This window comes from Anthonomus grandis, chromosome 4, assembly GCF_022605725.1.
Source record: "Anthonomus grandis grandis chromosome 4, icAntGran1.3, whole genome shotgun sequence".
Classification (NCBI taxonomy): domain Eukaryota; kingdom Metazoa; phylum Arthropoda; class Insecta; order Coleoptera; family Curculionidae; genus Anthonomus; species Anthonomus grandis.
This window is the reverse complement of record NC_065549.1, coordinates 19,137,560-19,258,949: the sequence shown is the minus strand read 5'-3', so window position 1 is coordinate 19,258,949 and position 121,390 is coordinate 19,137,560. Positions and strand designations below refer to the sequence as shown.

The following is a 121,390-nucleotide window of genomic DNA, read 5'->3' as shown; positions in this document are numbered from 1 at the left end:
TTTACCCATATCTTTCTTTGTCACTGTCACATGAAAGCTGATTTCTTTACCAACAACAAGATTTTAAATTTCCTTATAAATCCAGCTGTTTTTAGAAGTATTGAGTAGTTCCTCAATAGATTGAAAATTTTTTGTTATGGTCAAAGGCTTTACAAATATCTAACTATTTTATATATAAAAACGATTCTTCTGTTTTTTTATGGAAAGCTCTACAAAAATTTTAATCTTATATAACCATTTTAAAATCATATTAACTATTTTAATCATTTTAGTTTCATACGACAGCTGATAAACTTCTTTACCAAAAAGGTCCTTAGAACTTTCTCTGTAGATACAACCTTTTTGGAATTTTTAACTAGGTAAGTCACAAGTCAAAGTAGTTTGTGGGGTACTGTAAAAACTGCAATAGCGATGGAAGGAAACGTCTTTCTGCTCTTGAAAGTATTGAAAGCCAATCTACCGAGTCTACTGATGAAGATGTTAGAGAAACAACCTCATTATATAAACAAGGAAATCGGCGAAAAACAATGTATGGTGATCAAATGAATCAAAAATCACGGCTAAGTACAAACTTAGACCAACGAAAAAGTAAGGATATTTCCAATTTCGAGGTCTTGGATGTATTAACTAAGAGTCTTAATTCAATAGAGGAGTTTATGGAGTTTCGAAATAAATTGATTAAAGAACTAAAGGGTACTCTGAAAGAGGAAATCTAACAAAGCAAAAGAATAAGGAAGGAACATAAAGAGTTAAAGAACAAGGTGACAATATTGGAGAATGAAATCATGAAGTTAAAGACGCATGAAGATGTAAAACTAAGAGAAAATAATATAATGATAGTGGGGCTCAATGGTGATAATGAAACGCTTAAAAATTGTGTTAAAAAAGTGCTAACTGCAATAGGCGTTGATACCACAGAAAACGACGACCAGGAGGTAAAAACCATTCCAAGCCAAACAAGACTTTTTGCAGGATTTATATTAAATATTATGCATCAGAATGGTTTTAACTCCATGTTTGATAAACCGACGATGGAAAGAAATGAACAAATATCTTCATGCTTGGAAATGGACCCACATGAGCTCCAAGGTTATATATAAATCAGATTTATCAGATCATTACCCAACTTTACTTAGTATAAAATTACAAAGAGAATCTTTATGTAGTAAAAATACAAATGTAAAAAAGTCGATTATGATCTAGTAGAAAGGGCTTTGGACAATGAAACGTGGGAACAAATATTAAATTCCAATTATTCTGATAAATGTGCTACTAATTTCGTTAATATCAGTTGAAATAATTTTCGAAAATGCCAACTCATACAGGATACAGGGTGTCCGGAAGCTAGATGCAATCCTTTAAGGGGGTGATAACTGACTTAATTTCAAACATTTTAAGCTAAATATGTGTAGGTCGAAATTTGTTTAAAAACTTTTTATGGCAATTTTTGCATTTTTCTTAGGAAATACCAAAATTTCACACTTAAACGGTAATAGAACGCAAGTTACAATTAGTATCGGAGTTTCAAAGTTTATTTTATTTTGCCTAATGTGTATTAATAAAAATACGATCAATTCCAAGCTTCTGTGTAAACTTATAGAAAAAATAGAGACATTGAAACGCCCTTTATTTTTAGATATCACTCATGCCGATGCCTGGCTAATTCTCAGAATTATGGCCTCTTTTGTGCGGCAGGTCATGTAAACAAAAATTATTAGACTGAGACCTCTCATAAGCCTACTAAGCATTAGAGCCCCGAGTGTGGGGTTATTTTAGGTTTTAATGTTAAATAAAACACAATTTTGTTCAAACTATTTATTGTTTTAAGTGTGAAATTTTGGTATTTCTTGAGAAAAATGCAAAAATTGCCATAAAAAATTTATAAGCAAATTTCGACCTACACATATTTAGCTTAAAATGTTTGAAATTAAGTCAGCTATCACCCCCTTAAAGGATTGCATCTAGCTTCCGGACACCTTGTATATTAAATGTAAAGATCGTAAATTAAAACTCTGATTACTCTCGGTATAATTCAATCTATTGAACGAGAGGCAAATTAAATAAGAAAACTGATGACTGAAAATACTTATAATAACCTGTTAAATAACAGTTAAATAACCTGTCAAGTTTAATTAACATTACAAAAAATAATTATTTCTCTAACAAACTCGCGGAAAATAAACATAACATAAAACAGCTCTGGAAGGTGGTCAAAGAAGCAACAAACGAAAGAACAAGATCGGTCTGCGAATATGCAACTGTAATTGACAACAGCTGCGGCAGTGAAATTGTGGGGGCTGATAATATTGCAGATGTTAATTCCTATTTTAGCACAATTGGAAAAATAGTGGCGGGTAAAATAAAAAATCCAAGACGGGCCAGCTTAAACCCAAAAAATATCTAAGTGGAAGCTCTATGTATCTTAAACCTATAACACAAAATGAATTAATTCAATTAATAAGCACTCTTAAGACTAATGCAGCATCCGGGGCTGACGAAATACCTGCACTATTCTTGAAAAAATATAATAAACACCTTATTAAACCAATTCTACATCTTGTAAATTTAGTATTTGAGACTGGTGTTTTTCCCTGAATTTTCAAACATGCCACTGTAACCCCGTTGCATAAATCGGGAAATATAAAAATTATTAGTAATTATAGACCCAGTAATCTTTCAAAAATCATAGAGAAATGCATGAAACTTAGACTTAGCAAGTTTTTACAAAAAAAAAAGATTTTTTGTCACAATTTCAATTTGGATTTAAACAAAATAAAAGTACAGAAGATGCGGTCAATTGTTTTACAGAACACATAGCAAAGTGTTTTGACTGTGACGAGAGGTGCATGGCAATGTTTCTAGACTTTAGCAAAGCGTTCGACACTGTGACACATGATATTCTGCTAAAAAAAACTGAAAAATATTGCGATTCGAGGGATTTCTTTCAACCTGTTTGAAAGTTACATTAACCAAAGAATACAGTACCAAAATAAATGGATGTGTCAGTTTAACTAGGTTGGTAGTATATGGTGTGCCACAGGGATCTGTCCTTGTACCGGTATTGTTCTCTATATCTGTTAATGAGTTGTTGCAGTTGTTACCTAATGTCGGCATGGTGTGTTGCAGATGGTACCGCAATAATGATTAAGGAAAAGTCTTGGAAGGATGTAAACACTACTGCGGAGTCTTCCATGAAAAAAATCAAAACTTGGCTTGGTTTAAATTATCTAACACTAAACTTAGAAAAGTCAAGCCTTTTATGCTTTTCTGTAGATTCAAGAACATCTAGCACATTAAAAGAGATCACATTACACGACTGTGGAAAACGACTGGGGCATAACTAAATGTTCTTGCACCCAGAAAATAAAAAGGCAGACCAAGGTTAAATATTTCGGTGTTATTTTGGATGAAAATGTTGAGTATATTTATCAAGCTCTGGTTGAATCAATTATAAACTATTGCTTAAAAGCATGGGCGGAATAACTAAGACCATCCTGAAACCTCTTATACAAAAATATGTTCTGAAGGTAATGTTTAACAAACCAAAATTGTATTCCTCGGATATTTTATTTACAGAAGCTAGATTGTTGCGAGTAAATTAAATTTACTTGAAAGCAGTGGTTAGGCTTCTGTGTAAGAATCCGCACTACTTGCATTTCATATCTCACAATCAGAATACAAGAAAAGCTTTAAATAAGAATGTTACTATTCCAAAGACCACAAAAACTAAATGTCAAAAAACTTTAACATATACCTCAGCCAAAATCTATAATCAACTTTTCGTAGAACTCAGAAATAAACCATATAACAAAATTAAACGTAGAATCCACGACTGAATATTAGATGATAACGTCACTTGGTTAGTATTATACACATAGTACTGTTTCTTCTTCTTCCCGTTTTTTCCCCTTCTTTCCGCTAATTTAATTTAATTCTATTTTATATTTTGAATCACTTTTCTTTATATATTATTTTCTTAGAAATTGTTTTTATTTTAATTAATTAATTTGGATAGACAAGAAATGCACACACAGTATTTTTAAAATACCATTGTGCATTGGGTATTTTTAGCAGTTAATTAGTTCTTATTTTATAATGTTATAATGTATAAATGTATTATCTGCTGAATATATTTTATTATATTGTGTCAAAATTCTACACCCATTTCATTTTTTCATGAACGTCTTATGGAAAGTGAAATAATTGTTAAACAGAGAGGAACCTGAAATAAACTTGTATAATGATTTTATTGATTAAACTTTCATACATGAGAGCTGATGAATTTGTTTACCAAAAAGTAGTTTCCTGTTTCCTTATGGATATGCACTCGTCTTGGAGTTGTTGGTAGTTTCTGGTTTTAAATAGAATTTGGTTTTAGAATGGATTGAAAAATATTTATATTTTCAAAGGCATTACACAAATCTTATAATTTTTAAAATGAAAGTGCAATATACATCATTGAAACGATAATTAATTTGACAATTTAAATCTATAAAGAAAAAAAAAACGATGGTTACTACAAGATGAAATTGAAATCACCATCATGTAGGAGAAAAACTGCACACGAAAAAGTATGATTTATTTTACTCTACGGCTTCTAAAACACAGCAGAATAAAATAAAAATGATTTTTCGTCGATTTCTCCGAGAATATTCGTTAAATTTTTTCAAATTTTTTAATGAAAAGACTTTGATATACTTAACTCGATTTTTTGTTGGGAAACACCTCGTTTTTTTACGGTCTCGTAGATGCCGTAACCCTTGAACTTGGGTCATCCTGTACATTTCTTTTTATCTTGTACGTTTTAAGTTTAGCAAAACCTATTTCATTTGGATCCAATGCAACTACCGAAGCATAAAAGTTTGGGTCTTTGATGAGTACATCCAGAATACAAAAGCAACCGGAAATAAATAAAAATAAAACAAAAACTCATAATTTTCATAATAATAACTGCAGTATTTATTTATTTACAATAATATCTATGTACATTTACAGAGAATAATAATCTTATCAATAATATTTTCTATATGTATAATCTTTACCGATGGCGGTAATATCTTGTTTATATACAGGGCGTTACGATAGTACACATTTAAAACAATCTCATCGTGGTTATAAAAATCGAGTTATTTACAACAATTTACATATAATATAGGTATGCTACATACATTTTTCTGAAAATATGCAGGATATATTTTTGATTAAATTTGGACCCCAAGAAATAAAATTTCAATTATGGTCCCTAAATTATTTTATCCTGAGTACTGCCCGAAAATCATGCTGACTGACATATATCCTGCATATTTTCAAATGTTCATTTCAAAAACGAAGAAAAAGTTTTAGATTCTTAACAAATCAATGTCTTTTCAATAAAACCATATACAACATTTAGTTTTTAAAATTACTAATTCGTTCATTAAGTAAAAAACAACACTTATAATTGCACTTACAATTTCAATTGGCCGCTGATAATGGTTTACCAGCACCGTTAGAAGAATACAGTTTAGTGCTTGTTGTAGGCTATAGGTAATAAGTACAGTAGGTAAAACTTATAAATTCAAAACCTACAGTATCCTAAATTAAAGGGTGTTTTTTTAGAGGCGGAGAACTTTCATTTGGCAACACTGTTTTCTATGACAGCCGACCTGACAGTTCTGGGTTATTTTTAGATTAGTTTGGTTTGGCAATTCATCACGAACAGACTCACGCCGGAGCAACGTTTCCAAATTGTTCAAATTTATTTTGAAAGACATAGATCTATTCGAGAAACACATCGGGCATTACGTGAGTTCTATGGTGCTCATAATTGTCCTTCAGAGAGATTAATTCGAGAAACTGTTGATCGTTTTCGCAATACTTTTACTCTAGTCGACAATACGCATCCCGTAAGACGCCGTACAGTGCGCTCGCAACTAGCGATAGCTGCTGTGCAGCATAATGTTGATAATGATCCAAATGTGTCAATTCGTCGTCGTTCTCAACAAGTGAACTTATGTCCATCGACTTTAAGGAAAATTTTGCGCAAAGATCCCGGATTGCGAGCGTATAAAATTCAACTTGTCCAGGAGTTAAAACCCCAGGATCATCTTTTGCGCCGTACATTAGCTGAATGGACGGAAGGAAAGATTGCTGTTGATCCACGATTTCATATGAAAATTTTGTTCAGTGATGAAGCACACTTTTGGTTAAATGGCTATGTAAACAAGCAGAATTGCCGAATTTGGGGGGATGAGAATCCACGAGCCATTGGCGAAAACCCGTTACATCCAGAAAAACTAACCGTTTGGTGCGCTTTATGGGCCGGTGGAATCATTGGTCCTTATGTCTTTAGAAATGCTGATGGTCAGAACGTTACAGTAAACTGTGAGCGATACAGAAACATGATAACCAACTTTTTTGTGCCTCAATTGAAGCCGTTGCAGGCGTTGCAGAAATGTGGTTTCAGCAGGACGGTGCCACGTGCCATACAGCGCGCCAAACAATTAATTTACTACAAGAGACATTCGAGCAACGAATAATTTCAAGGACTGGACCTGTAAACTGGCCAGCTGGTTCGTGCGACTTGACGCCATTAGATTATTTTCTTTGGGGCTATGTTAAGTCGCATGTCTACGCTGATAAACCCGAAACACTTGAGCACTTGGAAGCCAACATACGACGCGTGATTGTCGAAATACAGCCTGCAATACTGGAAAGAGTTTGTGAAAATTGGACCTCTAGATTACGCCACGTACGCGCCAGCCGTGGGGGTCACATGCCCGAAATCATTTTTAAATATTAATGCCAAAAAAAATTATTTAATATAAAAGCAAATTCGTTCAGTTCATATCAAATATCATATCAATAAAATATTTTGTGTTTAATTTCAATTTAAAGTTCTCCGACTCTAAAAAAAACACCCTTTATTATGATCAGGTTATCATAACCCGTTTAGCTCTATTAAGGCATCATTCATATATCTAATACTGCAATAATAGGGTTTTTAAAAGGGGCGGCTTGTGATGTTAGAAAACTGACCGAATCATTAATTATATATGAATTAAAAGCTTAACCATTTAATTTGCTATCATCCATCGGAATAATTTTCCAACTTTTTTAAGAGCTAAAAATATATTTTTTCCAGAAAATTGAAGAAAATCTTTTTCGTGTTCTACACTCTTAAGTTCTTTGATTACATACGAGTTTTCTTTACCACAGATATTTTTTTTTAAATTTTCGCTTTATTTTTGAAACTTTCAAATTTTTATTCTAAAACTAATGTCTTTATCCCACGATCCTTTCCGATATCTTCACTGCACTCAGACAAGCAATCAAATAATTTTTTCAACTAATAATTTTTCCATCATAATTTTCAAAAGTTCTGTTCAAAGTAGTATTTTTGTTGAAGTTGTTCATGTTTTTTCTTTCTATCCAGAAATATCAGTTTCTAGAAAATTCAGTTTTCAAGAATTATTTTTCCGACGCAACTAAAATAACTTTTTATTCCTTAAAGTAGATTTTCTTCTTTTTTTATCCTGTTAACTCGACTGATTTCGGTAAAGTGCTTATAAATATAATATATCTGAATAAAGGAGAATTTCAATGAGTATTAAAATAATCTTATTTCCTGAACTAATTTAGTTCATTTTTTAGTTTGCTAAAAAGCTTAATTAATCTTTCATTTCAGAATTTTCCGAAGCGATTTAAATCTTTGTCCTAAAAAATATTTGAGAAAAATAGTTTTATTGATTTACTAAAAAAGCTTATACCATTTTCTATTTCGTCTACATAACGACGATAATTTTTAAATTTTTCCAAGCAGCTTTGTTTTTTGTTATTTTATCTCTTTTCAATTTTTTTCCGAAAACATTTAAAAAAAATGAATTTCTATCTTGAAATTTGAGATATAACGCAATATTTGAGATTTTTTGAAAGTAGTTTAAATATGTGTTTTTTTTATTGAAGTAGTCATATCCATTATGATTACTTATATGATTTATTCTTTTTCCATTTTTGTAACTTAGTTTTTCTTGAATGTTCATAAATATTTGTTATTTGACTTTATATTTTTTTACCTTACTATTGAAGTTTTTTCCAAAGTATTTGAAATTTGGATTTCTATTCCATGGAGTTCAACACTTGTTTTTATTTCATGAAATCGGTAAACCAGTTTATATTTTATCCGGAGATTGCAAGATTTTTTTTAAAACTTGCAGTTTAAATTATTTATTTTTAATTGATTTCGAAGTCAAATTATATATTTTTTAATTTTTTTTTGTTTGAAAATGTGTCCATGCAGTTGTAATTGTTTTTAATGTTTTGAAGTAGGCAAAGCCAGTTTTCTTCAGGTCATTTATTATTTTTTCCAAGTAACTTCCTTTTTTTTGAAGCTCCATAAATCCTTCATCTTTATTTTCAAGTTTTTTCCGAGGCATGTGAAGTCTTATCCTAAAACTATTTTTTTTTAATTTCTATAAGGGAGCAAAGCCATTTTCTATTTTATCCAAGGAATCACATGATTCTTTTTCCAAGAAAATTTGGTATTTTGAAATACTAATAATTTCATTACTGAAACGGATAACTTGAAAATGAGATTAATATGAGGTTTTTTGTATAAAAACTGCATTTCTTAAAGGAAAATTAAATAAATTAATTTTTATTATCTTTAAATAAAGCTTATAACACGTTTTAATTAAAACTATAATAGGTAATATTATATTGTATGAATATATATTTACAAAATAAAGAAAATATAAAATTAATTTGTCTTTTTTTCTAAAAATTTCTTTTGGGTCATTGAAAACCTTGCTGTCTTCACCAACCACCCCCCTGTATTTTAGTATATTCCAATAAGCGTTTATAACACAAACAAATATGAAATACCAAATAGCACTTAACTGTACTTTCTAATAAAATAAGGTTTACAACATAAGTAACAAACAAAACAAACAAATAATAATCAAATCACAAACTACCCCTTACATGAAATTAAGCCCCATCAAATTGGACCAGCAAGCTTTCAAAAGAGCGGCCTGAGGTTCATAACTCCAACCCTCTCGCAAACACTCCCTTTTCCCTCCTCTTTTTTGCTTAACTCCCCGTCCTCTTAGAGATACCACACCAACCTCACTTTTAACGACAGAAAGATCTTCGGGCGGCAGCACCTCATCAAAATCGGGCTTAATTTCAAAGGGCGTCTGCTAGCCACCCTGTTAGGGACTGGCCGGCAGGCTGTCGTCGCTCTCCAGATATGTGACGTAGCCGTCGGTGCTGTCCGGATGCGTCATCGAGTCTGGAGGTGGTGGAGGACCCGCGCCTAGTAGGGAGGCCGGGTGAGGTCCGCCCGGACCTCCAGGGCCTCCTGGTGGCGGCCCGCCCATGGACGGAGGTGGGAGATCATAGCCGTGCATCTGGAATGATAACTAGATAAGAATTTCTGATCAATTTTTGGTGTCAATTCATGGAGCGAGTTTTTACAGATAATAGAATTAATTTACTATGAATGGAATAAAGTTGTATTCTATGTGTCGACATTTACTTAAATATTTAATAGCCTATGGTAGGAACCTTTAGTCTGTTTAATCTTAGTTGAAACCCAGTAGTTAGTGGTAGAACTGTTTTGTGATTTAATTATTTAAGTTAAGGAATTATATTTATGGCTGTATATATTTCTGTACAGGGTGGCCATCTTATTACGGGCCTATACGTTTTCTCAAATGCTACAGGGTGTGCAAGAAAATTCCTACAGAAGTGTTTTCGTTTTAAGCAAATTTTTAAATTATTTGAGTTTCATCAATACAGGGTGTTCAAAAAGTGCTGTACCGACTTTAACACCAGAATTTTAAATGGGACACCCATGTATGTTTTTTATATTTATAGGTTCCTTGAGAAAAATAAAGGTAACTTTCATAAGTACTACCTATCCGTGTAGTTTAGACGGAAATTAAGGTTTTGTTTTTTTTAGCAAATTTATGTCTTCGGCATACAGTGTTTTCTAATGCTGCTAATTAAGACTTTTTAATAAAATTCCTACCACGACTTAAGAAGACTACCTTCTATTGATCGACAGTGTCCGGGTATTTTAAATGTATACAGGATATCTCAGATAATAAGATATATTTTTAAATTTTTGATTCGCAATTCTTTAGTGTTTTTAAATAGAATACCCTGTATTTTATAGAGTATTTTTAAAAAGAGCATTAAAAATATTCATCGATATATACACATACATATATGTTACATATATATACATACATAGGAGTGATATAATTTCAACTCTCTACAATAATAACGCTCTTTAAACAAATTTTGATAATTTAGTATTTTACCGTAGTAGGGTATCTATAACTACAGAATAATATTTAAACCATTTCTGTGACATAAATTTATTTTAATTGTAAAAAATAACAGCCTTAAAAAACAGTAACATAACACTAACTAAAGTAAGCTTTCAATATGCGTTCCATTTTAAATAATACATGTAGTATAAACAACTTCTAAATGTTCTATAGCATTGGATACAAAATCTGTTTGATTTAAGTAGGCTACAACCTCTCTAATACTTCTTTGCACTTTATTTGCAGTAGTAAGCATTTGCTTGTATATAGTGTCCTTTAATGTTTCTCACCGGAAGAAATTTAACAGAGTAAGATCTGGACTTCGGGCTGGCCAAGAGATTGTTCCATTATGCCCTATCCAATGGTTGTACTGGTTTAAGAAGTTTCTTATATTGTGGCTCCTGTGATATGGAGCACCATCTTCTTGCCATATTAATTCATCACGTTGGTAGGCCGGTATTTCATTTTCTATTAGCGGTTGTAGTTCATTCCTTACCATACCTAAATATCTTCTTAAAATCAAATTTTTATTAAAGAAAATTAGGCCTATAATTTTTGAGCGATAAATTCCGCACCACACCTTTACGGCTCGTCTGCCTTGCCTTTTCACTTCCAAGATCTTTTTCTTATTTTTATCACTCCAGTAATGCGTATTTTTTCTATTGAAAATTACTGTTAACGTGTAAAAAACTGACTCATCAGTCCAAATAACCTTATTGAAGACATTTTAATCCAATTTTGTGTTCATTAACCTATCATAAAAGTTCTTCTTTCGTCATAGCTTCTTTCTTCTAAATGTTGAACAGTTGAAAATGTTAATGATTTACGGTTATTAATTTTTAGACAATCTTGAATCACGCTTCCTGTGATATTTAACTCCAAAGCGGCTTACCTGGTGGAGGCTTATTTCTAGCTGCTTCTCCTCTGTTAGAACTCATAGGGAGTAGTTCTGTAATTGGAGGGGTGTATATCGCACCTGGGTCCAATACGGATTCTTATGAAGGACATTGTCAGTCAGTTAATATTCTCAGGCAACAATTTTCAAACTCTGACTTTATTATTTTTGGTGATTTTAATGTTCCGGATGCTCTTTGGGAAAATGATGAGTTTGGAACTGTTGTTAGATGCCCACCTTATATAAGAATACTTGGGGAGTTTTATTCTTACCTTAACTTTTTTCAAAGGAATTTTGTGCCAAATGATAGAAATGCCTTTCTTGATCTCACTTTTACAAATAGGAATGATCTAGTGGTGAGTGACACTTTTTTGAATGTAATTAATATTGATGATGCGGCTTCAGAGTTCTATCATATATTGAATATGGCTATAGCTTTGTTTGTGCCTCTTAAGAGATTCAAAACCTCGTCTTTTCCCAGTTGGTTTTCAGGGGAGTTAAAGTACTTGATCCAGCAAAAGAAAATTTCACATAAAAAATATCAGTATAGTCATACTGTTGCAGACTACGAAGTCTTTTCAGATCTTAGAGCTAGGTGCAAAACTCTAACGGAGACTTGTTACCAGAACTTTATTTCAAATTTGGACCAGTTACTTTATACAAACCCCAAAAGTTTTTGGTATAAGTTTAATAACAGGTGAGCAACGAATAGGCTTCCTGATTTGATGACCTATAATGATGGGGAGTTTGCAGGTTGTGAACAAATTGCAGAGGGGTTTGCCAGGTTTTTTTCTACTGTCTATAATAGAGATAATAATGTCTTACCTTCTCGGCAGGCTGGTGTAAACACGACTATTCCAAATCCTAAATTATCTATTGGATTAATTTTTGATAAGATTTTTCGATTACCCCTTAAACTTAGTGCTGGCCCTGATGGTATACCCAATTATTTTTTGAGAAAATGTGTATGTGCCCTCTTTTATCCCCTCTTTATTTTATTCAGTAGGTCTTTAGACTTGACAGTTTTTCCATCCGAGTGGCAACTCAGTTTTATTACGCCTATATTTAAATATGGTGCTGCTAATGAAATGATCAATTACAGGAGTGTGTGTGTACAGTCTGCCATCTCAAAACTTCTAGACAGTCTTATTAATGACCAAATTAATTTTTATTGCAAAGAACTTCTGTTAAGTGAACAGCATGGCTTCAGTCGTGGCAAGTCTGCTATTACAAACTTGTTGCTGTAACAGGGTGCTCTGTTAAGTGCTTTGGAGAGGGGTGAACAAGTGGATGTAATATATACAGACTTTTCCAAGGCATTTGACAGTGTCAACAATAGCTTATTATTAGAAAAATTGAGATTTTTTCAGATTGTTTGGTGGCCTGGTTTGCAAGTTTTCTTTCTGACAGATTTCAGCAGGTACAAATTGGGGATGCTAGGTCGCATCTTATCAGTGTGAACTCTGGGGTTCTACAGGGTGGTCATTGTTCTCCCCTGTTGTTCAATATTTTCATTAATGATATTTTGGTTTGCTTTAAAAATAGTAATTTTTTGTTATTTGCCGATGATTTAAAGTTTTATAGGGTGATCAGTTCAGAACAAGACATGGTTCTCTTGCAAGATGATCTGAATAGATTGTGTGAATGGTGTGTTGGTAATAGTTTGGCTCTGAATGTGGGTAAATGCAGTTACATTAGTTTCTACAAAAGAAACAAACGGGTAACTTCCTCCTATACTATTGATAATGTTAATCTTATGTACACTGAAGTAGTATAAGGGCCTTGGTGTCTTTTTCGATGAACAATTGAATTTTAATACCCATGTAAATACTATTATAACTAAAGCATCTAAGGTCCTTGGTTTTGTCCTGCGCAATTGTAAGGATCTGTCGGTTGAAACTTGCAAAAGGTTGTACATATCACTTGTTGTCTCTTTGTTGGAGTATGGATCAATAATTTGGTCTCCTCTGTACATGAATAATAATTGTATGGCACTGGAGAGGGTTCAAAATAAGTTTCTACGATTCTGCCTTTATAAACTTCGCATTCCAGTTCCTAATGACCATTATTATGATGAAGCAATGAACTTGCTGAATATGCGGAGTTTACTTAAGAGACGCACTGAGAATGATTTGGTATTTATTTATAAACTTTTGAATGGCCTTGTGATTTGTCCCGAACTACTTAATAGGATTTCATTTAATATTCCATACCGTAATCTGAGGGCAAATCGATTGTTTTCTTTGCCTTATTGTCGTACCAACTATGCTATGCACTGGCCTGTCGAAAGGACCTTGAGGCTGGTAAACTCTACTGGAATTGAAGTTTTGGGAATTTCCTTATTGCATTTTAGGAGTCTTATTAAGAGTTTGTAGGATTTTGTTTTTTGAATTAATTTTGCTCCATGATTAATAATTTGAAATACATTTGATCATTGTCATTGATAATATATTTTGTTTTTTTTTAGCTAATTTTGCATTGTTAATTGTTCTGATTTTGAGAGAATATTGTTACTACTTGTAAAACGGTTTAATTATCCTTGGTATTAAGATTAAGTCTGATAATTATTGTTAATTAGTAATTAGTGGTTAGGTAGTATAGCTTTTATTTCTTTTTCAGAAATATATATACTTTTTGTAATGGGGTTGATCCCGTGTATAAATAAATAAATAAATAAATAAATAAAACTCTTCGGGGTCTGTTCTTAGGTCTTAGGAGTAAACTACCATCTTGCTTGAATTTTGCATAGGTTTTGCCAGGTAACTTCGTTTCCGGAATTTGCCGTAACGGAAATTTTCTTCTATACTCTCTGAGCGCCAAAGCTGGACTTTTTGAATTTGTTAAAAAACGTTCAAGCATAACTATGTACTGTTTCCTCCACGTTTTTAAGCGAGATTTTAAGTAACATTATTAACTACTAAACTGAAAAAAAAATTGTAAATTTGTCAAAATATTATTCTGTAGCTACTTAAGGATACGGCAAGCGAGGTTACTATTGTTAAAAAAAAACTATTGTTATTTCGCAGCCTATACGGTGAAATACTAAATTAGCAAAATTCAAAGAGCGTTATTATTGTAGAGAGTTGAAATTATATCACTCCAATAAAATTTCAAATATTTTCTAAACTATTAGATTTTGGTATAGGGCATATGGGTGTCCCGAAAGTAATGGGACATAGAACAACAGTAGATTCCTTACGTCAAAATAATGTTATTGAGGTCAACTTGCCTTATCCTAACTTTAATAGTAACTGAAATACAGGGTGTCAAAGTATTATTTGGTTTATCGTTTTTTTCTCCTAGGTCCTGAACTAATTGACATACTGACATGAAATTTAAAACATAAGAGTCTTTTAAAAAGAAAAATGAAATTTCGTATAGTTTTCGTGTTTTCCGTAGAGGGCGCTTGTTGTGTTAGTTAGGGGTTCTAAAAAAGTAAAATTTTAGCTTTTTTTTAGCTACTGATGTAGGCAAATCATGTGTTAGTAAAGTACTTCAGAAAGAAGGCCTTTATCCTTACCACTTTACACCAGTTTAGTTTTTGATCCCACCAGATTTGCCAGCCAGAATGCAGTTTGCGGTCAGTTTAAAAATATGCAAAACGCAGATCCAAAGCTTATTAGCAGAGTGTTATTCACAGACGGGGCTATATTTACTAGACGCGGCGTATTTAACTTTAGAAATGGTCGTATGTGGTATTCTGAAAACCCCCATTCAGTTTTCAGTCATTTCCAGCATGAATTTAAAGTTAACATTTGGTGTGGTATTATTGGAAACCATATAATAGGCCCTCATGAAATACTACCTAATTTGAACGGAGACTCGTAATTAAATTTCTTACGAAATGAACTTGGAGGTCTTTTAGAAGATATACCATTAGATGTTAGGCAGAACATGTATTTTATGCAAGATGGGGCCAGTGCATTTTCCTCGACAGGTACCCAATTAACGTGACGAACAATATCCCGAACGTTGCATTTCCCGTGCAGAACCTTTGCTTTGGCCTGCGCGTAGTCCACACTTAAACCCCATGGACTTCTGTATTTAGAGATAATTAAAATTGTTTATGATAACAAATATTTTAAATGAACTAAATGTAAAAATTGTAAAAATTGTATGTTAAAAAATAATGAGGTCATTTTGAACAGTTGTTATAGTAACGTTATTTGTATGTTTCTTTGCTTATTATTGTTTTTGGTATATTTGTTTGAAAATAAAATAAATAAATAAGTATCATAACTTTGGTTATGATATAAGAATTAACAAAAAAGTCGTAATATTTTTTTTATTTAGTAATTATTCTAATTTTACATAAATATCAATAATCGCAGGTATTAATTTTATTTTATTTAGGATTGCATTGCTAAAAATCAAGAAAATTAAAGTCATTCACATATTATGAAAACCTAAAAGTACGATTATTTCGAAAATGGTTGCTCCTAGCGACTTTAATAAGGTATACATTTTTTATGTAATATTAAAAAAGGGGATTATTCTGTTACTTTTCAAACCAATATATAGAGCTGCAAAAAAAAAGGGAATTTAAAAAAGTAAACACTAACGCAACTAGCGCCCTCTACCGAAAACACGAAAACGGTATACGAAATTTTATTTTTCTTTTTAAAAGACTCGTATGTTCTACATTTCATGTCAGTACCTATGTCATTTGGTTCAGGTCCTATGAGAAAGAAACGATAAATCAAATAATACTTTGACACCCTGTATTTCAGTTACTATTAAAGTTAGGATAAGGCAAGTTGACCTCAATCACATTATCTTGACGTAAGGAATCTACTGTTGTTCTATGTCCCATTACTTTAGGGACACCCTGTATAAAACGGACATATTCCTAGGATTTTTTTTGCTTGATCTTCCTACGAACACCACCCTGAATTTATTTACGAAATGTTCTACCAATATTAGCAAATATCTTATAAATATATACAACGTGGCACAATTCCATCGAAAACGTCGCATTCTCATTTGTGACTCTTCTGATATATTTTTGAAAAAACGCTCGGACGCGTCAATTTTGATTTTTAGGGGCACGTCTTTTCATCTTTAATTTTACCACCCTGTAGTTCAAATTATAAAACATTTAGGACGTGTTCTTAGGATTTTGCTTGCTTGATTTCTTCCTAGGAACAAGTCTATAAATATGTTTACCAGATATTCTACCAGTATTGGAAAATATCGTACGCTCGGACACGTACAACGTAGATTTTTAAATGGAAACTACCATTATATCTAATTTTTAAATTTTCCATGAAGTTTATAGTAAGTTTTACTTAATAAATGAGCTTGAAAAAATTGACTAACTTAATCCTGATAATAGCAGATTGCAAAAATTCATAACCATGGATACTAGCATCATCGTATGCCATCGAAAAATACGTAAAGTTGTATTTGCCTTTGATTTCAAATTATTAAGTTAGCTACCTAAATGTAAAAAATATGAAACAATTGTTCAATTCAGGAAAGAGTAGAAATAACAAAACTGTATTACTAGAGCTACTGTCCGGTTGTTTCATACGTTATATCCAGACAAAAATATTAACAGTTAATATGTGGCTAAGTTGACAAGAAACTTTGAACCAACTAGATCTTAATAAATTTTAACTTTCAAAAGATAGCATTTAAGCAATTCTTCTTAACAAAGCAAAGTCACCAATTTTTGATAATGCTGTGAGCATCCCGGCATTAAAAGATTTCATATTAAAAAAAATACTTAAGCACAACAAACTAACTATAACCCATCTCAACCTGATAAAATTTTATACAACTGAAAATTAGTAAAGATAGAAAGAATGACCAAAAATGTTAGAGCAGTCATAGAAGAAATAAATAAAACAAATTTGCTGAACAAAAAAATAACCAATCAATGATTAAGAGGTACAAATTCTAAGTAAGAATATAATATAACAATTAATAAAAAGAAAGAAAGATTTAACAATAAATAGAAGTATACATAGGCAATATATATTATTTACTTCTTTAATTCTACAAATTAAAATGTGAAGCCCAAATGTAATGTAAACTATTAACAAACCAAATAAATATAATCTTTTTCTTTAAATCTTTTGCATAATTCCTATAAAGATTATATTACATTATTACAATTATTAATGTAAGATTGCCCTACCTGATTCACGAGCTGCTGAAAGGCCGGCTGGTGAGGTTGTTCCAGGTCGGAGTGCATGGCGAAGTCGTGCAGCGCCTTCCAAGGGGGTTGATACGCTTGAACTTCCAGCGGATGAACTCCCAGTGGTGAGTCATGTCTCACTGGCGAAGATGCTACCATCGGAATACCCTGCATTGCGCCGTAGCCCAGCTTACGTCCGTCCTGCGCAAAAAACTATGGTCTATTAGGAAAATTTGGTTAAATTAAGATTTTGGATATTAATAAATCTTTGACTTGATTAAGGGTATTCTAGTTCTTCTAAACTAAAGCAATTTAAGAAAAGAGTAATACAAGGGAATGATAAATTAATGTACTATTATAGTGCTTTATTCTATAGATAGATGTAGGTAAGAAATTTTAAACTTAAAAACAACGTAATAGAAAATGAGCGCCATAAGTACTCAAAGGTCCAAAACGTGTAGCAAGTCGGAATCATAAGCCGTAATATTCTGCAAGATATTGACATTATTGACAACAAAAATTCGACTAAAGTCATACGTCGGTCGTTGAACTCTAATTGGCGTCATGTCACGTATGTATTTCAACTGACTTTTTACGTTTTTGTGGCTTAAAACTTCCAACCTAACCTTAGTGACATTCCATGTTGGAGAGCAGAGCTGCATGAGTTGCAGCATCCTTGGTTATTACTGTAGTAGTAATTTTAGCGTTATCCAACGTTAGTATATTTACTAGGATATTAGGTACTACGATCTTATCAACGACAAGTTGCTTTTGGTTCAGGTAAAGGTAACTAGCTTTGTAGACTTTGTATTACTAGACGCCTCATGGCTTTTTTAAAAATTATGTGAAAATTATTGATACTTGAACATTACTACAATTATTCAGACAGATCCTGAAATGAATTTTATACAAAAATAACTCAAATAACATTTCAAAGAAATGGCTTTGGATTTTTCACCTATTTGTTATATAAGGGGAGGATATCTTATTAAAGGAAAATTATCTCCTTTAATAAGATATTCGGTGAATGACCCTCAAAAAAAATCCGTAAAGTTCTATCTACTATAGAACTAGAAACGTAAGAACAAATTTAAAATGACTGGAAAAGTTAAAATACGACTCTGGAAGCTTGAAGAATATACTAAATTTCTGGACACATAAAAAATGCCTAAAAGACATCCAAATGATGTCAAAGATCAAATCAAATCAAATTTATTTACAATAATTTACAATAATTTTACAAAACTCACAAAAGTATAAATAGATGTACACCTAGATTAGAATCTGTGTGTGTACAAAACAAAAGTAATTAAGAAGATAATATATATAATTCACAATTCACTTAAAGTTATATACTATATACCAAATATACCAACATACCATATACTATATTATACTATATACTAACTATATTAAAACCAAAGAATAAACCAAAATAATGATTAAATGAACTAATGATTTAAATCGCCCTAGTCAGAATAACAGATCTTAACCACAAATATACTGATAAAGCTGCATATACCCTATATTTAATATGCAAATAAATAATTATCTACGCAACACCGTAGCAAAAACTTCAAAGTTTTCATGAAGCAACCTATTTATTTCTCTACTAAACATATGTATATTTCGAACTTCTCTAATACTACTTGGAAGAAGGTTAAAAAATTTTGGGCCAAGGTATGTTAAAAACCTTTGAGTAGTCGCTCTTGTCAGAAAAGGCACACTAACAGAATGCACTGCTTGGCTTCTAGTATAGCAACCCAAGTTCTCTATCGGTCGCCGCAAATCAGGATATTTATAGACAAATATTAGCACTGACTTAGCATACATTTGCTGTATTGTAAAAACGCGCGCTTCTTGGTATAAACGGTTTGAGGAGTATCTGGGATGTTTTCTTAAAATTACTCGTAAAAGGTATTTTTGAGTAATGTTTAAAATATTTATGGTACTGGCAAATGATCCTCCCCATATTGATATTCCATATCTAATGACTGATTCAGCCAAGGATGTATATAACATTTTTAAAATGTGGAGAGGCATACAATTTCTAAGATGATAAAATTTAAAAATTAGTTTACGAATTTTTATATTAATACTTTCTATATGTTTTTCCCATTTAATATTTTGATCGATAAAAATACCCAAATACTTTATACATGGAGTCCTACTTAAGGTTTCCATGCAAGCACATGGCTTCTCCTTTAATATGCATTGATATGTGTGTATTTTTAGTACATCTGTATTAATTTGATGGTTATCGAGAATGCTAAAACTCATAAATTTTGTTTTTTCAATATTTACTGCTAAACGATTTTCTTCCAGCCACCGACGAACCATTGCAAAATCTGAAGTTGCTCTCTCCACAGCATTCGCCCAGTTATCACCCTTTACCAACAAAACAGTGTCGTCCGCGTATGATACAAGTTTTCCAGATGTACTAAGAAAAAGAAGTTCATTGATATAGAGGGTGAATAGAAGAGGCCCCAGTACAGTACCTTGTGGAACACCACAATTTATTGTTTCAAAAACACTATACTCATCCTCCACCCTAACACATTGCTTTCTTTCAGTAAGATAATTTTTTATAAGAGTCCAGCTTAATCCCCTTATCCCGTAGTCGTCTAATTTATCAAGTAGAATATCGTGTGATACCGAGTCGAAGGCTTTAGCCAAATCTAAAAATATAGCTAACGGTTTTTGATTTTTTTCAATAGTTTTACATATGATTTGTTACCTCAAATAGTGCCTCTTCAGTTGACTTACCCTCTCTAAAACCATATTGGTTGGGAGATAAAATGTTGTTTTTCTGTAAGTGTTTTGAAAACCTAATGCGTATACAAGCTTCAAGTATTTTTGCTATATTACTAATAAGTGATATTGGGCGATAGTTGCCTGGAGAACACACGTCATTTCCCTTATATATCGGAACAACCACTGACTTCTTTAATTCATTCGGAATTATTCCTGTTAAAATAATACAATTAAAAACATGGGTCAAGGGTTTTGCAATATTATTCCGTATTTGCTTAAGTAAGGTACTCTTTAATCCATCTAACCCCGGTGCAGAATAGTTTTTTAGAGCATTTATATTTTTTAGAACTTCATCCTCAGTAATAGGCGTTAAAAACATAGTGGTACAATTTAAGCGGGAAAACTTATTTTTTTTATTACAATTTAATTTACTTGACATTGTTTTTCCTACGTTTATAAAAAATGTATTAAAAATATTTGCTACATCTTTTTTATCAGATTGAATCGTGTTATTTTCACATCTAAGTGATATTTTGTTTTTATTCATATTTTGATTAGTATTCAGTTCCTCATTTATAATTTTCCACATTTTTTTAGGATTTTGTTTAGTTTCATTAAACTTTTTTTGAAAGTACGAGTTTTTTGTTTATTTTATTAGCATATTTAAAATATTACGGTAACTCTTATACTCATTCAACAGAGTTATATTATTTTTATTTTTTAGATAAGATATTTTTAATTTGTCTCGGTGTCGGATGGAATTAATTAAACCAGATGTGATCCAGGGTTTTAGTTTTTTATTTTTTGATGTAAAATTTACCTTTGTACTTGCCAATTGTATAGCATTTTTTATTATATTTTGAAAAAGTTCATATGTCTCCTCGCTTTGGTCTTTATCGTAAACAACTTCCCAGTTTGCCTCTTCCAGAGTTTTATTTAATTTATTATAGTCTATAGATATAACAAAAGTTTTATCGCATGATTTTTTTAAATTGTTATCAATTTTCAATTTCAGATATAAAATTATATTCGCAAAAATCTTACTGGAAAAGAACAAAGTTAGAGCCCAAAGAAAAAATATTTTAAACTTGAAAAAACAATAAGTTTTCTTCGATCATACTTAATCATACAAACAAACCCAAAAAATATACCTAATTACCTACAATCTTAATATCTTAATTTAAATTTGAGATATATTATTAGTTATAAAGCCGCCGACAGAAAAATATTATTGATATTGTAATTTTTTACAGACTTAGCCAAAAATAGATATTACCAATTTATAGCATCATTTTGCTTAACATATTTGCATAAACTATGGTTTTAGTTATAGGATTATTTATTCAAATTTAAATACGTTTTATTTGACAAATATTAAATACTAAAATAATTTTAATTTTGATAGTATTTACAACAATATTTACACCCTTGATTATAAACCAAGTCGTATCCCTGCAAACATTTGGGACCGATGGAACAATTCTTTAATTTTAAAAGATATAAATAAAAGAAAAAAACTATACATTTAGAATGGGTACATTATTTATAGTAATATGCAGCGTATACTTTTAATATCTAGCAAGAGATTTTGTTTTGATAATAAAATTCAAATAATAGATTTATAATAGGTATTATAGTAGCATTTAATTTAAGATTATGATTTTTTCCCATGTGTTTAAGTTATCTGAATAAGTATTAGGGGAGAGTCGCGTAATCGTGCGCGGCGGCTAATAGTGCGCAGCGGCTTATAGTGCGCAGCGTCATATCAATAGAAATAATCGGTTTATTAATCGAATCCATACATGTCGTGAGATCGACGGAACATTTATCCCCACCAACGAGTATGTTACTTCACTTGGTGGTTATTCGGGTTGTTTACTAATTTTTGTGTGTGTGTGTCTGTGTGAATAAGAGATTGGACTGCTTCTAGAGCTGTTTTTGTTTCCAAATTTGGTGTAAACTACTTAATGTGGTTTTATTTATTGGTGGAGCTATTTAACTAAGGTAAATTACATGCCAGTTTATTTTAGTGAATCAATTTTTCATATCTCTTGAGTACCCGTCGGGTAATGGTGCGCAATACGCAGAATTACATGACTTTTTAAATTTATTTTTGTTGAAATACAATGTTTTTTTTTTCAATACAGATGCCAAAATATAATCGCAAATCAAATAAGCCGAAAAAAAAATTGTCGAGAATGGTGGTGTAATTAGAGATGCCGGAAGAAGGTTTGGAATACCTGAATCTACCATTCGCAAAAGAAAAAAGGACTATGATGAAGGGCGTAATATAAGTAGGCCTCACATGGGACGTCATTCTACCTTTTCAGAAGACCAAGAAAAGAGTGTAGCAAGTCATGTGTTAAAAATGGCAAAGTTGTTTATGGTGTCACAAGAACTGAACTTCGTCGACTAGCATATGATTTGGCATTAGCCAATAACATCCCAAACAACTTTAACGCCACAACAAAAATAGCAGATAAAGATTGGTACTATCAATTTTTAAAGAGGAATAATGAGTCATCGCTAAGAAAACCTGAACCAACAAGCATAAACCGACTATCTGCGTTCAACGACGAACAGATTAACCAATTATTTGTTAACCTAAAGAAACTCTATGAAAAGCATCGCTTCAAAGATGATAAAATTTTTAACGTGGATGAAACTGGAATTTCTACTGTTCAAAAATCTTGTAAACGTCTTGGACCTAAGGGAGTAAAGGGGGAAAACAGTAACTGTAATTTGTTGCTTTAATGCAGGTGATATCTGCTACGTTCCTCCATAATGTTTGTTTTTCCCAGGGCTCGCATAACCAGCATTTTGGAGAAAAACGGACCGTCGCATGCAAAGTATAGTTGCTCTAAATCCGTCTGGAGCAATGAAGAGTTATTTTATGAGTGGCTTCAGCATTTCAAAGAAACTGTTAAGCCTTCCACAGATCAACCAGTATTGGTAATACTGGATAATCACTCAAGCCACATTTCTATAAAAATCTATGAATTCTGTAGACTGAATGGGATTGGACTGCCAACAATACCACCACATGCCTCGCATCGCTTACAGCGTTAAGATTTAACATCTTATGGTCCTCTTAAAGCAGCTTTTAATTGACAATGTGACAACTACCTCTTACAATATCCAAAAATTACACCGTATGACTTACCAGAGCTCTTCCATAAAGCCTATGTTCAAGCTGCCACGATGGATAAAGCCCAAGCGGGATTTAAAGCTTCAGGAATATGGCCTTTTCAGCCAGAAACATTTACAAAAGAAGACTTTTTGCCATCTACTCATTATATGCCAGCAATAACATTGGACGAAGAGAATTCGGAAAACGTCTCTAAAATTCAGCCAGCCAAACACCTGTTCCAAACAATTATTATTTGTAATAGTAACTATTATTGATTTTAAATGTAAAAATAGAATAAAATAAGTACCACTTATCATAAAATAGACACAATAAGAGTATATCATCATACATCAAATATGTCATTAAAAATCTACTGCGCAAGTCCAGAACTCAAAATTCTAATGAGAGTCCAAGGATCGATTGAAATATTTAGAGATTAATCCTGAACAAGTAACAAAACATCCGCGAACTGCAGGATTTTCAACTAGAAGTTCACGACTGGTCACCGCGAATGCTCTTTTTAACAATGCGCATGCGAAGTCATTTTGAACTTGGCCAGGACTGTCACCGCAAATAAAGCTATTATTCAATTCAGTAAATTTATTTGGTTACAAATGTGTTTTCAAGAACCTTGGATAATGGGGCAAAATACTTATGGGTCTAAGATCTTCCAAATCCTTTGGTTCTGGTACATTTTCAAATGGCTTAATAATTGGTTTTTTCATATTGTGGGAATTTTCTGTTGTAAGATACATTCATTTATAATGAATTCCGTTCGGGTAATATCCCAAATGGAAAAAATAATCCACACCTTTTGTATAGTGCATCTATACTATTATAGTAAAAAAGTGATTAGTATAAAAAATAGGATTGAAATAAACCGATTATATTTTCAGTTTTATAAGTAACAAATTTGGCTAAAATATTGACATTCCATATATAATGTCTTCTAACCAAGCTCGGTTCAAAAAAGCACAATATGGCTCAAAAATTATTGATTATACTTAATTTTGCTAAACTATTACTGATCTACTGGTCATAATTACTGGTCACTGCAATTTTATGCCGCCTTTAAAAATCAATTACATCCGAATTATTTACTTCGAAAACATAACCCCACTTAGTTTTTTTCAATGAGATGATGCCATTTGTGACCCCTTGTTGAAAAGTTCAGTTTGGCCCATCCCATTTAAAAAAATTAAGTAGAGTTATGTTTCACCCTTTCGAAGGCGTTAAAAAAATTTTAATAAATTTTCGAGAGCCGCAAAAAGTCTTCGTACAAGTGATTGTCCGTTTTTCTGAAATACTATTTTCAATAGCGCTAACGAATTTATTCGTTCGCATTTCGCATTTATTATAGGTAATATAAGAAATTTTATAATTAATAAATATCTATATATAGGGGTGACTCTTAAGCTATACGCATAAAGTTGGGAAATTATTGCTGATGACAAATGATGATTAATAATCAAAAGAACACACGGAGATAAAAAACTATAAAAAACCTTTTATAATAAAAATTGAAAAAAAATAAATTCTATGAAAGTATTCTATGAAGTTCCTTCCATGGTTTTCAATACGTAACTGAGCTCGCCTAATTCACGAGTTTCCTCCGAGGCAGCATGCATCCGATTTCTTAACTTACTCTTGTTCACTGTCAACTTCGGTTACATACATCATAGTTTTTAGGTGATCCGAAAAATGAAAGTCAAGCGAATTAAGGTCGGGTGACCGAGGAGGCCATCCAACTGGACCACCTCGGCCTATCCTTCATTCAGGAAATATTTAATCCAAATGTTCTCGAACTGGTTGCGCAAAATGTGATGGAGCACCATCAAATGCTGTCTAACGTTAAGAGGAACTTCTTCAAGGAGTACTGGTAATTTATGTCGCACGAATTGTAAATTGTTAAATGTTAGACGATTATCCAAAATGAAAGGGCCAATAAGTATTCCGTTCACAATTCCAGCCCACACATTCACTAAAAATCGATGTTAAAAGTGTTTTCGCCGAATAAAATGCGGATTTTCGACTGTTCAATATTGGGTGTTGTGAAAATTATGAATATTATTGCGCCTGAAAATTACTTTATACGTGAATAAAATGTTCATGGTAAAGTTCGGATTTAACTACTAACAACTTCTTTCAAAAGTTTACTTGAGGCGCATAATCCCTTGGAAGTAAGGCGTGTTATACGTAAAATGGATACAGTAATTTGTGCCTTACAAACCAAACTGTGTCTTGTGCTATTCCAAATTGCCTCGAAATTATTCTAGTGCTTACGTCAGGCTGCTCTTCAATGGCATTTAAAATAACTTTCTCCAGATTAAAAATGTGGCCGGGTCTAATAGCTTCCCCATAATGCCCATGTCTTGAGAGCAATTTGCAACTGTACTTCTTTGCCCGACTGTACACACGTAGAAAGACTTAACGCCTCGGATGATATCTACGGGAAAACCTTTGGGCATAAAGATTAGCTGCAGCCATTGCGTTTTGATGCGATTCCCCGTATACCAGAATCATGTCCATCAGTTCAAAAAAAAAAATTAAAATACGTTCAGAACTGATTCAAGTACTACTAGAAATAACAAACATTATTTGGACTTGCTTACTTGTTAGTTTATAAACAAAATTTCACTTGTTGATAAAATTTTGTGAACAAAAACAGATTATTTTAGAATCTAAAATATTTTAGTACCATTTTTTATATTCGTCATTATTTGTCATCAACAATGATTTCTAAGTTTATGCGCATAGATTAAGAATCACCCTGTATGTATATAGGATGATATACTAAGCAGGTATATTCTAAATTGTTTCTACAGAGTTCACACGCTTGATTGATGTAGTTCTAGTTCAATTTGTTTTTTTTCCCACATTAATTATACAATAATTGGCGCCCAACTTGTGAGGAGAATGCTACTTGCTTTATGATATGTAATAAGGGTAATTTTTTATAATTATAATTTTCCCATAATAATGATCTTTTTAGGAATATTTATATCTAATTTGTCACAAATTAACAAAAGACTTATCAATATAGTTATAACCAACTAATGCCCAAATAAAGAATAATTCGGCTTTTTTCTAAAGAACTCTACAATAGTTATTTATGTAACGAGTGTGTAAAATGATACTTTTTTATGAATGGAAAACTGTCCACAATTTCCATGAATAAAAAAAGGAGATTTTACACACTTGTAACGTAAAAAAATTTTTCTACTACCGAAGAAAACATAAAAAAATTAAAAATGTCAAATTACTTTACGCACTTAAACGACTTTAAGGTAAAAAAACGCCAAAACATTTGTTGACAAACTATAAATTAAATGTCAAATTACTTTTTACGCACTCAACTAAACTTCAAATTACCAAGATTTTTTTAGACACTAGTGCGTAAAAACTGAAAGTGCGTAAAGTGAGCACTTTACATACGGTCGTAGAAAAAATATTTTTTTATACAGTTTTTCGAAATAATTTATTAAGCGATACAAAGACATGGTAAAAAACTCAACAACAAAGTAACAAGACAAACCGCTCCCGCCTCGTCATCATCACAGCCCGACAGAAAAAAAAACCGTTTCTTGTCTCATGTTTATGCTGTTCCATCTCACTCCGCCACCTCCGCTCCTCTCTGTCAATCTTCCCCAACTGTCATAAATCTCACGGGGCGTGCTGTCAACTGGTCGACCCCACCCCTGAGACTATCGATCGGCCAATCAGCTGTCCCGCTGACGACATTGATTGTCCGACGAGACGGAGTTTCTTGCGCGCCATTGGTCCGATCGATCTCGATTGTATCGTAGATGTAGCAGGTAGTCGGAGATGCTGTTCACTGTTAACAACTATGTACAACACGTTTTTTTCCTTCGTTTTTTGTCATAACTGTTTACCAGTTCGGTTGGTTTTCTTACCGAGACCGTGCAGATAGTTTTTTTTTGTTTAAATGCAAATATTGTTGATCCTAAACTTGCAGAGAATAAATAGCTTCTGATAAGGTGTTTCACAGCAAGTATCCCTTGATAAAAGCGTAAAAAAACAGACATCATGTATCTAATAATGTAAAACTGATAACAAGGCAGTAGCATATTTCATATAATACAAACTTTAGTCTCCCACATGTTGGGCGCCAAGATATCGATGCGTGAATTAAAAATATATTTAATCAGATTGGTCGTCTGGGAAAACTAAAATTAGTAAAAGCTTATATTTTTTTATCTCTTAGTCTTTTTATTTTTCCACATTTTCAAGCTTCCAGAATCATTACAACAACATGTTGATAACATTGAATTCAAATTGTATATGAGATTTCAATATTAAAATGTATTGATTTCTTAATACTTATATCCTTTAGAACTAAAAACATAAGAACATAAGTATTGGTGGATTTATTAAATTAGAGTATAAGAATATTGCAAACGAAAAATGTGAATAATAATTGTTAAAATATCGGCATTTTTATGTATACACGTCTTTATTCGCCTAGTGCTGAGCAAGTTTAGCCACACCGAACAACGGTATTTGAAATATACAGGGTGTGATTGAAATTGGTTAAAGAAATTGAAAATTAAAAAAGAATGGAAGATGATAGTACTCTTAAAAATAGTTAAAAAAGTTCCTATATGTACAGGGCGGAAAACACATATTATAGGGGTGAAGGGCACTGAACAGATGAATTTAAAAAACTTTTTTTTTTAAATGTAACCTCTAATATAGTCAATACTTCTGCCGTAAAAATAGAAGCAGTTTCTTCACATCTAAAATCCATTTGAATCTTTAATTCAGGGACAATAAATAAGCATGTTTTTATCTGCCTGGAACTTTTATTTGGATAGAATTAAAATAATTGATTTCATATGGTAATCTATAAAACCAAACCCCATTATTCTAGTTCCTATCCCATATCCTCTATAAGCTGATGGATATGCTTAGTATTTACGTACGCTTCCACTAACGGTGGACTGTTTTTGTTAATCCACTACTTTATTGTTAGATAGGATTTTTCTAAGCCTATTTATTTTTTAGATAAGGGCATTATTGCAAAATATTTCAGTCAATATTTTTCTTCGTACATATAAAGGTAGCTCATAGGTTTCTATCCGCAACGCCTGTACTGGTGTAAAACGCAATGTTCCTCTAACCATTTTTAACGCTTTATAATACGATAGACTAGTTATAATCTGATTTTGGCAGCAGAACCATAAAAAAGCTCCATTATCTAGTAAGGATTTAGTAAAAGCTCTGATAAGAGAAGTTTTCAGGTCTGAGGCCTACTACATTGCAGTAACTGCTTTAAGGTGTTAAACTCTTTTCGGCATTTTTGAGAAAGTAGTTTATTAAATATTTCATTGATATTATTGACATTCATGATATTTCTAATTTTTGGTCCAGGTATACACTGGTATTTTATTTCTTTTATCCATGATATGTTGTATTATTACAAGATTTATTGTTACCTATGGATAAATTATTACTTTTTTCCGATATATTAAATCCATTATTTGGAAAATATTTGTTAAATATTATACAGGGTGTTTCAGAACTATGGGATCAAACTTCTGGGGGTTGTTCAGTATAATAGAAGAATCCATTTGAGTATTGACATGATATGTTGTGTTATTGACATTCATAATACCTATTTCTAATTTTTGGTCCAGGTATACACTGGTATTTTATTTCTTTTATCCATGATATGTTGTATTATTACAAGATTTATTGTTACCTATGGATAAATTATTACTTTTTTCCGATATATTAAATCCATTATTTGGAAAATATTTGTTAAATATTATACAGGGTGTTTCAGAACTATGGGATCAAACTTCTGGGGGTTGTTCAGTATAATAGAAGAATCCATTTGAGTATAGGAACCCATGTCTGGAAATGCGTCACTACGCCACTACGGCCCTAAGACGCGTTAAAATTTATAAAAAAACATTAATTACCTAAATAGGATCTGCTGCATTTATTTTTACCTTTTGTACATGATACCATAACAACAATTGTTTAAAATCAACGCGTATCAATGTTGAGAAATGACAGAAATGACTTGAGAGATGTCATGTTTAAAAATTTTATAGCTTACAATTTTTAAACATTTATTGCTAATGGAAAACTAGTCCAATAGAATCAGAGCTACTTAATTAGATGAATAACAACAGCATTTGAAATTATTTAAAACGAGGATCAAATTTTTAGTGTAGTCCGCCGAAATCATGTGCGGCGTTTAAATCGGTGTATTGAGGTTGGAGGAAGACATTTTGACCAATTGTTGTGATGGTATCATATACAAAAGGTAAAAATAAATGCATCAGATCCTATTTAGGTAATTAATATTTTTTCTAAATTTAAACGCGTCTTAGGACCGTATTGGTGTAGTGACATATTTCCGGACATGGGTTCCTATATTCAAATGGATTCTACTGTTGCACTGAACAACCCCTAGAAGTTTGATCCCATAGTTCTGAAACACCCTGTATACAGTTACTAAGGGCATATTTACAATTTTGTAGTTTTTAATCAGAGTTATAGGTACATTGCGTGTTCACGAATTATTAAGGAGGTTCGGGACTTTTTTAACAGGCGGTATAATTTTCATGGATCGTTCATGGATTTAAAGTAATTTTTTGTGTATTACAGATTTTTAGAACTTTTAATTTTGTTCTAGGTATTTAAAAATATTTGAAGTTTCTTCTAAGTACTTATAGTTTATTTAGTTTATTTAGGCTAACAATATTATATTAAATTTGGATATTCATCCTGAATATCCAAAATTTTAATTCGCCAAGGTCGAAAACCGTTTGTTTAAAAACGTTTATTATTTACTTCAAGCATTTAATTGGTTAGAAATTTTTAGTGTAATACTCTCTATAATTTACTTTAATTCCTTCTTTAAAAGAAAATAAATACTTTTTTACCTTGAGTGCATTAGAAACTTTTCGATGAAAATGAATATTTCTAATTATAAAAGATATTTTTTGTTTTTTTAAAAATGCAAAATTCATGTTTCGACATTTCTTTTTTATACCTTGCTGTTCCAGTCAGAACTTAAAACTATTACATTTTCATTTTTTGTGCCTTTCACTTAGAAAATGATAATATAATTTCTGTTAAATCTATTTTTCGGGTAACTTTTTGTTTAATAGAAAGGATCGCTAAACTTACAAGACGTTCTTCAAGATACAATTTCGATTTTGAAAAAGATTTTACGATTTCGGCACTCTTCATCCTATCGTTTGTTGTTACTCTACAAATCAAATTTTTAATCTTAAAAATAGTAAAAAATTTTCCTATAGGGCGAAAAATGCATATTAAGGGAGTTAGGGGCAAAGGGTGAATTTAAAAAACGTTTTTTTTTAAATTGTATGCTTAAAAAACGAGACAAGGTTTGGAAAAATCCTCTGACATAAATTGTGACCATAAATTAAAAGGTAATACTGAATAATTATTTGGCACATCGGAAAGGGTAGTTTTTGCAAGGGTAGGGGGTTGTTTCGTAAACAACTGTTTTGAGGTTATTTTTTTTACAACGTGGCTTCATTTTTTGAAAACTACATGCTTTTTCATACAAAAAAATACTCTTGTTGCACATCGTCAAGCGCAATGGTCTTAGAACATTGAATGCCTATAATAAGCCTAGCTGAAAACCATAGGCGAGGTTGTTTGTGTTCACCTTCTCTCAATGATGTCAAATCGACTTTTCAATTTTTCATTCAATATATAACTTTCTTAACCCAATACATATTTTTTTAATGTGTTGTATTTTGTAACAGGTAAAAAATGTTCTCTTTAAAAGTTTCGTTTATTTGCTGACTAATAATATATACTTTGAGGGTAATCAACAATTTTTTCAGAATAAAAAAAGATTCCTGACAAAAGAGTTAATGAAAAAAATAAGCTTTGCAACTTGGCAACGTAGAATACCTCTATGTTTACAATGCACGTAGCCGATGTTGCCAACTTGTGTTGTTTTTCCAGATATTCTTTCATATCTGTGAAGCTAGCGCGCCATCGATATCTAGCGATCAAAATCTAGAACGTAGCATATGTCGTTTGCCAGCAACCTATTTATAGTCCGCGCCCGGTATTATTTAATCGATATAATGCCCGTATCTCCTGAAATTCTTACATATGTTGCTTATGCTGCGTTCTCAATTTTGGTTGCTGGATTTCGACGAGATACTACCTTCATTTTTGCACACATTAATTTTGCGGCGTTGCCGCTTTGTGTGGAAATTTGGAGATTTAAAGAATCCAAATTAAAAATATTAATTTTTATTAGTGTAAATATAGTACAGAATAGTTTTGGTTATTAAGCTTCTGTCAGTTTCCACTAATTATAATAATTTATTATCTCACTTTATTTTCTTCTGTTAAAATTGAGTAATCACTGGCAACATGGAATACTAAGCATGTTTATCAAAAAAATATTCCCTCTGCCCCCTGTGTAGATGTTGCTCTCAACCCAAAGCAGCCAATGTTTATTCTAGTGTATTTGTGTATAATGTTCTAAGGCAATGGTTTTCGAGAAAATTGAAGGCAAAGATTTTGCTCTGCTGGGTTGCTAATTGTTTAATCAACATAGACATATGAAAGTTATGGGGCTTCAAAAGTAACCAAGTAGTTATTAAATAATTATATGAAAAATCAAAATTTCATGTCTTTTAAAAGTTCTTATAGCTTTAAAAAATGAAATAAAGCAAATACCAAAATTCCTTATTAAAATAATCCATTTCTTAATTCATGTTCAAAGTGACCACGATTTATTTCAATGCAGAACTCTGCTCGTCTTTTCCACGATCTGTATTTCACTGGTGTTGTACGCATTTAATTCGAACAGTGTGATGCCGTAGTTGCTCTTCAGTATCAATTGGCACTAAATAAACCAAAGTTTTTAAGTGGGCCCATAAGTGGAAATCTAGTGGATTAAAATCTGGTGATTTTGTTGACCAAGCTTGTGGACTAGTTCTATCCAACGCCTCTCAAAAACTTGGTTCACATTGATTCTGATGACTGACACTTGACTACTTTCTAAACGTCATAACTTTCATAAGTGTATTATCCAGTGCTGATTATCCAGTTACCAACCTATCAGAGCAAACTCTTTACCTTCAATTTTCTCGAAAACCATACAAGAATACCTTTTTTAGAGGAAAAAGTATGTAGTTTTTAAAAAATGAACCAACGTTGCGAAAAAAATAACCTCAAGCAAGTTATCACAAAACAACCTTCTACCCTTGCAAAAACTACCCTTTCTGATTTTCCAAATTATTTTTTAGTATTTGATTTGAGGTCAAAATTTATAGCAGAGGATTTTTTTTCGAAATCTTATCTCGTTTTTTTAAGCCTACAATTTAAAAAAAAAAAACATTCTTTAAGTTCATCTTTTCAGTGGTCTTAACTGCCTTAATATGCTTTTTTCGCCCTATATTTATAGGTAATTTTTGACTATTTTTAGGAGTGCTATCACCCGTTGATTTTTTTTAACACCATTTCAATGACACCCTGTATGTTTCAAAAAAATTAATTTAGTATAATTCAAATTCGGTTTTTCGATAATGTGTTTAATTATAAATCGTAAAATATAAACAATTAACACATATACAGGGTTCTAAGGGGCCCGGGTACCTTTTTTTTTGGTACCGAAAATGCTTATACCTTTTTTGGCGCCGGATTTGATGCTTCTCAAAAGTTGGTGCCCTACGCGACGGCGTTGTTCGCGTTATAGTAGAGATGGTCGTCGAAATAAAAAAAAACTGTGCTGTAAACGCAAACATTACCTAATCTTTCTAAATAAACTTGACGTGGTCAATCTTATACGACTCTTATCTCAAATCTTATCGCCATATTTTAATTTTCCAATATTGTAATGAGAATTTGCTCCCCAAATTTGAGAATTTTGTCCCTGCCTACATTTTTCAATCCCATCAGTCATTTAGCATCCCACCATAAAACAGCCCTAAAGGTGCCTCAATATACCGTTCCCCCCACATAATACTCGACGCTCCATCCATCGAGTTTTCCTCCCCAGTTCACGGTTCCCCCTTTATTCATCATAATCGCGTCGCTTATCGATTGCGTGTATTCCCCAATGCCGCGCGCGCTAGTCTGTGTCTCCCCTTGGTTTTCCCCGTTCGGTCTCCCCACACCTTTCGAATCCCTGGATGATTCGCTTTACGCTCGCTCCCCCTCCTCGCATTGGGGATAGTAGGGATGTTACAGGTTTTTATTCTCCAGCTATACAGCGGCCCGATTAAATTATAAAATAAATAAAGAAAATCAGACTTGTTACCAACCTTTTCCTGCTGCATTTGTTGTTTCATCAGAATTGTTTTTTTCTTGTCTTTACACCGCTTATTCTGGAACCATACTCGGATCACTCGGGGGCTCAGTCCGGTCATCTCGACTAGTTGTTCTTTCATGAGGGCATCTGGTCGCGGATTTGCCGCATAACATGTCCTTAACGTGTGTAATTGTTTTTCATTAAGGACAGTACGTACTCTGGTGGGTTTACCATCGCCTCCGCCTCCTCCTGATACTCCTGAGTTACCTTTGCTTCCTCGGAGACCTCCGCCTTTGTGAGAACCACTCTCTGACCCTGAATCTGAAAATAAAGAAAAATCGTTACTTTATTGATTTATAAAAAAATGTTAAAAAAATTATGAAAATGTTAGTTAAAGTTTACGATTAGTAAGGTTTTCCCCGTCATAAATACCAAAATAATATAAGAAGATTTCTAAAGCAAGTAAGAGCCCTATATTTATTCGTATTTAATAATTCTTTGTGAGTTTGATTTTGTTTGTTTTATTTTGTATTAATAAATCTCAACATTAACTTATTTTTCAATATTAAGAATTAAAACAGCGACAAATAAGTTAACTTATTATATGCTATTTGCGTTGGGCACCAAGATGAGATGCAAATGCTGAATAAATAGATAAACAATGTTTTCTATGAATACATGTCAGAACATCCTGTAAATTTCTTGCCCATCGCTAGATATTTCAACATGATAAATAAAAATTTTTTTATATTATTTTTAAGTAGGTTTTCAATTATTCATTTCAATTAAATGCTTTTAACAATTTGGAAGTCTTTATTAATTTGCGACAAAATATTTGCAATTATCTTTTTCTGAAAATTATTTTAAACGTTTTCTTTTATTCAATTAATTTCTGAATTTTTTTACTTCCTAAGTTACTTACAAATTCTATTATTTACATACTTGAATTAAATATTTAATTTCTAAATTGAAAAACATATAAAAATTCATTATTTAATGAAAAGAAATCTAATAACGCAGACATTTCAGGAAGATATACTGAAGATATTTGGAAAATATCAAAAGCATTATGGAAGGTCCTTGGAAATTCTTCCTGGAATTATTACCTAAGAATTCCCATAATATCCCCAATGGCTCTTTAGTGTAAAATACATCATTTGAAAGAATATATCTAAGCATCTCTGAAATATTTCCTAAATAAGTTTATCCAACTTCGTACATTTCTTGATAGTTGGAAACTTTTTTAGAAAAATCCTAAATTGGCAGATGTTTTTTTAGATTTTTTTTTGTTGTTTGTTATATAGGTGTTATATATACAAATCTAATATATGAGAGTTAAAAAATATTATAAACCTTTTTAAATTCTTCTTTAAATTTGCATATCTTCATTTAAACTATATTTTTTAAGTTGACATCCATGGTTAAAAACTACTATGAAATACAAAAATAAAAAAATTAAACTAATTAAATATGACCAAAACATCAATATACTGGGTCTTACAAACTCATGGCGAAGTATGACGGTCTATATTGAAAAGATCGAACAAATTGTGCAGTTTAGTACTTCATAAAATGTCATTTTGAGATCAAATATTCTAATTAGCTATAATTTGTTAAATATGAGAGGCTTAAAATAAAATTGAAATATTTTTACAATATATGTATATAAAAAATATTTATATCTTACAGTCATAGAATTTTGTATAAGACGTAACTATAACTTAAATTTTTTTCCCGTTAAAAAAACAAATTTTATTTAAGCAGTCTAATTCAAAGACATTTTAGGAAGATATATTTTGGAAAATATTGAGAAAATTATGTAAGGTCTTTGGAAATTCTTCAGATATTCCAGGAAAATACAATTTTATTAAAATAGACATACCTGAAATTCTTTGATAAAAACATAATTAAAAAAATTATTAAACACCTCTTAAAACACAAATTTTTGGCAAATATTTAAATATTTTTAATTATCTTTTTCAGGTTTTAGGAATTATTGTCAAATATACATATACAAGATGAGTCTCCTAGAAACGCATCGATCGTCTGTGGAAAAACTATAATTAGGAAAAACCCTAAAAAAATATATTGAAAAAGGTTTCCTCATAGGAAAAAAAATAGAGTAAACGTAATTTTTGACATAAAAACTTAAAAATGTCAAGAACGGTTAGATTAGATATAAGACATGATACACAAAAAGTATTGACGTTAGATGTAAAGTAAGTTGACACCTACTTCCGGAAGTGCCACGATCTTGAAAATATTTTCGCCGAGTTGCCCCGATCCACTTTCGTATTATATAATTTTATGAAATTTTCAGATATTTTTCTAATTATAGTTTTTTCACAATCGGTTGATACAGTTTTTGTAGATTCACCCTTTATAAAATATAAGAGCAAAAAAATTATAAATGGCTTAAAATATATTAATATATAAAATGTAAACTGTAAAATACTATATATAATATACCAATCAAATTTTTCCTTTTTTAAATTAGTAATTTTTCTTGTTTAAATTTGTATAAAATTTTTTAAACTTTAATTTAAATTGATTTTCATATTCAAAACCACCATGAAATATGAACATATAAAAATTATACCATTTAATTATTATTAAAACTTCAAGAAATATACATCGTCTTAAAAACTCGAAGTGTGAGAGCCTATATGGAAACATCAAATATTGTGCAGTTTAGGAATCAATAAAATCTCATTTGAAATAAAAAAATAAATAACGAATAAATAAATCTCAACATTATACGAAAAAAATCAAAACTTCAAACACCGCTTTTATTTTTTATGCGTTTAAATAAAAACTATTTTAAAATATATGTCTCCTCCAAACCAGATATAAAATATAAAAAATCTAATTTTTCGGCTCCCATCAATTTTATTTTTCCTAAAAGTATATATATACACCATCTATAAATAAATGCAAAAGACATGAACATATATGCCATATTATACAGGGTGTTTCAGAACTATGGGATCAAACTTCTGGGGGTTGTTCAGTGCAACAGAAGAATCCATTTAAGTATAGGAACCCATGTCCGGAAATGCGTCACTATGCCACAATAGGATCTGCTGCATTTATTTTTACCTTTTGTACATGATACCATAACAACAATTAGTTAAAATCAACGCTTATCAATGTCAATTCTCAATGTCATGTTTAAAAATTGTATAGCTTATAATTTTTAAACATTTATTGCTAATGGAAAACTTTACCAATCAAGAATTGGCGGATATGCATTTCGCATACGGAGCAACAAACTGCAATGCACGAGCAGCATCGCGGTTGTATCATGAACGTTATCCCGAACAACAGCATCCTGGATACAAAAAGTTTATTGCGGTTCATCGGCGGCTCGCTGAGACAGGCATGTTTAAGACCAAGATGCATGATACTGGTGTTGCTCGAACCGTAAGAACGGTCGAATTTGAAGAAGAGATGCTTCAGCGAGTTGCCAATGAACCATCAAATAGCACACGTGACGTCGCTGAGAATATGAATACGAGTAACGCTTCTGTCTGGCGGGTACTACACGAGCAACAACTCCATCCTTATCACTTCCAGAAAGTTCAAGGTATGACTGCAGCCGATTATCATCTTAGAGTTCAATTTTGTCGATGGCTTCTGGATCACATCATTGCACAACCAAATTTTTTACGATATGGTAGACTGATGAAGCCTCTTTCACAAGAGACGGTATTTTTAATAGTAGGAATAGCCATGTTTGGGACGAAGAAAATCCTTGTGCAATTTTTCCAAGAAAACATCAGAATCGTTGGTCTGTCAACGTATGGGCAGGCATTGTTGATGATTATTTAATTGGGCCATACCTTCTACCGGAACGGTTAACAGGACCTATTTATCTGCGTTTCTTGGAGGAAGTTCTCCCAGAACTCCTTAAAAATGTTCCACTAAACGTTAGACAGTAAATGTGGTTTCAGCATGATGGAGCGCCGGCTCACTTTGCTGTACAAGTACGCGAGTATTTGGCTCAGCGGTTTGGGTACTGTTGGATTGCCAGAGGTGGAGCAGTTTCTTGGACTCCTAGGTCACCCGATTTAACGTCGCTCCATTTTTTCTTGTGGGGACATGTAAAGTCTTTAGTCTACGAAACTCCAGTAGAATCAGAGCTAGACTTAATTGGACGAATAACAGCAGCATTTGACATCATTCAAAACGAGGATCAAATTTTTAGTGTAGTCTGCCGAAATCATGTGCGGCGTTTAAATCGGTGTATTAAGGTTGGAGGACGACATTTTAAACAATTGTTGTGATGGTATCATATACAAAAGGTAAAAATAAATGCATCAGGTTCTATTTAGGTAATTAATATTTTTTCTAAATTTAAACGCGTCTTAGGGCCGTAGTGGCATAGTGACACATTTCCGGACATGGGTTCCTATACTCAAATGGATTGTACTGTTGCACTGAATAACCCCAAGAAGTTTGATCCCATAGTTCTGAAACTCCCTGTACAGGGATGTTCTCAAAAATGAGTCATTTATTTTAACACCTTGTAGAACTCGTCAAAATAAATTAATATAATAGAAATCATCTATATAAAAGTTGCATAACAAGATAGGTACCTCATATTATTGATTTTTTTTTCTAATTTTTTTTGAGTCAAATTGTTAGCGTTTTTATAAAAACGGTTAATATTAATATACAATCTTACTCGGCGACTCTTTACAAGCTTCAAAGATAAAATCCTGGTGTGCAGGAATTAAACAACAAGAATTTTTAATGCGCTCAGTTCTTTCGGAGCATTTACTGCTCCATCATGCTCCAACTCTTTAAAGTAGCCCTACAGAAAAGATTACAACGCGTTAAATCTGGGTAGCAAAAAGGCCGAGAAATCGGTCCATTCCGCCCTATCCATCGAAAACTCATTATTTAGACGTTCACGAACTTCTCGTCTAAAATGTGGTGGCCCCATCACGTAGGAACCACATATTCTGTATCGCATTGAGAGGAACATCTTCTAATTGTGGCAGATTTTGTCGAAGAAAATCTAAGTAGATTTCACTGGTCAGTCGAGGTCGAAGAAAGTAATGTTCAATAAGCATGCCATTTACCACGCTAGCCCGAATAATTAATGAAAATCTATGTTAAATATTAGATCTTTTTACAGCATGCGGATTTTCTATACTGCCCAAACATAATTGTTATGGAAATTTTGCACTCCATCTCGTGTAAATGTAGCCTCGTCTGTACACAAAATTAATTTCGTAAAATATTAATTTCTGCCGAATTGTTCTAAAAGCTAGTAGCCAAATACAACTCTTCTATGATGATCTTCAGATTGTAACGCTTCTTCCACACTTCACTATAAGAAACTTCAACTTGAGCTGCTATAGTTCTAGTACTTCTTGTGGGGTCGTCTTCGACAATTTCTAAAATATCTTCCTTAATTTGTAACATTTCAGGTTATAGGCAATTTTTCCAGCGTGACCTCCTCGTTGTTCTTTTAAATACCCTGTGGCACGAAGTCTAATAACTAAGTTTATAAATACAACTATAAAAAGACTGATACAACTGTTCGAACCAAAGATTCGTAATGAAAAGCATACAATAACATAAATTTTGATAAACGGAAAAAGCAAACAAAAAACGGCAAGAATTTACACGGCATTCGCCGATAATATAAAAAAAAAATATTTATTAACTTTCTTATTTTTTCAAATTTTTAATGTTATGCTATTTTTTTTTATTATGTCACTTAAATATAGAAGATTTTTGATATATTAACTTTTTTTGACGAGTGCTTCAAGTTAACAACAGTTAAAATAAATGACTAAAATATCCTGGTATATATCTTCTTCTAATACATTATTTCATAAAATAAATATATTTCAAAATAAAAGTGTATTTTTTTAAATATGTGCGGGAAAAGTTAAAATTATTTTGCAAAAGTTTGTTTTTTTCTCTATAATATTGAAAGTATTTTGACAGGTAAAAAAAATTCAAATCTTTATTATCCAAAACTGACACAATGGAATTCGTCCATGTTCAAAGAAACTAAAATTTTTTATATTATATACCTATATCTACACTATTACTAAACCTAGTTTACATACTTAATAACACAATTAGGCATATAAAATAGTAACAGAAATAAATATAAACGTTATAGCTAGTTATTACTCCGAAAGGTAAGTCTTACTAACACTTCAAAACTATAAAAGCTTTCAATTTCTTTTTAAATGTTGACAAACTATTGCAATTTTTTATGACATTTGGTAATTTATTAAATACCTTTGGATATATTTTCAGGATAACATTTTTTGAAAGAATTAATCCAGTACGCAGCAAAGATAAACCAAAATACGCAACAAAAATAAAAATATTTCTTAGTCTAGTTGGATAATTATGAAAAAAACCATTTGTCACAAATAAATTAGGGTTTTTAAAAATAAATAAACACACTTGAAATATATACATACGCCGAACAGTTAAAATCTCAAAGTGACTAAAAAGCGATCTGCAGGAAGTTTTAGGAGGTACTCCCGCCATACATCTAATAAATTATTTTACGACACCACACATACACGACACGCATACGCCGAAAAACCCCAGAACTGGATTCCATCCAGAATCCTAGAATGGCCTTTCTTATGGCATAACAAAGGCTACCTAATTTTGATGACAAATCATTGCAATGTGCCTACCATGAAATAGTGTCTTTAAGCCAAGAAACTTTATTGTTTGATGATGTTGCAAGAAACTACCATTATTGCTTAAATGCATGTCAAGATCAAGATTTAATTGATACCGATGAGTGAAAAAGCCATATAATTCGTTTTCTTGGTATTAAGAAAAAGTTCATTTAAAGTAAACCATTATTTACCTCGTGCAATGCTTTTCCCGCAGTAATGTGCGTATTTTCTATATTTTGTTGTCGAATAAGGGCTGATGTATCATCCACGTACATAGTAATTTGCCTATACAGTAAATCTGTATTGAGAAAACCTAAGCACATTTGATTAAAATATTACCAGGATATACTGAACATTTAAATCGTCCTGAGACATGGCGGAAGAACCCAGAAATCTCTTTCACTATTAGGGAGTTTTCGGGTAATTAAATCTAAAGAGTAAGGACTAAAGTCCTTTAGACTTTCCGTCTCCACCACTGCTAAAACCAAAAAGATTTCAACACCCGAAAAGACCTCACATAAAGCCCGACCATCAAAGCAAACACCAGACAAGACAAAACAAACAAAACAGAAAAGGAAACTGGACATCTAGTGTTTGTTTATGCTGTTTGGATTGGTTATATGGGATTTTTTTGATAGTTTCAACATCCTCGGCGGAGCTTCTTTGTAGCGTTTTCTCATTTATCGTACCGCGGAACCATTTTATTTTAAAATAATAGAAAAAAACTCTCCATCACATGAACGTGAGGTGTGTGGTCCGACAGTAATAAAAAAATCCATATTCTAACGATTTAAAATGGCGATTGTTTGAATTGCTTATTAGCGTATAGGCTATAACTTTTTCTAATAACCATATTGTTCCTTAATAATACCATATCTTCAGTTTTTTTGGGTAAACCTTATGGAAAAAAAACATGCATATATCAGCAGGATATTGAAATAATTCATTAGATAGGAGGAAAATGGAAAGGTTAGTATTTATGTAATAATAGTGGAATGGTTTCTTTAAAAAAAATTACGAAAGATCTTTTGGTGGCGCCTATAGCTATATTTATTTTTCTGTTCTGCTAATCAATGTAATATATGTTAACAGCTTTGTTTTTGAAATTTGTTTCAAGGTACTGTTAATTTGTTTACGTGAATAACGGAGAAGGGTATTAGTTTATATTAGTCTTGCATATACAAGTCTTACAAGACTCTTAATTATCTACAACTCATGATATGATAATTATAAAAAATGCTAATATAGCATAAACAAGGTACAGTAGCAGTAATAGTACCCGCTATTAAGTATAATTTAATGGGATTTTTATCATAGAGGTAATGTTCATGATGAGAACAGGATCCTTCAGTGTACTGTATATGTTATTTTTTAAGTATGGAACATTCGTATTTAATTATTATTATTTTCAGTAAGTTATGATCTCATTTGATACTTGAGTTCCTTTATATATGCATAATTTACGGAAATATTGTTCCTACATCCTGAAATAATTATTTGTGTATAAATAAATCTATTGTATGTGCAAAATATATTGTATGTGTAATGTGCAAAACTTTATTTTTGTCTAAATATATTTAAGATAAAATTTTATCCTATTGACATTTATATAAAAAAATAATATTTTAACATATTTCATCTGCATGTTGATATTTTTGTACATAAATAAATAATTTTATGTCTATATTTTATTTAAAGATGAATTATTTGAAATATCATGACCGTTCTTTTCTTCTGTTCTAAGGATGTTCATATATAGGTCGAAACGTTGCCATCAGAAGTGACTTTTGATTGATGTGGACCCTAATCCAATATTTATAGGTTCAAATACAGGGTGTTTGAATATATCAATATATGAATACTCATCTATACAGCATATCTATCTCGTATCTATAAAAGATAAACGAGGGCTATAAAGATATAAGATAAAAGTTTCCAATTTAAGCGTTTATTCTAAAATATTATTATTCTAAGTATTTTAAAATCATTTTGATTTATGACGTTTGACATGTTAGCAACATTTATTAACTCAATACATTTAAATACGGATCAGGATTTTTTATTGCCTATTTTAAAATCATATTAAAAAAAACGCTTTAAAAAGATTTAATGTAAATAATTGTATGCTCCACAAATAATATGGCTACCCTACAATGAAGTATATTGCGAATATATTCTGAGGGAACTAAACTCTAAACATTCGCGGAATATTGGAATAAAACGTTATACAAATTTATTTTTTTTTATATTTCAATTTGGTTTACATATTTTAATTTTGACTATACCTGTTTAGATTTTTTTCTGAATTTCAAACCTCTAATATGAGTCTAATAGATTAAAAAAAAGAGTAAACGTTAAAGTTTTTAAAAAAATACGCATTTTGGAAAGTAGATAAAAAATTAAATGTTAATTTATTTTGGAAATTTAAATAATAAATAAGTAATCGATAATCATAATTGACTTTTGTAAAGGAATTATTAATAATATTAGGCAAATTCTTTAAAAGCAAAGTAGGTTACATTTTATTTATTATAAACATTAATAGATAGTTGCAATAATTAGTCGACCTAGTATAGCAGCTATTTGCAAAATAAGCTATATCGCGGCTCGTGTCTAATTAGGTAACTGTGACGCTGTTCAATTGCTTTTGTATGGAAATATTTTTCAATTCATTCAATAAACAGTTTTAGATGGGAAATCTACTTTGTTTTAGTTGCTCTATGTACCCGGCTATTACATGGCGCCCCTTTGCCAGTCGAATCATGGAGAAATAATAAGTTTTGTTGAAGAAAAAGATTATTCTGGGCCTGATTAAAAGTAAAGTGTTTCTCTTTTTACTCATTTTTCCAAATATATTGGAATGTACTGGTGATAAGCAAATCAGCAAAATGGGGCAAAGCAAATCCACTCACCAAGATTTGACAGAAAATGGGGTAGTCAATTCAAACTTTGTAGTGCAGGAGTAAGAATACAACATTACAAAGGACGTCAAAGCAATTTTGTACATAATAGTTATTTTGCTTATTATGATGGTGATTATAAACTCCTTTCAAATGTACAAGAAGCATATTAGGAAGCAGATAACTCGTGAGCTTGCTGTTTCTACGATTAACTTGGCCCAGTTAAGAAGCGATTCTGCCGCTTTAAACCCTATTATTAACCCTTAACCAACCCATCGACAAACGACGCGAGTTAGCCGCAATTTTTAGTGACTAAACAGAGAAAAACAAACCACATGGTGGTTTGTTTTTCTCTGGACTAAAATGACTTTCATGAATGACTGAAATTACTAGCGTCTAAACTAGTGCGCGTAAATCGAATGCAGCTATAGTAGTGCGGGTATATGAATGCAATTTTATTGGACAACCAAGAATAATCTACTGAGTAAGCCTTAATTTTCAATTTTATTTTTATTCCTGTTTTTATGATTCTAGACGGGTTTGTCTAGTGATGCTTTTTTTTAAGTAAAAAAGGGAATGCTATTTTATGCGTGTGAATTTTATATCTTTTTTTTAATTGACAATATTATGCATCTAAGCAAACTATTCTAATAATATTGAGTTCTATGTCTTTAAACTGGGAAAGGACTAATAACACTTTACTGGAATTTAAACAAGGGGCTATAAATAATTCCAAAAGGGCTATAAAAAGGCCGTACCAAAAAATCCGGAAACAAGAGTCGATATTACGGACAATTTAGTAGAGTTATTCAATGAAACGACAGCCTTTATTAAGGATATTTGGGTTCCATTAGATAATCAGCAAAAGAATCAAACTAAGGACGTATTCCTTTTTATTAGAGATAAAGTAGTTAGGGCATTTGAAATATTAAAAGTTCCATATAAAGTACCATTAAGTTGTATAGAAAAAATTGATCCGTTAATTTTGGACGAGTATTATATAGCATCGAGCGACGAAGAGGAAATAAATATGCCTTTGTCAAATTTAGAGTTTTCTAATTTAGCTGGAAAAATAGTATCTCAGGAGTTTAATGACTCACATGACAGGCTACAATCATTTTTAGATATTCTTACATTACTTAATGAAAATTCGGGAGATCATGGAGCAAATGCAGTAGCCTACGTTAAAACACGACTTACAAGTAAGGCTCGAGGTTTAATAACTACCGAAGCATCCCTTGCAGAAATTATAAATACTTTGCGTTCAAAAATTAAAGGAGAGAGTTCACAGCTGTTAACAACAAAGCTATTAAATTTTAGGCAACATGCTAGAGATACTGTAAGTTATGCTTCGGATATTGAATCTCTAGCTGAAAAATTAAAAACGGCATATATTAGCGAGGGTGTCCCCGCCGATGTCGCAGTAAAGTAATCTACTGATGAAACAGTAAGAGCCTTAGCTCAAAATGCTAATTCCGAAAGGGCTAGAGTAGCTATGGAGGCAGGTACATTTACCACAGTACAGGAGGTTGTCAATAAATTTAAAAATATAAATAATAATGCCCAGGCTTCAACTTTAAGACAGACAAACTAATATCAATAGAGCTGACAACTCATTTCACAGGTCAGTTAGGGCAGTTAGCACAATACCTGACCAGGGAAATGAAATGGACCCCCAAACCGGGAGGTTGGGGGATGTCTTGTAAATAATGTGTTTAACATGAACCTTTCCTTCTCCAAGTTTGTTGTATTTTTTACAGAAATGACTGGCCAGGAAAATACTTTTTTAATCGATACTGGTGCAGATATTTAAAAATGACACAATTAGTCCCAACAAAATTATAAATTCACACACCCCTAGTCAAATCAAAGGAGTAAGAGATGAAGTTATCACAACTTTAGTTTAGTCGAACATTCTTTTCACGTAGTAGATTCCTCATTTTTGATCCCGACAGATGCAATATTGGGTCGAGATTTTATTGCCAAATTCAAATGTAATTTAAACTATTCGGATTGGACTATGACTATATTGGGCCGAATAACAATAATATTATTATACCGATTCTAAATAGTATTTCTGAAGACTATAGTTATTCCAGCTAGGTGTTAGGTACTACGAAAGATAAAAAGCCTACAATTTGTTAGAGAAGATTCAGTAGTAGAAAATGCGGAACTAAGATCTGGTATCTTTATTGCGAGAACTATTGTCTCATTTGTCTCTAATGAGTTATTATTAATATTAGGCAAATTCTTTAAAAGCAAAGTAGGTTACATTTTATTTATTATAAACATTAATAGTTGGTTGCAATAATTAGTCGACCCAGTATAGCAGCTATTTGCAAAATAAGCTATATCGCGGCTCGTGTCTAATTAGGTAACTGTGACGCTGTGAATTGCTTTTATATGTAAATAATTTTCAATTCATTCAATAAACAGTTTTAGATGGGAAATCTTCTTTGTTTTACTTGCCCTAAATACCCGGCTATTACACTTTCAATTTTTAAAATTTAAAGGAATTTAATTTTTAATATTTCATTAGTTATTAAAAAGAAAATACATTAAATTCTTAAGGCAATTTTTATGTTTATTAAGAAAATAATTCTATGTATTCAAATGTATAAATAATTACTTATAAATATTAATATAAATTATGCATGGTAAAGTACGTTTCTAGTAGCTAAGTTAGAAACATATTTTTTTTGACCAGTTTTTCATCATAAATATTTTCAAAAACAGAACTTAGATAAATGCCTGCATTAAAAAAAGGCAACATCTTAATCATTAAATACAGTTTTGAGCTGTTGGTATGATAAAGGGTCGTAAGAACATCCGCGAAGTCGCAGAAGCTATGTCCGAGAAAAACATACTGGTCCAACTAACTGGAAGGCGAATAAACCGCTTTCTAGATATTTTATTTAGATACATTTGCTTCTACGATATTCAAAAAATGGGTTGTTAAGAACACTATTACTAAAATCTTACAGAGTGTGGATACCCTTAGTTAGGCACAATAGACCTAGGGTCACAGTGAAGGGACACGAAGTGTCCCACTCATAACAAACCTAACCTAATAATCTACCCTTAATTATCCATAATTTGGAATGTGGATTTATTTTTATATTTCTTAGAAAGGAATCTGATTCCAATTTTGTCTATTGCATTTGTTGCGGAATCTAACATAATTGCCACGGCTGAAGATACGTTTACGAACAGTTTGAATTACTTTCCTAATCTTGAAATTAACTGGAAAAAATGCAACGATGGCACAGTGATCAAAGATATCAGCACCAACCACTATCCTCATATAAATTAGAATAGATGTAAACAATAGTAGTCACAATGCTCAGTGATAAGAGTAAAAAAAACTACATGCATAGTGAGATTGAATAAGCGAAAGAGATTTGCAAGTATGGTGGTTCGTTAGAGTCGGTATCAGCGAAATTGATGTTGAAGTCACCTGTTAATATTATTCTACTCTTCAAAGGAATTTTTGCTAATAATTGTTCAAGTTTATTTAGAAAAGAATAAACGTTAGAAAATGACGATCTATAAATACAGATTACAAAGAAGAGCCACTTACTAGAATACATTTCTGAGAACTCAAACTCACCCTCCAAAAGAAGCATGTCAAATTTAATACATGGTTTAAAGGACAATATATTAAAGCAATACCGACTAACAAGGTCCATAGTGCCACCATGTTTACCTACAGATCTACAATATTTAGCAATTACAACATATTTCTTTAAAATTAACGGTTCGTCCACATTTAACCAATGTTCAGTAACTAACACAATACTGGGTAAGTTAACACTATTAACACTTCAAGTTTATTATTCTTAGAACGGACAGACTGAGTATTAAGTAGCATTACATTTATGCATTTGTCAGAACTTACACTAAGACATTTTTATCAGAATTTTTCGCTGAGTTTAGAACAACATTACAATCATGTAATTTGGTTAAATTTTTTTTTATTGTAACTACATCCTTAACCAAAATACATATCTTTTTTATTTGATTGAGAGAGACATATGATTCCAAATAATAACACAGTTAATCTTTAGTAAGTCTGAATTTTCCATTCTTGCAATATTCAGTTCCAATAACCCTAATGGAAGCATTGTTACATTCTATAAAGTTTAAGATACCTAAGTAGAAAAAGTTAGATATTCCATCAAAGAAATTGGATTTAGAGAAAGTTATGCTAAAGATTACATTACGGTATTTCCCTGCTGAGCAGAAACTATTTATAATTCGGTTCGTTAACTTTTTATAATGAGTTACTTATTTTATTGGTTATTACGTCACTTATAGCAAAAATCAATTTAGAAATTACTCACATTGTCACTATCTCACACGCTCAAAAAATTGAAAAGAAGAAGAAAATAGACTTATTTATGTATATAAAAGAAATATGAACTCAAATCTATAATGATACCGTTCGATATACTTAATTTAATTTAATATGCTTTATTTATTATTTTATTTTTTATTTAATTTAAAATGCCCTGTTCTACCTCTCTTTTTAGCAAAGGAATCCATGTATTATTAAAATCAACCGAACAAGTAGCTAAGCATTTATCTTCATTTAACATTATAAATGCACTTCTTCTTTTAGTTTACGTAATTTTGAAATTGGTTCCTTTGCTAAAATTGAGGAAGCATTCCAGTTTATTCTATGGTCACTGTCGAATGCATGTTATGTAATTTTAGATTTTTAAAAATCATTGTTTTTTATGTAAGATTTATGTTCATTAATTCTTTTTGGTAATGGTCTACAGGTTTCACCTATGTAAAATTTACCACAAGTACAAGGAATTTTATATATTACATTTTTATTAAATTCATTTTCATTGAAAGGTTTAGTTTTTGTTAATAAATATGTGTTTTGTGATTTAAAAATAGTTCTTATATTAAACTTTTTAGCAATTCTTTTTATCTTATCAGAAAAAACTGGAATAAATGGTAAAATAAGATTTGTCGTAAAAATTGGTTGATTTAGTTTTATACGTGGATTATCAAATTCTTTAAAGCAATTTTCCAAAAATTCTTTGGGATAATTATTTGGTATTAAAATATTTTGAATAAAATCTTTTTCAGTTGTTAAATATTAATTATTACAAATAATGTTTGCACGATCATATAAACTTTTTACCACTCCTCTTTTTACCATTATTGGCTGATTAGAATTAAAATTAAGATATCTATTAGTATGAGTTGATTTACGGTAAATTCTAGTTTCAAAATTGTGTAAATTTTTTTAAATTAAAATATCAAGAAGCTGACCATCAGCCTCCTTTTCAAGAATAAATTTTATAGTAGATTCTTTGGAGTTGAGAATGTAATTTAAAAAATTTATAAGATCTATTTCGTAAGTAAGAAGTAAGTAATTTTCTATAAGTAACTCATTATGAATTCGTCAGAACAATACAGATTTTACTTAACTTTTTATAATTACACAAATTTAAAGACACAAAGTGAGCGAGTAATATTAAACTGGTCCTTAGCTTATTGTTCAAGGAAATATCCCGGTTTTGAGATACGCAAGATTTTGGTTTCAGAGATATCAATATACTGGTGAATTCCTGAGGCCACCCATCGAGATGATTTATCACCATAGATAATAATTCTGCTTTTAGGCAGAGCGGTAACAATATAAGATAGAGCTTCATTTAGGTAATGAGTATTTAGACTCATTAATTCTTGAATTGCTATCAATAGCTCTTAATTCATGAAATAAAGAATGAGAATTAATTTCAGTACACTTTCATTTCTAGTTCAATTCAATGACGCATTTTATGGGTTTTTAAGATTTCCAACTTCACTTAATAAGAACTCATTATTATTTTCTAGGCTTTCTATCGTAATTAGCATTAAGCTTCTTAAGTTCATTTAATTCAGCTAATGAATCTTCCCACCTAAAAGCTCTAGTAACTTCGAATTTTTGCTTATGAGTTAACGATTGTAAGGTCTGAGTTTGTGCATCAGAAAAGGCAATCGTTTGGTGAGAATTCAATGGTTGCGCATCTATAATCCTATTTTTAAGACTATCAATTTCAGCCATAAATTGTTTCTCAATAGACTTAAACTCAGTAATTAATTCATCTTTTTCAGCATTAACCTTTTTCATGTGATTATTTAGAACATCTATTTCTATATTAAGCTGTTAAATGGTGTTTCTCAGCAATGGAATAAAATCTGAATTGTTATCATTTGCAACATCGGAGCATTCCTTACTGCATAAAACATTATTATTGACAATCTCAACTTCTCTGCCAATACGAGCACGGCAACTTTTATGAAGAACATTGTGGCATTAGATACAAACCCAATTGTTTCTAAATTTAATTTAACAGCATTTGAATGAAAGATCCATTTTTTCAATTATATGTCTTTGTTAACTAATTAGACTAATTTGTTATTGCTAAAACTGTCCCAAGAGAATCATTTCACCCAAAAATGTAAACCTAACATAACAGAGTATTCCTGGAGTAAACGTGGTCCAGAAAGGAGTGTATTCCTGAATTTCGTTACAATATTCTTTTCATTAATTAAAGACCTCCAACCTTCAATTCTACAGTAGAGGGATATTATTTTGTAGTTTTTCTAGATGCTAAAATGTGTCAAAGGACAAATATAAAGAGCATATTATAATGTTACACTAATATTTTATAGTTTTATCCGCCCTATTGCTAATCCCATTCTCCATTTAAGAAAAAAAGTTACTTAGGTTTGGATTTCGCCGCCAATGCTTATTAGTCTTCTAACCTAAATAGATCGAGTTGTTTGATCTGAAGCAAACTGAAAGTCATCGAAGGCAGTCAAGTGGCCGGCAAGCAATCCTGTTTGTCCCATCTTTATTTGGTTTAAAACCACGTAAAGGCCGGTCGTCGTTTTACCAAATCAAATATTTACCCGCAGAAGGGGCTTAACTTCAAAGGTTGTCTTTTTGTACGCCGAAGCTTTTTCCTCTTTTTCACTTCATTAACGATTGTTTCGGCTATCCGATTCCTTTTAATGACGTAGCGTCCCATGGGAATACTAAATTTGTCAAATAATATTTGATTATTTTAAATTTTTAAGATCGCCTAAGAATTCTTGGTCTTTTAAGTTTAGTACCTGCTATGATCCTATATCATTATTTTTCCAAATTTGTTGACTGCTTTCCTAGATTTTATTTGAATAGACAATTATTGCCACTTATTTTACATAATCTTCACCTTCTAAAAGTAAATATTAACATTGGCATAACTTAAATGTACATAATTCACTTATAATTTTACTTATTAAAGATAAATACATCAATTAAAGGCGATGGCATAACAAACGCTTTTTCTAATGTTTAGTTCCTGTAAAGAATACATTTCAGATTCTATGGGCTGCCTATACGGTTGATTCCCAAAGGACAGAACTTCCCAACACAATGGATTGGAGTTAACAATCCCTAAAATTACGCACACCACACGTAATGCCTCGAAACAACGGAGACTAATATGTCCGCCAAGCCTGGTCCGTTCTTTGATTTAAAATGCACAAAGCGCCTTTTAAGTCGCTCGGTTGTAATCCCGACTGGCCATCGTTTCACGCCTCGCTAATCCTCGTCTAATTCCGGGAGTCCGGACTAATGGACGACGCGGGCTCCGGTCCGGGATAACCGGGATTATCGGCCGCCCTTGATTATCTTCGCGTTTGACGCATGTACGTGAATTATTTAGGGAAATGTATTTGCAGTCGGGTTTGGGACAGGTATTAACTAATTAATCAGGCAACATACTTTTAACTTTAAGAGGAGAGAAAGGTACTTAGTAAACAATTTCCAACAGGGGTTTAAATATTTTACCTCTCAAAGTAACACTACAATGCTCTGATCTTCTACGAACATAAGCAGGGAACTTATATTTTTCATTAACCATTGATGAATCATACTAAACAAGGCGTCTCCAAAAGGTTCGGAAATCTTCAAACTGAAGACTACAGACCAAAATATGTGAACTGATCCAAACATATCTTAGTCCAAAAGTTGATAGCTTGCGAGATACAGGGTGCCAAAGTTACAATTTCATTTTCCATTTTTCCTTATTGTTTGAGAAGCATTTCATTAAAAATTTGAGATCAAACTCGGTACAGGAAGGTTTTCTAGTATGCAAAACAAGAATTGCCACCTACAGCACTATTTCGGTAAATAACATCATAATTTTTTTGTACTACCCCGTATACAACTGACCGAAAAATCTAATTTTCTCGTATTTCCGCAACAAAAAAAGATCCAATTGAAAGAAAAAAAAAGAAAGAAAGAAAAAACGTTTATTCGCAAGAAAAAGTTACAGATTACAATATTCGACATAATTTAATCTATACATCTCGATTATAAGAAAGCCATTCCACAGTAACACCTTGGCAAGGAGTTACGTGTGATGCATTCTAGAAATTACTACTTGGGAAATATATGCAATACAATAATTCAGATAAAAAAGAAAATATATATATATATATGGGTGGGCAATACAGGAACCGGTTGACCGCAAAACATGAGGGTAGGGAAAAAATATTCATATTAGAACCGTATACAATTAGTTTTTTTTAATGGTAGATTTATAGTTAGTTGATATATTCGAAATTCCAAATTTTTTGCTTCTGAGACACCTAGAATTTTTATATTGTAAATTTCAATAACAACATTTTTTGAGATTAAATCAATACTTTTTTTGAATCAAGGAAGAGAACACATGACTTAGAGTCATTTAAGTTAAGATTATGGTGTTCAGCAAATTTGTAAGTCTTGATTGAATCGATTTTGAGAAAAAAGAAAAGAGTCGGCGAAAAAAGTTAAATACACCTGGAAATCGTCAGGATACTGTTGAAGTTTGGAATAAGAGATTACATTTTTCATGTCTGCGACATAGAGAGAAAATAACAAAGGCCCGAGGCTCGATCCTTGTAGAACTCCAGTTTTAATGAAATATAGTTTGTATTGAAATATAAGGATGTTGTTCTGTTGCCACATAGTAATATCTATTACTGATATATTATTTTACAAAAGAAATAAATTATTTATAAAACCATAATAGTGAAGTTTAGCAAGCAACTTACAATTAGCACTGATGATGGCTCACAAGCCGAAAGCATTCTGCTAAGATATTAGTAAATACTTTGCTTTTAATATATGTTTTATGTTTTTATTTTGTTTTATTTGCCCATATATAAAATTATAAAATACAGATATAAGCCAAATTAAAATTTTGACAAAATTCTCGATTATAAAAACCGTTAATCTGTTGATACAGACTGATATATCCGGTTTGATTATTTATCAATGATTATAGCCTTATTTTGAATCAAGTTAAAAGTAGTAAAAATAATTTGGATTTTAGTAGTTGGAGCGAACTTCAAACGTGAGCCGACATAGTTGTGCTCCCAGAACTGTACGTACAGCTGAAGTTAAAGAAAATATTTTAGATGCTGTCTAATTCGCATAATCTTCACATTTAAGCAGACGAAAATCGTCATGCAATAAGGCAAACCCGCTACCAAGTACAAGTTCAAATTAATTTATAGGCAGAAATAATTGGATAATATTTAATAGAATCCGTTGATTTACCACCTAGACTAAATGGCCAAAGGTATTTATAATTCCTTGAAGAATAACTGCCCATTCTGTTGGAAGATCTTCCACTACAAATACGCATGAATATGTGGTTTATGCATGAAGGAACTCATTTTGGTTTATTAATTAGAGTATCTAAATAGTTCATCCAGACCAGTAGATAGGCCGATCAGGACTATCAGTATAGATTTAAATTCGATGGATATCTTCTTCTGGGGTATTTTAAAATGATGCGTTTATGGTACGGCAGTGGAAACTAAAGATGATCTTCGACAAAGAATTTTCCACCATAGCCAGGAAATGAAAAATAACCAAAAGAAACATAATCCAAATGCTTTGGAGAGTGCAGAAGGGATTAATTAGTTGGGTATAGATATTCGCAAGGTTTCAAGCTCAAGAGTGTTCATTGAGAATTGTTAAATCGAATCCACGATATTTCAAAGTATCCGTTGAAACAGTCTGTAGGAGTTTTTAGTATAAATGCGATAGTTAGCAGCTAACAATTAACTTGTGACGTTATCTTCACAAAGCGAATACAGCAACTAAATTTTATCATTTGGTAGCCTGGGCCTATGCTACTACTACCTAAAGAAATAAAGCCATTGTATTGACGACTATAAGAGACTAAAATCGTTTGATTTAATTAAACATTTAACAGTTAATGAAAAAACCCAGGAAAAAGGTCCAAAAAAGCTACAAAAATTACACTTTTTCGAGTTAGCATAATATACAGATAAATAAAAATGGACTTACCACTCATACATCCTAACTCCGTTGAATTACTACTATGATTATTATTACTCAAACTAGTGTTGTTGTTACTCTCCGTGGCTGCGGGGTGAGGAGTGGCTGGGCCTGATGTACCCCCGCTCCCCTTTTGACCCTCGATGACGTCATGGTCCTCCTTACAGTACAACGCGCCTCCTTCCCTTAACGCGAACTCGTCCCCGGGTACCAGTTGTCTCGCGCACTGACAACACCGGAAACATTCTATGTGGTAGATTTTGCTTTTCGCCCGCATTACGAAGTCATTTTTGCTGAACGAGCTGCCGCATTTGTCGCATTTGGTGCCGAATAATCTGGAAATAATGGTAAGAGTTAAAAGAATATTAATTTAGGAGGGTAAAAAAAACTTTGTAGAGTTAGGCAATCTGACTAGATTATTAAGTTTGCAATTATGCGTATAACTCATTGATAAATAAACTCAGATTAATCCAGTACATATGGGTTATGCTGTGAGGCGTATCTTACTACTTAAAGAATATAATTCAGCAGTGATAAATGTGACAAGGAATATTAAGCTTTTTAGGGTTTCTCCCGATTGAAAACATTACATTTCGCAAAGATGCAAATAAACAAAATATGATAACACTACAATATCTAAAACGTTTTGTATGTCGTACTTGCGTAATTATAGAAATAATAAGTAAAAACTTACGTTACGTAAAATCGTATGCAAAATCGTCATTATTGGTTTTTTTATTCCACGTGTAGCACGAGTCTAAAGGTGAAGTTACATGCATCAGACGTTTGATAATATAACACGAGTTAGTTCTTATTGGTCAGAATAATGAAATATTATTTTACATTTTATGGTTTTTTACATGAATATGATGTGGAACGTATAATTAAAATTTGTTTCTTTTCGACGGCTAACGAGCTTTAACATATGTTTTGCATTTTCTACGTAAATTTTGCACGTGTTTTGGACCCAGTACCATAGGACATCAGATGTATGTAAGTTTTTAAAATTAACGGAATTCATGTTCATTCAATTCCACCCTTTGCCTCATTTAACACTGATGCGTCGCGGAATGTGATTTAGGTTCGTCTCAGACAAAATTCGAATAGCGTCTTCGTAGAAAGTGTGGCAACCGATTTTGAGGTTCTGCGCATGTATAGGAGTGTAGATATCTTGCTGACACTGTCATACACGGCCGAATTTAAGAAAAAGCAAGTAAAATTAAAATAGCGGTGGGAAGAGGGTTTGCTGTAACTCAAAGTTACTGTAACATTTAAAGTTATCAATAACGTTCTTGACAGTAGTATTATCTGCGAAGAATCTAAAATTTTTATTAATAGACATTTTGGAATTATTATTAACAAAATAAAGGATTGCTTAGGCCTAGTATAGAATCTTGAGGATTATCACATTTTACAACTATATTTAGCATAATCAAGATTTACAATATTTGCGATTAATTTTAGATATTACTAGAAACGCAGAGTCTATTGGCGGAAAAGACGAATCAAACCTACGTTATGCGGATGATACGATAGTTCTGGCATAAAACGAACAGAAAATGTTTTAAATACTCCAACAAGTAGAAGCTGATAGTCAATAATAGATATAAAATTATGCCTACGACTAAATAGGACCAAATGGTGTTTGTTAATTATGGAAAGATCTGAGACAATCCCTTTCGATTCATCCACGATATAGAATCCAATGACACTGTCATTTATCTTGGCGCAAAAATAACCAAAAAAGGAGGCGTTGAGCCAGAAATTAGAAAAAGGATTGGAATAGGAAAAGATTGGACAGACTAGTTAAAATTTGGAAAAATCACAATATTCGGCAAATAATAAAGGTGACGAGACTTCTCAGAGCGCTGATATTCTTCATTGCAACCTATGGATCAGAATGTTGGTCATTAAACGTAGCATGCCGCAAAAGAATAGAAAAGATGTCAAAAATCCTTTGGACGCAGAGAACTGAATATTCGGGATCAAATCGTGATACAGAAGGACGGGATGGAGAAAATTGTCATCCAAGGTAAAATGGACGGCAAAAGAACGAAAGACAGATCTCCTGTAAGATTCACAGATCAAACCTTATAAATAAGTCAATAGCAGAAGTAATCAAAACTGTAGGGGATAAAGAAGCATGGCGAAGGCTTGTACCTTGAATAGGATTGTCTTAAGAATTTGTACCAAAGTTTTGCAAAAAAAAGAGCCACTTATCAGGGTTTTTTGTCAAAGTACAGGTTTGCTTTTTTATGCAACGTTATCTTTTTGCTTTTTCTTTTAGGTAGAATATCTTGCAAATTTTAACGTTGTTAACGTTTAATACGTTCAACTTATTTAAACACAACAAAGAAACAAACAAAATTTAAATAATTTGACGATTCAAATGTTTGCTTCAATAACAGGCAGAAACCTAAAATATTTAAACTTGATTACCCTATTTATGTAAATGTGCAAAAGAAAAACAAGTCCATACTTATCTGTACTTAAGCAAATAAGAGTAGTAGTGATATATAAAAACTTAAAATTTGGTAAAATTATCACATTTTGTAGAGGAGAGAAATAAATATTACTGGAAAAAAATTTGATGTAAGAGTAAATAGAAATTTAAAAAATGCACAGTATAGTTTAAGCAAGAAATCTGTCATTTTCAAATACTGGAATACCGAAAAACATGAATTTGATTAAATTTTCTTAAATTAAATAAGATTTTTATGAAAGAATTTAATGTAATTTTTTCCAGTAATCAAACCTTGACGAGTTTCTTCGAAGAAAAAGCATATAAGAAAATTTATTTTGAAAACTGCATTACGTAACCAGTCAGAACTTAGGTGGTCTCGTTACAGGTGTAAAGCATCTTTACATCCCAAGAAAAAACAGATAGAAAAAACTAGGAAACAACACAACCCGAGACCGGGGTGTCAGATTGCGCGCCAACGCCACACACAGGCACCAGATTGATTTTGTTAATATAGACGCCGTTTGACATCCCGGTATGAGTATTTTGGATAAACTTTTGTGTTGATGGCTCTTTCTAAGTTATTCTAGTTTTATCTAATGAGTCTTAAAGAAATATATTAGAATTTTCTATAAATCTAGGTCTTGGAAACTAAACCTAATGTCTAATGTCAGTTACAATGGAAATATAGTGTTATTTAAAAATTCTAGTTGAAAATAAACTAAAAAGTGTTCTAGTTTTACCAAAATAGGTCGAATAAGAAAAATAAATAAAAAGTATATATATATATATTTTTTTTTGCGCAGAAATTTATTGAACTTATTACGGAGGAAATAATAAGGACAGTTATTATTTCCTCAATAATTAGACGCAATCAATAATTAGACGATGCGTGACTTTTGAAAGTGAGTATATATTAATTATTTCATAATAATTTAATAAATATATCCAAACATCAGACGAAAGAATAAGACAAATGGAAGCTGCTTACAATATGGCTTATACAAAATTTATTTATTTATTTATTTATTTATTTCAATATACGGCAGAGCCAGTTTACAAAAACAAAATAGATAATACAAAATACTAGACAATATAGCAATATAAATACAATACTAGAATTACAAAAAAAATATATATATACCAAGATAAAACCTCTGAAAAAACAGTCATCAACAGGGCTAAAAACTTAGCACTATCTAAGGAACGTAGGTTAAAGTGTAAGATTATTTATTTTTGATTTGAATGACCGTAAGCCGCCGGAAAATGGATCCAAACTATTATCATTAAAGAAACGCAAAGTCCTAGTCAGTGGAGAAAAAAACCCATAGTTGGCCGAATGAAAGGGTAAACGAAACATAGAAGAGTTGATCCTTCTTTGACAAGTGTTAAAAGGAATTGCTTCCAAGATGGTAGGACAATGATATAAACCATTTAAGATCTTATAAAACGTTAAAGCATCAGAATAATGCCGTCTGACTTCAAGATTAGGGATATTCAATTGGACACTGATAGCATTATAGTCGATGTAATAATTACGAAAAATATTAACTTCAGCTCTATAAGCAAGGGATCTTAAGAATCTTCTTTGTACAGCCTCAAGGTGTTCAATATGAGAATCATAATAAGGGGACCAAATTACAGACGCGTACTCAAGCAAGGAACGTACCAAAGAGTAATAAAGTAATTTGAAACAATAAGGTGAAAGATGTACACTATTTCTAGTGATAAAACCAAGACTACGCATACTCCTGTTAATAATATCCAAAATGTGCGGCAAAAAAGTTAGCTTGGTATCAAAAAGAACACCTAAATCTTTAACTGTATCAACTGACTTAAGTTCGTTATTGTTGATTGTGTATTGATAATTAATAATTTTATTAGAACGACCAAACGAAATACATACACACTTCTTTACATTCAGTTCCAGACTATTGCTATTACACCACTCAGCAACACTATTTAAATCCAATTGAAGTAGCTCAGCATCAAGATATGACTCAATGGCTTTATACAGTTTAAAATCATCAGCAAAAGCAAGATGTTTTGAATGAACAATTACATCACTCAAATCTCTTATGAACAAGTTAAAAAAGGCCGGTCCAATATGCGAACCTTGAGGCACGCCTGAAGATACTTCAATACCATTAGAAATATAATTACTTATCCTGACCAACTGTGTGCGACCAGTCAAAAAACTGTGACAAAACTCGACCAAAGTCCTACCAAGGCCCATAGCCCCAAACTTCTGAACCAGATGTTCATGACCAACCCTATCAAAGGCCTTCGAGAAGTCTGTGTACATACTATCGACCTGTACAGACCTCTCAAAAGCACCAATCAAATCATACTGGTAAGTCAACAGGTTAGTCACCGTAGATCTACCCTGACAAAAACCATGCTGATGATCACTAAGCAATCGCCTACAGTGCCACGAAAATCGCACAGAAAACAACCTGTCAAACAGTTTAGGAACTACAGACTGAATACACACACCTCTATAGTTACAAATATCAGTTCTATCCCCATTTTTATGAATTGGCGTTAAAAAGCTTACTTTCCAATAATCAGGAAATTTGCCTGTCATGTCAAGCAAAGATTGAAAAGGTGATGCAGAGGCTTACTCAGAGTGCACACACAGTTTTTAAGAAAAACAGATGGGATACCATCAGGGCCAAAAGAATGTTTGTTCGGAAGGCGTAAGATTTCATCAAATATGTCCAATAAAGAAAAAGAGATGCGATTTAAATCCAGACTGTAATCAAATTTATAGTCAGGAGCCTTGCGGACAGGTTGCCTGTATGTAGTTTCAAAATACCTAGCAAATAAGTTTACAATATCTTGACCATTACCAGCAACCTCGGCTTCCATATGCATGCTATTGGGGTATGAATCAGACCTACGTAATCTATTGATGTGTTTCCAAAATGAAGAATGATCATGAGAAATTTCAGTATTTAATCTTTCAATATATGACCTAAAACATTCATCACGAAGAGTTTTACATTTATTCCTCAAATTTGAAAAATTAACATAACCCATAGGATTCTTACTATTTTTGAATTTTGTGTGAGCAATCTTTTTTTGAATAACAAGATTCTGTAATTTTCTACTAAACCAAGTGGGAAAATTAGATGATTTAAAATGTTTAATTGGAACAAACATCTCAATAGCAAAATAGAGAGCATTGTAAAAAATATCAATGCATTTATTAATATCCTTCTGATTAAAAGCAGTATCCCAATTCATGCAAGCAAGGTAATTATTAATGGCAACAAAATCACAGTTTACAAAATCATAATAATAAACATCATACTTAAGACTAAAATCACAATTAATAGGAATACTTATTTCATAAGCAGGATGGTGGTTTGATGCCGGTGATAAATTTTCAGTAGCATATATGACTTTAACATTTGACAAACTTGAGAAAAACAGATCAAGAAATGTACCAAACAAATTTGGCAAGCCATTCACCTGCTTAAGATTAAGATAGTTACAACAACTACATAGCACATTTGCAGATGTTATAGACTCAGCCGTCTCAACAAATACAAATAAGTCAATAGAAACAATTACACACAAATCGAAATAGGTAAAAGTCAAAATACATATAACAGATGAAAGTAGTACAAAAATTAGATATTATGATAAGCATATACTTAACATAGATATTAACAGTAAATGCCCACTCTGCAACGAAGGAAAGGAACAGATTAGCTATATTATTATATCCGCATCCCTGAGTTAGCAAAACATAAATACCTGGAACGACATAATAAAGTAAGCATTGGGTTTTAAATAAAAACTATAATATAAAATGCAAGGAAACTGATATAAAAACCAACCAGACGTTATCACAACCAACGATATCAATTATTAATGGATTGTTCGCTTAATTTAATATTTATTTATATTTAAATTTAATTTAAATTAATTTACATAATTATATAAAGAAAAAGTTTTTTTTAATTACGTTTTATTTATTTAAATATTTTTATGAGCGATTGTATAGAAATATTAGACCCAAGAGTTCAGACCTACTTTAAGTCAAATCTACATATATACTATGCACGTCTCAGTAATGTTTGTGTTTTTCATAAAATACGTAGAATCTGGTTTAAAAAAATCCTATTACGGTGCGCGAATATTGTTAATATGTCATGCTTAAATTACGTATGATGTCTAATTTTACAACATTTATCCATGTTGTGCATATTTTTTATTTACTGGAATTATACAAAAATAGTAAGGTAAGATTTTTAATTGAATTGAATGCTTTTCTACTTTATAATTGACGATAATATGAAAATAAAGAAGTGTGAGTCTATATTATTTTTTTCCAGTACTTAAAGAAGCAGGTATAATAAGAAACGTATAAAGAAATTGTAAGAGAAATGTCTAAGCTCTTCTGTAAAAATCATTAAAAGGAAGTTAGATTCAGATTTGAATTTTTAATTTTACAATGTCATTTAGCTATATGACTCTATTATCTGGGTTGTCCTTAGAAATATTTTCAGATAAATGTGCATCGTGCCTATTTAAATTAGGTATATAGGCATATTTAAGAGTAAATTTTAATAACTTAGTGCGTGCATATTCATAATGATTATGGAATGAACCAACTTCTTTATTAAAAAGTACATCGAAATACAAAATTTTTGACAATAGTCAAACAAAAGTTATAGTCCAATAACCTTCTAGGAATATTCGAATTACACGAAATTATTATAAAACCCTTTTTTAAATGCTTACATTTTAGACCACATTTTTTATTATCTATAAATAGTATTTCGATGTGCTTAAGAAGTAAAATGGCTGAAGGGTGTAAATAAAATGTATAATCATTAATCTAGAGAGTTCATAGATACTTAAGAAATTGCTCAATTAAAATATTTCTCTTATAATAATTCTTAAACCTCACATTTAACCAGCAACTTATTAAATATACTTGGACTGCTAATGCATATGGCCACGATACCCAAAAATGAACACTAACTGGTGGCCGTCATTTTTATAGTGGTTGTGTCCTTTTGATGTTGGTCACTCTGAACATTTTTAGTGTTGCCAACAAAAAATATATTAAATAACGGTAATGAAGTTGATGACGCTGACGTTTGACGTGTGTGTATAGCGGTTTGCCTAGTTTTTGGCGACTTGTAAACGACGCTTGGCTGTATCGCCTAGAACAGGCGATGTAGCTTTCTCCTTATTTAATACGTGGATAATGTAACACCATCCTTATTAAAAGGTATTTGGTTCACTGTTTCTCAAAACCGAATTATTGTGAATTATCTGTTTGTGTTTATAATATAATAATATATAGAGTTGTTTATTTTTATATAAACCCTTGCTAATTACAAGCCCTCATAAAATCATCTATATTTTGATTTTTATAGATGGTTATACCTATTAATGTGGAAACACGTCTGTACATGGAAGAAAAGTAAAACTCTTAATAGTAAAAATAGAAAGAAAAAAAAAGTGTTTTATTTATTTAATAACTGAATTTGTTAAATAAATAAAAGCAAAAATTTAAATGAAGATCATCATTTTCATGGTATTAGAATTTATAAGATTCAAGTTTAAGTTTAGATTTATAAGATTCAAGATTATCAGAATACTAAAACAAATATTTTAAAGTGCATGCCTCTATCCCAAGTTCTTTGAAACTTTGTCTCATTTTAGGTGAGGATTATTTTCTTTCATAAATTTTAACGAAATTCTTAAAGAAGTACAAAAAAATCACAGATCTAACGCAACTATCTTAAATTCATATCTATATGTAACTTTCTATTTGTCAACATAATCTCTCAAAAACTTTAATTGTTTTGTTTCCCTACAATTGGCACAACTAAAAATTGTCCAGCAGCAGATGAGTGACCAGCATCGAAAGGACACAATCACGCAAAATGGCGGCCCCCTAGTAGTGGTCATTTACTTTTCATTGAATTGGCAGTCCAGGTATATTTATTAAGTTCGTGCATTTAACACACTTCTTCTTAGTCATATCTTCATTCCTGAAGAGTTGTGACGTCATGTCTATGAACACTGATGGGTCGATTGTCTCCACTGTTGTCGATTTTCTGCTACTCTATATATTTGTCTGCAAGGCTTGCCCTGTAATTTCTTTAATTTGGTCTATCCACCGTGATGGGGATCTTCCTCTTAATCTTTTACCTTCTACTTTGCCCTGCACGATAAGTTTTTCTAGATTGTCTTGGTCTCTCCTGGTGATGTGTCTGAAGTAACCCAGAATGCGGCGTCGGCAGCTGGAGGACAATCGATCGGTGATTCCTAATTCGTTTAATATCGACACATTGGTCCGGTGTGCAGTCCAGGGTATGCGAAGCATCCTCCGCCAGCACCACATTTCAAAAGCATCTATTCGGTGCCTGTCGCTCGACTTTATTGTCCAGGATTCGGAACCATACGAAAATATCGAAAACAGTAGGGTGTTTACCAGGGCTCTTTTCGTGTTTCTGGTTATAGATCTGTCTTTCCATATCTTGGATAAGTTTCACATTGCTGTCCTCGCTAATGCTATCCGCCTTCTTATTTCTGTTTCACACCCTCCCTTGCTGTTTATTAGGGACCCTAAGTAGATGAATTCATTTACTACTTCAATTCAATTTTGCAGATTTCTTAACTCTATGGTGTTACTCCTGTCAATGACCATTAACTTGGTCTTGTCTAGATTTATTTCGAGGCCTAGAGCTCGGCTTTCATTAGCGACCTGATCAATAAGTGTAACCATCTCACCTTCATCTCTTGTTATTAGGGTAGTGTCGTCCGCGTATCTGAGATTACATATCTTTCTACCATTGATTGACACACCTCCTTCAAAATTTTCCAGGGCTCGTCTTATTATGAATTCACCGTAGGCATTGAAGAGTGTCGGTGATAGGATACATCCTTGACGGACGCCTCTATGTACTTTGAAAATGTTTGATGTTTTATTGTCGAGACTAACTATGGCATTGTTATTTTCATATAGGTTGGTTATTAGAGATATGAAATGCGGAGGGACTCCCATTTCTTTCAATACGTTCCAGAGACTACTCCATCGAACACAGTCGAAAGCCTTTTTGTAATCTATAAAGCACAGGAGCATGGGGGTATTGAACTCCTGGGCTTTCTCGATTAATTGGCGGATGTTGAATATTTGGTCCCTAGTCCCTCTTCCCTTAACGAAGTCTGCTTGTTCTGGAGGGATTTGACCCTCTAAGTAGTTTTGCAATCGTCTATCTATTATTTTAAGCAAGATTTTGCTGGCATGTGTGATTAGAGATATCGTTCGATAATTTTCGCATTTTTTGGTGGATCCCTTTTTGTGAATAGGTATAAATGCAGACGTTGTCCAGTCTTTAGGCCATTGACCACTTTGCCAGATCTTATTACATATATCATGTAGGATTTTGGTTCCCGGGTCTCCTAGTACTTTTATGAGCTCAGCACGAACTCCGTCTGTTCCTGGGGATTTGTTTAGCTTTAGGTTTTTTATAGCTTCTTTAATTTCAGATATAAGAATATTGGGCTCCATTTCAAATTGTGTGTTTTCTTTCTGTTGTTCGATCGCTATTTTGGTTTCTTCGGTGTATAATTCCTCACAATATTGTCTCCATCGTTCGATCACTTTTTCATCTTCCCATACTATCTTTCCGTCCTTGTCTTCAATTGTGAAAGTCTTTGGTTTGAATTTGCGTGTTATTTCCCTTACTTTTTGATTCGCAGTCTTCTCTCGTTAGGGTGCCCCTCCTTTTCATTTCTTTTCGTTTGTTAACTATTTCTATGATCGCTTTTGTGATCCAGGGTTTGTTTGGCCGATTTATCGGGTTATATGTTAGTTGAAGGTGATCTGCTGTCGTCTTAATAACATTTCTCAATGCTTCCTATTCTTGGTCTGGGTCTTGTCTATTCATTATGTCATGTTTTTCGGCCTCCAATTTGTTTTGTATTTCTTCTTGAAATTGCCGTTTGGCTGTTTCCGTCATGTTGATCCTGTTGCGTTGGTGGTAGTTTCTTTTTAGACGGAGCCTGAACTTCATTAGTAATAAATTATTATCTCAACCACAGACAGCTCCAGGGTACGTCTTGCAGTTAACGACGGAGGATTTCCAGCGAGATCTGACCATAATGTAGCCAATTTGATTTCTGTATCTATCTCCTGGTGATGTCCATGTGTATATGCGTCTTTTATGATGTGCAAATAATGTGTTTGTGATAGTGAGGTTTTGTTCTTGGCAGAATTGAAGTATTCGTTCACCTCATTCGTTTCTTGTTTCTCGTTTCTTAACACATTTATCGATCTATAATTGTTGCACCGCTATATAAGATACACTAGGACATATTTTCAAAAATTATTTTATTCGTTCTGAGCATATAAGCTCTTAGAACATTTTAATCAACAAATTATAGACCATTTAGTTCTTTGAAGGTTATTTTAAACTCGACATTATTAATATCGGGTTTAATTATGCGTTTAAAAAATAAAATTCTTCTATTTAAATTATAATAAAAATATAATAAAATAAAAAAATATAATAAATATATCAATAATAAAAAATCGTGAACTCAAAAACCAAATTGTTTTATTTTATTCTTTTAAAATTTTAGGCTCAAATGAAGTAAAACAGTAAAGGTGTAACATAAAAATTAAAGGGTGCTACATCCAATTAAGTTATGCCCATTTTTTTATATTAATTGATTTTCAAATTTGGTTTTTTATATGTTTACCAGTTCATTTCAGAACAAATATAAAATTAATTTCGTGAAAAATCTAATTTTTTGCAATTTATTTAGATTATATTCTGCATTTGCACTTAAATAGTTATTGGATTCAGGCAAAAAATTAAACAGCCTTCGAAAAATGTGTATTTACATTAAGTCGACATTTTGACACCTATTAGCTTATCTCCAGGATTAAATAATTAATGGTAAAGGACTCGATATTGATAATATCGGGTGTATCAAAACCCAACAATTGTCGTGTTCCTATGAAATTACGTCATAATTTAAGGGAAGGGGTCAACAAAGTGTGATTTTGGAACGTGAAAGTTCAGAGACAAGTTATATATATACTTATATATTGGGTCATCATGTATACATTTGAAATGAATTAAAAAGATAAAGATCATAACAATTATAAGACAACAATTAAACCTATGTAACCGATTAAAAAAATATATTTCTAAATTTTTTTGAAATAAATTTTGTGGTATATTTTTTGTAACTGTATCTCACTGCCTTTTTTAAAAATATTACTATAGTATCCTGAGGATTACAATAAAAATTATCAAGACGTCAATGTAAAACTAAAAATAGACGTCTGTAATTTACTTTCGATGGACTTTTGGGTCACTAACTTTCTTTCTGCAACAAATGGTACATCATTCTAAATATAATAAGTTCAAATATGGTGAAATTTGTGTGACGTAATTTATGGATAGATAGTTAGAATTTAGTTAAAGTTATTTTTTATAGTACTTTTTTAGTATTTTTTAATAAAATTACCCTATTAAGAAATTGATACGAGTTTCAAACTCACACAAGTTAAGTTATAAAAGTCCTTCAAACTACTTAACATAGGTTCAGGTATAATATTAACTTACTTAACATAATCCCTTTTACAATATGTTTTTCCATCTCTAACAAAACAGGTACAACTTTCATCGAGAAACATATGGCACTCTTGGCACTTAAGGCAGGCTGCGTGCCATTCCAGATCAGGTGCCACCCTGAGGATGTACTGATCGTGGATTTGGCCTCCGCAACCCACGCAGTGGCTCAGTCTTCGGGGCTTTTCTGAAACAAAAAACAAAGATTAGCAAATTAAAAATAAAGCAATTAAAACCAAATACTGTTAGACAAAGAAATAAAAAATAGATTAAATAATTAAGAAGTTTCTTATTCAACCGCGTTTCTCATGTCTAAAAAAGAAGAGGTAATTAATTAATTGCCTTAATTAAATAGTAGTGGAAAATGACCGATATAAGTTATATTGGGACCGCAGTGTACTTCATACCGATCAACATGTAAGGCACAATAGACCAGATCTTATTTTAATAGATAAAATTTCCAGGAAAATAACTCTAATTAACGTAGCCATACCGAACAACAATAATCTGCAGGAGAACCACACTGAGAAAATCGCCAAATACAGAGATCTAGAAATTCAAATCGGAAGGCAATGGAGAATGGATAATGTTCAGACCATTCCAATTGTTATAACGACAACGGGTGTAATACCAAAGAGTCTACTGGAAAACCTTAAACAACTAGGAACTGGCGAACATCTATATAAGCACATGCAAAAGGCAGTACTACTGGCAACTGCTCGCAGCACCACAAAATTCCTAGGAGATAACTCTACATTTCAGGTCACTTAAGGGCACCGAAAAGGCCCCCACAGACCACAGAACTTAATCCTTTTGATATCGGAGGTATCTGGGATAAGTAAATAATCCCTCTTCACATTAGGCAGAATTTGTGGTTTCTTCACGATGGTGCTCCACCACATTTTGCGCGACCAGTGCGACGGCATTTGGATCGAATGTGCCCCGAACGATGGATAGGCCGAGGTGGTCCAATTGGATGGCTTCCTCGATCACCCGATCTTAATCCGCTTGACTTTTATTTTTGGGGCCACCTAAAATCTCTAGTGTATGTAACCGAAGTTGACAATGAACAAGAATTAAGAAATCGGATTTTTGTTGCCGCTGAGGAAATTCGACTACAACCTGGATTAGCTGCTGTCTGCAACTCTTGGATTAGGCGTGCTCAATTATGTATTGAAAGTCATGGAAATAACTTCGAACAGTTACTATAATAGTTAAATAAACATTTATTTTGGAGAGTTTACGTTTTTTTTTTAATTTTAATTAATAAGTCGTTTATCTTCGTAACTAAAACTATTTTACTATTTTTTTTTTCACTATTATTCATTATTTGCCGTCAGCAATAATTTCCCAAGTTTATGCGTATAGGTTAAGAAACACCCTGTATATGCATCGAACTCGAATTCTTTTTGAAGAAAAATTACATTTATTAGGACTTAGTTTAAGGTTAGTTTCTTGGAATTTAACAAATATTTCTGGAACGTTCTTTAAATATTTTTCAGATATTTCCCCTGGTGTAATGACGTCATCCGAATAAACTAATCATGATTCCCAACTCATTTTTCAAAAAAGAGAGATGGAGCATTACAGAGCACAAAGGGCATATTACACTAATTACACATAATTACTTTTTCTACAATTTACCTTTGAGGAGTGAAGCTGTACAACCAACGGGTACAAAGTTAGAGAGCGCCAACTTCACCAATATAATTTGTTTGTTATTTTAGATTTTCTTCTTGCAACTTTGGAATTACTTAATTGCGCTTAAAATAATTTTTCGAAATTTTTACTTGTTTGCGTGTAACTTTGGCGCTCTTTAAATTAGCGTTGCTCGAGATTGTATTATTATTTATATATGTGCCTGTACGATGTACAGTTTAGCCAGAAAATCACAAGGGTTGGGGTTACACGTTTTCGTTTTTCTCGACTATTTATAGACCAGTAATAACAAAAACAAAGCCTATGTGGATTTTTAAAAAATTCAAATTTAAATTCAAAATTGTATTATATATGTATTATACATTATTACAGGTATGTAACATGAATTTAGAATTTTTATGAATGAGAATTCACAAAAATTTTACCTTATACTCAAATTAATGAAATTTTCAATTCGAAGGTATGAAAGTAATTAAAACATTCTAAATACAGGCCTACATACATAATTATTTGAAAGAGACAAAAAATAAATACATTGTAAGAAATCATAGCTGGTAAGATTCCAGCTTTCTAGGGTAGAAAGCTGGAATCTTACCGAGGCTGCCACCAAGCGCTTAGGGGCATTCGAAATATGATGCTACCGACGCATGCTTCTGGTCTCATATACATACCATAAAAATTACATCACGATTCTTGAGAGGCTCAGAAAGGACAAGGAAATTATTACTAGAGGTCATGGTACTGGTCTCATACACATACCATACAACTAACATCACGATTCTTGAGAGTCGTGAGAGTTGAGAGATTTTACAATTGATTCTACAAAGCAATTTTTAGAACAGGGCTAATTGTATCATATTGATGTTGTTATTTCTTGTTTTCTTTTCATGAAGTTAGATATGACCGCTACCCTGCGTATTTTTTTCGCTCACAATGAAATAAGTGTAGATTTTATGTCTCTTATAATTTTGACAAATTATAAATTAAAGGGCCAATAAATATCAGAACTACTTCTGTTACTACTACTACTACTAGTACTTTACGCACCGTAGTAGAAAAAGTATTTAAAATATACAAAATATGTTCCTTTCAAGCCTGATATCAATCTTGTTTTAAATTCTTATAATAATAAAAAAATATATTTTGTAGACGTTTGACCATATAACCTCTATTGTCAAGTTTACACACATTTTTAAAAGAGGAAATTTTTAGCTATACAAGGAATAAGGTGTGTCATAGAATAAGATGCTGATTCTTAGGTGATTTTAAGAAGAAAAGTTCAAATAAAGCTATGTCCTAAACCCCTTAACTTTTGAGCTACAGGGTGTTAAAATCTTAAGATTTTAACTTCTGATTCTGGATCAAAAAATGGTAAGTTTCCACTTAAAAAACATATTGATGACGTCATATTTTTTTTAGTCACCCTGTATATTTAGTTTCCCCGTAGAAAAACCCTAAACCAAATATTAAAATCGACGGGTTCGGGCATTTTTTTTAGAAACGGTCTATTTCATTTTTATGGAATTGATACGCTACTTTACGGATGCACTGTATAAGAGAGAACTGTCATCATAAACGTAGAATAGAGGATTATCGAAATAAACCTAAATAAAAACTTGACTGTAAAGTATGTTGATAAAAACTGATGATATAAAATACTGATCTATTAAAAGGCTATAAAGAATGAAAAACTTAAGTTTTGTCCATGGTTTTATTACTGTGATTTTATTATTTGGTTCTCTTAGCAGAAAAATGGTATATTAAAATGTTGAAAATTTATATCTTAATAATTTGAATTATTAAGAAATCTTTAATAATTATGAGATATGTAACTCCCATAACGTAATTTTACTCTAATAAAGTACGTAAAAAAACGCATAAATTGTTCAAAAATGGTAATATTGTTTATATTTAAAGCATAATCTATTATTAATAAATATTTTTTATGTAACTATTTCTCGACGACGTCACTGGTAAAGATTCCTTGTGTTGGTAGGATCACCAATGCGATTGGGCAACGCGGCGTTACGATGTTGTTGTCCTTTTCTCTAATATACGTTATCTACATTCATTAAATTTTGATTATTAACTTCTTTATAGAGTATCTTATCATATCTTATTCAAGAGGAACAGTAGTATTGTGCCTGTCAAAGTAAGTGACACATTTTTCTGATATTTTAAAGTGTTTTTTTTTTTGCCATTTCTACATAAGCGTTTGGCATCATTGCATCAGAGATGTTGCAAGTAAACAAACTGCCCATAGTTCCACAGCAATGCTAATGCTAGCCTTTCAATGTTCTAACATTACTAATATTCCTTTCTTGACCTTATAAAATAAAAAAGGTTGGTTTTAAAATGAAAGCAAAAAAACTATTAACGTCCCATTAAACACTTATCCATCGAAATGGCATCACTTTCGGATTTAATGTGAAACAAACCCAGTCAAAGCAGAAGATAAAACTGACAAAAATCCGACGTCTTCCGCTTCAGAGGCCCATGAAAGAAGTCCTCTTCTTAGCGGCCGTTACTTCTTTTCTTCTTCTCTGTCCGTTTCCTATCGGGGTCCGAAGAGAACACGGCTTCGGAAAGGGTGATTTATGAGAAGGATTTGGGTGTCAAGCCGGCGACACCGTCCCAGGCGCCGGCGTTGAGGTGTCCGATGTCTGGCCGAAATGTCGCCCGACCGCCCGGTTTATATTATTATGGAATTTATTTGCTTTACAATTTTGGTATTTATTTTTTTATCTTTTATGTGTTTTATATATTTAAGAAGATCATGTATTACAAACTTCATACATGAAAAAATGATGAAATTATAACTTGGTTAGCAATATCTTTAAGTGATCTTAAGATTGCTCTAATTTATAGACCATCTACAGTTCAATATAACGTTCTCATTGATTCCTTAAATAAACTAATGAGTAGATTTACAAAAAATTAATATTAGAAGACTCTAACGAAAACGTATTAGCTAATACAAATACAGGCACGAACTATATAAATTTATTATTTTTATAATTATTCACATCACTTAACAGAGACACTCCAATAATGGAAAAGATATATATAAACATGAAATCATCTTATCAAAATAAAATTAATATTATAGATATAAAAAATTATTACTAAATCCAGCTAGACTACAGTTAAATATTTAGCAATGATCCTGTATAGAGTTGTATGTATTGCAAGCTCTACGTATAGGCATAAATTTTGTAATATTGGTTCTAGGCCTTGAAAGGTAAAACGTTTGAGGACTGTGAGCTGACAGCCGAGGAGTGTGTAAATTTAGAAGTTGCCAGATCTCTGGCGAATCAATTAAACCAATAATTGATTTATATAGGAACTGTAGATCTGCCGAATCCCTTCTTTCCTGTAAGAATTTTACCTGAAATCTTTCAAGCAAACAATCATGTGAGAAGCCGATTTCCGGGTACACTTTTTCGCATTTAGACCAAAGGAATTTAAGAAATATTCGCTGTATATTTTCAAGCTCTTGAATATGGTTCTGATAGTATGGCGACCAGACTTGAGAAGAATATTCCAAAATTGAACGAACATAGGTAAAGTACAGGAGTTGCTTACTTTGTTGGAACATAGGTAATGCTTGAAATATTCTCAAAGAATGGAGAGTTCCTGACAACAAAACCCAGCATTTCATAATTTCATTTTAAGATATTTTCGATATGAAAATTAAATGAAAGTGAGCTATCAAAAATTACTCCCAAGTCTTTAAAGCGCAAGCAAGATCAACTTTGGTAGTGTCAATTTATTATCAATTTGGTACTGGTAAGTAACACAGTTCTTTTTTAAGGAGTAGGAAACCATACAGCATTTAGAGGCATGTTGTTATTCTTGCACCATTCATTCATTGAGTTAATGGCTGCTTGAAGTTTAATGCAGTCCTCAATAGTATTAATTCTACAGTATAATTTTTTGTTATCACAGAATAATAAGCTGTTTACTTCCAGGTTCTTAGAAATACTATTAATAAAAGTTGAAAAATACAGGTCCCAATATAGAGCCTTGTGGTACGCCTAAAGGAGCTATTATTTCAGTTGAGCTGCATCCAAAGCATTCAACGTGTTGACGACGTTTAGTAAGAGAAGAAGAGATAAGAGAAGTTAAACGAGATGAAAACCCAAATTGGTCAGAAAGATTTGATATAATAATGAAATCGTCAAGACGGTCGAAAGCTTTCGAGAAATCTGTATAGACTACATTTACATGAGAATTATCATTTATAGAGAAGTTAATATATTATGCTGTCTAGTGTCTATATGATGTTTTATAGGAAAGTATAATGCTGAATGAAGGACCCGCACAAAAACTTTACTAGAAAAGTTGTTAATAAGTGTAACCGGCCGATAGTTATCGATAAGATTTTTATCATTTTTTTATGAACATTTAGAATAATTTTAGATTTTTTCCAGAGCGGAGGAAATTCTTTAGTTTCGAGGGAAAGATTGAACAATATTATTAGGGGTTTACAGAAAACATACACACAATCGAATATAAGAAATGCAAGTATTTTATCGGGTACAACTATAGCTTTGGGCTTAACTGATTTTAAAGTTCTTAGTATTTCATTATCTGTAAAAGATGTGATGTTAATATTATCAGAATGTGAGTAGTTGACTTCAACTATCTTCTGTTGGGATGTGCTAGTATATGAGTTATTGAGCAAAAGAGTCTGCTATTTTTTGGGGGGTTAGATAGGAGAGAACCAGTTTGATCATACATATTACATGGTATAGAACTGTTTTTTTAACTTATCTTCCAAAACTTGTTTGGTTGTGTTGAAAGATTTTGCTCGAGGAGCAGTAGGATTTATGTGAATGATCAATGTCTGCTTTTATTTGTGTGCGTAAGTTGCGAAAGTTCTTTTGATTGGTAGAACTCTTATATTTTTTCCATGCTCTATGTTTTTGTTTAATTAGTCTTAATATTTGTGGAGTAAATCATGGCGGGCGGATATGTGCGCTTTTTTTCGAGGTTTTAGGAACATATTTATCTAGATAAGAATAAATTTTCTGATGAAAAAGTTCGACAGCTGTATTGACATTCTCAACAGAATAGAGCATATCCTAATTTATTTCCAGGAAACTAGAGTTCTAAGATCAGCTTTTAAAATTATAGAAGACATTTTTTACTTTAAAATGATTATGAAATTGTTTATTAGAAGTGGTTTTAAATTTTATAAGAAGTGAGGGATGAAACATATCCACTTTTAACAAAAAAACCATGGCATTTTTCAACAGAACAAAACTCAGGAGTTGGCGAAATAACGAAATTTAGTAACCGCTCTTGAAAATTATATATCGAATTCAGCTGCTCCCAGTCAAAAAATTCTAAAAAGTTATTAGTTAAGGCAACTTTTTTATTTAAGTTTCTCGTATTACTATACTCAGGTAAGTTAAAATCACCAAACAATATTACCTTAATCTAAAGTCAACTACAAAAAGTCTGGGTCTCAAAAGTATTTATTAATCTAACAGTAGGTTCACGTGTTTCGCTCATATTAAGAGCATCATCAGACCTAAAAATTAAAAACAAAGAAACTAGATACAATAACAACCTTAAAGTTAGATAAAATTGGTACCATAAAATTCGACTACAAACCGTACATGCTTTACGGTCACATTATACACATACGCTAAATAAAATAAATTCTTAGGAATGTAATACGCCACAAGTTTGTAAAAAACCAAAACAACTATATTAAAGTTGATAAAATACAAAATTATAAAATTATTGTCCTAAGCGAAATTCGAACCTATTGCTAGTTTCGAAAAACACGTCAGTTAAGCAATGTAAACTACTGCGCTACCAGGTCCTTGAAGGTATTTCTAGTAGAAGTGGAGTATGTCAGGCAATATTGTTAAAAATGAGTCCCGGTTCAAAATTAAAAACGTCGTTAACACAGTCTAGGATTGGGCTTTTCTTGGCTTTGGTGATTTCTAATTTTTCCAGAAGGTCTAGTTTTCTGGTTTTTTGGCATTCATGCACGACTGATACATTATCAGGAACACAAAATTGTGGCTCAAGGACAACAAGTGTGTAGTAAAGGCATTAAACACGTGTAACGTACTGTTAGAACTAATACTTTTGAGACCGAGACTTTGTGTATTTCCTTTCGATTATTGAATCTAGGTCTCTTTGAGAAAATGGACGACTTCTTTCAATATTACCTTGGCTTGATAAAGATATATTAAGGACAAAGATATTCAAATAATAATTCGTACGTCTCAATATTTTGATTTGGGGGGTATATACAATGCTTTCATTTCAAAACGATCCCGCCTCATTTTTTTCTTAAAAAAAAAAAAACACGTCAAATTAAATATACAGGGGGACGTTTAATTATGCATTTACTGAAGTTCTGTCAATCACCTCCTCACCTCCAGCTAACCTCACTTTAATATGTCAAATGGGAACCCCCATCGTATGATACATCATAGTAAGGAGCGTAAAATTCTCTATTCAACGGTACCAAAAAAAATGAAATCGGTAAATGTGTAAGCAAATAGTTAGCGAAAATGTCTAGAAATAATGAATATTTTATTTACGCCAAACTTTGGTATGTCAAATGGCTACCCCATGGTGTGATACATTATTTTAAAGGGCATTCATTATGCTGTCAATGGTTGTAAAAAAAAATAAAATTGATTGACCAAGAAGCAATTAAAGCGTAAATCGGTAGAGTAGAAAAACAAATTTAATTAGTTTAATAAATTTATTTTAGAAAATGCGCGCCGTTATTAGCAAGACAATAAAAAAGCCTATTTTCAAACTCCTTACGAACATTGGCAAGGGTCTGCCCGCTAATTTCTCTGCATTCTTGAAATATTCTATTTTTTAAATTCTCAATACTCTCAGGTGGGGTTTTATAAACTTTGCTTTTTAAGTAGCCCCAAAGAAAAAAGTTAGTGGGGTTAGGTCCGGAGACCGCGCAGGCCATTCGATTGCACAACGTCTGCCAATCCACTTTTCTCGAAAATTTTCATCAAGCCACTCTCGAACTAACTACTGTGTAGTGCGCGGGAGCTCCATCTTGCTGAAAATGTATATTATTTTCATTCAATAATATAGCACCATGTTGATCTACTTGATTTTCCATTTTCGCTAACTATTTGCTTACACATTTACCGATTTAATTTTTTTTTGTACCGTTGAATAGAGAATTTGACGCTGCTTACTATGATGTATCACACGATGGGGGTTCCCATTTGACATATTAAAGTGAGGTTAGCTGGAGGTGAGGAGGTGATTGACGGAACTTCAGTAAATGCATAATTAAACGTCCTCCTCTATATTAAATTTGACGTGTTTTTTTTTTTTTTTTTTTTTAGAAAGTTATTAAGGGTGGATCGTTTTGAAATGAAGGCACTGTATATATAAGAATAGTGTATAGGCAGCTAGTATCAGTTACTATTATAAATAATTACTACATTAAGCAGTCTACCTTTTAATAGATACTCCAATGAACCAAGCTATAAGAGCAAAAGAAAAAAACTACAAGTAAGAAGTCTAAAATGAAAGCTCATTAAAAAAAATCAATTTTAATGAAAATTAACTCTACGAGTCGGCTCTACAATATAAAAAAAAAAATTAAGTACAGAAAAAATTAATGGTATTACTAATCAAAATCCTATCTGTATAAGTAATAAACATTTTTTAAGCATAATCTTAAACTTGATTGATTCAAGGTTCAAGAGTTCCGAAGGGATCTTAGTATAAAAGTATACAGCGTTGTACGAAGAACTACGTTGAAATAAGACACTCTTACGGTGAGGCATCGTTATAATTTAGATCAACACTATGTACAGAGCTACAAAACAATAACCTTTCCTTAATTGTCATAGTAGACTTTGGATCATTAATTTTTAAAAGAAAATTGCAAAAATAAAGCATTTGTAGCTCATCCATTTTAAATCAATTTATATCTTTATAAAGCCGTGAAACATGATAATATTTTCTTTTACCAAATACAAACCGGACACACGTATTTTGCAATCCTTAAAATCTTTGTTTACATTGATTATCCAAACAAAACCCATACAAAAAATCACGATTCACACAAAGTAAACCTATTGCTATATAACAATCTTAAAACTATAAACCATTTTTGGAATCAATCTTTTAGTTTGCTCTCGGAATCTTAGCTGATTATCCAATAAAACCCCTAATTCTTTGCAGTTTGAACAAATTAAAGTTTTGAATTATTTATGTGGATATTCTTTTTTATATTTTTTACTTCATTTATATTTCCAAAAATCATCAGATTAGTCTTAGATGAGCTTAGAAGTAAATTATGCAACTAGGACAAATCACTCATAATTTGTAAATCTGTATTAATGCACATATCAGCTTCCTCGAAGTTTTCAGGACTAAAACAGAAATACAGTTGTGTATCGTTAGCAAACGCCTGAACCTTACAATACTTAAGTGATTTAAGAATGCTTGGACGTATAAATTAAGAACAAATGAGGATTCAAAACGGAACCCTGTGGCACTCCAGATAATATTTCAACTTAAACATTGTTTAAACAAATAGTTTGAAATCTAGTTTTAAAGTAAAATTGAACAAGCTGACAACATGTTAAGGAAAAGCCGTAAAATTTTAACTTGGACATAACTAAGAGGTCATAATTTATAGTGTCAGATGCTTTAGAAAAATCTAGGAGTAAATACAATACTTTTTTAAATCTTGGATAAAGTAGGCAAAATACTAATTATTCAGAGGTCATTGAATGATGAAGGGTTAGTAACTTTCAAAAGCGGCTTTCCAATAGAAAATTTCCAATGATCTCTATATAGCAATTATAATGTGGCCTATATGTCAATAAAAAGGCTGCAATATTTAAGCATCTTAGGTAAATATTGTTCAGAGCTTGTTGCATTGCTTTTTCTGTTGTTTAAAATTTTATCTATCGGATCTTTGAATATTACTTACAACTATAAATATAAAATATTTGCAAATAAAGTTATTGGAAGAGATATAAAAACATTTGATGAGTTAACAAACATCATATGTTGGTGCAAAAACAATCAATTGTCATCAGGATAATACTTGGCTTACCAAATAAATTACTGACTTGATAAAAGAATGGGATAGTTTATGTAGACAAAAAAATCTTAAAAGAAATATCAACTTTTGGACCACCTCTTTCGTGCAAAAAAAATCAGGTAATAAATAAGGTGAAATGATTAAAAAATCATTATTTGATTAAAAAATGGAATTCAACAGTAAATAATCCAAAAATGCAATGGAAAATCATAAATAGTTTTATAAAAAATACTAACTCCAATACTAAAATAGATTCCCTGGTGGCAAATGAGAAGGACATAAAAGATCATAAAGAAATAATATTAAACTATCCAAATAATCATTTTTGGAAAATTAATAGTAATATAATATAGAAAATAGAAAGTGCATTAGACAATATTGTGCCTGACAATGAATTAAATTCTTAGAAAATTTATTGTAATAATACTATATACGTGAAACAAACTATATATGTGTAATAAAAATGAAATAAGATCCATAATTAAACATTTAAAATGTAATTCTGCCCCATGATATAATCAGATGTCAGTTCTTGATGTATCAAAAATGTATAATCATAAAGAATTAGTGAACATCTTAAACAAATTAGTCAATTAGGTTATATTCCGAATGAACTTAAAATAAATAGGTAAAATATGCCCAATTTATAAAACGGGAACAAAACAACTGATATGGATAATTATAGACCTATAACAGTTATATGTAATTACATTTTCGAACATTATGGAAAGAATAGTAAAGGACGGAACTCGGAAAGTTCCCTCCGGTTAGAATCCGGAACTAAGTACATGTATGTACTTTACGTATGTACGTACGTTTTTTTCTTTGACTTTTAAAATCTTCTCCCGAGGATGCTAACATCGTTAGCGAAACACGCGTCGAGAGTAAAAATAAAGCGTTTTGGTACGTGGTAAAACTGTTTCGTAATTTGAGCGTGACATCAAAGGTTCCAACCCTAGGACTATCTTATTTAATAGTTTTGTGGATTTCTTAGCATTGACTGGAAGGCGACTGGGGTGGGGGCCCGTAGATTCCTTTTCTACTTAACTATGGCTAACTTTGTTGATGCTTCAGGCACACACAACAATTTATTATCAATAGCACACCTTAATATCCGATCCCTAAATACATGGTTTGACGAATTATGAATGAACCATATTTACGATTTCATATTTCAGCGTTATAGGAAACATGGCTCTCTTCTAAAGATCATTCGAGTACAAATAGAATAAATGGTCATAACTTTCTTAGAAGGGGTCGACAGAGGGGTAGGAAGGACAGCGTTCCGTTCTTTAAGATATGGTTATTTTTGCTGGTTTAATATTTTAACATTGATTTTTCAAGTCAACTTAGAAAAATAACGGATGACCTGAATATATACTAATAATTAACAGTAATTTTGTTATTTTTCCAAGTTATAGTATCAAGTCATACATCTAACACGTTTTTTAAGGCTTCTTCATACATTTAGTTTGTCCCTATATGTGAATAAGTCGACTCGGATTTCATACGTATAATAATACTTCTAGATTTAGTTATTCTTCTAGATTTAATTATTACAAATAATGAATTTAGTATCTAAAAAATGGATCTCTATCTATTTTTGGCACAATCTCAGATCATTGTTTGGTCCACTTACGGCTACAAGGTATAGAAACTATAATAATTAATACTAATATCAGTTGCAGTTCAAAAAATTACTGGCTAGGCCATGGTGATCTATGGTAACATTAAATTTCTTATTAAATTAAGGGATAAAGTTCCGAAAAGAAATTTAAAATATAAAACAAAATTCTATGAAATATTATGGTAATTTAAGAAATTTTACTTAAAAAAATCTTACTTTAAAAGTTTATCAGCAACAGAGAATAAACGATTTTGGAATACTGTAAAAAAATTAAATATAGTAAATAGTACTAATTCTGATATTCGTTCATTCATAATATTAACTTTAACGTTATTAATAATAAGGTTAGCTTTAGATAAATGGATCAATCAAGTCTAGTAAAACTAATGTAACTGTGAAAGAAGATGATCTTCTATAAGAGATTTAACCTCATATTTACCTTTTTGCAAAAAAACGCTTTTAAATATTATTAATATTTAATACGTTTATTTTGGAAAATACATTTATTATCGGATAATAGAATGTTGCGATTCCCATATCATTCCAAGCTGTCAGTCCGGTTTTCGTAAACAGTTCAGTAAAATTGCTTGTCTCGTTAAAAAGCTTATTAATGATATAAGACATACTGAAGATAAGAAACAAACAACTTGTCTGTGTCTTCTAGACAAGGAATGCATTTGATACATTTAATCATAAGATGCTTGTGAAATTGCACTATTTTGGCTTTTAAGGTAATTCTCTAAATTTATTAAAATATGTCTGATGGATTCCATTGTGTTGTAATTAAAAGTCAACATTCAATTTCAAAATCAAACTATGCTTGTTTAAATATCGGAGTGGCCTTATTATTTTCCTTGTATGTAGCTGATATGAACACAGAATTGATTTATACGAAACTTCGGCAGTACGCTGATGATTCACAGCTGTATACATCATTTTGTTCCAATTCCTTTCTTCTTTCCCGGTCAGAATTTATTAATGATCTGAATAACATTTCTATATATGCTGCAAATCGAAGTCTAACATTGAATGCTAATAAATCAGCTCTTTTCTAATAAAATTTAAATCGAAGTAGAAAGGTATATCTGTACTCTATAAAAGTACAAATATAGCAGTAGTGGATGAAGCCAAAAATGTAGGTTGATAGCATCACAAGTCAATTCTCAAATAGTTTTCTATTATTGACACTTACAAAAGAATTTATGATAAATCACAAGTACAATCGTAGTGGTACAATATTTTAATTAAATACATTCAGGTCATCCATTATTTTTCCAAGAATAGAGAAGAAATTATTAGCGCGATATTGACGAGTGAAAAATACAGAATATGAGATGTATCTCGACGTTATTAAATTAAGTTCTTTTTCAAGACGAAGCAAGATCCAACAATCATTCAATGTGTCTCAATGGTACAGGTAACAGACAGATCATAAGTTCATATTGAATTTTAGGAAGAAATGTATACTTGTACATACTATTCAAGAAATCGCATGCCTACGATATGCCTGATAGATGTGAGTATCAACGACATTTCATCTTAATGAAATATCGTCGATAGTACGAAGAGGGCAGTAAAATGGCCTGAGAGATATCCAGATCTCATGCCGTTGGACTACTTTTATAGTATTAGTTAAAGAGCAAAGTCTCGAATGTTTGAAGGAGAATTCGACGTAAAATACAGTTTTTAGCACTACAGATGATCCGAAAATATACAGAGAAAAACTGTCTCGTTTTGATTATTATCCCGTTAATAATCTCTTTAAGTTAATCTGATTCTACTGTGTGATGTTATAAGGATCTCCTGGTTATGCGAGAGACAGCGGGGTGCATTAAAAGAGTTCGTTCATCTTTTAGTAATTTATTGGGTACAAAAAGTGAAGTTCTATCTCTGATCACTTTTTACAATATTAACCTACTTAGATACCGGTAAAGGCATTGGTTTTGTACCAAGGTTGTTTACACACTCATAGTTGCAACGAAACAGGCAGATCAACGCTCTGTATGTTTACAAATCCAAAAAAATAATAGTCCGCTGCAAGCGTACCATTGTCATGTTTTGACAGGGGTCTAAAATAGTCCGCAAGCTTAATTAGGTTAGGCAACAAGCTTCGCAAATACATTTACAACTTCTAACATCTACTCTTCTACATTTTAATCCATAGTGGTCTGCTAGTTCCAGAGATCTAACGCTGATCGTTTTAGAATTTGTTGAAGAGCAAATACGAAAAATAATGTCACTAAGTAGGAAGAAATAAATTAATTTACGGAAGCCCCATATGTGGGACTACTAGACTAAAATAATCTCTCCATTTAGTGACTAAGATTTTTCAGTTTATTGAGTTTTTCTCTTTGATTCTTATATTAGTCAATTTTTGTTAATTATACGGGTGTCTCGAAACTAATGGAACATAGAACAACAGTAGATTCATTACGTCAAAATAATGTGATTTAGGTCAACTTGCCTTAACCTAACTTTAATAGTAACTGAAATACAGGATGTCAAAGTATTATTTGATTTATGGTTTTTTCTCATAGGGCCTCAACCAAATGACATACTGACGTGAAATTTAGAACATACGAGTCTATTAAAAAGAAAAAGAAAATTTCATATACAGTTTTCGTGTTTTCCGTAGCGGGCGCTCGTTGCGTTAGTTTTTACTTTTTTAAATCCCCTAACTTTTTTGCAGCTCCGTATATCGGTTTGAAAAGTAACAGAAAAAATCCTCTTTTGTAATATTACATAACGTATGTATACCTTATTAAAGTTTCTAGGAGCAACTATTCTCTAAATAATCGCACTTAGGTTTTCATAATTTGTGAATGACTTTAATTTACTAGATTTTTAGCAATGCAATCCTAAATAAAATTAAATTAATACCTAAGATAACGCTACATTAACAACTGTTCAAAATGCCCTCCATTAACTTCAATGCATTTTGAAATACGTTTAACAAATGACTGCCGTATTTTAAAAAGAAGATTCTCATTATTTTTTAACATATTTACAATTTTTACATTTAGTTCGTTTAGATTATTTATAGGACTATCATAAACAATTGATTTTAAATATCCCCAAATACAGAAGTCCATGGGGTTTAAGTCTAGAGAGCGCAGGCCAAAGCAAAGGTCGTCCATGGCCAATCCAACATTCGGGATATTGTTCGTCAAGATAATTGAGTACCTGTCGAGCAAAATGCGCTGGCGCCCCAACTTGCATAAAATACATCATCTGCCTAAATAATACCACACCAAACGTTCACTTTAAATTTTTGCTGGAAACGACTGACAATTGAATGGAGGTTTTCAGTATCCCACATGAGCATTTCTAAAGTTAAATACGCCGCGTGTAGTAAATGTAGCCTCGTCTGTGAATAACACTCTGCTACTACTTAAGCATTGGATCTGCGTTTTGCATATTTTAAACTGACGACAAAACTGCATTCTGGCTGGCAAATCTGGTGGGATCAAACACTGAACTGGTGTAAAGTTGTATGGATTGAGGCCTTCTTTCTGAAGTACTTTACCAATCCGTGATTTGCTTACACCCGTAGCTGCCGCTGTTCGTCTATAATAATACTTAACCCGGGATTTTCTGCTACGCGGACTAAAATTTCTTCTTCCTGTTCTTGGAAAATATTTTTTGGGCGGCCCAAAACAGGCATTTTTGGCCGAAATGATCCAGTTTCTCCTAATCGGCTATACATTCTTTGTAATAATTTATGTTTTTTTTTACATTCTTTGTAATAATTTCCAGATAGACAACAACCAGTCTATCTGGAAATTTATATCTCCAGATTATTAAGAGATTAAATTTAAGAGAAACTTTTTTACTTGTTTTAAAAGTTTTATATGACATTCAAAAAGTTTGACATTAATATTACAAACACTAGTCTCCAACGCCAATTGCCAAAGATGTGATTTAAATAAAGTAGTAAATAAATATTATTTTAAACATTTTTTTGGTGATTATGTCGAAATTGGTTGCTCCTAGCGGCTTTAATAAGATATACATTTCTTATGTAAAATTAAAAAAGGAATTTATTTTAATACTTTCTGAAAAAAAGTTAGGGGTTCTAAAAAAGTACAAACTAACGCAACGAGAGCCCTCTAACGAAAACACAAGAACTGTTATACGAAATTTTATTTTTCTTTTTAAAAGACTCGTATGTTTTAAATTTCATGTCAGTATGTCAATTGGTTCAGGATCTATGAGAAAAAATTATAAAACGAATAATTCTTTGACACCCTGTATTTCAGTATTTTCACTACTATTAAACTTAGGATGAGGCAAGTTGACCTCAATCTCAACTGTTGTTCTATGTTGCATTATCTTCGGGACACCCTGTATATTAACGTGTTCACTCTTGATTGACCTTTTAGCAACTCGTTTAATAATTGATAAATATCTCGTATACCTAATGAAAACCTAAGTTTTTATGAATACATTGAAGTGATAATTGCCGCGACCAACACATTTAATCAACTTAATATTTTTTCAAATTATAGTAATTCCTACGCAATTTAAATATATAAAATCTGTAAATATATGTGTAATGTATATTAAATGGACATTATTAATTTATAAAAAAAATCCACACGCGGAAATGCATAACAAGCCGCATACCGGTATAAATAGCAACTAATTTCAGAGCTAATTTATTAATTGCGGTGTATATGCGGACTGGCCGCATACTAATCAGGCCATAAGGCGATATCAATACCGGTTAAAATTGGCCAATTAAGCCAACTTCCACTTTATTGAGGCGATCCGATTTTTTACCTGCATATTTGATGACCTCTTTAGTGTCTCGTTGTCTCCGTCGAAGTAAATCGTCTGGGAATTAACATGCCAATGAGTTACAGTGGGGATTAGGAAGGAATTTATTTCATTAATCTAGCAACATAGTTATTAAGCCTTTGATGATCTTTTAGCGCGTCTCTCAATCAAAAAAAAACTTATTGTTTATTTTCTTTCGAAATCGGACATTTAGTCCATTAATTTGTTTATATCAAAAAATAACAAATCGGATATGGCGGTCGCTCAAGGAACTATCAGAAGTCATAACTCGCGCCAGTTTATTTCTTTTTCCATTATAGGCTTTTAAGTTAATTCGCTGCTGCCGACGAGTGATAGGAACATAAATATTATTTCTAGAACATGTGTTGCCCGGGAGCTTTTTATTTTCATTTCAGAACCAATATTTACGGTTTTTTCTCAATGTGTTTGAAAGCAACCGACACCCGAGCGCCGACGTGTCGTTTATTTTTGGTTCAAATAGGTCGTTTATATGGTAGTTGTCAGTTAATTCATTTAGGTACTTAACAGATTAAACTAACAGGGAATAAAACAAAAAAAGTCTGCATTACGGTATATAATAGATTAAAACTACATCATTGGCAACTACGTTTAACCTTATCGCAGGGACTTCATTAATACTTTCTACTCAACTAGAAATATTGAACTTAATGGTTAGATACTTAATTCACCATCATTTCGAGCGCTTCATCACTATCTTCTGCTAACATTAATAAAATATTTAACTCAAAAGTAAGAAACTTCATTGATGAAATTCCAGAGATTTTATCACTACCCTTTACTCAAATGAACGAAATCTTCTACTTAGATGTGAGATATTTCAATTAGCATCTATTCAAGGTCTTGTTATTCTTGAATAAAAAATGGTCCATATGCCATATTACACCAGTGATTCTCTTTGGCAAATAATAAACCAGCGAGTTTTCATGTTTATAAATAATTTATCGAAGAAAAGAAAAATCCCTTAAGGATTATTGCAAATTTTATTACCAGAAGGAAACAAAAATTCCTTCGCTTCTACTCACTAGACTGATCTTTACCCAAACTAGAACATTATTTCCTGCAAATGTTTTAATTGAAAAACGAGGACCATTTTTAAATGAAAAATTTTACTTGACATTTTAAACGATGATAAATGCGAACCACGTCTCGTTTAATAAAGAAAAAAGAACATGAAATTATGTTCTATGCTTCTTTAACGTTTCTTTTTCTCTCTATGATTTAATTAAAAAATAAGTGAATAAGCAAACATCTTCATTTCTTCCACTTCAGAAACTATTATCATTCAGTCAAACCAAAATGCAACTAATCTCAAAATTTCCAAATTCTTCTTCAAATAAGAAATTAAGATAGGCCCTTCTTTAAAGAAAATTAAAAAAAAAAGAATTTTAAGAGCAATTGGCTCCATTGGCAGAGATGAGTGATCAATAAAAAATTCACGGACTGCATAACTACCTTCTACTGAATACAAGTTATTATTCCTATATATTTCCAGGGATTTCTCTCTTTCAAATAATCATTTGATGCAAGAAAAAATGATAAAATTAGTAAGAAGCCATTAGATCTTCTGTGGACCTTTACTTGCTGAATATGACTCAATAAAACAAATCTATTAACCACATTTGGTCTAGTTAACTAATAACCACCCTTGATTCAAGCTAAAACGTTACTTCCTCCAAAAATCAGATATTTCTCTTTTTGAAATGATAAACGAGCACCTGTCAGAAGGTCGGCCCATCGCAAATCTGTTTTGTAAACAGTGTCCAGACGTTGCGGATGGCAGGTAATAGGCCTCTTTGGCCACCGTAAAACATCTTCATCTTTCAAAACGGATTTATGACGTCCTGAGTAATAAACCCCTTGAACATGGCTTCCCGCAGGGTACTACCCGAGCCAGACTAATACCGGTCAAGTGGTTCATGAAGGCGCTCTTCCGCTTCTTGGTTCTTTCACTGAGTAGGTTTACTTGGGGTTTAAATGATTAATTGTTTTTTTTTCTGGTGATAAAAGAGATATAGAAAATATTGATGAATCATAAGGAGCTTAATAAGATATTTGTTTAAGTAGAAACATTATTCGTAGATATTAAAAAAACTTTTTTGTGGCCTGAGTCACTCAAATTATGTCATTCACCAATGTTGAAAAAATGCAATGGATTTAGATTATTTCAAGAAGTTTCCGTATATTGGATGATCTGTCAATCAGAAAATCATGATCTCAGTACTGGATATACTCAGATCTAAAACGCCATTGAGACAAGACAGGATAAACATTTTTTTCAAAGATAGATTAGACAAATAATCACTACATAAATTTTTTTTAAAGAATGCTGAAATCAAACAAAAAAGGCTTCTAGAAAAGGTCTTTCAAAGAAGATATTGTGACAGACTGTAGTTTCCGTCACACGGTTTAATCAAAATTTACAATACTGGAATTTTGAATGTGCTTCTCTGAGGCCAAATTGGAGCTAAGTGGAGGGTTATCGGTCAACATATCACACATAAGTACCAGTTTCATTACTTATAACGCATAAGTCTATCTTACAGTGGAATTTCGTGATCTTCACATGTTTAAAAAGTCCAAATAATTGATCAGCCAAAGCTTAAACCATCGATAATTCTTGTTTGAGATGATAGATGAGCGGTAGGTATTGTTCAGCTAATAGGATATCATAATATCATTCATGCGCATTGGCGAGTTTTCCACTGGGAGATGGACTTATGTAAACTCTAAATTATGTTTCATAGTGCTTTCTCTTTTTCTTAGCTTTAAAGTTTGCATTTCCACACTGCTTATAGGACGTTATCATCCCATGAGCTTATGAACATGTTCATACAACAATTATGCGATGGCCTCATAGTACAGGCTAGTATATCTCCCTGCCGCACAGAATAGGAATCGAGTATCGTCGTTACGACTCGGAGAAGGCCGTGTTTGCAATGTTGCCATGTAATGTAAAAATTATTGGCACTCTTTTCAACAATAAATAATTTTAGCGATTGGTTTATTGCAATTATATCAAAAATTATAATAACAAAAAAAATTGGTTTGATTATGTTATTGTATGTGCTGTAATAACTGGTGTGTGGTAAAGAACCGTCCGAATAAACATTTTGACCTTATAATTACTTCTGAAAGTATGGGCTTTAAGCTGTAAAACGAATTCAAGAGATAAAATAAAAATTACATAATGGACCACTTTATCTAATCAAATTTAAAAAATATATGAACGTTGCAATCATTCACCTTTTATAATAGTTATTAGGGTGAGAAAAATACCTAATTTACCAATTCGCTGCAACTGCTCGTAATTATTCCCTAACTATTAAGGCATACCAGGCAATTAAAATTCAAATATAAATTATCATAACTGCAAATGAAGGTTTAACAAAGAACTAAGCCGCGTTTCATTAATATAAAAGCGAATTAAGATTTCGTATCAGATTTTTAATTGAAAATTACAATTACATTCGCCTGTATATTTTCCTCGTTAGACGACTATGCCTTTTAATTTAATTAGTTAGCTTTGATTTACAATAAGTTAAAAAACACGTTTAGGTAATTTTGCAAGTAAATATGAATAAAGCAATTCAATAAAAACAATAAAGTTTTTTTAAATTGAATAATTCAAACCAAATAAGCTAATTTAGCCAAAAAATTCTTACCAAATCACTAAAAATAATAATATGCAAATAATATTAATAAAAATCAAAAACCTTGTCTATGCTCGCACTAATTTTAATTGCCCCTATTAAAATCAACCTTATAGCTATTTAAATTTTAAAATAATCATTTTTCTGAAATCATCAGTTCCGAAAAAGCCGAAATATCCTCAAGGCTTGTAAGAATTCCAATAAAAGTCTTGTTTTGCCCCGAGTGGTATTTACATAAGACATGGTCTTTCGAATTTTTTCTGTCTTTGCGTTGTACTGGTACTTTTTTTTTGAACATGTTTGTACCGTTTTAATTTATTTGTTTTACGGTACCTACGGTTATAATATAACTTAAGGTGAAAGAATCGCTGACAGAAAAACAATTTGTTGAAAGCGAGGTCTCGAGGTCGAAAACACAGAACCCAAATATTATTTCGCTTTGGCTTTGCTCCACGCCAGTTTCCTGTAACTATTTCAATTTTGCTGGTATAATATATTTCGGCATAATTTGCAAATTATTCCTACAAACTACCGTCACCAATTAAAATCGTAAGTAAAATACTATGTTAGGCAAAACTTCTACTGACTATAGTGGTGTCTTTTAGTCTCTTGGACATAGGTTTCTCAATACCAGATGGTATCCACTTAATCATTTGTTTCTTGCTATATACTACCATTCTGATTGCTAATTCGAAATTGGTCAGAAGTCACCCGCTGATTCAAGATTTTTTTAGAAATAGCAGATCTTTTACTTTATTTTTCTATTAATTTTTACTGGTTTCCTAATATTGTACAACTATAAAACTGCTATTTTGATGGGACACATATGAATTATGTAGAAAGTTCTTTTCATTTATGTATATAAGCAATGTATTTTAAGAGGTATTGATGTAAGACATACGTTTAAAATAACAATGTAATAGACTTCCTCAGGTGTACGTTGTAATGGCCTAACGGGAAAGTCTTTTTTACACTGAACACGTGTTTTATTTTATTGACTTGCCCGATATAATGACAATGATTGATGGAAATATATTTTCTATTAGCTTAACTTGGAAAAATAATTAAAACTGTAAATAGATCAGAAGATAGAAGTTTTTTGATGAGATGTTTGGAATGCTACCTCCTACAGATCTGACTCGAAGAAAATGGCAAAGGAAGAATAATATAAGAAGTGAGGTGAAGCAAGATTTAAGTTTGTTTGTTGGTTAACAACCAAAAATTGAGATATGAAAGCAAATTACCGAAATACTGTCCGTAGGTTTAGTTAGTTTGGAAAATTCTGCAAAAGGACTGCGAAACTTTAAATTAAGCTCTATCAATATTACTATATGCTAATATAAAGGCTGTTCCTCTTTCAGTAGGTATGTCTTTAGAGAAGGAAGGCTCCTGCATATGAAAGGTTTATGCAAAATTGCGTTATTTGATGCGCAATAAATTGCCATCAGAAAATTTAAATAATTCTTAATATTTACGAAAAAAAAATTAAAAATCTATTTATTTTTTTTTATATTATTTAAGGATGTAGATTTAACAAATTATACTTTTTCATAACCACTTATTCCGCATAACATGATAGTTATTTAAAATTGGTGATACTACGTTTCGTCTTTCGATGAACATCATTCAATTTTTTTACTGATGGGGGCCATATTTAATTATACTAGAATTAAATGTACCGTTATAGTGAGGTGTATTAAAAACATTAAACATTTTCTACCCATCTTGTTACGTTTTATGAAGGTCATATTAAGTATCTAACACAACTTTGATATGAGTTTGCAAAAAAAGCTTTTTTGGGGTTTTATAAAGCCTTTAACAGTACAAAGATATTTTAACTCATTAAAAAACTGCTCAGTAACTCCTTAAAGAAAGGATTAAATTTAGAAAGAAACTTATAAGAATTTTTTCGTAAAAAATTCTTCAGCTTCCATCAGAAATTCATTAATAAAATTGTTAGTGGATTTAAGTTATTTTAAGTGGTTATAAAATATTAAGATTATTGTAATAATACCCAACAATTATTTTGGTAAATAATTATTACATACAGGGTGTTTCGGGAGGAAAGAGAAATATTTTGGGAACATATTCAGAAGGTCAAAATAAAATAAAATTAACCCATATGCTTTAATCCGATTCTTAACCGTTTCTGAAATAATCGGCTCTAAATTTTTTTTGTAAATTTTTGGAATAATTACGTTCTCTGTATTTCTAACTCACGTTGCAGGTATTTCATCATTATTTGTTAATACCTATTTTAATTGACTGGTAGTTTTGATAAGCATGGTTGTTAGTTTGATTGATTCTGAGCGTTTCAATTTCCAGCGGAAGAGCAAAGTTTCCATTACGTAATGCCTCACATATTCACCCATAAGGAGTATGCTGACATGATATTCGTGTATGCTTTCTATAATGCTGTAGCGCATTACGTACTGTTAGTTGTTTGCTGCTGCAACTATTTTTTTATGTGTGTGTTAATACTTTAAAGATATAAGAAAGGGGACATAAAAAATGTTGTAGCGCATTACGTACTGTTGATTTATACCGATGTCGTTTTCCAAATCGAAGAATTCCTCATCGAAAAGTTTTTCAGAGAGTTTTTGCAAATGCACAGGAAACAGGAGTGTTTCCAAGCGTATAAGAATTAATTCTGAACGAGAGGTGGGACTAAATGTGGAAAATGAAGAAAATGTTCTGGATATGGCTGAAGAGAACCCAGGTGTTAGTACGAGGCGGATTACAAAAGAACTTCGTTTGGAATACACTTAGGAAAAACGGTTTTAAGCCTTTCCATATTCAACCGGTTCAACATCTCAAGAGGGTGATTATGGCTTAAGGGTTCAATTTTGCGAATGGATCGAGGCCTACATAAATACATTTTACCCGCAATGGAATTAATAACCGACACAATGAACATCGATGGTCACAAAAGTAAAAAGTGAAAATCCTCATGCCACGTTTGAACGAATTTTTCAACATCGATTCAGTGTTAACGTGTGGTGTGGAATGCTGAACCACCAGTTGTTTGCTCCTTTTGTATAAGATGAGCTTCTTTCTGGAGAAGGATATTTACGCTTTTTGAAAGACCATTTAATACACATGTTGAATGATCCGCCAATTGTTTGACAATGTATTTTCAACACGATGAAGCCCCCCCTCATTTCAGTCGCCCAGTGCGTAATTTCTTAGACAATCGTTTTCCTGATCGTTGGATTGGCAGAGGAGGACCTCAAGTTTGGCCACCGTGGTCACCAGACTTAAATCCACTGGAGTATTGCCTCTGGGGGTGGATGAAAGCTATAATATATAAAACACCAGGACTCCACAATCAAATTTTGAATGCTTCAAATTTTATTAAAAACCATCCCCAAGCAATTAAACGTGCAACACGAGCGCTTAACAAACGTGCTGCACCTTGCCTTGAAGTTAGTGGGAGTATTTTGGAAAACCTTTTAAATTAGTGGAATTTTATTTTTTACTAGTATTTGTTTGTGTTGCTTTTAAAATAAAAAATCTTACAAAAAAACTTCTGAAGCGATTATTTTAGAGACGGTTGAGAATCGGATTAAAACATATGGGTTAATTTATCTTATTTTGACCTTCTGAACATGTTCCTAAAATATTTCCCTTTCCTCCTAAAACACCCCGTATAAAATAATTTTTATTCTCAAAATATGTTTAATCTTTAAGTGCTGTATTACATCAGTGAATTCAATGTCGCCTCAATAAGAAAAAAAGTTAGTGATGGACGCTAAGAAACGAAACGTCGTATCATAAATTTTAAATAATTATCGTAGAGGACAATAAAAGTGGCCATTTAAAAGTATAATTTATTTTACTCTGCGGCTTGAAATAGCGTCAAAAAACATCAACGAGACTTTTTCGTTTTTTTTTTTTGAAATGCCTTTTGTCTGAAATATTTGTTTTTTTTTAAAATATTTTAAATGCGGTTTAATAAGCATTCAAACTTACGTGCAATAGAATTAGCTCATTAATGTTTCTAATTTATTTGCACTCAACAAACAAACAAATTAACTTAACAAACCTAATTAGTTTATATTTTTGCTATCATTGCTTAACTTATCTTAAATGGCCTTATTTTTGAAAAGTGTTAGTACCACACTTTTGCAGTTTTTGAAAAAATACTATATACTTTGAAATATACCTTAATTTATTAATTTTGTTAAAGGTTTAACTGTTCTGTACTTTCTTTAGGTACATAATAGCTGAATTTAAATAATGACCAAAAGCCAAATCGTAATGGAAAATTTGCTCAAATTTTTTATGTCCCCTTTCTTATATCTTTAAAGTATTAACACACACATAAAAAAATAGTTGCAGCAGCAAACAACTAACAATTAAAAAAAAACTAAAAAGAGGATACCTTGCTCTTCTCCTACAATGATCATAACACAACATATACCTACCATAAAAAAATTAACACCGACGAAACCATAAACACCCAGAGTTCAATCGACGCTCCGCGGCTAAAATACAAAGGAACCCGCTGATCCATGAGCCCCCTTTAGCACCAGGGTGCTAACGAGGCTGCGTCGCTACCGGAGTCTCGGGTTCATTGTGAGGGTACCGAACACCGCCCGGTTTACCTGTTCTGTACCACCTTGTGTTTGTACTTGGTTTTTTAATGGAACCTTTTTTGTGGCGCATAAAGTAGTAGAAAGGTTGAGGTTATTTGATATTGTTTAAGCAAGTTAAGAAAGTTTTCGTTATAGCAGCAGGCCACTTTTTTAGATCAATAGTTTTCGTGGCCTTAGACTATATTTGCACATAAATTCTTGTTAGATTCAGGTAAAAAGTAAAACACCCTTAAGCAACGATGTGTTTATATTTACTCGACGTTTTGAGCTTTATGAGGTACTCAAAATTCTTGCAAAAAGACTTATTATGTTACACATTCATAAAAAGGCTCATAAAGAGTAATTTCACTTAATGAGGAAGAAGGCGTCGGTCAAGTTTTACTGTTTCATTTTATTACTAAATCGTAACTCTTTGGACCCATATCGGACATGTATATCTTTTTAGAAACGTTTGTGGCCATAAAAGTTTACTGTCAAAGCTTGAATAATTTTAAATGTTTCATAGTATAAAAAGAGTACCGAAATAAAGAACACTAAGAATAGACAATCAGTACCTTTGTTGACCATCGTAATAAGAAATGCCAATTAAGGTTATGCCTAAGCTAATAACAGTGTGAATAAAGTTGTAAATAATTTAAATTGTGTCCCTAAGACTTATTCGCTAAAATAATAAATAATTATATAAACACTTGTTAGACATGTTTATATATCAAAATATAGCAATCATTTTAAAGCACGGAATTAATATCGTTATATGTCTGTACTAACAATGAACTCATGAATTATATTGGTGAATAAAAAATAACCATAATATATAGATTTTTGCGAAAGCCTATCACCAATTTAGTGATAAAAAATAATAATAATTGAAATTAAATTTAAGCACATGAAACCTTAAATTATTCCAATGAGCTTAAAAAGTAAAAAATAACTGATAGCGTATAATATGTATAATTTTTTTTTCAGTGACGTATCAATCAATATAATAATTATTTAACGATATATTAATAAGTCGCGAAAATGTACTATTTGCTTCTATAAAAAATTTACTGGCAAATTGTTGATTTTGTAACCCAAAAATCTTTTATGCTTCTTCTAAGTGAGTTGGATATAGAGTCAAATAAGACTTAGGTTTTAGATTTTAATATTGCCGACGTTTTGGCATATATTACACCATCCTCAGGGCGATAAAAAAAAATCTTTTGTACATATACATTATAATGTACAATCAGAAAATCGTAGTGAACCACAAATTTTTTTACTATATGTACAATATTATGTTTGGTTCTTAAACAGAAGTGGAACCAACTAATGAAGTCGAAACATCGGCAATATTAAAACCTAAAACCTGAGTTTGATTTGACATATTATTAATAAATTAAAATTAATAATAATATATATATAAATAATAAAAATAAATTAATAAATTAATTCCCCTGATGAGTTAAATGATATTGTATGTTTATATTTTTTGTTACCAGTGAGGTCTGAATAAATATAATAATTATTCAACTATCTATTAATAAATCACTAAAAAGTTGTAGTATTTGCTTCTATAAAAAATGCAGAAGTAAAAAAATATTTCATAGAAAATACGTTATTATTAATAATAATAACAATTGGTTTAATAATACATTTCAATTTACACGAATGTTAATGACTACAGCATGAATGATATGCTCGTTCGATTTTCCGCGAGTGACCAGTTATTACCGTATTGTCGGTTTTTTTACATGACTGCATAAAGGAATGAAGGATCTGTAAGATTCTGGAATAAAAAATTTAAATACTTAAAAATTTTTTCTATGAGTTGCACTTGTAAAACATTGCGTATAACAGTAATATGGAAACCTCGAAAAAGTCTACTTGCGCTATAAAAAGAACAAATGCTGTCTTATGAGCTTGTTTATGTTCAATCTTGGATTCCTGGATATGGATTGATTGTATTGCAAGTTTTAAATTAAAGGTAATTTAGTGTACTGTAAACACTTACTTTTATTATTTTGCAAAAAGATGAAATACAATCAAATAATTGGCAAAAATGTCAAATTGGTTATACATTTTTTGTCAAAAGTGATATTTATTTAAATCATTAAAATAGTTTGAAAAATCACAAAAATTGTAGAGAATTTCAATACTTTCTTTTTAAGTCATAAGTCTCTTTCGGATTTTATAACTAACTAAATTTGTGCATGTCATTGCAAAGTTTATGTATTTAACTAAACTATTGTGGACTAAAAAATTACACTCCGTAGCGGTCATTAAATGATGCATTTATATATTTTAAAAAATCGAATAAAAAACAGGAAATAGAACAGCAATGTGATACAATTAGCCCAGCCCTAAAAATTTATAATTTGGAGTAGCTGTTATGGTATCCGAGTCCCGGGTTCAAATTCGTTCAATCATATATGAATTTTAATTTTTTTAAATTATTTTTAGTTGCCTTAGAAAATAAATTTGGACTTAAAATTTTATTATTTAATAATTTTTACAGTAAAATACTTAATATTTTATTTTAAATTAATTTTTTTTAATATAATTAAAAATCCTTTTTAATACTGTTAATACACTTATTTTATTACTGTTTTTATTACTTTTTTTATAAGAATGAAATTTGAAATATACGCAAATGCATAACAAAGTAATATATATTTCTAAACATCGGAGCATTTAAATAGCTGTATTTCTTGACATTGGCATTTTTTACGTACTAATGCGCAATTTGTTATAATACTTATATAGTACAGGCTATACGTCCTCGGCGAACTACGTGCTGGCGAGACCGGTCACGCAAAAATTTGGTCACGGGCCATACAGGAATGTCCTCTCCTTCTGATGGGCAGTGACTGCATGGCTCTAATGACTGTGGACTGCGAGGGATTCGTGACGCACATTGCAGGCAGAGAGGAGTGGCAGCATTCCAACAGACCTGCATTGCTAAATAGGGGGACCATCTGGTACACAGATGGCTCCAGAATGAATAACAAAGCTGGATCAGGGCTTTGTGGTGGGATCCCACATACCAGTAGGGCATACTCGCTGAAGGAGCGCGCCACTGTCTTCCAGGCCGAAGTATTCGCTGTATTAAAATGCGGACAGAAAATCCTAAGCTGCGGCACCGCAGTACAGTCGTATCAATATGCTCGGACAGCAGAGCTGCCATTAAGGCTATCACAGCCGCAAAGGTAAGCTCCAAGCTTGTACTAGAGTGCATAAAAGTCCTGAAAAAACTGGTACAGGTGGGCTGCAGGGTCCAGCTCGTCTGGATACCTGGCCACGCAGGTAATGCAGGTAATGAGGAAGCGGACTCTCTTGCCAGACTGGGATCCGCGAATGTGCCGATGGGGCCGGAACCCATAGTTGGTATCGCCAAATGCGTTGCGGTCGCGTCAATGAAGGGTCTGCTGCACAAGTGGATCCACCGAAGATGGACTGAGTCCCCTGGTATGAGACAGGCTAAAGCGCACGACCTCTGCCTGTCTCACCAAAAATCTACTACGCCTAAAAAGACGCGAAATTCGGCTAGTGACAGGTTTTTTAACCGGTCACTGGCACTTAAGAAGCCATCTCCATACTATCGGTATTGCGGACAACCCGGAATGCCGATGGTGCTGTGAGGAGGATGAAACCGTTAACCATGTAGTCGGGGAGTGCCCAGCACTTACGCGCCAGGTTCAAATACTTGGATAACACTTTCAGTGTACCGAGTGACTTTAAGTCCTTCAGACCAGAGAGCCTTATCGGTTTCTCTAAGGCCGTTGGGCTCTGGTAAACCCCGGTGGGGCATGACGCGTCCATCAGGAGACCTATATGCACAACTGCCTTGGCAGCCCACTGTTTCGACAACTCAATTCAATTTGTTATAATATCAAATGTTTGGTATTTTATATCTTTTATATTTTTTTCAAGAAATATTTTTGTATGTTAATCGTAAGTAAAATTCTTTCCTATGAATGAACATTTTAGCGACACTTCCCATAAATAATAAATAAATAACTATTTTTAACGGAACAGGTTTCTTTACATTTGACACTAAAATACGTACAACTTTTATTTATGTTATTACCTGTATTTTCTTTAATTTAAATATTTATATAACTTAAATAAATAATTAAACAATATTAAAAAAAAAATTAATATTGCATAAAGCAGTTGTATGTGAATAAAAGAATTAAAATGATCATAATAATAAGCTTCATATCGCTTCTTCATCCACATGGAGAAGTATTTTTTAAATCAACACATTGCATCTCAAATCTAGTAGCAACAAGCGTACATAACTTGCAATAGCTACTCAATATACATATAATCAAAAGTAATTAACCTAATAAAAGTGTGCTACATCATTGAAAAAAAAAGACGAAAAGCATTGGAAAATTACGTGGCAATGAAGATATGAAATTTATTTTAAAATCTGATTTACCGTCAGAAAACACTTCATTTGATTCTTCGAACTTTCGGCCTTTTTCCGGATAACTACGGAAATTTGTGTGCCGAAATGTTAAGTTTATTCTAAAACGCAAGTTTTCCTCAATTTAAACTTTTGCTTTCTCTGCTATAGTTACTGATATCATAATAGTGAGCTTCGAATTTATAACAGCCTGTATAGCTCGATACTGACCTATTTTTTGGGTGACACCAAACCCCCTTATTATTGCGTGCTAATTATCACCTTTTTACTAATTACCGAGAAAAGGCTGACATTAAAAACAATATGTCACTAACTTATTGCGAAAATATCGCGGTACTATCGCGACAAATCGTCATAATTTCCGCGACAAGTAAAAAAACGTGTAATTAACGTATTGCATTCTGGAAAATTTATAGGTTCGTCGTTATTTTTAAAAAAATAGTTAGATAAAATTATTATTTGCCTTGCGAAAAACTGATATAAATAATTATATTATGTTGTTACTCGGTAATTGTTGTCGTACGTTTCGGGTTAAGTAGATAACATATAGGATATTTCCTAGGCAAAGTTATACAATGTGTACAAACAGTCAATAATTAGTCGCGAACGCACCCTTTTATCAAAAACTGCGTATTATATACGCAAATGTAATAAAATATCTTTTGGATCTATTTTATAAAAATATTTTACAAATAGTAATCGGTCATCACAACGAAGATAAATACATAAGCTTCCTTTTTTTTATGGATTGATTTTCCATTTAATTTATGTACAGTATTAAATTACTTAGAAAAACATAATTACTTTGTAGAGTATTTAAAATCTCCTTAATTGTGTAAAACTTTTAAGAAATGTAATTGGATTTTAAGACATTCAATGATAGTTTAAAGGTGTCTAGTCAATGTTTCAATTCACTTTTCTAAGAATTGCCTGGTTTCAAACTGAGTCAACAGTTTCTTCAGAAATAAATAACCACTGTGTCATCCGCAGCAGAAATTAATATTACGAAGAGAAGAATTGATTGCAGGAGAGTGAAAGAGTATCTTAATTTGTATGTCCTACTTTTAAAGACAGTATTGTATCGTTAAGATAATCTGAAAAGACATTTAGCTCTTCGTCTCTGGGATTTCAATAAAGCACCATGTCAAATGCCTTCGCCAGATTTAAAAAGACAGCAAGAAATTTTCGGCAATATTCTGTAAGTAATCTGGTGATAATTCACAAACCCCATCCCTAGCAGGTACTAATCCTAGCGTTAAAACTATTGAGGTTCTGATAAAGTGTTATAATGGTTCCAAAATGCAATTAATGGATCCTATAAGAATTTTTCTTAAATAGATATAAAAGATATCTATAAACTTTATTTCGGACACTTTTAGATTCGCATTCGCTTTCGCGAATTATTAAGAGGTTCCCTGACCCTTTAATTGTATGACTGCTTATACCAAAGAAATAACAATATATTGAGAATTAACTTGACCAGTACCACCATCAAAACGAACAAAAAAAAAACTGGGTGCCAAGTCCGGCTAACACGCTGACCGATCGTCTTAAGCCTTCGCGGTGTCTTCTTACGTAAACGAGATATTGACGTTTCGAATACGATCGATTATATCAGCTTCAGGGGCACAGAGTGATCGAGATCCGACATATCTTGATCGATCGCGCGTTCAAATCGGACTGCAGCGATCGGTCGAGATCAGTGGCCCTTCTTGTTTATTTTTGAAAAAAAACAACTGCAAAATAAATAATATGACTTACAATATTTAATTAGTCACAGTCAAAGACTGATGAATTTCTTTTTCATCTCTTTAAAAAAAAATTTTATGATACCCTAACCGAATATGTTGCCCATAAAAAAATGGTTGCCAAGAGGAGAAACGTGATATCATCAATTTTAATATTATCATTGTCGACCATAAAAATATTAATATAAATAGATTAAGTTACTGTTTTTATTAATCATTTAACTTTATTCGGAGACCAACATTTTGAAAATGAACACACTTTCCACCACAGGTATGGATACACACCATTATGATATTTGAATTATTTGATTAACAATTTCTTTAACACCAGTTTCCTGGTCTTCTAAAATATGTCTTCTAATATCTTTCGGAAATTATTTGCAAAACACGTGGTCACATATATAGATTAAAATATTTATGGCCCGTATTATAAAACTATTTTGACAGATAGCTTAAAGTTAACTTGTGGAATAACGTCACGTGTTACCGTTAACTTCACAATGTAGAATTAACTAGTTATCGGGTGGATGAAGTATCAGTTAAAGTTAACTTTATAAAAAATCTTGGCTTTTGACATAATATATTGTGTCAATAATTTTGAATATAACCTAACACTGGAAAAGCTTGTATTCCTCGAAATATAAATGGCTGTGAAAAACGAATATATCTTCTCGAGACTACCGGACTGTCAAGCACCTGATATGTCATATAAAATGACACAATTTTTTATAGTTTTTAGCTTCTAGAGTTTTTCTTTCTAGAAGTATATTTACGGCCAAGGTAAACGAAGATAAAAACACGAAAAATTCATCTTTTGACAGTAACACATGGCGCTAATAACGTTTCAAAGACGAAGATGAAAAAATGGGACGTTTATAAAACTGACATTTTATAACTACGGGTAACTTGATGGTTAAAGTTAAAGTTAACTTGAAAAATATTTACAATACCGGCCGTTAGGGTGTTAAAATATAATGAACTTAAAGTATAGAAATAAAAAAGATCGAGAAGTTAGAATACCTGGAGCATGTTATTAGAAATAAAGATCGATACTCCCTGAAGCAAACCATAATACAAGGAAAGTGCTCGGAAAAAGAACATCCTGGTTACCGAACCTACGGACTTGATTTGGGAAAAGTGCAGTAGAACTGTTTCGTGCTATTACAAAAAGGTTACGGGTATACCTGACCTGGAGAAAAAGAATAGTAGAATAGAGATCAAGACAAGATTTTTATAAAGAAAGAAAATAAATAATCAAATACCTTCGATTGATGACCTAAAGCGAATACGTCGAATTTAAACATACGTAGCGTACTAGTAAGTTGACGGATATGGTAATAGTTACTGAAGGCCATGATGAACCTGATGCTAATCTAGTAAACGAAGCTGACTATCTTGGTCTTAACAACAAATAAAAGAAATTTAAATAATACTGCCAATGCAAATGAGTACAACAATTCCGCATACCATGTTTTTTAATGGTCGCTCTTAGAAAATAAGACCCGTTCCTGATTGGTAGAGGTTTAGTAATTTCCAATCGGGCATGCAAATTCCCAGATAAGACGATGCCGTTGGGAGCTTTTGGCCTTTTTAGATCCTTCTTATAGATTAGGTTAGATAGGTTAGCTTTTGTATTTACCTAGATGGTATGTATGAACAAAATAAAATCTGCAAGTATTTGTTTTTCTGTCTTTAAAAAACTTTTCAGAACAGTTTGTAATGCAACAAATAATAGTTCAGTAAAGATGTTTACGATATTGGTGCATCTTAATTATATGATACATGAATATTATATAGCGCCCAGACTATGCCGTTTAGATCAAATAAAATAAATTCTCAAAAATCGCAACAATATATTTCCTGTCTGACTGAATATTAGTCCGGTAAAGACTTTATGAACTGGAATATTTTGTTTATTGAATTATTATAAAAAAGTCGTATTTTTTTAAAAGAAAGATAATTTTTGTTAAGCAAAATTGGAATTATAGCCCTGGATTGAGCTTTAGTATTATTGACTAAGACTATAGCTTTCATGTCGCATTACCATTTCGTGTGACAATACATCATCTAAGTATTTCTTTATGAAACGAATATTATGATATTCTTTTGAAGATCAAAAATAATTGATTAAAAGTGAATCACACGTACTTTGACCTCAATTGGCCCAATGACTCGTCTTTATGGGCATGGGTGCCAAGCGCCAATAAAATGAGTCGCATTCCGGCTCTCTACCAACGATTCAATTTTTCTTCCTTTGTGATGGTCGGTGGTGCCGCAGTCAGCGCCAACATTTTAAATTTCTTTCTGAATAACAAATCTTTGTAAACGTGTGCTTTAGGGAAAGAGCACAACGATGGGATTTTAGATGGTGTCTTGCTTAATTCGTAAAATTTATCTTGCGATATTTTGGGTCCTTTACACCGGATTAATACCGTAATAACTTTATCGCACAGAAAGTTTTGTTTTATCCTTTGCGTATTTATGATAAACCATAATAGTTAACATACTGATATCCAGTCCTCGTTGTGGCTTATCGAATGCAGCAAATAGCGACATAAACGCATAACAATATTCATCAGCGGGGTCCCTTTAAGATCTCGAAGGAACGTTGCCGCGCAATCCGAGATGACGTTAAGATAACGCGAACAATTAGCGACATGTTAAGAGTTATTTACGCCGTGGAGCGCGCAGGTAGTCGCGGCCCATCACGCGGACTCAGATCGGGTCATCGGGACAGGCAAATTGACAGTGTTGCCAAGTTGATGACTATAAGTTTCTTCGTTTTTCACTACAAGCAATGGGAAGTCTATTAGTCCAGAAATAGTGAATTCGATCTATCGATAGCATATTAATGGCTTGGAAATATTGAAGAAATAAAGTGGATCTATTTTTGGATTTCATAATCAATATCGGTATTTTGTTCATTTTTGGGTGTGAGGAGTATGGTAAGTCCTCATGGTTTCCATATTGCAAGAATGTAGATCAAGAAAAATGTAAAAATAAGGAAAGTGCAATAAAACCTTCTTGGACTTTCTCACGATTAAGTAATATTAAATTTATCAGGGAGATAAAAACAGATGAACAAATAGCATCATTGGAAGTAAAGAGACGTGGTAATCATCTGAATCTCCCTGTATCCATATTGTCAGAAAGATAGATAGATAACTTATTTTATTACAACATATACATATATGTTGGTAGGTACAATTACAAAAATAAAAATAAAATAATTAACATACTCAAGATCACATAAAACACTAGACTAAAAATCTACTACTGAAAAGAATAATTAAAAAACTCCTTAAGGCTATAATAGGCTTTAGGCAAAATTAAATTTTTTGAACATTTCTTGAACATTTTCAAGCATGCTATATTTTTGATAGAGAGAGGGGTATGATTATAAATCTTGCGATTAATATATATAAGACCAGTTGATGGAGATCTATCCGATTTATAGATGAGTATTGCTCATCTATAAATCCAATATAAGTAGTGAGTGAACCGTTAAAATTTGCTCCTACAACTCAAAGAGTGGTCTGCAGGAACTCCTTAAACCAACAGAACAAACATATATCACTGCTTTTTTCTAAAATAAGAAAATATTTAACGTTCCTTTTGTACACAAACCCCAAAAAGGCAGTCCATACCTGAGATGCGACTCAATCACTACCACTTTAACTGTAAAACATCCCGAAGAGAGTCTAGACTAGAAACAAGATATAGTATTTAAATTTTAGAATTCCAATATCAATAACAAGACCCAAAAATCTATATTTTTCTTTATTATGAGGGCTGAAGTCGTCAAATAAAAGACCATGAACATGGCACCTGAAACCCAAAACAGGGATCTTGTCCACATTGAATACGAGACGAGTTAGATGCACACGACTTTCGAATCTTACGAAGATCCTCAAAAATAACAGATCTAAGATAGTTTTAATTTTTATGGTGGCAAAGAAGCGTAATATCATCCAAAAATTGAACAATCAGACTAAGAAGTTGTAGAGAGCTCAAGTCATTCACATACAACAAGAATATAATAGGCCGGTATCGATCCAGCACCGAGCCCCGTGGCATACTGCAAACTGAGATCACGAAAAATCATTATTAAGCAATATTCCACGATTTACACAATCAAAGACTTTGGATAGATCGCAGAACACTGCCGCCGCTTCCCTATCATTCAGGGACAGATCGACACTCTCCAGGAACCCAAAAATGGCATGTGCCCAAAAGCCATACTGATTGTTATTTAAGATTTTTATATCTCTGCAAGAAGAAGACCATTCTGTCCTTGGCAAGTTTTTCAAGAACTTTGAAAAGGGTAGATAAGATTGATATTAGCCTACTTAAAGTTAGTTAAGTTAGAGGGCTGATCTAAATTCCCATCTTTATGAAGTGGAATGACGATTGCCCCTTTTAAACACGCGGTAAATACACCGTTAATACAAGAGTTATTTATGGCAAACACCAAAGCATCCAAGGCACCTGCAGGTAAACAGAATATAAACTGGTTACTGGATGAAAAAATCCTTATTGTCGGTTACATTTTTCAAGACAACTTCAGATATACCTACTAGATAAATATTTATTAAATATATTAGGTTCCAACTGAGGTTACTCTATGGACTAACTCTGTTTCTATTTATTTCTGGATGACCTTAAACGCTTTGTGTAGTATTTTTTATTGACGACCTTTATTAGGTTCCTAAATAATTTTCTATAATTCTGATGGTAGGTATAATATGATTTTCTGTAAATTTACGTTGCTTGAAAACTTAGAAACATATCGAAAGTTTTACACAGATCTTTTTAACCCCTTCGTCATCCATGGCTTTAGTCGCGTGATAACCATCTGAATCTCACTATATTTACATTGTAGGGAAGAAAAGCAAAGGAACTGCAAAAACAGGTGTGGTGCCTGAGCTCGTATCTTAATTATTTCAAGTACAATCAAACATTCTTTAATTCTCGAACAATTAATTCGTTTATGAACAAATACATTCACATCTTGGATGTGAATAAACCTGGTAACAATCTGATCGTCACTGTATCCATATTTTATGGAAGAAGATCAAAAGAGTAATGGTAGTGCCCTTGCTCTTTTTCGACAGTCTGCTTTCAGGATTGGAGATGCAAACACATTTGCTGAAGCCGCGACCATGTGTCACTTTAGGAAGACGCGATTCATGGTTGTGATTCATATTGTGAACCTAGACATTCTTATGATATTCTTTAAATTTTCTTTTTGAAATTATTTTTTTTTACTATCGCGAATTAGTCTATGCTAATTTTAAGGTATACTATCATGCTTTTTATGTAGGCTGTAAAAGCGAAGGCTCACAAAGATTAAAAAATGTTACATAGTTATAATTAATTTTTAGAAAGAAATAGAACCAATATGGCAACAGACCAAAAGGTTCGGAACCTCAAATGCAAATCAAGCGGTGACCAGGGCATATTTCAGGCCGTCTCGCTAATGAGTCCGTCTTTTAATGGGGCTCCGCCGCGATCGTGGTTGGAGATAAGGCCCGGCGATTACCACCGGTTTATTGCTCCGTTGTTTGCTCAGATCGTCGATAATTCACCGAAAATCGCCAAATTCGCCCGTGGGCTGCCGACTTTATTAGACCTCCTCTTTTTAAAGGTACGTGTTGTCATATTTAACACCTTCGCTCCCGGGCTGAGCAGCTGTCATAAAAGTGGAACCAGACGAGAATATATCATTAAACCATTTTAGATTTTTCTCAACGTCATTAATTTAGTTATTTTAGTACATTGGTTTCTAGTTTCTATGTCAAAGAAGTCGTCATAGAATCCAATTTTAATAAACCACTAGAGTTAACTTTAGCTTAACTTAACTTAACCATGCACCTTAATGAGGCGTTAATTGAGGTTTTAATTTCAGTCACCTTTATTTCAAAAATATTCAATATGGTGGTTAAAGCACAGCTGATTCTAGAAGATGTATAGGTTAGAGCTTAGAAATATCAATGATCAGTTTTAGAAGTACCTAAACATTTTCGCATATCATTAGGACAAATTGTTTATATAGTCTTTTAATCAATTTACACACTTCCTCCAATGGCAATTTAATGGAATTTGTAAATCATATTTTGATAATATGCTATGTCGAAGGCTTTTGTCAAATCTACAATGACATAAAAGAAGATTGTTATTTATCCAACTATTTGTATAAGTCTATTGTAAGATCATTTATAGCATCTTTGGTTGATTTTTCTCTTTAAAACCCATATGGTGTAAGGATAGAATTAGTTGTGATTTATAAAAAGTAACGAGGTGATGTTTTATATTTGTTTTAACCATTATCGAAATATTTGTAGTTAAGGTAATTGCCCTGTAATCTCCCAATTTTGTTTTTCAACCGCTTTTAAATAAGCGGTTAACTAAGTAGTTCTTAGTAAGTTTTAATTTCTTAAAATAGCTCAATTTAAAAAAAAAATTAATAAAAAAAGTAATAAAAGGCAGATTTAAAGCTAAAAAAACCTTTTTCACTAATGCTATAATTTATTAATTTTAGAAACATCAAAACCAATACAGATTATGCAAATGTATGGAAAAAATTCATGTACATAGTAAGCTTTTGGCGGAAACTACAATTACGCATTGCAGTTCTATGCATGCAAAAATAGCTTAAGAAGCGTTCACTCGGCACACACAATGAATTATACAACGGAATTAAATATAAACCCACATCTCATACATCATGATTACCTATCTGGCATTCTTCATTCTTTTTCCTGCCAGGTCATTCTTTCAAATTGCCCGCCGCTATAACTTTCGAGATGGCTAATTAGTTAAATTCATTATATTTAATTCGAATACATTGTTTTACATTCGTTAAGGTGTAGTTTATAGTTATTAACACAAAAACCGTTTCCTTACATATGTACGTGATCCTTAAAACCGACCGAATAGAAGATGTTGCGTCATAGAATGGCCTTGAAGTTTGGCGCCTGCTAATTATCTAAATTTTGCTGCATTATGAAGTCCAAGGCGAAGACAATAAGAAAAAGTAGTAATTTTTTAGGATTCGGATTTAGCCAAGTGGTAATAAAGGCACTCATATGCCACAAAATCAATCGTTCAAAAAATCATTCAGTTATTGTGACACAACTGAAATAACTATTTAAAAAATCGCAGGCACAACTCGCGGCGCGTACAAGACTATTATATTGAAAAAAGAATTACCGAAAATAGAAAAAATAGTAATTTATTCCCGCATAGTCACAAAGTCAATTCAAGAGTTCTTTAAAGTATCTTTCTGTTATTGGGACACGGCTGATTATAGCTACATCTTAGGATATAATAAAACAATTTTAACTTGTTTTTGAAAGTGATATAGATTGGTAAAGTAGTGAAGTCTAATTTTCAAATTTCCATTGTCTTTAGTTTTAAGTGCTTTAGTTCTTGCAGTGTCCTGACAGTAGGAGTTTTCAGATGTTGGAAATATCAACACTCGGCTGGCTGAAGATTTTAAGTGATAAATTGTTTCCAGGAATCTTCATTTTTTCCAATGTTTGTCCTTGCCCAGGGTCCGGTAAAGTTAAAGGGACGTCTAAAAACCGATTTTTTTTGAAAATGTTTACATAGAATGTTGAGTTTGAACATTTTATTCATAAAAAAGTGAGTATGAAGTAAAAAAATGCAAAATTTTAAAAATTATAAAGGATTTTCTACTTACGTATAATTCACAATTACACCCGGCTTAACTACACTCTATTTGCGACTAGGCATCACGTTGACCATTATATATGCTATTAATTTAAATTTGAAGCCTTAAGTAATAAAATTCTGTAACTTAGAAGGATTTACATCACTTCTTTAGGTCATAAACACAAATTCCCACACGCAAATCAGGAATATCAAATATGTAAATACGGATTTATTCATAAATAAAAAAGACTGTCAAATGTCACTTACGTCAACAAATATTATTTATTGGCTACTTTACGATTATCGTAATTTTCTGTCCTGTCTCATTATAGGTAAGTATTTGTTTATTTATATAATCATAAAATATGCACACGGGGCGGTAGCCCCGTGTGCGCATACAAGGCGGGCGCACATGGGACTGTGTGGTTGACGCACATGTGGAGTTGGGATTGCAAAAAGGGATTGGAACCTTGGGTTGGCGCTAAATAGTGGGTTAGGTAGTCGTTTGAGCCCTACTTAGCGAATGGGAATTAAAGTACGTGTTTGTGCCTATAATTCCTATGCCTTATTCCTATTCCTAATGCCTATAATGAATTTAAAGATATTTATTGTTTTGACTATAAGTTAATGTACATTAAACCCCATCGTTATTATTTACCTATTAATAATTAAAGATCATAAATTATGTTTTTTTTTCAAAATGTATACTTATTATATATTAAATTACATAAAATATCAAATAATTTAAATAAATAAGATTTTTTATTTAAATTATCACCTAATATTGAACACCTGATAAATGTGTTTTGTTCATGTAATGTAAAATCTAACTATATTATGCCTTTATTATCTAAAATTGAGTCCACAGCCAACCCATCTAACTAAAAAGTGTTCCAGACAAAACCAAAAAATACTACTGGGGACATAGTGAATCCACTGCCATTTTTGTCAATAAGGTTGTTGTTTTATTTTTCTTGTGTGTAAATTACAAAATATGTAACTAAAAGGGGTACAAAGCGATAAAAAATGCTATAAATTTACAATAATAGCCCCCAAAAAGTTCCAAAATTGCCCCAATATATATATTTTTTAATTATAGCAAAATCAAGAGCTTAAAAACCTTGTGCAAGCCGGCAATAATTACGTATTTAACGTATGTAGAAAAACCTTCATAATTTCCAAAGTTTTGTATTTTTTCCAATCATCCTCACTTTCTTATCAATATTTTGACCACACTTAACATTCTATGTAAAAATTTTCAAAAAAAAATCTGTTTTTAGACGTCCCTTTAACTTTACCGGACCCCTTGTCCAAAATCTTTGCTTCTGTCCTATAGATGTTGTGTCCATTGAACCAAGTATGTTTTGTTATTCCTGATCTAGAAACCTGTCCTGTTCGGGTCCACTTTTTAAGTTTCTTTGTTCTGACTTCCAGTGGTCGCTGTGTCTTGCCTATGTATGACACTCCACATTCACAAGAGATTTGGTATACCAGTGCTTTCTGCAAGTGTTATGTTCTGTCTGAATGTTTCCATGATAATGTTAGTGATTTTCTGATCAGCACATTTGTATAAAGACTTTCAAAAGTTTACTAAAAACAAAGCGCATCGGTGGGTCTAACGTTTAACTTCAACTTGGTTAGAAAATACTATATTTTCTATTCTTAAAAAATCAACTCTTTGGCAAAATCATCTTAATAGAATAGAAATAACAAATCTAAATTTTAAAATCTAACAATCTTAAAATATAACAAAACGCATCGATTACGAAGAATCAATACCTTAATTTTTTTAACAAAGTTATAAAAGCCTGTAAAATGAAAGAAGCTATTGTCTGTCAAAAAATATCTTTACGAAAAAAAAAATAGTAAAAAGTCTGAGACAAATGCTTTAATGATTAAAAATAATTTTTAGTTCTTTCAGGCAGTTAAAATAATATTTTATCTTTTTCAACTACCAGGATATTTTTTTAAAAACTACTTCAACAACCTTAAAAAGTAGAAACTGAACTAAATTTGAAGTACATATTACAACAACACAAAAAAAAGTTTTTTGTGAAGGACCGGATGAGAAAAAACCGGAAATTATTTGAGCTGATGCGTAAAAAAAATATCTTTCCAGTTATAGGGAAAGATTAAAAAATACTAATTTAAGACATAAACTGCCTAAAAATCATCTAAATGGTCTGAATTGTATGAAAAAGAAATGATATCAGAATCTAGTTTTAACAAAAAATAACTAAAACTACCTAGACTACAATAATTGTTAATTAGATCCTTGCAACTAACACAAAAAAAACTTAGGTTTGTGGAAGAATTTATGCATTCATTGGTTGTAAAAGCAAGGAGTTATTTCCTGGAAAAAATTTTAATAGCCAAAATCTTTTGAGTATATTTTTTAGGATTTTTAAAAAATTCAATTGTATGGTAATAAAGTAGTGCAGCTGGTTGCCTATAAGCTGCAAGATGCCATCATTTAATTATCGCCGCCTCCGGATAGGCAACTTTCCGAACAAAAGTTCTGAAAACCACCACGCAATTCTTCTATTTATTTAATTATTACCTAATTTAGTTATTTTTTATGTTTCTATGGATATATGCGCCGATTTTGATTTTTTATGCAATATTAAAAATTAAGCAGTAAAGAATAAATTATGATGAGACGTGTGTATAGAATTGTGTGTCATTTAAAAATTTTACTGAAACAATACTTATGAATGGTGAAGCCTCAACATCACCCAATTCTTTCCATTATCACAATTTTTATATTTAGCTTCTGGCCACGGATAGATCGGTTTTCATTTAATAAGAACTTTTTTGGAACACATCCCTAAATTTGTTCTGAATCTTAAAAAATACCCTGTATAGTTAATAATCTATTTGCAATTTCACCTTATCCTATAAAATTATTTGTTACTGCATTTCGTATTAAATTGAATGTGACAACCGAATTAAGGAACTACTACTACTAGTACTTACTACTACTAGTATAACTACTACTAGTACTTACTATTAGCGTTACGTTCTTCGCCTAGACGCCAGCTATTACCATTTTTGAAAAAATAATTATGGACTGTAATTGAAACCAGCAATTACTTTGGCGACCAGTCTCTGATTACGTGCTATATGGAGTTTACCCAAATAGCTTATCTATATCTTCTTTATTAGTAGAAATGTTGTTAATTATGATTATACCCGCATCCTTTAATTGAGGCGCGTGTACGAGGGCGCCCAACTAAATCATTACCAGTACTGATAATAACTGTTATAGTATAAATTATGTACGGTAAAGCACGGTTTATGGACCAGGTTGTAATAAAACTAATGTAGTAAATTTTTAACGTTTCGCAACTATTTTATGTGTTACACAACTATTTTAAGGATATTGGATTAAAATTTATTTTTATTTTTCGAAATAGTTTAAATAAAATTTCTAACTTTCTAATTTTGAAATAGTATTTAAACTGTTTGAAAAAATTATAATTCTAGGATTTGTTTTAGGCTTTTGGTGGACATGAGCTTTTGAGTTTTTCACTACTGACGAATTTTTCAACGAAATTAAGATACTTATTCCAAGCAGCCGATAAATTTTTTTTGTCATAAAAATATTTTTAATTTTTATTTCTCTAAGTACATATAATATTTTCTCATATTATTTAACAATGTAGATGGTGTTTAGGCAGCTTATTTTTTTATGATTATTTTTAGTTGTATCAGAAGTAAAGTTATTTTTTCTATATAGTTTAAATAGTTTCTGGCTTTTTAATCTATGTAACCAAAAACTAATAATTTTTATCCTAGTAGTAGTTTTTGAGGTAGTTTCAGTTTTTTTTCAATATTGTGATGATTGGAGAAGATACAATATTACTTCAACTGCCTGAAACATATACACATTTAGTTCAATAGTCATAGTTTTTAATTTAGAATTTAATCTGAAAAATTAAAGCATTAAAGGCAAATAGTTGATATTATTGTATCTTTAGGTGGTATAGTAATTTCCATTTTCATTTATAAAAAATTTAAGACTATTCTTTTATTAATTTAGGTAGCCTTGATAATTTTGTAGTTCATTCAGATAATTTCAATGAGTTTTTAAGCACTCAACTCTTTTAAATAGTTATTCTCAGTTATGTTCTATTAACTGAAAAATTAATGTTTGTTTCAATAGTTACTCCTTTTTTCACCTTGTTGTCCTAAAAACTTATTTATAAAAAATAGATAAAATAAGGTAAATAGTTGAAACAACAACACCAAATATCTTTATTAAGTAAATGATATTAGAAGAAAGGTTTCCCTGAAGTATATAAAGGAAAAGAAATATGTAAAAAAATGGTATTTATTTAAAGTTTATGGCAAACTGCTTACATTTCTTTTTATTCACACATTGTGCCCTCTTTAAGTTGGTAGTATTACATTTAAGAGGTTTTATTATTTTTGGGTACAGTAGATATTATAAAAGCAAAAACAATTAAAATAAAGATATATCCACCTCCGTCTAGCACAACATTTTTATCATAAATTTATCTTTATCTAACTCATTATGCAAAAGCAAATAAGAGTGCTTCTATCTAGTGTGCCCCATTACGTCTCTACTACAAAATCTTACTATTTTCGCAAATTTTCAAAAATGTTCAAATTTCGAAAAGTACTACCAAGATGTTCAAACATTCCTAATAAAGTTGACTTTAACCTGTATTAATTTTTAAAACTTTGAAATATACGCTGCCCATGAATTTTTTTTTGTTGGATTTAATTTAAAAAATTTATAACAATAAATTTCTTATTTATTTAAGAACAAACATTTGTTTTACTTTTTGCCTCATATTTAAAAAAAATATACGGTTTTGTATTATCGTTATTAATATTTGCCAAATTCAAGTCTTAAACCTTAAAATTAAATTCTTATCTGTTGAAATTGAAAAACCAGCATAGATTTTGTAAAAGCGATTCTTTATAAAACATGCAGTTATTTTACAAAAAATACATTAAGCTTATTGCACATTTGATTTGAAAAAAAAAAGAAAATTCTTTATTGTATATTATGTATATTAGTAATCAACAAAAAAAAAACTATTTCAAGAAAGGTTTAAATAATTAAAAACAAAGGTATGAGACAGATATGCATACGTGTAAGTAAACAGTTTTCTTCTTAATGTTGATAATTTTTAAAAAAAAAACCGAAACGTCGAAATTTTGATTAAAGATTCGAAATGAAAAGCTTATAATTTTAGAAACGTCAACATTAAGTTCTCTATTTGGGTCACAATGTTTAATTACCTACTAGTTCAGTAAACTATTAAACTGTAAGTTTCCTTAATTTAAATTTAAAAAAGAGATTTTGGTAAAAACAGTTATAATAATAACTCCATTTGTTCAGAGTACCGAAGAAGGTTTTACAACAGTCCGAAGCATCGATCAATTTAAAAAATAATTGCATTGCAACCTGGTGTATAAATTATTAATTTAATGAAAAATTTGTAAACTTTGCATGCAATAAACACATAAATCAAATATTCTTTTAGAATAGATTACCTTAGCACTAATTTACAACTTCTCCGTCGGAAACCTTGATATTCCATTCGAACCATTCTAAATATTTTAATAAGACTGCATATTGCATAAATGAAGATGTTGATCCTTTACCGGTGATTATATCTATGAAAAAGTATAAGGAATAATGAATCTGCGCATGTTTAGTGTCTTATTAACGTCAAGAGTTATTAACAGGACATTCTGCCTTAATACTTCTTACAAGAAGCTTGCGGAAGACAAATACAATGTATATGAAAGATGATATGGACGGGATGCGAAAGCTTAGGTTATAATGGTAATTATATCAATTATTCATGGATACATATTTAATTTTAAATGTTCATATCTTTATCTGCCATTTTAATTATTTATGTAGCATAATATTAGAATATATTATTATAGGTGGCCCAACAAAAGTGTACCGCAAGGCATAAGTAGCAAGGGGTTTTTTCACTAAAATATTTGAAAAAAAAACTGTGTTTTATGGCTTTTAAATCATATTTGCGATCTCCAAATTATATGAAAATATATTTAATAAAACGATAATATAAGCAAAAGAAATAAAAAGTTATTTGGCGGTTTTTTATTGGGGCAATAAAAGGAATTTAAAAATTAATTAAAGGAGTTCATTTTAAGTAAAGATATTCATTTTCAATAGTCTGTTATTTGTTAATTTTTACATCATAATTTATAAGTATCTACCTACATGGTGTAATATTTATACTAGATTAGAGAATTTTTCTTATGAACCCACTCGAATTCATGCCTGTCACTTATCAGTCAATATTTTTAAGCGATCAAGGCCGTTATACAAAATTTTAATTAAGTATAGTTTATGATTTTTCGGTGAAATTTGAACATTTAAATTTATTTATTTTTAAATTTATAACATAGTAATATATATATGACAAAAACCTAATTTGCTATTTTCGAAGCATTTGAGTATATACATTGTATTTTGAGTTTGCACTTAGGTATCATATCATTAAAAAAATTGACAATAATGTGATATCTTTTATTTAAAATATGTAAATAATATCGACTTATTATGTATATAAAATTTTCTAAATTAATATATAATATAATATGTTTCTATTAATAAAGTTTCTGTACTAAGGTTAGTTTTTTATTGTATAATTCTTTTATATTTTGTATTTTATTTTTATTTTTTTTGTTTTTTTTTTGGAATCTTCGAGTTTTAATATGATATATGCAAAATTGTACATATATTACTTAAGAAATTACCAATAATTAAAAAAAAAAGTTTTTCAGAATAAAATAGTGACAAGGAAATAAAAGATAAATATTTCTCTTTGTGAAATAAAATATATTAATTATTAAATTTTTTAATAAGATAAATTATATAATAAGAAGAAATAAATTAATACAAAACACACCATTAAAATGGAAAAGTAACCCTTGAAAATTACCTTAATTATAATTTATAGTTTTAGTGTCAACACATTATGTCACAATATGCAAAATTTGATAGACCTTATGATGCTGGTTATTTAGAATCAAATAATGGTTAAACATTTTTTCTGTGTTTGAGTGTTATCAGATTTAGGGTCAAAATAAGACCATACCTCTATAAAGAGACCTAGGCAACGACTTTTCAATCCATCACTAAATAATCCTCAGGGTACTAAGATTGAATGGTTTTTTATATTAAAAAATTATTGCCTCTGCCTCTGTAGAACTTAATTTATTGGTTGGTTTGAAATATAAAATATTATTTAAGGGATTCTGGTTAATCATTTTAAATAATAATAACGATATATAAGTATAGAAGAATAACGAAATAAATCGAAACATTAAAAAAACATATTTTCTTTGTTCGGGTAAATTAGGTCGATTAACCTAGAGAAAAAATTGTTTTTTTAATTTTCGCAACGGGATAAAAACTTACATCCTAAACTTTTAAAGGAAAGACAATAATATAATGAAGGTTTGAAAATGGTTCTTATAAATGTAAAGTTTTGATTAAATTATCTCTAAAATACTAAAACTCTATAACGGTTTCTATATAAATCATCTCAAAGGAAATTATTTAAAAAAATTTAAAGGCATGCCTTAAATACCTACGACGAACTATCTGAAGGATTTTTCATTCAATAATTTGCCACAAATAAACAATAAATCAACTAAATTCATAGAGAATTCAATAAATAGAGAGCCTAGTCTCACAATGATTTTTAATTTTTTAAGTAACTAGAGGCAATAGACAGTCAAGATGCTAGATCTAAGTACTATAGACCATACAAATTCAGGGTCATCACAAAATGTGAAAAAATTCTTAGAAATCTACTTGATTTTTCTATAAGATATATACGAACAAATGCGTGGTTTGATTAAAAATTGCCAGGTCGATATGGAAAATCCATTAGAATAATAAGTCTTAACCTTCTTCTCACAGTGGAAGTATGTTTAAGAGCGTAAAGACTTTTTTATTAACTGGTAATAATTTATAGGTTTGAAAGTGTAAATGGATCTTGCAACACCCTAACGCATAGACACAATAAGTTGAACCTTTGGAAAAATCCTAAGTAAAAAGGAAATAACAGATTCACTGGATATAGTTACATAATTGAACAGAGAAATGACAAAATGAGATTCAGATATACCTTACTTAATTAAGTATTTAATAGATTTAATTTATATATTGGGCAAAAAGAGTTCAATGGAAAACATGCTATAGAGTACACAGATAAATTAAACTTTAAAAATTGAACTGCCGAGTACTACAATAGCATGTGATACCTATGCTGAATTGAACTATAAGAGAAGAAATACATTACAAATTTTAGCAAGAACTGTCATTTCAAGTCTAGATATGTCCATCTTATTATATTAAATGACAGTGGTAATAAGACAATGGAAATTCGAAATTTACATTTTACTATTTTACCAGACATTGGTTACCACTTTTAAAAACAAATATGAACTAAGCATCTATTATAAAAATAGCTGTCGTCTCCAATTAAATTATGCATATGATTACAAGAATTATTTTTTTGTTGCTGCAAAGCTAATAAACATTTATGTTGAGCAACTTACATGTTTGGTAATATTAAAAAATAAGAACATGAGGGACAATTAACTTATGCCTGACTCGATTGAGAAAAAATGGAAAAGGACTAATATGTGACAATCTCTAAAGATCCATTGACTCACTATTTTGTCCATTGCCGCCTCCTCCATCAATACTACAGCCGTCCCCAATAGGGTTCATCACCAAACTGGGTTGCACCAAACCCCGCTGGTGGTGTAAGGGTAGCTGGTGATGCATGGCGATAACGCCTGACGCCTCTGACATCACCATCGATACTACTATCACCTAAACAGTCACTATTTGACACTAAAACGGCCAGTTCACTGTACTCAGTCTGCCCTAGAGGTACCGGTGGACATAGTAGTTTGTAGTTCAGAAGACAGGTTACATGGGGCTTTGCAACATCGGGTACACTGTATCAAAGGCCTTGGACAGATCGCTTTCACTAAAAATAGTCACTAATCGACGCGAGTTATGGTGACCAAGATCGAGCTGTCACTGAAACGTCACAAAACCTCTGACGGTCAAATCCCTCGCCCGTCGTCAACACCGTACTCACATAAACTGACTGATTGTAGTAATACCGGTCGGATAGGTTCGAGGAGGGTCGATTTCCCTACTACTTTAGGGCCACGCCCACTGCGTTTGCGCTTTAAAAGTCTCGATTGGCGCGCGTAGATTTAGGGGCACGGACAAAATGGTCGCGAGGATCGATAAAGGAGGAACTCCTTCCCTACCCCCGCGCAGCCTTGGGGTTTTTGTGTATCTGTGCGAGTGTATGAGTGAGTGTGTGTGTGTGTGTGTTGTACCGGCCTGAAACGCCGTTTGAGATGTAAATTTTTGCAGGGTTGGGTTTGGAGTGGATTTTTTTCCTCGTTTTTCTTTGAGAGGAAGTTGCTTTGTTGTAACTGTGGTTTTGTTAGGGACTTAAGGGTTGGCCCTTTGGCGACTGCAACTAAATAAGGAACTGCTTTGTGCTTAAACTGAAAATAAGAATAAGGCATTTTATTGTTCCAAAAAAAACCAATAATGGAACGGAACCAAACACTTTTTGCTCAGTTTTCCTCGCACAAGTGACTAATTAAGGCACACAGAGAAAAGATGAATAATTTGAAAAAATGAATACAATTAAGTATAAAATAAATAAAAACTTACAGTTTTTGATGCACAAAATGTTAACATTAAATACATTTTTGACAAAAAGCATGCGCATAACTTAAGTGGACAGGATTCCTAACGTTTTATTTTTATTATAATATTATAGCATTTTTTATTTTTTTTTGTAATAACGTATATAAATTCGAGAGGGTCTAGTGATACCTTATTTTAAAGATCTTTCAATTTCCTTGATAATGATGTAAATTTTATATATAATAATTATATTTAAAATTCAGTAGTTTTGGAGATTTATTGATTTAAAGCTTAAAGTAAACTTTAATAGGTACATCAGATTAGTTTGAACTACTTTCAGAAAGAAGTTTAGTAAAAGCATTGACTTAATAAGTAAATGCTTCTCACTACGCCTATGTTTTTTTTTATCATTTTGTTGTTAAAAATAGCGATTGGAGCGTTTTTTGTGGCAAAAAAATTGTTTATTGAAAAAAGATAAGAGGAGAATTATTTGAAATGGGAATTTGGTAAATAGTTTGCTATTAATTTGACCAAACTTTGTTGCTAATATATACATTTTAATGCTTTAAACTACATAAATTAACCATGGTATATTTCACGGCAGACAGGGTTGAAATTATTGAAATATTTTTGGAAATAATCAGTGCGTTAATAGAACAGCACAAATATTTAATAAACGATATGCGAACAGTAACGTGCTTTGAAAATATGTTCTAGAACTTTTAGTAAATTTCGGGAAACTGGATCGTGCGCCAATAAAAAACGCAACATTGAAAATCCCAAAACAAATGAAGCAATAAAAGTAGAGGTTTTAGTTTAAGGCAACTTTATGTAGATCCTACGTTGAGTTAGTATACAGATTGTAGAGACCTATAGTTTCCATCTGTATAAAATTCACCTTGTGCAAGAACTTAATGCAGACTTTCTATCGGCGATTACAATTTTGTGAAGATATGATGAGTGAACCAGAAAGAAGTGAAGAGTGAACCATATAACGTAGAAGAGTATATAAACGATGAACATCTTCTATTCAACACATGCTTTTCCTACGAATGTTCCTTTTCCTTGGTAGGCCTGGCGTAGTAATCTCAGAATTTATCAGGAGGTACCCACATAGTAGCCACAAAAATTAAGTATTTGGATTGGTATTTTTGGCGATCATTTAGTTGACCCCATTTACTTACCTGGAAATTTAATCGGTGAAATGTATTTCGAATTACTGAAAGACGTCATAGATTCTGCACTAACTGCGATAAGTAAAAATCAGAATGATCGACGGTATATTGCGAATAGGTTGATGTTCCACCAGGATGGTTTTCCACCACATTGCGCATTACGTGTTCAATAATATCTAGATGAGACGTTTCCAGATCGATTGATTAGTAGAAGTTATGTCATCGAATGGTCTCCAAGATCGCCAGGTTTATCATCTTTGGATTTCTTTTGGTAGGGTCACTTCAAAAGCAAAATCTATGCTACTCATCCAACATCCTTAAAGTTTGTGGGCAAGAATTGTGAATAAATGCCTTTAAATTACTCCTCAAATATTTCAAAATGTGCGGTAACGTTTTCAGCAAAATCTTTATTACTGCATGGAGAGTCATGGTGGCGATTTCTAATATTTACTTGCCTGACGGATCATTCTTCATCTTTAAACTACTTTTTTGCCAAATGTATTGACATCCACTAATGATGATGTGTATTAGTTTTATTTAAGCTTTAGTTCCTTACATTTCCAAAACTACTGAATTGAAGTACATGAATTTTACATCAATATTGAGAGAATTAAAAGTCCTTTAAAATATCACTTGGCCCACCTCTCTATTTAAGATTTTAGGCGTGGTGTCACCCCCGCGTAGAGGATTATAGGTATTACCGTGATTTTTCTCCAAATGTATGTCTTCGAATACGACGGGTCTGGGCATTTTTCCAAAAAAAAAACTGAACCGCCAGCAAATGCCTCTATTTCGTTTTCGATGCGCCACCCTATATTTTAATAATTTCTATAAGAAATACATTTTATTCACTTATAATTCATTTTATTTTTTTGAACTTAATGTAATATCTTTATTAAAAAAAAAGGCATTTTGCTTAGTTTCCCTTAAAAGCGAAGTTGAACAAGCCTTATAAACAAAAAAAAAGACGAATACCTTTAAATAAATTAGCCTACCAGATGCTAAATAATATTGGTAAAATAGTAATCGTATAAATAGACTATACATATTAGACTCTGCTAATACTACTAAGCTAATGCTGTTGCCAAATAGCTCATTTAAATCAAAATCGAAAGTTTTGAATCTTTTATACTTTTGCAGCTTGAATATATGGTATTCAAGCTGCAATATATCAGCAAAATTAGAGTGATAAAACCACAACTACGCAATTCAATAATAGCTAATACCAAAGTAATCTTTTTAATGCAGGTGATTTTTAATATTTGAGCTACTTATACTAAGATCCCGATCATCATCCATCAAAAATCTCAGGACATTATCCCATGGAATTTCCGAAGATTTAGAGACTACTTTCAAAAAAATTAACAGTTTTAACTTTTTATTTTTTAGTGTTTAAAGTCAGAATTAATTAAACACTGAGAACATCAATCAACACAATAGAAAACTGTAATTCAGTAGTCGTCGAAAGCTCGCTGGTAATCCAGGAGTACGAGTACGATAGCTTTCCTATAAAAATACAAGTAATTAGGGGTTTGAAAAACCATTTCCAGAATTTTGAATTTAACTAGTAAGGCAGAATTTAACAGAGATTCAATTTAAACATTGTAAAAGAATAGTTTTAGGGAAAACATGCTGTACCCCACACCAGATATGAACAGCTAAGGAAAGAGATATATTTGAAATTTAGACAAGAATTGTTCAAATGTTCTCAATCCTAAGCCTCAGAAGTATTTATGACATAATTATTTTAAAAAGTTATTAAAAATACTATTTTTTTAAAAAAAGTAAAAATTATGATATAAGCACCTTTTATCAAAATATCTACCAATTCCAATTAAGTTATGCATATGACTTAAAATAAATAATTTTTTTATTGCTGCAAACCGAGTAATTATATTGAGCAGCCAATAGTTGCCATCGACGATAATCTTATTTGGGGTTTCTTTTATCAATCTTTGATAAATAAACCGCAAAAAGAATATTGGTGGAGTCAACTATACAATGATTCAAAAAGATCAAAGACAATAATTAAATTATATAGAGTAATATGTAACATGCTCTAATGATTTAAGTAAGTCTATATGGTTGTGACGATTAATATTCAGAAGAAATATGAACTTAAATCTTTAATGACACCTTTCGTTATATTTAGTGGCGGTTCGTGGATTTTTAATTTGGGGGATGTAAGTAAATAAATGGTAATATGACATGAAGGATACAAAAAAGGGTAGGCGATCTGCCGGAGACTAAAAAAACTAAAAATTCCGCGCCAATATTTTTGAACGAAAGTCATTAATGCAATATTCGTATACATACTTACTATTATGGCTTTGCATCAAGTAGAATTTATCTGTTTGAATCCTCCCATTATCGAGCCGGGTGAAACCGAAAGTAGAAAAAAGAAAATATTTAAACCAAAAAAACTACAAAATCTGATTGCCTATTTATATTTAGAATCTATTCATCTTTTTTTTTGGGCAGGAAATAGTTCAATCAATTTATTATTAAAATATAAAATATTCTGTAAATTTTTTTTCTATTGAAAGCATAACAAAGTATAGTATAGAGTCTATCCTGACACATCGTACATCTTAAAAAACTTTTTTTAGAGTTAAAAAATTTAAAATGTCGCATTATTCTTTTTAAATTATTTTATTTCATTCAGGCAACTCATAACGTTGTCATTTATGCATTTGTTTATTATTTTTGCATTTTTTAAACCGACCTTAATTAAGAAATATTTCGACTTGTGAAATATGATGAAGGGCTTCTAAAAGGAAATTGAAATCACCTGGATTTAAATTACGTATAAGTCCATTTGACGATGACATACATACAAAATAAATATCCAAGAATTTTAGAAAAATTGCTTTAAGGAATTTCATAATCCGCGTATAAAATTAAATTAACCACTTTTTGCCACAAATCTTATTTTACCATTTGTTTCAGATTTTTCTAATAAAATCAACAAAATTGCTAAAAAAATTAACATACGAATTATTTTTAAATCGCAAAATACATTACCATATCTATTGACAAGAACTAAACCTTTCAATGAAAATTACTTTATTAAAAATGTACTATATAAATGTCCTTGTACTTGTGGTAAATTTTACATATGTGAAACCTGTAGAACATTACCAAAAAGAATTAATGAACATAAAACACAATGGTCTTCAAAAATCCAAGATTACACAACACGCATTTAATAATAACCATAGAATAAACTAGACTTCTTCCTCAATTTAGCAAAGGAATAAAAAACATCGAATTTAAAAATTACGTAAATTAAAGGAAATTGCATTAAAATGTTAGATGAAGATAAGTGCATAGCTACTTGTTCGGTTGATTTTAATAATACATGAATTCCTTTGCTAAAGAGGGAGGTAGAACAGGACATTCTGAAAATTAATTGGTAATTTGAAACATATTTTATTCATATATTTTCTATCATTAAATGGTATTAGGTTCACACACCTTACTTTAAAAAAAGTATATTAAAATAAATTTTGAAAAAAACACAAAGAAGTAAAAAAAATATAAGAATTTTTATAAATTTAATTTTATGTTATTTACCTTGATAATGGCAGTAGACCTACCGAACTTTACCTACCTACCTAGTTTAAGTTTATTTAATAAACAGGCTTTTCGTTCTTTTCAATTTCAGTTTTCAAAATAAAGTTAGGTATGATATAGAAAATAAGAAACGAGGTCAGAAATCGATAGATAAAACCTCAATTCCACGGTATATAAAAAATCTATTATACATCAAGTATAAATTAGGCTTAAATTATATTAAATATAACGAAACGTATTGGTAAAGATTTAAGTTCATATTTCTTCTAAATACGTGAATAAGTTTATTTTCTTTTTCTTTTCAATATTTGAGCGTATAAAGTAATATTTTCTAAATTGATTTTTACTATAACAGTGAAGTAATACCCATTAAAATAGGTAACTCTTGCTTAGTTTCCCTTACAATGAAGGCTGATCAAGCCATGTAAACAAAAAAGATGAATACCTTTAGAAAATTAATCCTACCACATGCTGAACAATATTGGTAAAATATTGTTCCTAGGTATATATTGGTAAAATATAATCCTAGGAAGACTATACGTATTAGACTATGCTAATACCACAAAACTAATGCTGCCGCCAAATAACTCATGTAAATCAAATGCAGAAGTTTTGAACATTTTAACTGTTTATTTTATATTGTTTAATGTAAGATTTAATTAAAGACCAAGCACCACAATAATCTACACAATAGAAAACTGTAATTCGTCAAGTCGTACAAAGCTCGCGGGTAATCCAGAATTACCAATACGATAGCTTTGCTATAAAATTAGAAGTAATTAGGGGTTTGAAAACCCAATTCTAGAACTTTGAACATAACTACTATGTAGTAAAATAGAATTTAATAGAGATTTAATTTAAAAATTGTAACAGGTTTAGGAACACCATACAGATATGGATAGCAGATAAACTGAACTTTAAGTACTAAGTACTTACAGCGAAAGGCCTGTGCTGAACTGTAATCTAAGGAAAATACATTTGAAATTTAGACAGAAATTGTTCAAATGTTCTTAATCCTAATTCTCAGAAGCATGTATAATAATTATTATTCATAATTATTTAAAAAAATTATTAAAAATGCTAATTTTATTCCTTTATATGTCCTTATTAAAAATTAGAAAAATTATATAAGCACATTTTATTAAAATTACTGCGGATTCCCATTAAGTTATGCATATGCCTTTAAGTAAATATTTTTTTATTGCTGCAAACCGAGTAATTATGTTGAGCAGCTAATAGTTGCCGTCATTGATAATCTATTTTGGATTTTCTTTTATCATCCTTTGACAAATGACTGTAATATTAGTACCGGAAACTGTACAATCAAGACAATTAAATTATGCTTAACTATTGAGAGAAAAGCGAAAAGGTGTATAATGTCATATGCTCTAATGATAAATTCACTTACTATTTTGTTTATTACCGCCACCTCCAAAAATACTATAGCCCTTGCCAAGGGGCTTCATCACCAAACTGGGTTGAACCAAAACCCTATTGATCTTGTATTAAAAATTAAAAAAATTATATAAACACGTTTTATTAAAATTACTGCGGATTCCCATTAAGTTATGCATATGCCTTTAAGCGTTGATTGAAGAGGCGAGTTCCCTTTTCAATCAACGCTTTAAGTAAATATCTTTTTTATGACTGCAAACCGAGTAATTATCTTGAGCAGCTAATAGTTGCCGTCATTGATAATCTATTTTGAATTTTCATTTATCATCCTTTGACAAATAACTGTAATATTAGTAGCGGAAACTATAAAATGATTCAAAAATATTAAAGACAATTAAATTATGCTTGACTATTAAGAGAAAAGCGAAAAGGTGTATAATGTCATATGCTCTAATGATAAATTCACTTACTATTTTGCTTATAACCGCCACCTCCAAAAATACTATAGCCCTTCCCAATTGGTTTCATCACCAAACTGGGTTAAACTAAAACCTTAATGATGTTGTAGGATATGAATGGTAAAACAGATATTGATCTGAGTTGACTATAGTCATCTGGCTGTAAAACCTTTAAAAGTGAAATTTTAATAGTTTATAATTTGAGTTGGATAAGGAACTATAAAAGGGCAGCAAAGATGAAAAAGGTGCTGGTAATATTATAATTTCCCAATTCTGAAGATTTAATGGTTAATA

At 31.5% G+C, this 121,390-nt stretch overlaps 1 protein-coding gene across 4 annotated transcripts; it reads right to left on the bottom strand.

The window, feature by feature from the left end:
• Positions 1-4,919: 4,919 nt before the first annotated feature.
• On the bottom strand, positions 4,920-113,913 carry LOC126735074 (insulin gene enhancer protein ISL-1). Of its 4 annotated transcripts, none has more exons than XM_050438965.1 (6): positions 113,484-113,913; positions 65,511-65,703; positions 53,448-53,773; positions 33,533-33,840; positions 17,354-17,566; positions 4,920-9,401 (listed from the first exon to the last, which is right to left on the bottom strand). In XM_050438965.1, the coding sequence occupies exons 1-6, from the start codon at positions 113,629-113,631 to the stop codon at positions 9,192-9,194; spliced, it is 1,398 nt and encodes a 465-aa protein (XP_050294922.1). In that variant the 5' UTR covers positions 113,632-113,913; the 3' UTR covers positions 4,920-9,191. The 4 variants fall into 4 exon arrangements, with proteins under 4 accessions (XP_050294922.1, XP_050294924.1, XP_050294923.1 ...); XM_050438967.1 differs by having other exon boundaries at positions 17,354-17,554; XM_050438966.1 differs by having other exon boundaries at positions 4,921-9,389.
• Positions 113,914-121,390: the final 7,477 nt, after the last annotated feature.

Coding starts and splice junctions, on each gene's coding strand:
- LOC126735074 (XM_050438965.1), bottom strand. CDS start 113,631: ATGGTGATGTCAGAGGCGTCAGGCGTTATCGCCATGCATCACCAGCTA. Junction 33,841..53,447: donor GGAGTTAGGATGTATGAGTG/GTAAGTCCATTT, acceptor CTTTATTTTCAG/ATTCAGGGTCAGAGAGTGGT. Junction 17,567..33,532: donor AACAAATGCAGCAGGAAAAG/GTTGGTAACAAG, acceptor AATAGACCATAG/TTTTTTGCGCAGGACGGACG.